Below are 144,179 nucleotides of genomic sequence, written 5' to 3' on the forward strand. Positions count from 1 at the left end.
ATGTGCAGGGAAGATTGCATTTGCTCAGTGCCTGGACATCTCTGATAAGGCCATTATTTGCTTCTTTTCCAGAGACAATCTGTCAGTCATTGGATGCAAACCCTGCTCAGGCCTGTCTCTTACCACCCATGGAGAATACACAGAGTTACTAGGTAAATGTTCAATCCTTTAGTGCTTTCAATCCTTTAGTGCTCTTCTTCTTCAGGGAGCTCTACCCTTCAGCTGTATGTATCTCACAGTGTTTGGCAAACCTGTACAGTGCATCCTGTGACACTGGGGGTGAGTCACCTTAAATAAACATTTACTCTGGTTGAACCCCAACCTCCACCCCACCCTAAATTGCTCTGATTTACAGCAGAGTCTCCTTTTCTCCAAGGCATTTCTTTCTTTTTTCCTTGTGGCCAGATGAAAGGAAGTTAATTTTCACTTGAATGATTTTAGGATCAGACTGATGGAGCATGTAGCAGCAGCATCTCTGGCTCTCCAGTCATCAGTTATCTTGTCAGGCTGCCTTCAGTCATTCCGGATGCTACTAGACATTTAGGAACGGCTGGTGCTGGTCCCATTTTATTGCAGTCCAGATGGAGGTTTAATGCTAATAGGAGAGAAGATTTGAATGAGAACCAAGACCATTCATGACCCAGCCTGCCCCTTCATGTGGACTCCTATGGATTCCTGCCATGTGAACCAGACTTCTTGCCCATTCATCTTTGTCTTCCTTTTTATCCTTTTCATAGAACAGTGGCTCAAATTACTTTACACAGATGTGAGCTTACAAAGCAGGGGAGAAACCCCTTTGTGCCTCGTCACATTTGGGCATATAACTTAAAGACTGCAGCTTCATGGAATTGAATTTTTTAACAGGTGTCCAGTTGGATAAAAAGGGACACAGAAGAAATAAATGACACATGGTATAATCAGCACCATTCTGTTTTGCTGTTTATGTTGACATAAATGTTTTATTTCCAACATTTTAAATGTTCATCATATTGAAAAGAAAATGGTGTGTGTGTGAGCAGCATAGCAAAACATCCAAGCCATGAATATTAAGCACTGGCAATATTTCATCGATTTGGTGAACACCTACTAAATTTAGTTAAGCAGCAAAATTAAATTAGCCACAATAAAGATGAGTCTCTATTGTGCAGAAACCTCAGCAGGACTGATTTATACTTAATGCAGAATTATTTGCTGCACCTTGAATGCTGGTGTTTGCCAAAGTCAACATGATAAGAATCAGCTAGAGGGATATTGATGCAGATCTTTGGACACATACTCCAGAGACGTGACCACTGGCTGCCACTTGGTGTGTTTTTAGTGAAGGTCCCCCAGAAATAAATATAACAGAAATATAGTGAAGGTCCCACATGCTTACAAGAAGACATCTTCCCTTCACATTCTCACATTTTATTGTCATGGATCATCGAGGAACTGAGAAATCTGTAGTTCTACATGGGGCTAGTGTTCAAAGACAAGTTTGAGCCTAGAGCAGGGACTAGCCAGAAGGAGTGGGAAGGGAAGAACAGCACAATTATGCTGGTGTAGTCACAGCTGTACTGATTACAGATTCTTTGGTTCTTGGCACAGTTTGAGTGGGGAACCATGGGTACTGCTGGCAGTCTGGCTCATGAATTCTCTCCCCCTCCATCTTTTTGAAATTATTGTTGAAAGAGAATCTGTTTTAATTCAAGAAGCCACGGAGGCTGCTCTTTCTCAACTGGCTCTTGGGGGCATGGCCAACAAGCCAGCCTTATAGACAGCTGCCATGCGTACCACCTCCAGAGACTCTTAAAAGAGGAGTTCCCTTTTGCAGTCATTTAGGAAGCCTGCAGTACATTCCTCAGCGATGTGTCCCAATATCCATCAGACAGAATTTCATGCTGGGGAAAATGCTTCCTCAGCTAGCAGCTACCCAATGTACATGGCAATGGCCATGTCAGAATTAGAAGAAGAAGAGTTGGATCTATATGCCCCCTTTCTCTCCTATAGGAGACTCAAAGGGGCTGACAAACTCCCTTCCCTTCCCCCCTCACAACAAATACCCTGTGAAGTAGGTGGGGTTGAGAGAGCTCAGAAGAACGGTGACTAGCCCAAGGTCACCCAGCCGGTGTGTGTTGGAGTGTACAGGCTAATCTGAATTCCCCAAATAATCCTCCACAGCTCAGGTGGCAGAGCAGGGAATCAAGCCCGGTTCCTCCAGATCAGGGGTAGGGAACCTGCGGCTCTCCAGATGTTCAGGAACTACAATTCCCAGCAGCCCCTGCCAGCATGGCCAATTGGCCATGCTGACGGGCTGATGGGAATTGTAGTTCCTGAACATCTGGAGAGCCGCAGGTTCCCTACCCCTGCTCCAGATTAAAGTACCCTTGCTCTTAACCACTATGCCACTGCTATTCTTCTAATTAGAATTAGAAGATCTAATTAGAATATCTAATACCTGGAGGGTGGGTTTGCTTGTGGAGGTCACATAATGCCTGGTCCACCTCCAGTCATTTTTCTTTCAATGATTTGTGTGGACCAAAGAGAAGTTTTCTCTCTGGTCTGCCCAGCTGGTCACAGCTCCAGCCATACAGCTGGCCAAAGGAAGTTAGGCTATGGGTAGTGGAGGTGAATTTGTGACTACAGTTTGCAGTGTGCTTTCTAATGCCATAAATATTTTCTTGATTTCCATAGTCATGAGCCAACCACAAAGCTTTTGTGAGGATAAAATGAAGGAGTTGAGAACAAGGGGTATAGTACCTTGATGTACTTTGAGGAAGGATGTGTTTAAAATGTGCAGAGCTGCCCTCTGAGAGCTAGTGGGGTGTAGTGGTTAGGACTCTAATCTGGTGAACTAGGTTTGTTTCCCCACTCCTGCAAATTAAGCCTGTGGGTGATCTTGGCCTAGTCACAGTTCTCTCAAGATGCCTGTTGTGGAGAGAGGAAGGAAAGGAGTTTGTAAGCTGCTTTTGAGACTCCTTATGGTTGAGAAAAGCAGAGTATAAATCCAAACTCTTCTCTGCCTGCTGGGGATTGTTCTTTTACCTACATGTGCAACCAGCTAGACTTCTGTCCTGATTCTTCTTCTTAATCATTGCCTTGGGCCAGCTTCACACACAACCTTCCTCTAGATTTCTCTCTATAGCTTTAATTTGCCCCTTCTTGTTGTATTTTCATCTGAATATCTTCTTGCAAAATCTCTTTGCCAAACCTGCCAACTTCCCTTTCTGAACAGGGTTCAGTCTAGACCCCATGGATCATGTCTGGCAATTCTATTAACAGGACACTCATAACCTTGCAAGTTGTTAGGCTGTCAGCTGTACATTTTGGAGCATGCACTGAAATGTTGGTATTGAGAGAGAAAATGGGTTGCTCTCTTCTTCCCCATAGGGTAGAGTTTATAAAAATCTACAGCATACTGGCCTGATAGTTACCCAATAGTGCTGCATCTTTTGTAATATAATAATTTCCCTCAGAATATTATGAAGTCACTTCTTGCACGACCCTGGTTTCTCTTCTCTTTTCCTGATATAGTTTCCTTCCATTACTTGTCCACAAAAGTGCTTTTTATGTTGCATTATTAACAGCTGATGTTACCATTCATGTAACCTTTTCCCTGCTTTCTGTCTTGTTAGTCAGCCATAATTTTGACCTCCTGCCCTGACTTTTCCAGGAGGGAAATGTCAGTGGACAAACTTATAACCTGTTTTGGTGACCCTTAAAAATGCTGTTGATCCCTCCTCCCCCCCGGATAATTTACAGCTACTGTCATTCTGCAGAAGCGCAGGGAACACGTAAGGTGAGTATAATTATGGCTGGAGGCAGATCCTTGAGATGCTGAACAGGGTCATAGTTCTGACTTAAACTGGAATTTCAAATGAGGAGAATTAAGTATTAGAAGGGGCAAAGCAGCAGTAAGAGGAAAGCAACGATGGGAAGGGGTGGAGAGCTCATGACTAAAAATCCAGAACCAATTCACTGTTTCTCCAGACAGCTGTGGAGACACTATTAGTGGCTTCTGATATCTGGGAAGCTTCATGGAATATTTAAATTTATCCTTTTCTAATAGAATTTTAGAGGTATTGCCTGCTATTTACCAATGTTCATCTTAAGGCTGCCGCTTGTTCACTTGGAATCAAGATTAGAATAGTAATTTGTGGATTCTGGTAGCTTTGCTTTCTCTAAGGCCGTTTCTGCACGGCCCCCCTGGGACCGGTCGCACGAACGGTCCCGGAAACTACCGGGAAGACGGCGCCGCGCTGCGCTGTTGCCCGATCGACTTACCTTCCCTGCAACCATCCAGCGTGTGGTCAAGGCCAGGGGACACGCCCCCCTGCCCTGCGCGACCGCTCCAGAGTTGCAGGGCAGGGGGGCGTGTCCCCAGGCCTTGGCGACGCGCCGGACGGTCGCAGGGAAGGTAAGTTGATTGGGAAAAGGGGGAGGGATGGCGCCTTCCACGACAGCGGTTGGAAGCCGCTGTTTCCCAAAAACCTCACTCGGGGAGTGAGGTTGGGAAACAGCGGCTTCACGCTGCTGGGGAGGAGTGAGGACGGCGCGGCTGCAAAGCAGCTGCGCCCCCCATGCAAACAGCTCCCTGGGGACGGCATTTTTGCCATCCCGAAGGCGCTGTATTTGGCCCGTGCGGAAAGGGCCTAATTCTCCTTTAAGTCTGCTTCAAAAGACCATTCATGAGTTTTTCTTAGATGGAAAATTTGAAGCAGATACTCTTATGACATTACCATTTATACATCTCCATACGTTTTTTGCATGATTGTATCTTATCTCCAAGAAACTGTACATTTCCCATGAAGGTTGGAAATGATGCCATTTTATAGCTGTAAAATATGCACAAAGGAACCAATATGTGAAATTTAGTCTGCCCTCATCCTATTTTTGGCTCTCATGTCCTCTACAGGGCATCATGGGACAATAACCAAAGATGCAACATCCAGGCTCATGACTTTCCCCTCTACCTGCTCATTTTTCCTCAGTAATGTACACTGTGTATGAATTGCAGAGAGTTCTAGGCCTTGTCTTACCTCTTGTGATTGGCCCGACTGGGTGCTGGGTATGATTGGCCCAACTGGGTGCTAGGAAGTTTCAGGGTCAAAATCTCCTGATTGAAACTCCCCCCCAGGGATGTAGGTATAGATTTTTTATGGGGGGGGGTTGGGGGTGGGGCCACACCCCCACCCGCCCCTAGGGCATGGCCATGCCTCCCCAAGCCCCGCCCCCAGCCTAGCGTTTATAAAAGCAGCTCTCCAAGGCTGGGGACAGCAGACTCCCCTGCCCTGCCCTGCCCTGCCCTGCCCTGCCCTGCCCTGCCCTGCCCTGCCCTGCCCTGCCCTGCCCCGCACCAGCTGGACTCCCAGCCGGCAGCTGGCAGTTCCTTCTGCCCTCCACTCTGGGCAGAGGCATAGCGGGAAAATGGAGCCTGGTGCAAAATCTGAGTTTTGCACCGCTCCCCCTGGGCAGCCACTGTGATGCTGGAATCCACCCCCAAACAGCATCACTTTCAATGGTGTTTAAACTAGAGAGCCCAAATTCTCCTTTTAAATCCACCTTAAAGGGAGAATCTGGGGTCCCCAGTTAAACAACATTGAAAGTGATGCTGTTTGGGGGTGGATTATCCCCCACCCTGAAACAGCATCACTTTCAATGTGGCGTAGTGGTTAAGAGCAGGTGCATTCTAATCTGAAGGAACCGGGTTTGATTCCCTGCTCTGCCACTTGAGCTGTGGAGGCTTATCTGGGGAATTCAGATTAGCCTGTGCACTCCCACACAGGCCAGCTGAGTGACCTTGAGCTAGTCACAGCTTTTGAGCTCTCTCAGTCCCACCCACCTCACATGGTGTTTGTTGTGAGGGGGGAAGGTCAAGGAGATTGTAAGCTCCTTTGAGTCTCCTACAGGAGAGAAAGGGAGGATATAAATCCAAACTCTTCTTCTTCTTCTTCTAAACTGAGGACCTCAGATTCTCCCTTGAAAACCATGCCGAAGGGGGTGGATTTAAAAGGACAATCTGGGGAAATTTGGGGGGGTGCCTGCTGTCAGGGGTTCAATTGTTAAGCTAGCAGCACCAAACTTTTAGGGTATCTTTAGGAGACTCTCCTGATGATACCACACAGGTTGGTGAAGTTTGGTTCAGGGGGTCCAAAGTTATGGACCCTCAAAGGTGTAGCCCCCATCTTCTATTAGCTCCCATTGGAAACAATGGAGGATGGGGTCACCCCCTTTGGGAGTCCATAACTTTGGACCCCCTGAACCAAACCTCACCAAACCTGGGTAATATCATCAGAAGATTCCCGCAAACAGTCCCTGAAAGTTTGGTGTTGCTAGCCTAAACAATGCACCCCCTGCAGGCCAAAAACCAAAAATACACTAAACATGTTTTAAAAACCCACAAACAGGTGGGTGGAGCTTCGGACATGAATAGGGGTTTTTTGAACCCGAGAACCCCCCCCTTACCTATGTCCTTGCCCCCCACCCCACCCAAGGCCACCTGCCTGGATACTGCCATTATGTATTTCTGTGGTGATGTGCTTCAAGTGCTGCATTGATTTGTTGACTCTATTCAGATCACTCCAGGTAGGATCTTCCTTTGGGCCACTGCCTGCTGTGCTCCCCGTGTTGTAAACCTCCCCTAGGCTGGACTGGGGATCAGACTCCTCAGATGAAAACCAGGAGAAACCAGAGACCATTCTGAAGGAAAGCCAAGACTCCCTCTGGACCCCTCATTTTGTAGGCCCAGACTTCCCGTATTCTGAGACCTCAGTTGAAGGAGCTGCCCCTGAAGGCTTATGTCCAGGCAATGCTTTCAACATGCCAGAATCTAGGATAGACAGTCCACAGCCAGCTAGGTTCATCAGTCACACAAGTTCCTCCCCACCACTTGGTGTGAGCAACAGAAACAGTGGGCCTGTGAAGAGAAAATTTCAAAATAGCAGAAGCAGCGGCTGTTGCTTAAAAACTAGTGTTCTTTCAGTCGCTTTTGTGGGGGTTGCTAGGCAACTGCAATATTGCCAGCCTTTAAGTTTTGGTTTATGTTAATAAAAGGCAGGAGGAGGGCACAGGGCCTTTTTACAAGGCTGTTTTGGCCTTTGAGGGATGACTCATCAAAAACCACTGGGTCTGCATATTTTCATGGACTGGCTGTTTGCTACTGTTCAACAGCAACCTCAGAAGGGTACAGTACTTAGAATTTCAGACTAGTGATTGTTGGTGATGGGTGGGAAATAAGTATGCAGATAAATAAATAAAATAGTATCTGACAGACCCAGTTTTGAATCCCCATTCTGCCATAGAAACTCACTGGCGACTAGGGTTGCCAACCCTGCATTGGGAGATACCTGACTATTTTGGGGATGGAGCCTGGGAGAAAGGAATTTGGGAAGGGATAGAAACTCCATGGGGTACAATGCCACCCTCCCAAGCATTTTCAGGGGAACTGTTGTCTGGAGATGAGTTCTAATTATGGGAGATTTTCAGGCCCCACTTAGAGGTTGGCAACCCTACCGGTGACCTTGAGCCAGTTACATTATTTAACGTATCTCAATGAGTTCTTGTGAAGATAAAATGGAAGGGAAGAGAGTGACATAGGCAGCGTTGGGTCTCTGTCATGCAGAAATATGAGGTATAAATGAAGTAAATAAATACTACTTATAGCTGAAGATGGGAGTCAGATAAAAGATCTGTTTGTTGTGGGTGGGAAGGAGAGAAGAGAGCAGAAAAAGTAAGGATATAGGGGTTGCTTGGAGGATGTAAAGAGGAAATAATGGGGGGAAAGTGAGGCACTTCCCACAAGACCTTGAGGGTTACTCACTAGGCTACCAAGTTCAGCAGCTGGCCCTGTGTTGCTGGGCCATAATTTTCTCAGCTAAAGGCTGCCAGGGGTAGGGAAAGAGAAAAATGGAAGGGTGGGGGATAGATAATGATAGGATGGGTGGGGTGAGAAAGAAGCAGGAAAATGGGTGATATGGAGACTTTTAGGGAAGGGAAAGAGGAAAGAAAAATGAGATGGCCCTTGCAAATCTTTGTGGGTCCTCTGTTTATAATGATCTATTGCCATGATCTACTAATTCCTCTGAATTCACAGCTTTCAGTAAAAAAGTCTAGCCATTTTTGTTGTGGAGATTGTTATAACTGTATAATACTATCATGAAATAGAAAATATCAATTTAAAAAGTTTTTTAAAGTCTTTGATGATAAGGAAGAGGGGAGTTGCAGCAGTGTGGGGAGGTCCTAGGGTGATAGGAAACTACTAGAAAAATTGCTGTGTAGGTGCTGTGTTGCTCCTGTGAATGTCTCTGTACTTACAGCTTATGCAGATAATTGTTGCCATGTTGAATCACCATTAATTCTCTTAATTTTGGTGCAGTTCAGTTGAATTAGAAGATCTTGGTACACTTTCTAGTCTGAAGATTCCTAAGTCCTTTTCTGATTGTTATGTATATAACATTATAAATATGATTCATAAACGTGATACATATGATGATATAAATGTGATTCCCCTTCCCCCCCAGTATGAAGGAACTTTTTCTCTCATAAAGTATCTAGATTATTCCATTTTTTCTCAGTTCCATGTCTTTGTGACCTTTTTTCTCCAGCCCCATTCTTCACTTGTATCTGGGCTTCCCAGCCTCTGGAGTACTTGTGTCCTGGGACTTTTCCCCAGTCCTTGGCATGCCCTTGTGCTGCAATAAACCCATTACTATTTCCCCCTGTGCTCCTATGCAGCCTTTGCTAGATTTATGAATGCAGAGAATTCAAATGTGGAATTGCAATCTGCCATATTCAGTGGTGCAGTCCAGAATAGGATTTGCATTACATAGAATTTCTGCATGGTAGAAATTGCCCTGTACTGTTAAGGTGAGCTTTATGTATTTTAGATCAATTAAAAACAAACAACAAAACAGCTCAAATATGCCAGGCATATGTTCTATTGATGGGAAAAAAATAAATTTAGCAGTAATCTAGTAAATATTTAAGAGTGGGTTCTGCAATGTTTTATGAAGAGCATAAGATCAATATCAATAACTTTTTATAGGTATTTAAACTTGTGGTTTTTATGTCTGCAATAAACCCTGCTGCCTTTAGAGGCATGTCAGCAGACAAATGGACCAAGAACTCTCCAAGACTGAGGCTCATTCCGCACACGCAAAATAATGCACTTTCAAGCTGCTTTCACAACTGTTTTTGCCATTCCGCACAGCTTCAAAGAGCCCTGAAAGCAGCTTGAAAGTGCATTATTCTGCGTGTGCGGAATGAGCCTGAGTCAAAAGACCAGGGGGTGAGACAACCTCTTCACAGACTATATTTTCAAAATAAGGTGGCTAAAGTTGTGCTTATGCTGAATTTAAACAGGCAAAGACAATACTACTTTGCCTTGGAGATTCTGTTATCTCTCTAAAAAATGACAACATCCCTGCCTTCAATTATTTTGGTCCTGCCTTGGAACAATGATACTGTTGCTTTCTACAAATTGACAGGTGCTTCAGTATTTTTAAAATGTCCTGGGATTTCAGTTCTGTAGCCAATAAAGCAGAACTATCAAGACACATTAATCTGTAAAAGGACTGTACCCTGATTGGCTGTACTTGAACTGTGCAGAGTGAACCAACAGTGAAAGAAGATGATGGTTAGAATCTAAAGAATCATGTGCTGTAGAGCTAAATGATGCAACAGGATTCTCGGAAACTCATGATGGAAATGTTCTAATTACCTGTAGTTCAGCACTGAGTTTTGGCAAGAAGTTTTAAATATGTAGCTGAGGTGTATAAGAAGATGGTGCTGTTTGTCTCAGCAGGTTACTTTATAGACCAGACAAGAAACATCTTTGACTGGATTAGATCTATTCTTATTCCAGACCTTTTTGCAAAGCATGCTCAGGGCATTGGAACCTCCACATGCAGAGATAATAAACTTCTGCATGGCAGAAGTGACTGGTTGGCCATTGCGTGCAATATTATGCTTCACTAGATGGAGCACTCATCTGACCCAGCAGGCTGTTTTCTAAATTCTTGATGCTATGATTTCTTCCATGCACCATTGCTGCTGCCCTACAATTATGATACCTGTTTTTGCTGTTAGAATACTGATTCTGTTGCTGAACATACATCTGTTCCTTTCAAGTTGTCATCATTTTTGCGCTTATATATATGAAATAAAAATGGTGACCACATGCAGACAAATATTGCCTTATGGTGCCTTCCCAATATTTTATAACATGCAGGTTCAAATATTAGTAAGGTGAAATATAGAACAACCAAGAATATCCCTCTTCTTCACAGTATTTACTTCTAAAATGTATAGAACATTTATAGAACTTTATAAACATTTATCATAAAAAAAATTCATAAGAAACATGATAATTGAAAGTCTAAAAAACGAATCCATCCATATCCTACTATGACGTTTATCTAATCAACAGGATGATTTTTGAACTTTTGGGGAAAAAACACTCTCAGCATATGTCTTCATTATGTGCTGAACTTGAAGCAACTGTGCATGGGATTTTTATTTGTAAGGAAAGATGGTGAATATATATATGCAGTGTAGAACTTAGTCTCAATGACAAAAATATAATTATTCCATCCATAAAAGTTGAATTTAAAAAAAAATCTTGTTGCCATGTGATTGGTATCTTTTATAGTTCCATACTCATGCATTCTCAAGATGATTACATTTGGTTTTTTAACTCAGCTGGCAAGAATTCAGCTTGAGAACTGCATGTCACAACCTTTTAGACTGGAGGCAAGTTTTTGAACATGACATTACAAGCTACATTTAATACAGGAATCATGCTTCTGAAAATGGTACAATTCGCTGAGCTCTTCCAATCTCTGACATACCACATTGGGATGCTTACCTGTGTCATGATTATCATCCTTTTGTGTGCACGTTATATGGCACATATGAAGTGAGAGTATAAAACAAGATGACATACTGAGACAGCCATGCATTCCTTATATTATTGGTCAAGAAGGTAAAATAGGAAACAGTGCCTTTGTCATCTAAGGATGAAGGTGGACTTTCTCCTTATTCGTCTTTTGAATTGTTCCACAATAGCATTCTTCTTGCATTTCCCATTGCTGCCAGTAGAGTTTACACTGGGGAGGTTTCTAGTTGATTATGTTCTAAAATCTTTATTTTCTGTTATGTTTTTCAATGGGCTGCGGCCCTATTTCAGTCCATGCCATGTCTGTTATTTGAGTAGCCTCTGCACATCTGGCCGCGAATGCTGCAGTGCTGATATTCATCTCCTGTTAAACCTCTGGATGGAATGTCTTTGAATTCCTGTTCATATTCTAATGCATAAGTACAAAGCAGACATAACAGGCTGTTAAAGTTTAGGGTGATATAGAAAAAATTAAAAATAACCATCCACCATTACTTCTTCTAGATATTCAATATGACTTTTCCAATTTTTGACTTTTCACTTGGTTTTTCCCCTATTTCATTGATGAATAGCTATTGTAAGACTACCATTCCCCTCTATGGGGTTCCCTCCAGTGATTTTTTTTAAAAAGAAAAACAGAACCCACAATGGGATGTCATCACTGTATGCATCACCCTGCCCATTCCTTACATTATTGGCTGTCATTGGTGCCAATAGTGATAATAGCAATGCCCACTGTCATGAGCTGCATGTCCTTAGATTCAGCAAGGTTCTCAGACCATCTGTCCTCTTTACCAGAAAAAGATGTGTTAAAGGGGTTGTGTATTTCCTGCCATCATCACTGTTGGATTGTCATCTCTTCCTCCTTCCACAGGGCAAATTTTATGCTGATTAATTTCCTTAATAACATTTTCCTTCAAAAAACATCAGTACATTCAATTTTCATCTATCTATCCATCCATCATGTTACACTTATCATAATGTAACATTATGGCAAAATGAATTGTATTAAAATAGAATGTTTTTGATTTTTGATATTGTTTTCTGCAAATCACAATCTTTTTTGTAAGTTACTGTAAATAGAAGAAAACTGTCATAATTTTATAAGTTAATGAAATGGTAGGGAATTTTACAAATACATCTGGTTGTTGCTGTCATCAGGCATTAAGATGCAAGATACTAACCTGTTTAATGAATACTTTTTTGTTAATGGGAATTCAGCAGCTCCTTGGGATGCAGAACCCAGAATTATCCAATAATGGTAGCGATCAATCTAACCCTTTGTCCTTACTGGAAGTTGAATAATGGTAAGGCACATCCTCATGCTCTGGAAACATCAAGATTAGACTACTGAAATGCTCTGAGAATGGGACTGCCCTTGAAGGCTGTCAGAAAGCTACAGTTGGTACAGAATGCTGCAGCCAGAGTGTTGACTGGCTTGGGTTGTAGGGACCATCTCACTCCAGTTCTACACTGACTTCTAATCTGCGTCTGGGCTCAATTTGAGGTGTTTATATTGCCCTTTAAAGCTCTGGGTTCTACATACCTTAAGAAATGCTTTCTCCCATATGAAAATGCCTCCCCATATGAAATGCCTTCTCCCATATGCCTTCTACTCACTCACTCTGGTCATCCCGAAAGAATCCTCATCCTTCAATCTGAGGCTAGACAGTTGGCAACTCAAGAAAGGATCTTATCTTTCATGGCACCAAAACTTTGGAACTCCCAGAGTGTGTTTTGCTAGCAGATGAAGTCTTTTTTTGTTTTGCCTTATATAGCCCACTAATAGTTGTTTACCCTTGTTGTAATGCTGTGTGTTTATGTGTTTTAAATTGATTTAAATATTTTAATGTATTGTGTTCACCACCTTGTGGACCCCTATTGGGTCAAAAGGCAGCATAAAATGTTTTAAAACAAACATATAATAAAACATATAATAAAAGCATATAAAATAAAATAAAACTTTTGGAAACTATGGCCCCTTCTGCACACGCAAAATAATGCATTTTCAAACCACTTTCACAAGTGGATTTTGTTTACAAGTGGATTTTGCTATTCCGCACAGCTTCAAAGAGCACTGAAAGCAGTTTGAAAGTGCATTATTCTGCATGTGCGGAATGAGCCTTAGATTCAGAATAAAAAGGGAAATTACATTGCATCTACAGAAAATAGTCTTGGTACAATTATTTCATGGCTAGTTGGTGGCACTAAATAAAACATCAGGTAAAGGTAACTATAGTTCCCTATGCCAGCACTACTGACTCAGGGGGTAACATTACGCCATGACATTTACTAGGCGAACTATCAGTGCAATCCACAGGGGAGGGGAAGAGTTGTAGAAGTGGCCTGAGGGTGTGCCAGTGTGAGTACCCTGTACATTGGCACAATATGTCATTGGTAGGGGCACTAACATTAGTGGCAGGGTGTTGCACAATTCCATGACACCAAAATACAGAAGCTGCCATGCTGACACTGGTGGGGGTTTTCGAGGGGTGTTTCTGTTCTGCAGCAGTGCTGTTCTTAGCTGCCACAAGACTGCCCCATATGAATTGCACTGCCTGTTTATGGGGCAGTTTGTCATTTCCTTCCCCAGTCATCTATATTTTATGCCCAGCAAGGTGGGTACTCACAAAGATGGAAGGCTGAGTCAATCTTGAGCTGGCTACCTGAAATTAATTTCAGTTGGTCATCAGCAAAGCTTTGACTGCAGTACTGCAGCTTACCAGTCTGCTCCACAGGTCTCTCTAAAGTGGAACACTTTATGCTTTACAAACTAAATAAAAGCCTTCCTGCCCGTTTCTTTTTGTTCTTCTAATTGTCTTTTTGGTGTTCTGTTCTTGGAAGAAAAGGTAAAAATGTGCAGCTTTTGGTTTTTCCCCCCTTTCTGGTTATAAGCTTGCCAAGAAGAGTGAATGTTGAAACATACAAAAGTGATCGCCATGCTTCTAGCCATACTTAAGGAAACCTGTGAAGTAGGTCAATAAAGCATGTTGGGACAATGCTATCGTAATCCAAATGCTGTAAATTCCTGGAAGCAAAGGACTGACAGACATTTACAACACTTTTATTTTCTTTTATGGATTGCTGACAGTCTATAGCTGGAAGCTTTCTCCCCACTTCCCAGTTCTCCAGGACTATAATTTCTTTTTTTTTAAGTAGTAAGCTAGGATGACAACTGTCCAACATTTTTGACTTGCCTTAAATTAAATGTGTACATTAAAATGGCAACAATTTAATATTCCTTGTTCTTTTATTTAGGATTTTAGACAATTTGTTACCAAATGTGGTAAGAAATCCACCAAATGTGTCTCCAGACATTACAATTGCTTCTTCCTTCGTTTAGTACTTGTATATGTTGCAGTACTTGTAAACACGTTTCATTATTTTCATTATTTCTCTGAGAAGCTATGAATACACATAAAATTGTCACATTAATTAGCCCCACCCATGATCCTTAGAAATTCCAGAGTTTAAGGAAAACTTGTCACCTTTATCAGCCAAATAATTTTCACTGGTGACCCAAGGAATGGAATATATAAATAAATCTTAGAAATCTACTTTGCAATATAAAGGGTAGGCTTTGCATTTCTTGATTAGAAATTATAGATTGGAGATGGCTAATATTCACAATGACCACAAATGTTTCAGTTGTAAAAGTCAGATAGGTAATATATATTAAATGAAAAAAATGGAAGAAGAAACAAGATAAAACAATAATGTGAGAGGGCACGTGTGGAGTGCATATGCTTATATGAATAGAGTATACATGGAACAATGAATGTTATATTTCTTATCTAGTATTAGAACTGTTGGTCTGCTATGAAGTTATCAAAAGTTATTTTCTACAGATGTTATTTGGTACAGCCCTCCACTACCAGAGTAATAATAGCCAAAATATTAACAAAATGGGGTTAACAAAATGTTGACTGGAGGTAAACAACTCTACTGCAGTTGATGCTAAGGAAATCAATCCTTATGATTACTGCCAAAGATTAAAACTGGATAGCAAGTAAATACATTGGTTAACTAAGGGCCCCTCCGCACTGTAGGATTCGACCTTAGTTCGATGTTGGTCTGACCCACGCACTCCGCACAGTCGTAGCGTTCGACTCGTGTCTGTCTCTGCTCCCCCACTCACCGTCAAATTTTCGAGCTCGACTGGGAGGTGCAACTTCCTGGCGAACTCGGGTTGCACTCAAGCTGAAGCCAGTGGAGTACGGAATCTCCCTCGCCTTGACTCTGCCAGCCAGCCAGCCAATCACAGTGCAGTATTTCGCCCATGCACAGAACAGGAGACTTGTGGCGGCAGCGAGAAGCGTGCCTTTTAAAAAATCCTCCTACGTAGCTCCTACGTCAGTAAACGAAAAAAGGGACGCACACTCACATTTCCCACCATAGAATGACAGCCAATCGGGAATGAGGAGTGGAAGATGCGAGGAGGTAATCCCGCCCTCTGAACTCGGCTCCGGAGACACGAGCCAGCTGCTGTGCAAAGTAACAAAGGAGTCAAGCTCAGGTAACGATTTCTGAAGACAGGAGTCGAACCCTAGTTGCATCTGCTGTGCGGAGGGGCCCTAAGGAGCCGTATGAGATGGGGATTTATTTACTACATTTTCATTCTTCCCTCCTTCCAAAATCCCAGCCTCCCTTCTTTCATTTTACCCAAGGTCATCCAGCAGGCTTCATGGCAGAGCAGAGATCTGAATTTCACTGACATCCTAGTCCAGCATTTTAACCACTGCATGAAGCTGAGCCGGGCGCATGGTCTGCAGCCGGCTCCCCAGTGCCTAGGAACTGGCTGCAGACCATGGTGCCCGGCGCCCTGCTCAGCTCCTTGCCTCCAGCCGAAGGTGCAAAACTGAACCAGCTGCCAGAGCTCCCAGTCCTGCCTTCCTCGACTGCTGAGGGAAAGACTGGGAGCCCCCGCAGCTCCAGAGGCTGGCTCAGTTTGTTGCTTCCAGCTGGAGGTGAAAAGCTGAGTTGGCTGCCAGGACTCCCAGTCCTGTCTTTCCTGGCTGGGGAAGGCAGAACTGGGAGCACCTGCCTCCCTGAAAGGTGTGCTGGCGGGAGAGAGGCCTCACGCTGCAGGAGGCCTTTCTCACACTGGCATGCCTGGAGGTCAGGGGGCCCCTGACAGGTGGAGGTGGAAGGAGTATTGCCTTCCCAGTCCTGCCTTCCCTGGCTGGGGAGGGAAGGACTGGGAGCTCCTGCATCCACAGCAGCTGGCTCAACTTCTTTCCTCCAGCCAGAGGTGAGAAGCTGAGCTGACCACTGGGGAGCCCAGTCCTGTCTTCCCCAACTGGAAACGGAAGGACTGGGAGCCCCTACAACCCTGGTGACTGGCTCAGCTTTTCGCCTCCTGCTGGTGGTGAGAAGCTGAGTCAACCACTAGGGCTCCCAGTCCTGCCATCCCCAGCAGTTAGGCGGGGGGACACAGAGGTGGTGGGAGGGCACCCGACGCAAGTGTTGTCTCCGGGTGCCATTTTCCCCAGTACACCTCTGACTTCAAGCATTTCTGGTAAATCAGGCAGGAGTTTGGCTACATGTCATATGATGGTGTTGGAGCAAACTGGAACTGGTGTCTGATATCAGAAACGGTCTTCTCTGCTAGAAACATTATAATAGTTTGAACGTGGAATGTATGAACCCTATACCAAAGTGGATGACTTTCCCAACTCCTACAGGTATTTGAGGACTATTGTCTGGACATTCTAGGTGTCAGTGAGGTCAGGTGGACAACAAACAGCCAAATCAATAGTAGTGGTAAGACCATCTTGTATGTGGTTCTTGAAGGTCAGCATGAACGTGGGATCAGCCTTATCCTGAGCAAATAAGCTGAAAAAAAAACCTCATCGATTGGCAAACCATCAATGACCAGATCATCAGAGCCTGTTTTGCTTGTGGATATGCCAAAGCAACTGTTGTACAGGCCTGTGCACCAACGGACAGCACAGAAGATGCAATAAAGAATGAATTTTATGAACAGCTCCAAGATGTCTTTGCTAACATCCCAAATCACCACCTAAAGCTCCTGACTGGTGATTTCAGTGACCTATTGGTGATTTCCATGACCTATTCAGTGACCTATTAGGTGACAGCTGACAAGGATTCGAGAATGTGCTTGGAGCCCACACAGCCTCTGCTCAGCTCAGTGACAGTGGCGAGTGATTGCTGTCTTTCTGTGAACACTGCTGCTGCTGCTCCTGCTGCTTCAGTTCTATAGCTTGTTCCATCAATCAGCTTCCATATTCAGTCTTGAAACCACTGTTCCTTCCATTGCCCTTGGTGACTCTCAATAGTGTTTTGGGCACATTCTGTGATGGTGCCTCTAAGGCTACTCCATAAGTCTTCTATGTCTGTCATTTCCCTGAGAAGGTTGAAGCGATTATGCAGTTCCAAGGAGAAGATGGTGGCAGTGGCAAGGTCCTTGAGTTTCTCTATTGAAAATGGTTTCTTTAGTACTTAATAATGTTAATTGAGACTTTGTTTTAAGTTATTTAGATCATCTAATGTTTGGGGGCATTTTGTTGCATGTTTAACGACCCAATATGGGGGGAGGGAATTGCCTGTGGAAGCAATGAGAGCCCACAATGGCAGAATTGCCTTACCCAAGGCACTTACCCTGATGGAGGGGCAAACATAGTGGTGGGATTCAGCAGATTTGCACCACTTTGGCAGAAATGGTTGTTAAAATGGTGCTTGTAAACAACCGGTTGTTAAATTATTTGAATCCCACCACTGGGCAAACACACTGATGGGCAGATCCTGTGACTTTTGGGGGTGTTTGGATGAGGTGCTGAGAGCTGCATCAGCATTTCTGTGCTGCCACTGGCCCTGTCAGCACAGCAGGGGGGTGCTGGAAGCATTCCTGGGGGTGGATGTGACATGAGTTTGCTTCTATCCTGGCCCTGAGGACATTTATGCCGCAGCCCAGGGCTTGGACTTAACGCCACCCTTTCAAATGGAGTAAGTCTATTCTGGTGGCAGAGTGGTTTTTTGTTTGTTTCTTTACCTCTCCCTGCTGCCAGAAACCATTCTGGAGGTAGTGGTGTGGCAGCAGTACCATCCCTGGCTACCTGAGGCTCTGGATTGGGCTGCCCCTGTATTGTATGCCTCGGTATCATAAAATATTCTTCATCGTTTTGCATTTCATTCAATATAGTGGCCAAAAAAATTATGCATTATGCCAGCTGATTCTAATGGGCTTAGAACCATGTCAAACTTTCTGTTGAAATGTGATCTTTTTCTCTCAGAATCTGTATGAAGAATTAGTTCATGGTTTGTGTGAACCAGGCAATGAATCTTGAAGACTTGGCATAATTATTTACCTTTGATGTGATTGCTGCTGGCATCAGCTGTCTACATTGCATCTTCATTCCATATGAGAACACAATAGTATTTCCTAAGGCTAGGAAAACTACTGCCAAGGTGACGTGAGGTTATACAGAACTGAAAAAAATGGATACCTAAAGAAATTTGCTAACAACTTTTCCTTTGAAAGTGTGGAATACCAATGTTCATATTACTTTGCTTCTGGAGAAATATACAGCTCCTAATATTGCTTCAATTTCACTACATTTTGTGAACTATGGCTGCATGGTCAAGAATCACGCACTAGATCCAATCTCCTCTATAACAGTAACAGAGAATTGATTTAGGATTTTTTTTAAATTAAAGAACTAAGGACATATTCTGTGGAAGTGAGAGTGACTCAGCATGTCTGGAGGGGGGAGGGGAGCTATATCTCTATGTTATCTCTTGGTGGGCTGTTCCTCAGTTTGTTTGTACATGGCAGCTGCCCTCTGACCTGTCCTTCTCTCTCAGTAGAAGAAGAAGAAGAAGGGTTTGGATTTATATCCCCCCTTTCTCTCCTGCAGGAGACTCAAAGGGGCTTACAATCTCCCTGCCCTTCCCCCCTGTGAGGTAGGTGGGGCTGAGAGAGCTCCGAGAAGCTGTGACTAGCCCAAGGTCACCCAGCTGGCGTGTGTGGGAGTGTACAGGCTAATCTGAATTCCCCAGATAAGCCTCCACAGCTCAGGCGGCAGAGCGGGGAATCAAACCCGGTTCCTCCAGATTAGATACACGAGCTCTTAACCTCCTACGCCACTGCTGCTCTCCAATAGCCATTGTTCTTTGTCTCACTTTCCACATGGACACTTCTACAGTCAGACACTTCTACAGGTCTCTCCTGTAGAAGCAAATATCCCATACCCGCATTCAGCACTCACATGATGCCAGAAATAGCTGGCCACTTGTATAAGGAAGTACATTTTTTAGATTAGGATTTCTTTCTTTCAACTGCAACAAGAGTGTGAACAGAGGTCGTTTCCGCACTGCAAAATTATACCTGTGTAACCACCGTTGTAGGTGACGCGAAACACATGGATAGGTTTTTAAGATATCATGTCTTGTCCTTGTCACCTTATGGAACACAATCTTTTTGATAGACTGTCTCTCCAAGTATGAGCCCTTGCAGCTACTTTGGCACAGCAACACCTTTTGGTTTGTCCTACTCACTCCAAGATATGGTCAGCTGCAGCTTGTCTCACCTCCCCTTGCCTGGCAGGCTCAATCCCTGGCATCTCTAGCCAACATAACTGGGAAGTAACTGATATGAAAGACATCTATCTGAAACTGGAGAGTGGCTGTCATTTATGAAAAATGAAAATGACACTTCAGTATAATCTTTCGTGAAAAAAAATCTTAGGAAGTTGTAATGTAAGTTATAGTAGAAGTATAGCTATTATTGCTACATTGTTGTTACATAATATAATATGTATAACATGGTTTTGTCTCTGTTTTAGAACAAACTGTCAAAAAACTGTAACAAGGATTTGATTTTGGTTTCTTTTTTCCATTTTGTTAATATCTATAAAATAAAAAGTGTACAAATGACAGTATCTGTCAGTCTGAATGGTCAATACAGTCAGTGATGGACTGATAGTCTGATTCAGGATAAGGCAGCTTCATAGGTGACACTTTTTCAACCTTTCTTGGTGGCTACTTGGTGTTTTATGGGAAAATCTCCCTAAGGAGCTGAGAAAGGCTCCACACCTTCATGGTATTGCAAAGGGGCTGTAAAACTCAAGCTTCCAAGAAGGCTTCTGAGGCCTTTTAATTTGTTTCAGTTAACATTGTACGTTTTTAACTTTGTTGCTTTCCTAAGAGAAAAAATGGGTTTATAAATATTTTACATAAGTACACACACATTCTGGAACCAGCATTTCTGAAACCAGAAATGGTCTGCGCTGCAGGCAATGAGGGTTAGGATAATTCCTACGGCAATTAAATTCAAGCAACACAATTTATTGCAAACGTTTTGCTCTCTTATCCTTACAATTTGTAGTACACACAGAGAAAGAGTAAAATCAACTTGCAGTAGTTTATAACATGGTCTATTTTGTCTGAGTTTTGCTTATATAGACTTTTCCTGGCAGTGTTTTTCAACCTCTTTTCTGTACATTCATAGGTCCATGGGGACATACTTATAAACCTCACTAGTTTTTGGTAATAAGCAAATTGTGCTAGTTGCATTTGAATATGGACATCCTTTTCTCAAGTCATTAATAAAGCGTGAGCAACACTCCCTGTATTATATTTCCCTTGGGCACATCACAGCTTAGCACTGTCTTTGCTTAAAATTGGCCTAGTCAGTTTTTAAATCTATGATAGGACTTCATTGCTCTCCTTTTGATTCTCAAGGCTCCTTAACTGGCTGATGTGAGATGGTTTATAGAAAGGTTTGAAAATTTAAATTCACTTTATGCACCAGTGCTTTTTCCCTTTGAGACTTTCTAATTTAAGACGTGAGACCGTGAGATGAGTAGTGCTGTTGCATTTTATGGGTGAATCATTTTCCAATATTTAGGACTTAATGGAAGTACTCTCAAGATCACACACTTTTTAATTCTAAATTAGTTAGATGGAGAAAGTTCTGAAAATCTGCCTGTCATTTTTCAAGTTGCCTTTCTAAGGCTAAGTGTGGGCTGCAAAGTTTACAGGAGAATAGAGTTGTCCTTGTCTCCTCTGTGTGGCCTCATAAACTTTCCTCCTTTTGGAAAATTCCTTATAGGAGAGGGCAGCAGCAACTTGTGTGATCTTTCAGTATAAATCCTGTTGAGGATAAAAAATGATTTTCTGTGGCTGGTTGCTTGTATATTTGTATTTGTCTACTCAGCTGGGCCAAGTCTTTTCAAATTACTTCAGATCCTTGAGAAAAGCAAAACTGTAGTCATTGCAGGTAGGTTTGATATTAAAATTCACCCCTTCCCTCCTTTCACAGTGGAGAGCACACAAATGACATATGGGTGCCTTGGGTGTAAATAAAAATGTGGCTATTCTGGATCTTGTTTGCTCAAAGACTCAGAGCCCCCTTCAGGTGAAAAAAGGAGCAGGAGCATCTAACCTCAGCCTGTGCAGTTGGCAGGCAGTATGACGTTTCTGGAGATCTGATAAATACCAGAACCTGACTTGCTGCTGCTTCTGGATAAACAGAACCCAACCTTGTATTGTCGAAGGCTTGATGCAGGCGAAAAGTTAGGAACAAGATCTACCAGACCATGGCCACACAGCCCAGAAAACCCACCACAACCGGAACACAACCTTCTTCTTTCAACCCTCCAACACAAACTACTAACTTCAGTTGCAATATTTCACAAATATTGTAATATGTGCTATCTGTATTACTATGTGTAGAACATTGAATTGTAGTAGTGTTTCAGAGAGAGGATCTAGGCACCTTAGACTCCCTTAAACATCTGTGATACTCATAGTAGCCTACCTATAAGATTTCTGTTGCCCAGCACCTTGCTGAGTGCTTCTTTGGTCTTACTCTTGATTTATGATACTTAGTTGAAGTTCACTAATATCTATTTCTTCCTACACAAATTAAATGTTATTGTTCATGGAATTTGTTATCACCCATCACTTATTAGTTTGTTTTGAAAATGTATATGCTCCTTCCCCAGGACATCTGCTCAAGATGGCTCCCAACTAAAACAATGAAACAAATCAATTAAAACAAGTCAAAGTGCTAAAAGAGCATAAAATAGCACAAAGCAAACATTGTTCAGGCTAAAATGATATACATAAAACAGTTTTGAGGCTAGAAGCATATCATAAAGTACATAAAGCATATCATAAACAAAAAGTTGGATCCCTTCAGTTAAAAACCTAGGTAAAAAGAAAAAAGAGAAAAAACCTAGGTAAAAAGAAAAAATCTCTAATTGCCATTGGTGGGGAAAATTCTATGTGGGGGTGCATGTTCATAGTTTAAGAGTGTACTAGTTCTGGCCTATTGTTGGAAGTTCAGGTCTTGTCAATTGCAGAGAGTGCCTTTTCTCATCACTGGTTTATTTGCCAGCTGCAGCTGTTCCTCAAAGAGCTTAATCCTGCCACTGTGTCTTTAGTGTTAGTCTCACACAAATGGATAGCTTCATTAGTCACCAGGTCACCCATCATTTTAGTATTATAGCTTCAATGGCTGCAATGGTTTCATTTATCCCATTACTAAATATAAAGGAACCTTTCCCATCATTGGTGGATTCCACACAGCGTAAAGATAATGTCTTTAGGAGGAACTTTGCACAGCTCTCTTCCCCAAAACAACCTCAGCTATTATAGTCCTCTCAATCCAGGGTTTTCAAAAAATCACTAAATTAGCGATCTTTTCCCCACAACGTGGGTTGAAGATGTTTCCTGCCTGCTGAACAAACACAAGCAGGAAATGCTTTATTTTGCCTCCCCAAATCTCTTAATTTTTGTTTCTCCCACTTGTGTCCACTATTTTATGTGCTGCAGCAGATTCTTCATGAAGTTTCCCCACAGAAGTTTCCTCTGCTTGCAGCTCATCCATGCACGATTTCCATGTAAAGAGAAGATGAATAAAATTATGTTGCCTAGTGATCCCATGCACATGTCAGTTTTCCTTTTTTTGTTTTGAGGGGTACATGTGTGAAGCTACGGTGACACTATTACAGAGGCTACACTATGCACATGTTTGTGTCGTCATAGTTTCACAGACTGGAAATCTGCCTGTGTGATAATTCCTGTTCTAACTGGTTTAGGAATTCTTTTTCACCCTGAAAATATATTCCCTATCCTTTTATTTATGGCCACCTGTGGAAAGTCTCACTATTTTTTCCACCTTTAGTCTTGACCACTAAATAAAACTTCCTCTTCTCCTGTCTGTGTATTGTCTGCTCTAAACTTACACTGATAGTATAGTTTATGCCAGATCCACTCCCTGATTAAAATTCCCTCAGAGTAAATATTTAACACATGCATTTAAGGAACTCACATGAATCCAAATCCAAAAGCTCCAAAACTTTCTCTCCGACAGATACCTCCTCCTTCTCTGAGTCAACTGGTGGTTCCACCAATCAGAGCACAGGATCCAATCAAGGTGCTTTCTTGTTCCTAGGATGTTTTTTCTCCCACTCTGTTGTGATAGCACCTTGTTCCACTTACTGATTTGCACTTTTAAAGATCTATTTAACTGTACAGTCTGTCACACTGTCATTCTGCTTATGTCTCATTTTCAGAATGGCAGTGGGGGAGTAGGCATTACATTAGTCGAATTGCTGCCTAGGCAGTTTCTTTTCATTGGAATATGCTACAGGAAGTAAAGGCCTGAGTTTAGATAGAACCATTTTTGACTGACTTTGCTGTCTGAACGTACAAGTGGGAACCCTCAAGGACTTGTCAGAATCATCTTATCTCCCCTTCCTACACTATTTCATCTTTTCCTCTCCTGCTAGCCTAAGCATCCCCCTTCTATTTAATATGCTATGGATTCACTGATGCTAGGCCTGTCATAGCTCCTGATATCTGCCAATGCATCCAGGTCCAGAGCAGCTCCCAGTGTTTGCCTCAGCTGCAGCCAGGCCCAGAGTGGTTTCCTGAGTCTGCTGCCACTGTTGCCAGGCACACTGGGAGCTCCCAGGTTCCCAATCTATGCTGTGAGCAGGTTCCCAGGATCTATTGTCACCAGCAGGTTCTGCTGCCCGAGTCTTCTCAAGCTTTCCAATAAGGGAATTTAACCTGCCCCTCATTGCCATGATTTTTTAAAAACAGATTTTTCTGCAAACCTAGGGAGTTCTTCATGTTTGCAGAAAAATCTGTTTTGGGTGGGTGTGGCCCCGATCTGCTGATTTAGATGTGCACAGATGTGGGTCACATGTGAGAAACAGCTCTGTAGATGATGATGATTATAATGGACAATTCATTTACTCTCATAGGTTCCATTTAAACATTATATCTTGAACATTCACATTGACCCACATTTAACTAACACGCTACTTACATGTTAAAATTCAGTTTGTCAGTCTGTAGTAGAATGTTTACCAATGCGATTAAAATAATCAAACAGAAACTTGATGTCTTACTGGTTTAAATGACCTACTTGAATACATAAGAGAAGTAATGTTGTGTTCATAATTAGTTGCTCTCCTGTTTCTACATAGTTCTAATTCTGCATTAGTATCTAGCACACTGCTGGCACGAGGACAGGTTAAACAGCAATAGTACACAATAATTTGTTTAATTAGATTGCTGGGTGGATGTTGACCTAAGGCATTCTCTTTGATCCACATTGAAAGAATGTGGCAACATGTGCACAGCAGAAGAAATTAATAACTAACTTACAGATTTAAGGTGTTGCAATCTTTTTAAGAGAATGTCTTTCCTGTAGAGTACATCTTTTGAAACTTTGTGCAGTCCTATTATCTTAAAACATTACTCATACTGAAAGGAAATTATCTGGAAGCAAATAAGGCCAAGACACAGGCAGGAAGAGGAAGAAAAACCTTTGGCTTTTACTATACCCTTTTCAACAAAAATAACTAAGTAGAACTGCCACAGGCTGGACCATCTTTGTTTCAGAATGCTCCACTTGGGTTCTAGTGCTTACTTTACAGAGCTAGGTAGGCACTAGGACCCCAGTCGAACATTCTAAGATGATCCAGCCGGTGGCAGATCAAGTTACAATTCTACTTTGTTGAAAAAGGTATAGCAGGTTGTGCCTATTAAGTCTCCTTATAATCACAGGGACACAGTGCCTTGAAAACCTGTTAAAATGAGTCTCCACCCCCTTTTAAGAACTGTTTAAAGCACTCCTTAATATTTCTATAGTTTGCCTTCTGAATTATTCTACTCTGTCCAGGGATCTCACAATTAAAATATTTAAGTTGTGGTTTTATGTGGAATTATTTAATGTCTTATTCATAAGAGAGGTCATTAGAAAGCACTATTGGAAACTGACATAAGCATAATTATTTTTCCTGAAATTAACATCTGGAGGGACTGAAATAATAATAATAATCTGATAGTTTTTTCTAAGAGCTGAGCAACATTTACAGTGCAGTCCTAAGCAGAGTTACACCTTTCTCAGCCATTGGCATCAGCTGGATTGTAAAGGTATAACTATGTTTAGGACTGTGGTTTCATAAGTTTGAGTTTATTAAAAAGTCTCATATATTGTTGATCATAAGGTGCTTTTGGCATAGTCATCCTAAAAGCTTGTTTATTATTCTCTATCTTTGAGGGTTTCAGTTGAGTGGAAACTATATAATTTTTCTTTTGCTGTCTTGGTGAACAAGATGTGTTTCCGCGCTCCTACATTCCTGCTGGATGGCCTTGGGCTAGTCATTAGTTCTTTGGAACATTCTCAGCTCCACTTACCTCACAACATATCTGTTGTGTGGAGAGGAAGGGAAAGGAGCTTGTAAACCACCTTGAGTCTCCTTATAGGAGAAAAAGATTGGATATACATCATTGTCGCGGTTGTCACATGCGTCACGTTAAATTAAATGCATCGTCAAAGCTGTCAAAGCACAGCCAAAGCCGTAAATTACGTCGTCGTCGCCGCATGCCCTCCTCCTCCCTCCTCCCTCCTCCTCCTCCTCCTCCTCCTCCTCCTCCTTCAAATTGCAGCTGACTTTTGGTGACCCCATTGAGTTTTCAAGGCAAAAGATGTTCAGAGTTTGCCATTGCTTGCATTTGTATCCCAATCCTCAACTTCCACGGTGATCGCCTCTCAAACCCCCTCTCAGCTTCCATGGTGATCTCCTAAGCAGGTTGACCCTGCTTAGCTTCCAAGATCTGATGAAATCTGGCTATCCTGGTTAGCTATCCTGGTCAGGGCAAATGATTTAAATAAATATAAACAAATGAGTACCTTAGCTGCAATTTCATGTCTCTGGAAACAAGGAAAGCAAGCCTAAGTAAATCCACTCAGAACTAAATCACATTTTATTCAATAGGGCTTATTCCAAGAAAGTGTTCCTGGAATTGCACCATGGGAATTCCACGCAAGCAGAGCTTTCTGTTCTCTTCCAAGGATGTGGAAATGCTTTTAGCTTTTTTTTTAAAGTGTGTGTACACCCATGTTAGGCACTTTCCTCATAGAAGGAAATGAAGTGACTCTGGATCAGACATATCAGATAGAAGTCAGCCTCATGGGAAAAACAAGGCTACTTTTCACATTATGTGTTTCTTATTCTTTTCCTTTACAGGTATAGGACTGCTTTCTTGCCTCCCTTTCCTCTGACTTTTCTATTCTAATATGAAATGACGGAAGAATTGGAATTTCTGTTCTATAGTCAGTAGCAGAGATATAGAGACAATTCCATATTTGTTTTTAAGGGTTCTCCCCTTTTCACATGTTTTTGACTGATCTCTTAAATAAATCATGAGACAAATATTGATTCTGTGAGTAGAATCCTGTGAAAGTAATTGTGATACCTGATGTGCTGGCCACATGAGACTGTGTCATGGTGATAGCAGGTCTTGAAATGTTGCTTCCATTACAAGCAACTCATAAGGAAGGTCTCGTAAAGGCAAGCCAACTAGCCTGAAAAGTGAATTTTGCTGTTATTTCTCTACAGAGTTCATTGCTTTATGCTGTATTGGAGGCCAGTAACTGAAGGAAAAGATAGGCAGCTCTGTGATTAGTTTGAAATACAGGTTTTTTTTCTACAGTTGTAATATGCCAGGCACCTTGTCCCAAAATGCTTTACTTGTTTACTTAGAGGCTGGTTTTCTGCAACAAATAAAAAGAATTTTTAAAGAATCAGTTTTGAACAATTGAAATAAACGGGTATTGTCAAAGGCCTTCACAGCCAGAATCAATTGGCTGTTGGGGGTTTTCTGGGGTGTGTGAAAGTGATCTGGTAGTTTTTGCTCCTAACATTCCACCTGCATCTCTGGCTGGCATCTTCAGAGGTATATCCCGGTGAGATATCCCGGTGTCTCTCACTGGGACACAGAAAAACACAACTTGCTGTGACATATATCTGAGAATGCCTGTCATAGGTCCATTCTGCATGGGCCTCCGCAGTGGCTGCACACCAGCATATATGATGCCGTTGTGGCCCTGGGACCATTCGCACACTGAGGTGTGAGCAGCCCCATCGATTTCAGGGGGAAAGTGTGGTGCAGAAGTGGCAGCTGTGCGAACAGCACCTCTGGAACTACGTTTTTACCATTCCAGGGCTGCTGTTTTTGGACCATGTGGAGTGAACTGTAGATGTAGGTGAAACGTTAGGCATAAAAACAACCGGATCATGGTCTCACAGCTCGAAACCCGCAAACAGCCAGTTGAAATAAAATAGTTTTAAAAATACAAAATGTGAACTAAACAAAAAACAACAACCCTGACTTGAATCCAGTCTTGCGTTTCCATGGATGCAAGTTATCTGCATACAGACTGTGATTTTCTTGCCTCCCCTCTCCTACAATAGTCCAACCCCCTTAAATTCCTTGGGGCATATTCAGCTGCCACGGATGGGGAGAGGTCAGAAAGTTATACTTCACAGGTGAAAATCTGTGCACCTATGGAAATGTTAGTCTGGATCCAAACCTCAATTATGTATCAGTGCTGAAAATCTTTACAGATCTTCCAGTCCCACTACCTTAGAACTGAGATATTTTGGAACTCTGGAAACTTTGAAACTAAGCATTCCATCCCTTGAATTGTCATTTTTGCTTTGCAGATTTGAGGAATTTTTCTGCACAGTTTAATTTGAACATGAAATAAAGCCTACAGAGAAATGAAGGTGGATATATGGAAGCCAGGTTTGCAATATCAGGAAAAGAACTTTAGAAAAAAGATTAAAAGAAGAAAGTTAGAAATATATTCTACTGCCATGCATCAAATCCAAAGAGAGCAAGAACACAGCCTTTTATATGGTAAATGTTCTGTGATTTTATGATCAGCCTTTCCTTCTCTAAACCCCAACACTAAAATAGAGTAATGGATTTGGGATCTGGCCCTCTTTTTTACTTCTATAATGTCAGGATTATTGCATGTCATTCCTGAAATGGTACTTATGTTTTTAGTAGTTATATGCTGTCTTTCACCTGTGCTGCTGGAGACTGTACATGTTAGTAAAATGCTGACTACCAATCAACTCTTCATAGCTGTTTTCAAAATTGCTGCTGTAATGTCGTAGTGGCGTAGTGGCTAAGTGGCTAAGAGCGTAGTGGCGTAGTGGCTAAGAGCAGGTGCACTCTGATCTGGAGGAACCGGGTTTGATTCCCAGCTCTGCCACTTGAGTTGTGGAGGCTTATCTGGGAAATTCAGATTAGCCTGTGCACTCCCACACACGCCAGCTGGGTGACCTTGGGCGAGTCACAGCTTTTTGGAGCTCTCTCAGCCCCACCCACCTCACAGGGTGTTTGTTGTGAGGGGGGAAGGGCAAGGAGATTGTAAGCCCCTTTCAGTCTCCTATAGGAGAGAAAGGGGGGATATAAATCCAACTCTTCTTCTTCTTCTACATTCTGTTTCTTCCACATACATTGCTTGCTTCACATGCAATATCGAGCCAATTTCAACTTCCATTCTCTCCGTTTAAGGGCTTTGTAGAATTAATAATTGAGCTATAGACCTATTATAGTTCACAGTGTAAAGAGATGCTTCAAGAAGTTGATCTCCCTTATTCCAAAGTTAATCTGAAGTGGGTGAGGAGTCATCTTCTTCAAAAAGTGAGCAGTAGACTCCTCTGTGATCATGTAATGGTTTCCCTAGCAATCCTGCGTGAAAATCAGCTGGGAGGGGGCAATATTGCTAAGCAGTCTAATGAGGAAAATGTTCACAGTGATTGTATGTACAATCTGATTGCAGTGTACCCTTGATTTTCCTTTGTATGTATGCTAAGTAATGTTCATATTATATTCGATGCATGCACAAATCAACATGTGATTTAAACCCTGAATTCTTCCAGGTACTATTATGATTTCAGAAATTAAACAATTGCTCATTGGCTTTTTCTTAGAAACTGGTATATGCCAGTACACGCAGGGTGTTTACATGTGAACAGGACTGTTATCATCTAGTGTTTGGGAACTCACCAAGTTTTAATCCTCTTGAGAATGATTTAAGAGCTTTCTATCTAAGACTTGAAGCAGCCTGATTTGAACTGCACAGTCTCCTATGCCCCCAGCGTGATCAGCCTAGGGAGAAAAGGAAAGGTTGACATATATGTGCTGTCAGGTGGTAGGCCATGCAGTGAGAAAGAGTCCAAGTAAGGCTAAAGACAGGGTAGGCAGAAGAAAAGAAATAGGCAACCAGACCAGTGGTGGGATTCAATTAATTTAGTGACCAGTTTGCCCCCCCACCGCCGCTGCCATCCACTTACCTGGAGGAACGTGGCTGGCCCAGATGGAGCCTTTTCCTCTGCCTCAGGCCGTGCTGGCGAGATGCCCAGCGAGGAAGAGGGGCCTTACTGGCTGTGCAGCTGGGAGACCTCTCCCTCACTGGGGATCTCGCCAGGCAGGGGAGGGGGACAGAGGCCCAGCTGGATGGCTGGGACCAAGTTGAACTGTGCAGAGGGAGACCTCTCCCCACTGAGGATCGTCCTGGCGTTGTGAGTGCTGGTGCAATCCCCTGGCGGGGAAGGGGGACAGAGGCCAGGTAAGTGGGCAATGGCGGGGAGATGCAGTGGAGGGGAGTGCACGCTGCAGGGGCCCCTTGCTCCCCCTCCCCTGGCGTGGCAGGATTCAGCTGGTTCAACGAACTCTACCAAACCTCAACTACTAGTTCTCCTGAACCGGTGCGAACCAGCTGAATCCCGCCTCTGAACCAGACCACAGGACATGGCCAAACATGTCCAAAGTCAGTTCATCAACAAGGCAGTCCAGAGAACTGGAAAATTATGATGTTAATCAGCCTGGAGGCAGGACTCAGCCTGGAGGCAGGACTCAGCCTGGAGGCAGGAGTTTTATTTTTCTAATCCAGCCCTTCAATCTGATGCAACCTTATTGGATCCCTCCAGGCAGAATATGCTTCTTTGGATGACCACCTTGTGGAAGTTACTGAAGATATGGGGAGATTGGTCAGAAGTTCTGAAAGCAGGCAACTCTGGTGGTACGTACATGACTCTAGGCTACCTGACAGATGCTTGGTTGGGAAAAAAAACAAGACCACAACTTTATTAATAATTGATTAATTACACTGTTTTCTTTTTTTTGTCTTGGTATCATTTATTTGTTTGATTTATAGCCACCCTTTTTCATAAATGGGCTCAGTGTGGCTTACAACAATATATTTAAAATTAGAAAAAAACAATTGCAATTACCATGGCTTCTCAATAACTAATAACTAGCTAAGGGAAATGAATTGAAGGGGGAAAGGAGGGGGAAAAGAAGGGGAAAGGGAGGGCAGCTGGGTTGGATACTGTTGTTGTCCTCAACCATAGGCTTGGTATACATCTAACTTATGGACCAACTAGTAAGAGTAAATAACCCAGCCTCCCTGCTGGGGGAGATACCAAGGTAGGAAAGTTATGTCAAGGATGGCTGGGGGGCAGGATCTATTGCTTAGACATACTACCATCAACCTCAGGATGCTGTTATCATATCAGTCCATGACATAGGCTGTCTCATGGGCCTTATTCCCCAAGGTTCCTATAATATCACCCCTGCTTATTGATTGACTGTGTCCCTAGTCCTGTGATCAAATACCAAAGGTACTGTCTGAAAAATACAGGTTAACAAAAACAAAACATTCTTTGTGAACAGCCCTGAAGTGCCTGATAAATTCCCATCAACCGGTGCCCCTGCTTCAAACCATGGAGCAGTATTCGTACTAGGTTAGGCAGAATAGCAGTTTGAATTGTGTTGGAAGGTCACTAAATATCTGGTACAAGGTTTAGGCCCACATTTGATTGCCTGAATGAAGCAGGAAGAAATCCACCTAATCAGTCTGGCCCTCCAAGACTGGTGTCTTTTGACTGACTGCCAAGTAGAGAGAAAATGTGAGAACAGTTGGAAAGATCTCAGATTTCAGGCTGTGTTGCCATCTTTATTATTCTGCTTCATGCACTATGCTAAGCGCAAAAGATGTCCCTGCTTATTCTGGAAAACCTATCTTTCTGAGGCTTTGGGAATCTGGCTATACAGACTTGAAATCTGGGTCTAAATTCTAGCATGGGCATGCCATTTTTTTATGAGCATTTGAAATACTCTATCTGTCCAGCTAATCTGGTTGTGTCTATTTAGTTAAATCCTCATTATAGCTTATCAACCTAGATGCTTGCAAATTATTATTTGCATATTTTATGGGTTCCTAAATAGAAGCAGAGTGTCTTGTGATAGATTTTTTTTGAAGAGTGACACCCTAAATGATGGGAATGTAACTTTCCCCCAGATGTGTTAATACTGGATGGTAGGCTATTATCTGCTCTCATGCATCACATTGGTTACTGCAGCTATTTCAAAATATAGATATGATTCAGTGGCAGTGTGGTGAATTAATTTTTTAAATAATTTCTGTACTTCCTCTTATAAAGTTGCTTCAACTGGTCTGTTCATGGAACTGACAACATTTTATATTAGCTGTCTGTAGGTGCCGCCGACTTTCCCTAAATAGAAAGGGCTTATGTTGTATGTAATTCCCTTCAGTGTTCATTCTATAAAAGTTAATATCACACTAAATAAGAGGCAAATGTGCACACCTAAAACAATTGGTTAATTGGTTAACAAACATAATCCCATAATATTTTTAAAAAAATATCTTGTCACGAAAATTAATCTTACTAGTTGCGGGATGTTGAGGTGGATTTGGAAGTATTCTTGAATATGTTTGGGAATACTTTGGGGTAGGGTTGGTTTCTTCTCTTCCTATAGTAGCATGATACTAGCTTAACTTCTAAGAATTGCATCATGCCTGACACCCCAACATAAAGACCCATTTCACAGTAAATTTTCTAGTTAGATAATGAATGAATAAAGCTGTTTGTTGAGAACATTCCTCCTACTTCTTCCCACACACATTTGTGAAATAAGAGAGAAAAACATGTGTCACAATATTCATTCATTTCTTTCCTCAAAACCTATTCCTTGGTAAACATTTTTTTCGAATCATTCCTTTCATACACTCATTGGTTAACATAAGACCACATGATACATTTTCTATACGAAGTCTTCTAATTTGTGTTTTCTAAAATGAGAGACTGGCAAGGTCAGAACATTCAAACAGTTATACTGAATCAATACAATTACACTAATGCAAACGATCCATATACTCTAGCATCATGTTTCCCTAGGAAGACACAAAAGCAAAAGCTTCACCCTGTTTTGATTCCAGCAGTAGGACTCAGAGGGTCAATTATTTGAATATGAATCTTCCATTTAATCATATTGGCTAATAGCTGCCAATGGATCTGAATTTGTATAATTACATTTGAAAATTACTTAAACCTATCTAGTGGCCATGATTACATCCTGTAGCAGTGAATTCCATAAATTAATTATTAACTGAATACAGAAATGCTTCTTTTTTCTACCTCAAATCTACTAGCTATCAACTCTATTGGGTGTTCCCAAATTATGAGTGAAGTAGATAAACTTTCTGAAGACTTTGCAGAGGAAGGCAATGGCAAACCTCCTCTGCTTAATCACTTGCCTAGAAAACTCCATCAGGGTCGTTGTAAGTCAGTTGTGACTCGATGGCACTTTACACACACTCAGCTAAAGTTTCTACTATCTCCATCCAAGGCACATTTTTAAAACCACCCTACCCATCTTTTGTCCAAACTAAAAAAAAGTCCCAACCTACTCATCCTTTTTACACAGGAAAAACACCTGAACCCAGTAAGTTTAAATTATAAACAGACAAACAAACAATAAATGCATAATAAATAAATAATCATTTTGGTTGCCCCTTTCTGTACTTTTTCCAGGTCTATAAAATACTTTTAAAAATGCAGACACCAAAATTGCACAAAATTCTAAATGTCCTTCTTCTCCGGCCTGCTCCTTTCCTAAAAGTAAGTGGGGTGGGGTGTGGGGGGCCGTGGGGTGCCATGGGGGGGATGAACAAGCCAGAGTGTGCACCGGGCGCACTCTGGTCTAGCTATGCCTCTGCAGGGACAGAGTGAGGGAGAACTGTGCCCAGGACGTGCACGCGCCCTGCGGCCCTGCCACTGTCAACTTGACCCTATTTGTTAAGTCTTTTGCAGGCAACTGAGCAGCCCATCTATGGGTTGGCTCTGTATTAACATCTAGCTTTCAAGCAGCCTCGTTTTTGCACCAGAGTCAGGATGCAGTTTCACTGTACTTCAAGGCTTTTGTTCCTGCTTACCGGTATATCACTGCAGAAGGATGATTACTGAACAGAGCAGCCTCCTCTTCCAACAACAGTGTAAGAGTCTGGCCAACGTGTAAATAGTGGGGAAAAATCAATGGGAAGAGAGGGGCTGTGACTCAGTAATGTAGCATTTGCTTTACGTACAGAAAGCCCCAAGTTCAGTTCCTGGCATCTCCAATTAAAAGGTCAGGTAAAGAACTCTGAGACCCTGGGCAGCTGATGCCAATCTCCTGTAGGCAGTCTATTCTGTACCAAAATAAGATGTCCTGGGGACATCTTAAAAAAATGTTCTGTCTCCTTCATACATTTATTTTATTTTATTTATTTATTTCTTAAATTTATATACCGCCCGATCCCCGAAGGGCTCTGGGTGGTGAACAACAGTATTTGAACATCAACAGGAGCGGTCATACAAATATAAATACATAAGCTCCATCCCATAAAATAGCTTAAAACTCATAAAAACAGCGAATAACCATAATACATAATAACAACAAAAGGCGTCCAACCCCAATTTAAAACCTTCCCCCATGAGGGGGGGCGGTGGGACCCCTCAATATGAGGGGACCTTGATGTAACTGTTCCAGGCACAGAGCAGTGAGGGGGCACCGTTTCTTGGTGGTCCTGTAAAAAAATTAAGAAATATTGGAAAACCATACACAAACATACACAAAAAATCTTGGGAATAAATTTCAAAATGGTTAAAGAAATCTATCTATTAAGCCCGGTAATAGCTGAAATGCAACTGCCAAAATATAATCTATACCTTTTTCTTTATTTATCCTCAATTGCAAGATTATTGATAGCCACTTTTTGGAAATCACCAACTGTACCTTCAACAGAAGAATGGATCCACAAAGTACAAGAATACCATATCGTAGATAGTTTATCACAGCAGATCACTATGCCATCAAGAAACATAAACGCATCGAAAGACAACAAGTCAAAATGGGACCAATGGAAACTGTTCATTAAACAAAGATACAATCTGTAGAAAGAACAATAAGTTGTATATAAATACCAACCAGTAGTCACTATAGTAGTCACTACAGTGAAAGTTAAGGTTAAAATTAAGGAAAGATATATTGTATTGTAAACTAAATGATCAGTAGAATATAAGTATTTTACAAAACAGAAAAACCTGCAAGATGGCAAAGATTAGTATAAGGAAATATTTGTAATAGTTCAGGATAAGTAATATATACTACATACTTGATATATAAGCAGTAATTGTTAAAATCGCAAGCTAAGCGATAAATTTTGTTCAAGGAGAAGTCCACCCACTAGAGGTGATGGGGACAGGGTTCTTTCCTTATTTTTAATTTTTAATTTAAGTTTGTAGTTCTTCTTTTCTCTCTTTTCTTTATAGATTAGATAATAGCAAATATGGCAGTAAATGGAAACAAATATAGTTACATGAATGTAACGTAAAACGTACAATTTATTACTGCTATTTGAAATAATCTTAAATCAGAATGTTAAGTTTTTTCCCTTCTTTCCTCTTTTTCTTACGTACAATATTCTTGTTTATACCTGTAATCTATGTTGAATTATGTTGAAACTTAAATAAAGTATATTAAAGAAGGGGAAAAAAATGTTCTGTCTCATTTTTTGTCTAGACTGGAAATAGAGCGTCCGAGGAGAGAACTGTTTTTTTCTGCTGCCCAATCTGCAAGCTTTTAGTTTCGCTTTCTCCCACCAATCATTTTCAAAGGCTTAAATTGTCCATGCTGCCTGCCATTTGTTGAAGTTGCTCTGGGGCGTTTGTTCTGCAGGCATTACAGCTGGGTTTCTTTTCAGAGAATTAAGTACATGGATTGACTCGGTGTTTCCTGATGATTCCCACAATATATAGTTTTCCTGTTTTCTTAAAAAATGTTGAGGTGTCTTCGAAGCCATGAATACACAATATGAGAATCACAGTGTTTGTGACTTCGAAGAAACTTCCTTGAATTATTTAAAAAACTATGTACTGTTAAAATTTCCTGCAGAGAAAATGTCCTAGAGCAACTTCAGCAAACTGTGGGCTGCACTGATGATTGAAACAGCAGAAAATGGCCAGCAGGAGAAAGTGAAACTAAGAACTTGCAGATCGGGTGGGAAAAATAAGTTTTTTTTCTGAGCTCTGCACAGCAAACAGGGGATGATTTTAAGCTGACTTGGGAAAAAAAGATTGATAGTTTAGCATTTAAAAAAAACCTGGTTTGAGCTGAAATAAAATATCCTGAGGATGTTTTGGGGGGAAAGCTGTGTGGAGTTTCCCCCCAAATGCTTTAAAAAATTGTTCAGATGTTTTATTTGCGTTGTGCAGAAAGGACCAGTATGTATATAATTATGCATTTTGTACTCCCTCCCATCCCCCGCCCCCAAATGAAGATAGGCCATGGTTCAAAATTGTGCTCTTCATAGTGTTGGCTGTTTTCAAGCCTTTTACAAATAATCCTCAGCACAGAATATGCTTTTTTAATTTCTTCTTTAAACTGATATTTTGATTGAACTATCCACCATGAAATTAACATCTCTTTCTTGCTCTGTTATCACTAGTTCACACTCCATTAGTGTATATGTAAAGTTAAAATTTAATGTAATCTGGCATGTTCTCTGATTGGAAGAAAATGAGAAAGGAGTTTTAGGAATCAAATCTGGTTCTCAGAAGTCTTCCTACCTGGCCATTGCTATATCCTCTGATCTCATTTATCCACACATCCTTCCCCCCCCCTAAACTGAGACAGAAACAAGTAGCTTTGTAAACTTCTGTCAAAAATGTGAACAGAAAATAGAGGGCCTGTGAGTGTTAAAATTGGGGTTAGCTGTGAAAAGGCTTTCTTTAATAAATTTAAATGTACAAAGTTATAGGAAAATTTAAACAAATATTTTCCCTGGATTCTGGAGCATTTGTTTCTGTATAGTTGGGGCATGAATAAGTAATAAATCACTTGCTATGCTGGCTTCAAACATAGGATTTTACAGTTGAAAGGTGGCCTGAAACCCTGGAAAATCACTTCATATAGGAATAGATAGCACTGGACTTGTTGGACAAAAGGTATAATGCAGTGTAAAGCAACTTCATGTGTATGCATGCTTCCATTCTATCAGGTTTCCAAGCCATTTTCTATTTCTTATCCTCTGAAAAATAAGAAAGGATGAGAAGGCCCCGGCTGGGAGGTCCATTTTGCTAATGCTCCCTGATGTTCCTTTATTTTTGTACAGAAGTGAGGAACGATTGTACTCCTGCTCTTTGATCATTCCAGTTCACTCACAATTTTTCAGTGGAAGAAGTTCTTAGGAAAAGTAATAATAATAGAATGACTGGAGGCCTCGGGAATCATGAAAGCCTCTTAGGGCCTGACTGAAAGCTATATGAAATGCAAATGCCTGTACATTAAAGCTCTTAAAATGGGAGCTGAGCTCAAGTATAGATAGACTTGATTTTCTACTCAAATTTATGGTAATGTCAAAGAAGAAAACTGTTAAAGTACCAAGCTGAGTTATTGAACTTTTGGCTATTATCTGGATCCCTTTCTGACATATTTCTGCAATACAGGGGTTGGTAGCATGTGTGTGTCTATGATGGAAAAAAAATGGCAATCTGATCCTGGATATAACTACTTGGTTCTTACAATGTCAGTCATCTATTCTGATTTTTAAAAAGTCCTTTTAAATAACTTCAGAAATGTACCCCCCCGTTTACAAATGAACATCAGTCATGAAAGAGTTAATGCCTTAGAATGTGGCAGTTTTGAATTGGGACCCAACTGTTGAAACACTTTACAAACTGGCACATTGCATGCATGGCTGGTGGTCTGTCCCCCAAAGATTGCTGTGATCAGTGAATAAAAATCTACTGGTGATCTTTGGCTTAAAAGTTGTCCGGCTTGCCTTAACCAGGGCCAGGGCTTTTTCAGCTTGTGGGGCTGTTCCACTTGACTTACAGTTGAGGCAGCTGAAGTTTTTACTATCTTGGTCTATCTCTTTTCCATCGTATTCCATTTTTTTGTCTCATTTTTCTATCCTGGCTTTTTAGGGAAATTGAATTGCTGTCTGGTTCTAGAAAGGGTGATGTTGGATAAGAATTCTGTTTTTAAATCGATATTGTATTTTAGGTAAATATATGAAGCCACCCTGAGCATGCACGGGGAAGGGTGGAATACAAAAATGAACAAACAAATGGAAAGTAGTTAAACTAGGTAATTGTAATCAACTAATTATGTAGCCAACTATCTCTGAAGCAGCTAAAGACTGTTCACTGTACTTTTTGGAAGAGTGGTGACTAGTTCTGGTGACACCTAATTCAGAGGCAACCTACACATTAACCTCATAAAGTGTGCAGTTGCTGGACATATCCCTGTTGCCCCTTGGAATGGCATTCTACACATGATCCAGGTAGCCATTTCTCACATAGCAATAGATTTTACAACCCTGGTATGAAACAGTTATCAATGTGGTGAGTATAACATGGAGAGCCAGCATGGTGTAGTGGATGTGGATACATGTACAAATCCCACCTTCAGTCACTGAAACTTTGTGGCTGTTGTCTAGTTCCTTATTGTGTTGTCAAAATTGCAGGGATCCCCAACATTTTTGAGCCTGGGTGGGTACAACATAAATGTGGACTGGTAGTAACAAAAGGTTGGGAACCGCTGCAATAGCTAAGTGTGTTTCTGTATTTGGATGCTTATGTCTGTGGACTGGGGTCACACAGAAAACTAATGGAAAACTTTAAAACAACACTTTTTTTTAGCATAAAGCAACATTTTTTTAACATAAGCAACACAATGCAGCCATGGTGGCACTGTGAGCTGGAAAGCTGGCAGGAGCACAGTGGAAAGGAGCAGCTGCTGCAGAAACTGAGTTGACTCAGCCATAGGATTTATTCTCACCTCCTTCTGATCCCTCTGGGAAGCACCAAAGTGATGATGGGGCAGAGGGTGTGTGTGTGTGGGGGGGGGATGAATGCAGGCAAGTACCACATTGATAGTGAGAAGGAGAGGTGAAGCTGCTGGCTGGGTGGCTGGAGGAATGTTTGCTGATACCCAGAACCACATTTGCTTTGTCTCCAGCTGCATCAGAGGTGTTCCTCCCATTGGGCAAAGTGGGCAGTTGCCCTGGGCGCAGCCCTGTGTGGGGCTCAGGTTTGTTTGTGGGATTTTTTGTATTTTCAGTGTTTTTCCATTTTTTGCCTGCAGAGGGCGCAGTTTTTAGGCTAGCAGCACCAAAATTTCAGGGATGTTCTGGGAGACTCTCCTGATGCTATCACCCAGGTTTGGTGAGGTTTGGTTCAGGGAGTCCAAAGTTATGGACTCCCAAAGGGGGTACCCCATCAAGAGAATCTTTTACTGATACCACCCAGGTTTTGTGAAGTTTGGTCCAGGGGGTCCAAAGCTATGGACTCCCAAAGGGGGTGCCCCATCATCCATTGTTTCCAATGGGAGCTAACAGAAGATGGGGGCTTCACCTTTGAGGATCCATAACTTTGGACCCCCTGAACCAAACTTCACCAAACCTGGGTGGTTTCATTAGGGGAGTCTCCTAAAAATACCCTGAAAGTTTGGTGCTGCTAGCTTAACAATTGCACCCCTGCCAGCAGGCACCTCCCAAATTTCCCCTGATTTTCCTTTTAAATTCCCCCGCCTTTGACATGGATTTAAAGGGAGAATCTGAGGTCCCCAGTTTAAACATTGCAAGTGATGCTGTTTCAGGGTGGGGGAGAATCAACCCCAAAATAGCATCACTTCCAATGTTGTTTAAACTAGGAACCCCAGATTCTCCCTTTAAGGTGAATTTAAAAGGAGAATCTGGGCTTCCTAGTTTAAACACCATTGAAAATGATGCTGTTTGGGGGTGGATTCCAGCATCACTTGTTTAAACTAGGGAGCCCAGATTCTCCTTTGAAACATTGAAAGTGATGCTGTTTCCCCCAATTGGGGGTACTGGATACAACACCATAAAATGTTTTCATAGCAGTAATAAAACATTTTGAAAGCATTTTGAAAATGTTTTAAAAAAATTATTTCTGCTGTGTGGCATGGCTTATTGCTGTGCTCAGATTTGTGAGTTGGGGCATGTTCTATAATGTGATGGTGACTTTGAAACAACCTGGTGTAAAAAATCATTGCTTGGTCACAGTGGGGGAGGGTGGTTGCCCATGGGGGTCGCAAACTCCAGTTTGCCTAGATATGCCACTGGGCATAGCTACAAGGGGGTGCGCGCGTTGCATTGGGCACGCGCCTGGGGGCCCCCATCAAACTCAGGTTTTGCCCCGGGCTCCAGTTTGCCTAGTTATGCCACTGAGCTGCAGTATGTCGAATAGAGGTGGAGAGGAGGAGCTATTGCAATCACCAACAAGCAAGGGTTTGTGTGTGAGAGAATGAAAGAATGATGGAAGGGAGTATGGTAAAAGAGACATAAAGTGGATGTATGAAAGGAAGTGTTGTAGTAAGAAGAAGAAGAAGAAGAAGAAGAAGAAGAAGAAGAAGAAGAAGAAGAAGAAGAAGAAGAGTTGGATTTATATCCCCCCTTTCTCTCCTATAGGAGACTCAAAGGCAGTGGTGGGATTCAAATAATTTAACAACCGGTTCTGGTGGTGAGATTCAAATAATTTAACAACTGGTTGCTTACAAGCACCATTTTAACAACTGGTTCTGCCAAAGTGGTGCGAACCTGCTGAATCCCGCCACTGCACAAAGGGACTTACAAACTCCTTTCCCTTGCCCCCTCACAACAAACACCCTGTGAAGTAGGTGGGGCTGAGAGCGCTCAGAAGAACTGTGACTAGCCCAAGGTCACCCAGCTGGCATGTCCTGGAGTGTCAAGGCTAATCTGAATTCCCCAGACAAGCTCTTAACCACTACGCCACTGCTGTTCCACAGTTGTGGAAAGAGAAAAAGAACAAAACTGAGAGGATCAGTGACAGCAATTGTTGGGGGAGGGGAAGAATAAGAAAAATACTGAGAGGTACTGGGGGAGAAAGAAAAAGAGGAAGAGGGACACTGCTGTTATGAGAAGTATGCTGGTCCAAGAGACGTTTCTCTTTGCTTTCATTCTGAGTTAAGTGTCAACAGACTCCACACAGTCTTTAAATGCCAAGTTTATTGACCAGTAGAGTTATAAGTTCATGCATAAACGTTCACGACTTACATTTTCTCTAAGCACTTTCTGAGCTTTGTAGTCTGCAGAGTTGAACCTGGTTAAGCTGCTATTACTTTTTATGAATTACCTTACCTTTGCTAAAGAGAGGATGCTTCGGCATGTCTGTAAGCTATTAAACTAACAAAGGTGGATTCCACACAGCATATTTATAACAAGTTGCAGTCATCATAAATGAACTTCTTTTCCTTCTTTTCTATTTGCATATGAGCCATTTATGTGATCAGGAAGTAATATGAGCCCATGGAAACAATTTGGGTTGTTTTCACTCCTTCGCATGGAAACACTTCTCTTTTTTTCTGTGCATGCTTATCTGTGAAGACATACTGTAATGTACCCTCGCAGCCATGCTGATTTTCCCACATTTTGATTGGCTGCACCTGTGTAGCTTCCCATGTTCAACACACAAAATAAAAAAAGAGAAAAAGGGACTGTTACTGTAGATCTATGAGTGCAATAATGGTCATGCTTGCTGCCTTGGGGAGAAAACTTGCTTGGGAGACTTGAACAATGGTGGGCAGGCAGAATCTTACCAACATGGTGAATGGTGACGGATACAAAAGTACAAGGGTTGAAAGGTGGAAGGGGGGAGGAGTCAGATGACAGATAGGGAGAATGAAGTGTCTCCTGCCTGTTGTGTTCATGCAGGAGCGCCTGTAACCTGGGATTTTGTAAAAAGTTCACTAGTTCAGTAATTTTTGAAAAACGCAAGTTGAGACAATATGATGGGCTTATTTTGGGGAAGAGACCTGTGTGTTCTTCCCAAAAACACCATTTATAATGTCCTGAAGACGTAATATTTTTGCGGAATCCAGCATTGAGTAATGAAAATTTACGTGGGCTTACACGTAACAAATCTAACACAGCTAAATGCTATACCGGTGACTATCAATATAGCTAAGACTATATTTCCCATAATACCATATCTTAAAGGGACAGCTCACCTTACTTATGCTAATACATATGTACTGGTTTCACTGAAATAACTGAACCCTTCTTGGGGCAGCACAAGGAGGGAGAACAGGAGTAATAGTTAGCTTTAATCTATATATATGTAAGTGAATTCCACTCACTGACTTACTTGCCAACGGAACTCAAAAACCGCTGAACCTACGTACTTGAAATTTGGCATGCCTGCTCCTCATGTGCCCGAGGTGCTCAATAAGAAAGGATTTCCAAAAATATTGAATTCAACTCAAGATATTAGTTATTTTCTGTTTTTCCTATTCATCTCTGCCTATCTACCTGAACATTCCGTGGATGACAGTTGAGCACCAAGGCACTTCAGCTGGCTTCCCAGTTCCTCTGATGAGTCACTCACTCTAACAGTGATTGGTACTCCGCATTTACATCTACAGCTTCCTGTCACAGGACTTTTCAGTGACGGCCACATTGCTGCTCTAACTCCACTATCCCCATCGACCAGCTGTGGTACTGCCCACCAAACAACAGGCACGCTTGATCCACTGGTGCGATGCCTTAAATACACACAGCAACTTACACATTGCATTACACACAGACAGCGCCAGAAAGCTGCTGCAAAATATGCAAAACCCACCCTTCCACTCCACAGGCACACTGTGAGAAAACAAGCTACATGTCACCCCTCAGTTCACAAACACTGTACAGAACTATGCTGACTATCACCCTGAAATTCACAGAGACACCGCTCTCACCAACACGTAGTGAACCACGGGTGCCCTGCTATCCAACAGCAACCTGTTCCTTCTGCTGCAACTGCTACAGGGGGACTCAACAGATTCATGCAGATGCTGTGATCACCAACACGTAGCAATTCACAGGGGCCCATCTAACACTGTGCTCCTCAGCACGTAGGAACCTGTCCTTCTGCTGAAACCGCTAAAGGGAGAACATGTTCCACTGCTGCGCCATTTGCCTTCTAACACAGCACTCCTCAACACATAGGCTGTGCTGAAGCATGCACACTGTCACCCTGAAATTCACAGCCTGTGCGGGAGCATGCTGAATGTCACCCTCAGGACAACAGACAAGTGAAAGAGAGCAATTTCATGCCAACATTCAAAGTGCACGGACTGGTCTACCACAGGACAGGAAGCCTCAAACTGGGACTCCAGCACCATGACGGCAATTCATAGGCTCATATGGTAGTCGTAGCCAGTATCGAGGCCCTAAGTAGGCATCGCCTTCCAAGATATTACTATTTGGCCACAACCATCTCTTATTGAGGCCCCTAAGTGGGGCGACGCCTCCAAGATATTATTGGGCCACAGCACTGGTCTTAACAGGTGGGAGTTCTTTGCATTTCTTATGGGTGGAGTATTTGCATTTCTGCGTTCCGCTTTTCTCAATTCCCCGTAGTGAAACATGGGCACCCTACTAGTAGTTTAATACAGCCAAAGGCCAGTGAAAATAAAACAACAACAACAACAACAACACACATCCATAACAGAAAATTACAACAATTATTAAACAACACACTAGTTGAATAAATATTTGACTTTCAGCTCATTCCCTGGCTGAATAGGACCTTGCTTTTTTTATAAGCTAAAACACAAAACTTTGCTACCTGCTGAGAAACAGTTACATCCTTGTCTTCTAACAACATTTTCCTAATCTCTTGATCAGAATCCTTTGCAATTATCAAGCTGTGCTGAACAAGGAGAGGTAAAATGAAGAGCTCTCTTTCTGCCTTATACAGCATGCAGCGTAGCAAAATATGTGTCATAAAATCCATATCCCCAGAGTTACAAACACATTTCCTCAAATGCCATGGGGTTTACAGGAGTATTAGGGATGGTGTGGGGGGCAGAGAGACAGAAAGTGAGCGACAGTCTGAGAGAGTGAGTGAGGGAGAGAAGGGTAGGGTAAGGGGACAGGGATGGAAAAGTGGGGGTAATGGGATAGCAGCTCCCCCAAGTTTCCTGCAGTTCCCCACCTGTCTAAAAGTAACTCCTCAACATTTCAGGAAGAGGTGCTGTTTAACAGGAAGCCTTTTAATCTTTGTAGTCAATAAGAAGCCCTGCCTAGCCTCACCGACCTGGTAAAAACCATTGGCGGACACCAGGAAAAGCATTGGTGAGCATCATGGCATCCACAGGTACCCCTGCCTTTTTGCAATGGCCACTTTTTCATTTCACTTGAAACTGACTCGCTTTGTTGAAGCAGCGTCAATAAGGGTCTATGAACCTATCAATTAATATGTTTAAGAACAAACTAGGTCTGAAATCCCACCTTTCTTCATTCAGTGACACTATCCCTTGATCCTTCTCCAAAGGGAGTACAAGGTAAAGTGATTTGGTTATGACTGAAAGGGCATTTTCATTAGTGAGGGATCCATTAAAAAAACATGCAAGCACAAAAATATATATGAGAATTTCCAAATTATAGGAGCAACACAGGCTCCATTTGACTGAGTTGGCTGTGTTGCTAGGCAACACGGGGTAGCAAAGAGGTTGGCATGCACTTGCTTATGTAAATGTATGTGATCTTTGTATAAAAGCCTGAGTTAGATCGAGCAAAAATGACTGCCTGTCACTTACATTAGCCTTTAACATTTGGAAAGGCACCAGAAAATGAAATGTTCTCCTTGTTTTGTTCCCAAAATAAGCTATGCAGTACTGTGTTTGGAAAACAGATATTTGTTTCTCACCAGGAGTCAGCAAATATTTGGGGGTGTGCCAATAGTAACTTGTGAACTAAGGCTTGATGACGATTCCCTTTGTTCTTTTTAAGGAACTCAGGTTAGTTGCACAACATCCTGTTACAGAGAACAGAACAAGTGCTGAGTAATGCTACAGCCCTTTTTCTATGGCTGATGCAAACCTGAAGAATTTGCATCATCATTCAGCAAGAGTAACGTGGTATGACAGGAGCTTATATACAAGTCCATACAGAAGCTGAGCTGGCTTCCAATGACAGAAGGACACCAAGGTAGCTGTGTGAAACAGCTGTGTAAAACAGCAGGTGTTCCTGAGAAACACTGAGGTAGCAGCCAAAAAAGTCCAGGACACCTGAATAGTTTTCTACCTGTTGGCACAAGTGGGTTAAAAGGCTAGAGGCAGTGAGTTTGTGTGCGTGTGTGTAAAGACAATTAGCTACGCACAGGGAGAGAGAGGAACGGAATACCTGAAGTGCCTATTGGGGAGTTTTAAAAATTCTTTTGTCTTGAATGAGTTGGCTGTGCTGAAGCATGTTTAGGAAAACGACTCTGCCGACAGTCTCTAATGGCAGCTACCTGGAAGAGCAATCAAATGACAGGGTGGTCTCTGCACGCAACACCAAGGCAGTGCAGGAAGACAAAGTGGTCCTGAAGAAGAAAGTCACTTTTCTGAGAGGGGTATCAATTATCATTGGCACCATCATTGGAGCAGGAATATTCATCTCTCCCAAAGGAATACTTGAAAACACAGGCAATGTGGGTATGTCCTTGACTGTGTGGATCATCTGCGGCATCCTTTCACTCTTTGGTAAGTTTGTGAAAGTTTATAATTGATCCTTAGAGACAGCTGGTGGATTTTTAAGAATGTTTGATACCGAGTGTCCAAAGCCTGGTTGCAGACACTGGACTTCAACTGCTACAGTATTTGTGGGGAGGGGGCTGCTTTGCTGCTTGTTGGGTGCTATAAACTGTGCAAATTGTCACACAAAACTCTGCTGAACAGTGCTTAAGACCAAATGGGATTGCTTATGTCCCCCGAAGTAGCTAGAGAGAGGAGTTTCCTTTATCACCTCGTAAAGCTTGCCATTTGTGCTGGCTGCCTGCTTAAGCTCTACAAACAAGTTACAGCATGCTCACAGAGTATTGGCAGCTGGGGAGAGGAACCACTCAGTCTGAACACCTGTGAAATGTGTACCTAGATTGACCTGGTTGCCCACTGAATAAATCAAATGGAGTAAAACTTCTACTGAACTATTTGCTGGCAACAAGGCAGGAGTGGAGTGAGAAGATTAACATTGTCAAAAAGGCCATTGAAAAGGTTCTGGTCTGCCTGGAACTTGTGCATGTTGACTTCTAAAGTCCTCTTAAAGTTTGCTCTGGTCCATGCAAGTTTATGACACAATAAATCTGTTAGTGTTTAAGATGCTGTCAAGCCCCTGGTTGTATTTTCTGTAACAGATTAATGCCTAGAGTTGTTGCCTTAATATATAGGTTTCCCATTGATGAAAATGGAAAACTCTGTGTATGCACAGAAATGCTGTTACATTGGTAGCTCCATCACTGAGTTCTGATGTGCGTAGGAGGATGTAAAGCACAGTTCCCAGATTAGGCCTTAAGAACCGGTATTATTAGTTGGCCTGGCTGTTATTAAAGTTGATAAAATTTTCTTCTTTAAAGAAAAAAAGGTTTCCCCATATATTTATCAAAGAATACAAAGAATTGCATTCAGATTGGTCATATCAAACAATGGGTCCCTTGACTGCTTTAATAAGTTAATCTGAAGAAAGTTGATGACCCACGTGACTACTGGCATCATGATTGGTTCAGACTACTTATTTTCTGGTATTAGGAACTATGGGCAACAAGATATCCACTTCAGAAAGATGGAACATGTGAATGTCTGCTTGTGTAAACTTGTGCACTTTGAACTTCATAGACAAAGCTTCATTCACCCTTGCTAAACATACAGCTGAACCAAGTCAAAAGAGATTTTGCTCAGAAGCTGGACATATTGTTATTGCTCCAGCAATAATCTAGAGGGACATTTTAGGGATTAGTCTCAAAATCAATAAAATTTTTATAAGCAGAAGACAGAATTTGTTTCTATCTATGCTGCATTTTAATTGACTGAAGAAACAGTAAAAATACACTCTTGGAATATGCAACATTTACAGCTTGAAGAATTTGTAACATTTATAGCTTGTTCTAAATCCTATTAAAATATTTGTCAAATAAAGGCTTTCTTAATGGTTTCTGAATATATGTGGTGGATTCTGCACAGGGTAAATATGACAGGTGTACAGTCAACATAAATCTTTTTTGGGAGAGGACTTCACACAGGTTCCATCCCCAAAATGAGTTTGCCCTGTTTTATTTCCCTCAACACAGGATTTTTGAAAATTGTTAAACCAGGTATTCTTTTGCAGTATCCTGGGCTGGAGCCAATGTGGGAATGGCCAGGCAGGAGGCACTTCCCCTCCCCTTCACCACGCTGTCCAAAGTCAGGAAGAATCGGCCTGAAAACAGCAATATGTTCATTATTGCCCTGCTGTTGCAGGGAGGTCCCTTTTTCTTTTCTTTTGCATGTTAAGAACATAAGAAAGAGCCTGCTGGATCAGAGCAGAGTCCATCTAGTCCAGCACTCTACTACTTGCAGTGGCCCACGAGATACCTTTGGGAGCTCACATGCAGGAGGTGAAAGCAATGGCCTTCTGCTCCTTCTGCTCCCGAGCACCTGGTCTGCTAAGGCATTTGCAGTCTCAGATCAAGGAGGATCAAGATTGGTAGCCATAGATAAACTTCTCCTCCATAAATCTGTCCAAGCCCCTGAGTGCTGGCTCATGCGCAGCTACGCAGGTGCAGCCAATTGTATTGTGGGATGATAGGCATGGCTATGGGTGTTCAATTCTGCATCTCTGCGAAGCTACACATGTGTTGCAGGAAATAAAAGAAAAAGAGAAGCATCTTCATGTGAAGGAATGAAAACTACCTGGATTGTTTCCATGGGCTCCAATCACTGCCTGCACAGCATGCATGTGAACAGGGAAAAGGAAAATTATACATTATACATTTGCTGCATGGAATCCACCTTTGACTGCAATAGAATTGCTACTACCATTAACATTTCCACCTTTCATTTCTCTCTCCTCCACCCACCATGGACTTTGGAGAGAGAGTTCCAGTAATAGAATTTAAAAGACAAACAAATAGCTGTGTAACTCTTAAATTCTTCAACACATGCCTTATACAAGTACAGACCACTAGTCCTTCAAGGTCAGTACTATTTACTTTGACTGGCAGCAGGTCCCCAGGGCTTCAGGGTAGAGTCATATCACCTGCCATTCGATTTATTTTAACTGTAGATGCAAGAGATTCAACCAGAGACCTTCTACATTCCAAGTACATAATTCTGCCAGTGTGCCAAGGCCCCTGAAACCCACTGGCATGGAAAAGCCCCATGGGGCAGAGAGGACATATGCTAACAAAACAGCTGCATATGTCTGAGGGCTGGTGCACCATGCAATTAGCCCTCAACCCTGGGAGGGAACTGACTAATGTTGGCGTCACCCCTGAAAATGCCCCAGCCTGACCTTTCATGCTGGCTTCCGAGCAGGACACCAGCATAGCCCCACTTTGGCCCAGGGTTCTGAGTTTTGTGGCAGCAGGGCTGCAGGATGCTGGAGGAGTGCCAGGGGGAGGGCAAGTATGCCAGAGTGGCTGTGTGCCGTTTCCATGGGGTCTTTCAGCCCCCCTCCCTTTGGATGGGGCTGCTTGTCTCACATTGTTTCAGAACTATTCATGGGATGAAAATATTTGCATATTTTATAGACAGCAATAAGAAACCAACTTTTTAACCATTCGTTATAGAGGTTTTTGATCAATGTAGAGGTTTTTTGACTGATTTGCTTTTCCAAACGACTTTTAATATAAAAATATGTTTTCAAAGGTGCTCTCTGTTATGCTGAACTGGGAACAAGTATTAAGAAATCTGGAGGGCACTATACATACATCCTGGAAGCCTTTGGTCCATTGCCTGCATTTGTAAGAGTCTGGGTGGAACTCCTCATCATACGGTAAGTAAACTGTTTACATTTTTTAGGAAGATGCTATTCCTTGATCTCTGAACCAACAGGTTGATGTGGGTAGGCATGGCCCTTCAGATACATTCAATCTAAGCCATTTAGGGCTTTAAATGTCAACATCAGCACTTTGACCCAGAAACAAATTAGTAATTCTGTAACAACTGAAGTTTCAAAGGCAGCACCATGTCATCAGGTTACAGCAATCTCATCCAGATGTTATTAAAGCATGTGTGATTGAGACTAGGCCTATTTTCCCTAGGAACAGGCATGATGCTATGTTAGCTTGTGCATAGAATCATGAACCATGGAAAATATCTGTAGGACTAATATGCATCTATAGCCCTTGTGACATATCCAGAATGTGTGTAGGGTGAATTTGTGATGGGTAGTGAGATCACACTGATAACCCCATGCTCAATCTTAATGCACTCGGCTCTAGTGAAACTTCTTTATACACATTGGTTCTGTATGTATGAAGGGAACTCGGAGAGATAAGGGGCCTTTCCCCACTGCAGCTTCACATCCCCTATGTCGCATGCAGCTGCTCCTCAGCTGCTTGGCATCCCAGGCAGCCAGCGCCAGAAGCGTCCCCCATGACCCTTCTGCGCTTCTGTGCGGAGTGCGTCACAAAGCGCATGCCTGTTCAGAAGAGCTGATCTGGGATGTCCTGCGCCTTCGAGGGTATGCGCTGACAGCAGCAGCTTCTTGACTGGGCGCTGTCGCCGCCCCTCTCAGTGGGGAGCACCGAGGGACCCCGCGCTACTCTCCTTGAGTAGCGCGGGGCTTAAGGGAAGTGGGGAAAGGGCCGAGGGTTACCTACAGATACAGGCTGTGTACATAACTTCTTCTGTGTGAAAATTTAGAACAAGGACAGTAGGAAAAATCCTACTTCCCCTTATTCATTCTGACTGTGTATGTTGTGTTTTATATTGTATTTCTACCTAGATAATAACATGTTGGTGATTAGTAAAATTTCAAATTTCAAAATTGATTTATCTTTCAACTCAGAGGGTTGAGTACAATAAACCTGTATAGGCAGAGTACTGGGACAGTAACCTAAAAGGAGTTAAAGAAGGTGACTGACAGATGCCCCTGAGCAGAGTCTCTTCATTCGAAATCCTTGAACAATAGCAAAACTTCATTTGTATGTGTCTTTCAGTATAATGTGGAAATCTGTATTATATTCACTTGAAATTATGTTTGGTCATTTTTAGCAATTGGAAGATATTATGCTTCCTTTACCATTTTATCCTCTGTGTGGGAAAAAAGTAACTGTGGCTAAACTGGTTCAGCAGTATTTTTTTTCCTTCTGAAATACAACATTTTTAGATGGAGTCTTAGCTGACCAGGCACAATCTTGTCCCACACAATTTACACTGCTAATCTCCTGCAGTGAACAATCACACAATGTCCAGTTGAGTGAATTACTTCATGCATTTATGTGCTAGGTAAACAAATGTCGCCTAAGTGGCCAGCTAGCTAATCAAATTATCTGTCCAGGATTTAGCCTCTTGATCTGTTTATTCTGTTTCTGTGTCTGATTGTCTCCAGTTATTGTACACAAGACGCCCAAGAGAAACAAGCTTGCCGTCTCATTTTCTCTCCGCCCCTCTCCAGTCCTGACAGCTCCTATTGGGTAATCTCATTGCTTCATGCATAGCCGTAACAGGACATAGGTCTGAGTGATTTGGTTAACGAAACAAAGCAATAGTGCTAAGTCACAATGAAACTGGCGTTTCTTTTAAATAACTCTCTCTCCCAGCAATATTGTAAAAATACTAAATTAATTATCAAATGTTAACATGAGTTGCCCAGAACATGCAAATGATGCATAAGAAGGAAGGCAAGACCATTTTCTAATCATAGAAATTGCCATGTGACTTTGGAGGTATACTGTAGCTGTCTAACAGTGTCATCCTAAGAACATTTACTTAGGAGTAAGCTCATAGACTTGAGTAGGATTCTTATTAAATGTGTTTAGGATTTTCAGAGAAAATTTCTCTCTTCTCTAGTAACTATGCATAGATTTTTATTTCCATTATCAATTACAACAAAACTTTGCCCCTTCTTGTACTTCTGTATTTATATAAACTGGGAGGTAGGTGAGTGCTGCAGACCTTGGTGGTGTGACCTGGAAGAGAGGCTGCTGTTCTGAGCTGTGCTGGTGCCCAGGAGGATGCCGACATGTCTTGGGTACTTGGGGGGTGTTCCACCTGGGCTTTGCTGCCAGGAACAGTGCCCAGGACCTTGGAGGTAAACTACCTGAAAGGGTGGCATGACTCCATTTAGCCTTATAGAAGTCTTTCTGGTGGAGGGTTTTTCCCCCATTTTCCTTGCCTTCCCATGCCACTAGAAAGCCCTCTGGAGGCAACGAGGTGGTGTGGCAGCAATGCCATCCCTGGCTGCCTCAGACTTTGGATTGGACTGTTAGTTTCTTAAATGTTATATTTCTTATGAAGGTGCAGTTTTGTCTTGAGTTACTCTTAGATATTATTGACTTATGGATTCAGAAAGACTCTGGGTTCTGACACGCTGGTATTTTTTCTCTCAGTACACACAGTTTCTTCACTGTTAGACACTCATGCTACAGAAATCTTCCTCGTGAATTAACTTAAGCAGATCACTAATACACAAGACAAGGGATCTTCATTTGAGTATAATTCCCTTCCTAACTGGTTTAGGAATTCTTCTTCTATCGCCCAGGTCATATATTCCCCTCACCCTTTATTTATGGTCACTGTGGAAAGTCTGTCAACTATTCTACCTCTACCTTAACCAATAATAACCTTCCAGTTCTTTTGTCCGTGTATTTCTGCTCTCAGCATACACTGCCACACACAATATTTCAGATCAGATTCCATCTCTGATTGAAATCCTCTCAGGGTAGATTTTCACACCCAGCTAAAAGATTTGATGTTAACCAAGGACGTAGGTAAGGGGGGGTTCTCGGGTTCAAACCCCCACATTCATGTCCGAAGCTCCGCCCACCCATTTGTGGGTTTTTAAAACATTTTAGTGTTTTTTGGCTTTTGGCCTGCAGGGGGCGCATTGTTTAGGCTAGCAGCACCAAACTTTCAGAGATTGTTTTGGGGACTCTTCTGATGGTAATACCCAGGTTTGGTGAAGTTTGGTCCAGGGGGTCCAAAGCTATGGACTCCCAAAGGGGGTGCCTCCTTCCTCCATTGTTTCCAATGGGAGCTAATTGGAGATGGGGGCTACACTTTTGAGGGTCCATAACTTTTGACACCCTGAACCAAACTTCACCAAACCTGGGAGGTATAATCAGGAGAGTCTCTTACTGATACCACCCAGGTTTTGTGAAGTTTGGTCCAGGGGTCCAAAGCTATGGACTCCCAAAGGGGGTGCCTCCTTCCTCCATTGTTTCCAAAGGGAGCTAATAGGAGATGGGGGCTACACCTTTGAGGTTCCATAACTTTGGACCACCTGAACCAAACTTCACCAAACCTGGGAGGTATCATCAGGAGAATCTCTTACTGATAACACCCAGGTTTTGTGAAGTTTGGTCCAGGGGGTCCAAAGCTATGGGCTCCCAAAAGGGGAGCCCCCATCCCCCATTGTTTACAATGGGAGCTACTAGGAGATGGGGGCTACACCTTTGAGGTTCCATAACTTTGGACCACCTGAACCAAACTTCACCAAATCTGTGTGGTATCATAAGGAGAGTCTCCTAAAGATACTCTGAGAGTTTGGTGCTTCTAGCTTAACAATTGCACCCTGACAGCAGGCACCCCCCAAATTTCCCCAGAGTCTCCTTTTAAATCCACCCCCTTCGGCATGGATTTTATTTATTATTTATTTTATTTATTTATTCCACTTTTATACCGCCCTCCCCCAAAGGGCTCAGGGAGAATCTGAGGTCCTCAGTTTAGGAGAAGAAGAGTTTGGATTTATATCCCCCCTTTCTCTCCTGTAGGAGACTCAAAGGAGTTTACAATCTCCTTGCCCTTCCTCCCTCACAACAAACACCCTGTGAGGTGGGTGGGGCTGAGAGAGCTCCAAAAAGTTGTGACTAGCCCAAGGTGTGTGTTGGAGCGCACAGGCTTATCTGAAATCCCCAGATAAGCCTCCCCAGCTCAAGCGGCAGAGCAGGGAATCAAACCTGGTTCCTCCAGATTAGAATGCACCTGCTCTTAACCACTACGCCACATTGAAAGTGGGGGATAATCCACCCCAAAACAGCATCACTTTCAATGTAGTTTAACTGGGGACCCCAGATTCTCCCTTTAAGTTGGATTTAAAAGGAGAATTTGGGCTCTGTAGTTTAAACACCATTGAAAGTGATGCTGTTTGGGGGTGAATTCCAGCATCACAGTGGCTACCCGGGAGGGGGGGCAACACTCAGATTTTGCACCGGGCTCCATTTTCCCTCTATGCCTCTGTCCAGAGGAGAGGGCAGAAGGAACTGCCGGCTGCTGGCTGGGAGCCCAGCTGGTTGGGGGCAGGGGAGGGCAGGGCAGGGGAGTCTGCTGTCCCCGGCCTCAGAGAGCTGCTTTTATAAGTGCTAGGCTGGGGGCGGGGCTTGGGGAGGCGTGGCCACGCCCTAGGGGTGGGTGGGGTATGGCCCCGCCCCCGAACTCCCCCCATAAAAAATCTATACCTACGTCTCTGATGTTAACACACAGGAATCCAAATGTGTTCAATTTTTCCCCTCCCTCAGTCAGCTGGTTGTTCCACCAATCAGAGCACAGATCAGCTTACTCAATTGGAGTGCTGTCCAGTTCCTAGAAAGTCCCCTCCCCACGCATTCTGTTTGTGACTGCACTTTGTTTTTGGCTATACTTCCAAACCTTATTCATCTGGACAGTTCATCCCAAGGGGTTACTTAACCATTTACTTAGGGTTACACTCTAAATCGGAACCCTAGGTGCTTTCCCTTCCCTAGGTCCAAAATACATGGGAGATGGAACCTCCACAATTGCCTCACAGCTGAGCAGGTCGTGATCAGCCATGAACTGAAACCACTGGAAGCTGGCTCCCCCAACATCCATCTTGGCTTGTCAGTCCAGAAGGATCAGAAGTCCTGCATAATCCAAGAAAGCTTGCATACTTATGCACTTGAGTATCTCATCCATCTGAAGGAATATTTGCTACCGGATTTTAATAATTTAAAGACAATGGATGATTTCTCCAGAAAGGTTTCACAGCCACCTCCTACAAGATGGTTGACATTAGCCCCCCTTCTGTCAGGTTTTTAGTACTGCTGAGCTCATCTGCATTGGCAAGATGTAACTTTATGGTTTGACAGCCCAGGAATTGTCTTAAATCTTCTTCAAACCATGGCTCCTGATACTGATTTGCTGCTGATCCCTAAACTACTGTTGTTAATACTGAATCTGTGGTATTTAGCAGAATTGAGAACAAAACATGCAGCTTGTACAGGAGTGTAAACAAGCTAGAATAATTCTAGACCTAGTGTTTACCATATTCCTACTGATTAGTATATGGTACTGCTCATTTTTCCACATCCTATATTTGTTTTATTGTTTTCTTTACCCTGTTGCTGTGTTGCTGAGACTGACTAGTAATAGACAGGAGGTGAAGGAAGATCAGATAGTAGCAGCAATGTGGCAAGAGCTGAAAGGAATGTGGCTGAATGAGGAAACAAACCTAAAGGGAAGAGTAGTTTCAATCTTGAATTGTAAGTCTTCAAGGTGGAGTTACTTTCTGGTTCTGTACTGTGCTTTCCCCCTGTAATCTGTTTTCTCTTTCTATGGTTAGTACTTGCACAATTGGTTTTCTCTAAAAATGATAGGCCTTTTCCCCAGTTCAAGGCTTGTTGACTTTATCTATACAAGAAATATAAGTGAGGCTTACGAAAGGCTCAAGATTATGAATGGAACTAAAAAAAACCACACACACACCCAGTGACTCAGAAGCATTGGGACTGCATCGGATCTGCCATTATTCTGCTTTCCAATGAAGAAACAGGGAAGAAAAATGGACAAAATTCTCAAGTTACTAAATTGTTAGTCTGGCTGGACATTTTTTTATTTTTATATATTTTGTAGTTATTTCCCAGTTGTTATGATTTCTGCATTGTGTTAAGTTATCACACTATTTGAGAAAGTCTATTTTGTATATTAAGGCCACAAGGTAATTTGTTGCATGCAATATATTTGATATAGCCTGCACTTATATAGGCATGTATAACATATCATCCCTATTCATTAGTAAAATGACCATTTCTTTTTTTCTCTCTGTTAGCCCAGCTGCAACCTCAGTGATATCTCTGGCATTTGGACGCTACATTCTGGAACCATTTTTCATGCAGTGTGAAATCCCTGACCTTGCTGTTAAACTTATTACAGCTGTGGCCATCAGTAAGTGCCAGAGTTTAGAGAAAACAGGTTGAGGCAAATGATGCAGCATAATAAATGTTAATTCTGCATCCAATACGTTGACAAGATTCATATTATTTGAGATACTCTTCTTGGTACCCAATTTAACACAAATTAAACTGCAACCTTGTAATTTTTCTAATTGAATTGTTTCTGTTACCTTGAAACAACGAACTTTTGTACATTCCTTGCCATGGCCCTACTGCACTTCTAAAATTATAGGATATGTAAGTGACCTTTATGTGTAGAACTGGGAAGGGTGAGGAAGATATGAGCCTTTTAGCAGTGTAAAACAAAATTTATCACTTCCTTTTCCTGGTCATGAGCACACTAGTGGAAGTGGCTGCTACGATGAGTTTCCAGCTGCTGAATCAGGTACAGCAGAATCTCAGTACAGATGAAAATAAGACAACCAGGTTAGGCAAGGTGAGGTGCAAGTGCCAATGCAATAAAATTTAATGGTTCAATTGCTGTAGGGAACAACAGTAGGCCAATCCCTTCTACTAGTCAAACAGAGAGCTCCAAACATAAAATATGTACCCTACAGGGCAGCTACATAAGTTAAGCCATGTCAGGTAAATGGTATTGTTAGCCTGCCTGAAAATTCCAAGGTGAGAGCTATCATTTGGCAGTTTAAGCTCCATGTTACAGATGGGGGCAAAGATGCTAGCAGTGCTGTCTGGAGTGGGGGTGGAGTAACCCTCCCCCAGGAGGCAGCCTGACACCTGTGCTAGTGTAAATGCCACTTGTGCTGGCAGTATAGAGTATAGAGGCACTTGCCTTGGTCCTAGGCAGCTGTGTGGCAGTGTGATGCTCAGACACCATTGTCACTATAGTGTCAGTGTCCCTCAAGTGCAGGAGTTCATACCACACCAAAGAGGAAATTCCAAAGGCGTGTGACTTTAGCTTCCTGAAACCTTTCAGCATGAGAATGCCCCCATTTGCCAGTGTAGGCTTATACTGGCAAAAAGATAGGTGCAGCCCAGGGAGCTGCATAGAACATGGGTGCTTGGGGAAGCATCCCTGTTGACCAGCAAGTCTCTTTGTAGGCAGCATGACTGTGGTGTCCCCAGCTGTGGTGCTACTACCTCCCTTTAGGATTGTACTGAAAATGTGGCTTGCCTAGTGTGGCTGATAAGGGCTGCCAGCTCTGGGTTGGGAAATTCCTGGAGATTTGGCGGGAGCGGGGAGGGGAGAGTGATCCACAAGGACAGGATACCATAGAATGTGCTATCCAAAGCTGCTATTTTCTCTCAGGGAATCTGTTTTCTGTAGTCTGGAGATCAATTGTAATGCTTAGAGAAATACACGCCTTCCCTGGGGGCCAGCAATACTATGGCTATAATTTTTAAAAGATTGAAAATTTTGAATCTTTCATCATCCCCCCCACCCCCCGCCGCATTCTAAGGATTTGTGTAGCTGATCATCTGTTGTTGGCTGGTCAAGTGTGGCAACTGATGGGGTGTCTCTTAGTTTCCATAAATGTCACGCTCTCTGTTACTGTACAATTGAATGTCATGCTCCTGTCTCAGTGTAGTTATGCAAAGATCTGATGTAGTTGAGGAACTGGATATAAAAAGCTGAGTGTAACTAATTCAGCCAACCGTAAATGTTAATGTTTGAAGGGAGAATCAGGGCTTACAGAGCTAGTTTACTGTTTTTCTTTGAAATAAATATTCAAAAACATTTAACCTACTGATGCTTAAATCAATGTAATTTTATTGGTATCTGTTTTTATTTTTGAAATTTACCAGTAGCTGCTGCATTTCCCACACTCGACTTATACTCGAGTCCATAAGTTTTCCCATTTTTTGTGTGGTAAAATTAGGTGCCTCGACTTATATGCGGGTTGACTTATACACGAGTATTTACGGTACCCATAAATCTAAATTATGGCAATGAAATTCTTACTACAAAAAACTTGGATTTCAGTCTCCTTGGGAATTGCAAAGTGGTTGGATGATCAGCAATATCTTAATAGCTCAATTCAAAGCTCCAGGTGGCCAGGTGCCACCTTCAAATGGTGTTCAGGGAAGGCAGGGAAAAGAGGAAAAACCTGGAGAATCCTTCATAGAATTAAATGGACTTACGCCACCCCAAAGACAGTGGTGAATCTGGGTTGGAAGGCTGGTGGAAGCTGACTAAGATTGGCTCCATACCCAAGAATACCCCTGGAATGCCCCGCAGCCATGCTGGAATATCATCCTGCACCAGTGTATAATTGAACAATGTTTAACTCTTTCTCCCTGAAGCATTTTGCCAGTATAAATCCCTGCTCCAAGTTGTTCTTAATATTTGCTTGTATTTCCTCATCTCCACTGTGGAGCTAACTGCAGCTTTATAGGGACAATTTCAAGACCAAGTAGGTTTAATTCTAAGTAAGTTTGCACAGATTCTTCCCAAGAAAATGCATGATTGCTCTATTAGCTTAGAAAATAAGAAAGAAAATGGTTACACACTCTATCCTGCCCCTGTTAGTTACACACCTCAGCTGCATTTGAATAAACAAAACATTGTTGGGAGACATAATCTGGATTTCCCTGATCACCTCTATTTTGGCCGGCTCTTATAGAACTAAGCTACAAAATCTAAACAAGGGTTCCTTACAGTTCAGCTCCTTTGCAAGCTGGTTAACTGAACCTTTGCAAAGATTCAGTGCTGAAATTGGAATATACAAAACCTTAATGCGAAGTATTACAAGATATTTTTAGACCATTTTATTTACATTGAAATTAATCTCCGTGCCTGAGAAAATGGATTTAAGGAGAAAAAAATGACCAACCCCCTCCCCCGCAAACAACCCTAAAAGAAAAATTCAGGGTTGTGTGAGATTGGACAAAGAATCCCACCAGTCAAGTCTTTGTCATGTTATATATCTATGAAGTGTTTCTCATGATCCAGATATCTTATTTATGATTCCTGCCTTTCCAAGTATGATGCTACCCACCTCTGCCTTTGCTCTTTAATTGGAAAGCTATCATTAAAGTTCGGAGGTGTGCAGCTGGCTGAGCAGACAGATGTGGTTACAAAAGTTAAGCCTATATGTTGTAACACTAATTATACCTTTACTCTCTTCGTATTAAACTGCAAAGCTGCAATAGAATAGCCACAAAAACAGGCTGGCAGTTTCATGACCAGTCTGAACATGGTAGATCTTATAATAAAATCAAGCTATAAATATAGATAACCATTCTCATATGGATGCTGAATTTTTCCTTGAAAATAATTGTGATTCATTTAGGAAGCCTGATTTAGGATCCCTTTGCTTGACTGTTCAGATAGAAAACCATAGGATATTCAGCTCAGGTCTTCAGTAGCTATTATCTACTGGTACTGAGTTCAAAATATTCTTTGATGTTAGTTTTCACAAAAAAACAAAGATGCTTCATGTTGCCCATTCATATTTGAGCTGTACAACAGAGTAGTTGAACACATCACAATTAAGTGTTTACATAACTAGCTGGTGTTTACATCTTTGCAAACAGCTCATTATGTCTTCTGGTCAATCTCCCTTGCAAGCAACTTTACTAACAGAGATGCTGTCCTTCTTCATAATGGATCACACCCAGTCCACTGAATCCCTGTTTCTTCCTTTCACTTCTGTCCTTTTATCATATGTTTGTCTGATACTGATACTGGCATTTTGCCTCAGGTGCCATTCCCCCTCACTACTCCACTGGCCAAGTGGCACCACTATGATGCTAATTGTGAGGGCAGTACTTCCTGCTTTTACTCTGGCATCATTTGACTAAAAACTGGGCAAAATATAAAAAATGCTTAGTAGTAGCAGAGAGTACAGTTGTCAGAGAGTTAGGAAATCCTGGAGATGGCTGTGGAGCCTGGGGAGGGTGCTGTTTGGGCAGGGGAAGGACCAAATCAAGTTATAATGAGAGGCCACCCTCCATAGCATCTATTTCCTCCAGGGGAACGTATTGCTTGTGAGGAGATCAGTTCCCAGAACTCTCCAGGCCCAACTGGCAGCTGGCAAGTTTAGCAGAGAATGCAACTGTTGCTACCAGTTAAGATCAATGAACTCTTTGCCCCTTTTTAGCAGCTCCTTTCCAGATTGCCAAATGAACAAACTGCGGGCTGTAAATGAGATATAAAATTGAGGAGGTGATGTCAGTTCTGTCTTCTATTTTGCAACTGCTGACCTGCTTGTGGGACTTCTGTAGTTCAGAACAGGGTTGAACCTTGTAAGAAAGCTGTAAGATACCCACCTCTGCTAGTGTTCATTCTATATGTAAGAGCTCTTTCTACAGAAAACCATGAGGAGAGGAGCAAGCAAGAGAGAATTAATGTGAGCATTAAACTTAAGGACAATGTTTTGCAGAGCCATAATTGAGAGGACTTGAATGATTATTTTATTCAGTCTTTAATTTTTCAAATGACGTGGAAACCTACAGCTAAATCAAACAAAGATTACAACTGAAAAGGGATGTGAAATTAATTTTCGGTTCAAAGGCAGAGTTATACCAGTCCATCAATTATCCACACTGAGCAGTTCTGCCAGTGAGGGGGGGGGGGTCGCTTTAATATCTTCCCTTGAAAGCCTGCAAAAAGATTTATGACTGGGACAATGGAAGACAGAGAGAAAGAGAGTTTTCACAAAGGCATGTTAAAGGAGAGTGGGTGGGGAGAAAAGATGGAAAAAAATGAATTGCAAGAAGACTGGTGAAGGAAACACTGTGAAGGGCAACTTGCAGTCTTTTTTGAATGCCCAGAACTATGCTGGGGGAAGTTCTTTGTGGACAGTGTTTATTGTGCTTTTGGAAAGATGCAAACTTTCCTTTATCCATTTTCTCTCTTTCCTCCCCTTCCAGCGTTGGTAATGCTTCTGAATAGCATGAGTGTCAGCTGGAGTGCCCGCATCCAGATTTTCCTCACCTTTTGCAAGCTCGTAGCAATTTTGATAATTATAGTCCCTGGAGTGATGCAGCTAATTAAAGGTATGAACTGAAAAGTAAATGCTATTTTAAGTGCTTTTATCTCCCCCCTTCCTGCCTCTGCCCTTACCAAATAATGCTTATACCAGCAAAATCGCTTAATTAGCTTCTGCTTGTTTAACTTAGGCTGCATACTGTCAGGTAAGTGACTGGAAGTGGAACTATTCTGAGAATAACTTGTATTTACCACAGCTGATGAGATGATTTAGGGGCTGAACCCATATGCTTTAAACTAAGGACAAGAAAATTGGGCTTCTCAGCATAAATTGCATTGTAAGAATAATTTGTTTTAAAGGAACAAAGCCCCTTTACTATAATAGATCAACCAGATTTCTGTTTCTGTAGTGAATCTATTATCCGTACGGCCCTGAAGCAGAGATAAGTCCATTGAAGTAAACGACTTGAATTTTATAGTTCTGCTTAGGATGACACTGTTAGTATGTTGCTGTGATAATGAGGATTTAGTTCCTTGGAATATGTTTTGTGGTGACATGAAAATATGGCACCTTCCACAGAGAAATATGCTGTTCACTGTAAATCAAGCATAAGGAAAGATGAAACTTGGTCCAAGAGTATACAGCACATTAATTCATCTCAAGAGTGAGTTTCTGGAACAGAGCTGGCTTATGACTGAAATACTTCTGGAGCAGTTGAAGTCTTTTTAACAGCCTTTTTCCCTTCCCTGACTGATCCACTTCAATGCTCCCTGACTGATTCACTAGTCAAACTTTTGATCTGAAGTTCTCCATCTTCCTCTCACAAGCTGACACTCCTCTTGATTGGATTTTACTCTTTGCCTCAAAGCTTCTTTCAGTGTTTTATGTTCCGCTGGTAGATACTTGACTTGTTCACTTTGGGCTGCTTGTGGACACTGCATCCAAGGGACCAGGAGGATAGCAAGGCAATCCACCATTAGGCACATGGCATACTACTTGGATGAAAATGGCCTCAACTTTATTGGTTACAGCTGACAGAGCCTTGGAGGCAACGGAACTGGGCATTGGATGGCATGTCTGCTGGATAATCTCCAGACCACCTACTCCAGGCCACCTGCTGGGGGAAACACCATGGGATGGCAGGGTATGGGATTTCATGTGGGAATCAGCCACTACATGGTTCACCCTGCCACTTGGAGTAAGGGTGTCTTGATAGTCCGTGAACTGGGCGTATACTCACCTCCAAATACCTTAAAGGTTTCCTCAAGATGGGGGAAAAATGGACATGCAGTCATAATTTTCTCTCTTAAATGGAACTGCTCCCATGCTGAAACTGCTACAAGGAACAGGGACCTCAGAGATCCCTCCTGGCTCCTGATAAAGCTCCCACAGCTGCAGCTAAATCCACAAACCATGCTGAATCCCATGTCATGACCTTACTTTGAGAAGTGAATACTATTTGACCAGAATAACACCTCCTGACAGAAGGAAATGTCTGGGTGGCAACCCAGGTGACTCCCATTCACAAGATGACTACAACCTTGCTCAGAGTGTTAGTAACTTCCTCCTGGCCATATCCATCTTGCCTGAGCAAACAGTCCCATGCCAGGACCACCTTTTCTACAGGTAAGACCAGAAAAGTCTTGTACCTGACAGCTTAGAGGGAAGACACTGCAAATCCATTGCTACTGGTTGAGCAAAGTCCTTATGGGTGCACAGGTTACCCAGCTGCACAGCCATGGCATTAGGGGGGCCATTCTGGTGGATGAGGAACCCTGGACAGGAGTGAGTCCTAATTCTTCCCTCTCATGACTTAAATCCTGTAAGCCAGGTTGAGAATATCTGGGTAAAAATTAAGGGGGAGAGAAACAACAGCAATCTCATTGTGTGGAGGGTCTATTACAGACTCCTAAGCCAGACTGAAGAGTTGGATGATGCCTTACTGGAACAGATGAACAAACTTTCAGAAAGGAGAGAAGTAGTGGAAATGGGAGAGTTCAATGATCTGAAATACTTTGCCAAGTGTATAAGATCCAACAAATTCTTCACTTTGCCTTGCAGTCAATTTTATGGTCCACAAGGTGGAGGAGACAATAAGGAGATCAACTATTTTAGATCAGCTCCTAACCAACAATGGTGTGGAGGTGGTAGGATTCCTAGATAGGAATGACCATGTTTTCCTGGAGATTTTTATACAGTGGAAAAAGAATGCTGAAGGACTTCCGTTGCTACGCTACTCAGGGCAACAGCTCAATTCTCGAGCTCTGTGCAGGTCTACCTCTCTATTTGCTTGCATCAAGGGTCTGAAAGCTTATTCAGACTCCATCCCCACATATGAACAAGGAAAGAAGCCTACTTACAATAACTGGAATGCTATAGCCGAAATTGACACTGGTGTGGGGAGAAACGGCAGTAGCATCCATGCAGCAATAGAGAAGGGGGTTAGCGCCATCTTTGTGCACCCACCAGGCCAGCATTTTGAAAGTAAGCAAGGATAGAAAATATCCAAGGGCTCTCCTTTGGAAGAGAACCTACATGAGAACTAACTCTAAGTGCTAATACTATCAGCACATGAAGAGGACCAACCAATAATAAAGACAAAAACAACTGTTACTGAATATTGGAAAAGGAAAGCAACAGTGACGACGGTGGAGAGGAAACTGGAAAAGAACTCTGAGAAGTACACAGAAAGCAGTGAGTACAAAGCCAGTGAACTGTCTCTAGAGAGCTTGATGCAACTACTGGCTTATTGGATTAAAATATATATATTGACTGCAGAAAAATAGAAATAGAAGACCCCTTATCCTTAAAAAGACCTTTACCTTTAAGGAGCAGTCTGTGGCAAAGTAAACAGACATCCCAGAAAACAGCTTGCCTATCCCGGGCTTGTGTAGAATAAAGGGGGAAACACAAGAGCTGCGAAGGAAAGTGAAACGGAGTTACCATATTTCTCCTAATAAAGAAGGCTGCACAAAATGTGGAAATTAAAAGATTGGGTTTTGGAAAAAGAAACTTCGGTGGGAAAGATTAGGGAAGAACAATTGGAATTTTTCAGATTTAATCTCAATTCTGTTAATGATATAAATACAATTTGGGACACCAGTAAAGTCTTCATAAGAGGTTTACTTAAACAAAAAAAAAGGTCTTTGAAAAAAAGTCAGAAGTTGGAGAATGAAAACCTAACTAAAGAACTAAAATTGCTGGAAATTGAACCAAAAGAAAAAGGAACTTCAAAATGGCCAATGGAAAAAAATTGCAACTAATTTAAAATTTGTAAAACAAAAAAAATTTATACATGCGAATTAACCTGGAAAATGGCTGGTTACACAGATCAAAAAGGAAAAAGAGACTTGACAGATTAATAACCTAAAATTAAAGGATGACATTATAATGGATCCAGAAAAAAATACAAAAAGAACTGAGGGACTACTTTGCTAAGCTATATGAACAGGAAACTATTACAATAGAAAAGGTTATGTCCTACATAAATAATGAAAAAATAGAAAGCTTCACTGATAAACAGAATGCTTAAATAATATCATATCTGCACAGGAAATTTGCACAGCAATACAGGGGGCTAAAAAAGGCACATCTCCTGGCCCAGACGGCCTATCTATACTGTATTACAAAACATTTGCTGATATATTGGCGCCCCAGCTAGAAATTTTTTTAATAACATCCTAAGGGCAGGGAAAATTCCACATTCATGGGAGGAAACTCACATCACATTGATCCTAAAGAATTCTTCACAAACTCCACAGGCTAGTGACTGTCATCCCATTGCCTTGTTGAACAACGATTATAAAATCCTAATGGCAATCCTGGCAAAAAGACTCCAGAATATATTAAAGGATTACATTAACCTTGACCAGTCTGGATTTATTCCGGGAAGGAACAGCCACAAGAATGTTAGGACAGTGATAAATATTATTGAAAAAATGGGAAAAACCCCAGGAGAGGCATTTGCCATGATTTTTATCGATGCAGAGAAGGCTTTCGACAAAGTGAACTGGGATTTTATGAAATCCTTACGATAAAAATGCAAGTAGGAGACCAGTTCTTAAATGTGATAGGCAATATATATAACTTCCAACATGCCAATTTAAAAATTAATGGGAAACTATCAGATAAATTCTATATTTCCAAAGGCACAAGACAAGGCTGCCTGATATCGCCACTTCTATTTAATATCGTTCTGGAAGTATTATTGAATAAAATAAAAAATGACCCCTCATTGCATGGTCTTAAAATTAAAAAGCATGAATTTAAAATCAAGGCTTTTGCTGACGGCGTAGTGATTATTCTAAACAACCCAAGAATCAGTTAAATCCCCTCCTAGAAACAATAGCCGCTTTTGGCCAGCTTGCGGGCTTTAAACTTAATAAAAACAAGACAAAAATATTTCTCTGGAACTTATCGAAAGACAAAACACACCAATTGACTCAGCAGTCTGAAATACAAACTGCTAACAAGATTAAATATCTTGGGATCATTTTAGAAAAATCAAATAGGAATTTGTTTTCCAACAACTATGACAAAGTGTGGAATGAAATTAAACTAGATCCGAAAAAAGGGGATAACTTAATGGTTTCCTTAATGGGCAGAATAGCACTAATTAAGATGATGGTTCTCCCAAAAATGCTATATCTTTTCCAAAATATCCCCATCATTGTCTCAATAAAAATCTTCCAAAAGTGGAAAAAAGAGATAACTCAATTCATTTAGAAAAAGAAAAAAGCTAGGATAAAATACTCCTCTCTGATAGACAGTAAAAAAGAGGGGGACTCCTGGACCTAAAATTATATTATGACTCATGCTCTTTGATGTGGATTAGAGAATGGGTATATCTAGAAAATGACTATTATGTTTGAAAGCTTCAACAATGTATGGAAGGCTTCGACAATGTATGGGGCTGGCACGATTATCTGTGGCCGAATTTAAAAAAAAAGATAAATAATTTTAAAAATGATAAATATTTTGATAAGAAAATCTCTGTTAAACACTTGGAATAAATACTGTCTGAGATTGTATCCAAAAATCCCTTTGTGGATTTCAAGACAGGAAGCCTTGCAAAACAAACAAGGTCTAGTAGGTAAAAACTGGCTAAGATACTCAGACATTCTCACATGGGAAGATAACCAACCAACTCTTAAGCCAAGAGACCAAATTAAAACTGGTTTGGTAGACTGTCAATGGTTTTTCTATTTCCAAATCAGATAAGAATTTGAGAGAGACAAGCAAATTGGAGGAATAGAGAAAGTCCAGAACAGTTTTGACAAAGTAATATGGCACCCAAATAAAAAAATGATCAGCAGGATTTATAAGTATAAGTACTCCAACTTGAATTAGAACAAGAGCTGATCAAGAATGTGATGATAAAATGGGTGCAGGACTTAGGCAAAAATATAAACTATGAAAAGTGGGAAGAAAAATGGAGATGGCATGGCAAGTTCACCTTATGTATGAGTCTAAAAGAGAATTACTACAAGGTATTCCACAGGTGGTATATAACACCTAAGAAACTAGCCCAAATAGATAAAATATTTAGAATATCTTTCATATAACAGAACAACAACAATAGCATCATTAGACGCTGAGAATCATCAAAATATCACTTAGAGTAGATCTATTTTGTTATAACAAACTAGACAGAAATATTATACCTTTAATTTGTTTTATGTTATAAAATAGATAAGCTACATGTTGTAATGTATTTCTCGTGAAGACTAGGAAGTCGAGTTATAATACAAAAATGTATTATAAAGAATAGTACAAGATGCACGAAAAATTCCTTTTTAAATATATAATTCTGTTTTTAAGTATTCATAATTTTTGTTGTACACATTTCTTGCTTTTTACGCACCTTCCGTCCCCGTTATTCTTTATTTCTTAACCGTTTGTGGTTTAATGGCTTTTGTTGTGTTGTCATTCATTCCTTCTTTTTAATAAAATATTTTTAAAAGATAAAAAAAGAAAGAGAATGCCAAGCATATTCAGACATTCATTTTAGACTGTAAGAACACTGATTTCTGAAGAACGCTGAAGTAAACTAAGGAAACTATTGGGTGTGATCCCATGGTTAAGAATACTAAAAGAGAAGGGAATGAAAGTGAAATATTGAAGGAACAATTATAAACATTTCCAGTGAGGAGGAAAAAATGGGAAGTGTCTAAGGAAACTAGGATAGATGTTTAAGGAACTTATAACTGAGTTAAAGGAACATGTACAAGAAATGCAAAAAAGGAGTTTAAAACAAATTAAAAAGGATTTTTTGGTTGTGTCTATAGCAAAAGGAAGAAAAAGGATATGGTATGGTCACTGCGTGCAGTAGATGACAAAATGCTAACAGGATATGGAGAAAAGGCAGAACTACTTAACACCTTCTTTGCCTCAGTCTTTTTCCAAAATGAAAACAGTGCTCAACCAGGAGGAAATGGAACAAAAGATACAGTAAGGGAAATTCAGCACAGAATAAATAAAGAGGTAGCACAGGAATACCTGGATACTTCAAATGAATTCAAATCCCCAGGGCCTGATGAACTACATCCCAGAGTATTAAAAGAACTGGCAGAAGTGATCTCAGAACCACATGCTATAATCTCCAAGAACTCCTGGAGAACAGAAGTCCCAGCAGACTGTAGTAAGGATAATGTTGTCTCCATCTTCAAAAAGGGAAAAAAGAGGACCCAAACAATTACGGCCCAGTCAGTCTGACATCAATACATGCCAGATTAATTTTATCTCTTTTTTGATAAAGTGATAAGCTTGGTACACAAAGGGAATGCTATGGACGGAGCATACCTTGATTTTAGTAATGCCTTTGACAAGGTTGGCTGGCCAGAAGGCCGTAGTAATAAATATCTATCTATCTTTGACAAGGTGCCCCAAGATATTCTTGCAAGCAAGCAAGTAAAATGTGGTCTAGACAGTGCTACTGTTAGATGGATTTATAATTGGGTTTCTGATTAAACCCAAAGAGATCGCACCAATGACTCATTTTCATCCTGGAGAGAAATGACTAGTTGGATGCCACAGGGTTCTGTTCTGGACCCCGTGCTAGACAATATTATTATCGATGACTTGGATGATGGAATAAAGGGCATCCTAATCAAATTTTCAGATGACACCAAATGAGGAGCTAATAGCCTAGAGGACAGGGTCAGAATTTTAAAAGACCTGGAAAGATTAGAGAGCTGGGCCAAAACTAACAAAATGGATTGCAACAGAGATTAATGTAAGATACTACACTTAGAAAAAATGAAATGCACAGTATCTTACATAGGAGTGACACCTGGCTTGACAACAGTACATGGGAAAGGGATCTGGAAGTCTAAGTAGACTACAAACTGAACATGAGTCAGCAATGTGATGCGGCAGTCAAGAAAGTCAATGCAATTTTGGGCTGCATCAATAGGAATATAGTTTCTAGATCAAGGAAAGTACTAGTTCCACTCTTTTCTGCATTGGTCAGACCTCACCTGGAATATCATGTCCAGTTCTGATCACCACAATTCTAGAATGATATTGACAAGCTGGAATGGGTCCAGAGGAGGGCAACCAAAATAGTAAAAGATCTGAAATCTATGTCATACAAGGAGAGACTTAGAGAGCTGAGTATGTTTAGTCTGGAGTACAGAAGGTTAAGGGGTGACATGATAACCATATTTAAATATTTGAAGGAATGTCATGTTGAACATGGAGCAAGCTTATTTTCTGGTGCTCCAGCAATTAGGACAAGAAGTAATGGGTACAGAAAAAGAGATTCCACCTAAACCTTAGGAAGAGCTTCCTGACAGTAAGGGCTGTTCAACAATACCTCAGTGCCTCGGTGGGTGGGGAGGTGGGGATGGAGTCTCCTTCTTTGAAGGTTTTTAAACAGAGGCTGAATGGCCATCTGTCAAGGATACTTTGATTGTCTATTTCTGCATGGTAGAGTGTTGGACTTAGTGATCCTTATGGTCTCTTCCAACTCTATGGCCGTTTCTGCACGGCCACGGTAGGGGTCGGGTCGGCGTACATGACGCTGACCTGACTCCTCTGGGACCGTTCGCATGAACGGTCCCAAGAGGCCCTTTCCGGGACGACAGCATGGCAGGCTGTAGCCGTCAGTCAGGAAAGCTGGGATCTATCTCGCCCTGTGGCCCTCTCCTTAGCATGTCTCGAGGAGGCCAGGGGACACGCCTCCCTGCCCCCTGCTGCCACTGCTCCCGAAGGTCACAGGGCAGAGGGGCGCAAGGTCCCCAGGCTCCTTCAAGGATAATGCGCCGCAGGGCACGCAGAGGGCAGGTGGTGGCTCTCCAGCCGAAATAAGGGGAGGGAAGATGCCTTGGAGCTGCTGCCGTTCGCACGGCAGCGACCCCAAGCCGCCGTTTTTCATAAACCTCGCTTCCGAAGCAGCTGCGCCCCCTGTGCGAACGGCTCCCTGGGGACAGCGTTTTTGCCGTCCCCAGGGCGCCGTATACAGCCCGTGCGGAAAGGGGCCATGATTCTATGAAAACTGTTTTCACAGGAAATTTGTATTGATGGCAAACGGGCTCATAGTCCATTATTCTGTCTGTGTAGTCATCTCTTTATCACCCTTTCCAATATATTTTTCCTTAGGTGTTTATTTTGAAGTTGTAAATGCTTTTTGTAATATAATATGGCTCCTGACCCTGTATATTATGTAATCTTAATTAATTGATTAATCAATCAGTTAATTATTTAATTAATTAATCAATCAGTTAGTTAATTATTTGTTTTTCCCAAATTGGGACCCATAGTTCTTTATAAAATTCTGAGGTGTTATAATTAAAAGTAAATAAATAGGAGTCAAGGAGACATCTGAATAGTTACTCCTCACCTTTGTTTGTTGAATTTTTTTTGCCATGAGAAACAGCTGACTTATAGAGACCTTGTAGAATTTTCAAGGCAAGGGACATTCAGAGTATTCTGGCATTACTTGCCTCTGCGTCTTGCCTCTGATATTCCTTGGAAGCCTCCCTTTCAAATATGAGCCAGGATCAGGGCTGAGAGTGTGACTGGCTCAGTGTTTCCTGAAATGGTGGGAGTTTCTCCTTTTATAAAGGGGACATTAGTAAGAGCAATCTCTTGACTTAGCAAAAGGGTGGGCAAGCTCAAGAGCTTGGTTGCCTATGTTTACGTAAATCAGGTTTTGCAAGAAATTGAGTAGGACAGTGAATAAAGCACACAGTGTTCAAAACAGTAGAACACACACACAGAGTCCAAGGATAAAAGAAGTGTTGAGATAATAGGTCTGGAATAGATAAGAGAATTGGGGAGTAAGGTTTATAGTCAGTTGATCTTGAAGTAGAATGGTCCAATGGACAGAGCTGAAATGCCTGCACTTAGCACTAGCAGAAGAACAATACATTGTGGAATAGTATCACAAACAGAGATATTGAAAACTGGCTATTGGGAAAGAGGGCTTGTTATAGGGAAAAAGGTATGCTCAGGGTTATGCAGAGTGGCTATTAATCTCCCAGGACAAAGAAGAGTCCTGCCTTTCCAGGGAAAGACAAGAGACAGACATCAACCTTAACAGTTGGGTCATTAATCTAATGGGTTGACGCATTAGCTTGATGATCCAACCTCGGGGGAGCCTGAAAGGGGGAAAGGTAGCTGATGGAATTGTGGTTATAGAACAATAACAATGCAAATGATGCTGTCCTTAGAGATATTAAACAAAGGATGAAGCATTGGGTTAGTACAACACTGGGCAGGAAAACTTGGGGCAAACACATTAACAAGTCCTTTGTCTCTGCAGGGGTGTATGGTCCAGGGATGGGTATGGGAATGCTCTCCATGGTAGGGTCATTGTGCTCTCCTACTCCCTTCAGGAAGGGTGTGAGATAGGTGTTTTGTATGGCAGATGTGGACAAGGGCAAGTCCAGACAAGTTTTTACTTACTGTGTGTCCTTGGGAGTATGTGGAGTCAATTCAGAGAATGGGCTCCCCATTTTGGCACTGCACTGCTAGGCACCCCAAGGGTTGGCAGAACTGCCTTCAAACAGATCTCCCCCAAGGATCAGTCTGGGAACACCCTAATCACCCTGCAAGCTTTCTTCATGTAATTGGGGATTTTGCATGGTTTCCCAGGTCCTAGTCAGACACCTTAACCACTAGACCACACTGGCTTTCAGTTTCTTGAATATTCAATATTCAGTACTTTTTAATTATTGTGATGAGATATGATATCCAACACGGTACATTTATTACGAATCTGTCATAGATCCATTCATATCAAAGGAAAGAAGAAAAGTAAAAAGCACAGGAAAGAGGGGAAAACATCTATATACAAATCAAGTACTCTTATATATTTATTCACCTGTTTCAGATGATTTATGAAACTGAAGAATGGGAGGTTGAGTAATTGAATTAGTGCATGTTTTGGGTAAAGTGGTATCCTTTACTGGGAAGCTCCAATCTTAACATGTCATAATATATTTTTTTAAAAATCTGTTTTTCAGGTGAAACTCATCACTTTAAAGATGCATTTGTAGGAAATGCAGCCATTGTCAAAGGATTGCCTCTTGCTTTTTATTCGGGAATGTATGCCTACTCAGGCTGGTAAGTTGTGTGGATTACTGTTATGTTGAAGGGTTGTTTGGTTATGAAATTCATTCAATATACAAATTCATTTGTATACAAATTTATGGCCATGTTTCAATTGCACCATTCTCCCCGTATAATGTACAATTTTTTCAATGTTATTTGTATCAATCAACAAATATATGCATAAATATCACAGAAATTATGTTAGTATTCAATAGGTGGCTGTGCTATAGAAATCAAATATTATCTACTTTATATTTAGGCTGACTTCAAAATTTTCATCCCTGCTATTTTAACCAGAACATCTATTTTTTTAAATGTTCGTGCTATCTTGTTTCATTGCACTACTCCCCCATATAACATATTTTTTCAGTGTTATTTGTATTAATTAATATATGCATAAATATCATACAAATTGTGCATTAAATTTGTACATGTACAAATAAATCTACAAAGCCAATGACAGAGATTTGAAACTGCTGGTGAAACCATTTCCTATAAAAAGAAACAAATCAGGTAACATTTCCTCATTTCTAATTAAACATCACCTTTCTTATGATTAGTCTTCTATATTTGTTTCTGGCTGTTGCTAATGGGGTGTAATCTCTGCTCTAACTATTTTTCAGCACATTATTATTGAACATTATTATTGAAGAACTGATCAGCTTATTGGATGCCAAGAAACACCACGTAAATTATTATTAACATTAACATTGTTTGAAATTTGATTCTGTAGGTTTTACCTCAATTTTGTTACTGAAGAGGTAGAGAACCCTGAAAGGTATGTATTATCCTCCTTCCTCTTATCTCAAAATTATATTCGATTTTCCACTGCTCAAAAAAAAGTATATGCAAATATCTGGCAAACCAAACAAGTTGCTTTTTCTCAGCAGAAGTATGTGCTTGAGGGAGCTGTTGCTTGTGAATTTGCTGTTTTTCAGTTGGCTTGACCTGAAAAGGTATATAGCCTTATTACTCATTAAAAACAGCAAAGAAACAAGTTCTCCAGTCTCCCATTCCCTCCTTCAGCATATGTGTAGTTCTCAGTGGAATCATTCCGTGGAAATGACTAACATATCCCTGAGGTAAGACCAGGCTCTGAATGCAGCATTTCATAACAAAGTTTTGACTGTTCAAAGATTCAGACTGCTAATTATATTACATGATTAGGTCAGCACAATCAAAATGTGATTGTTGACCACTTTATGGTCTGATTTTAATGTGGTAAAGCCACAAGGGAATGCACTGAGGTAAGGGTTTCTGTAACTGCTGCCTCATTAAAAAAGCACTTTGTGTATGCCTGCAGGCCATTCACATGCAATGTTAGCAAGTCAACCCTCTGTGTGGCCTGGAAAAATCTGGTGCTGGCCGCCTAGTTCTGTGCCCGGAAAGGTCCAGCATCCGCAGTGTTTTTTAAAATGAGTTAACAGCATATGGATCAGAAATATGGATTAGAATTTTTCACATAGCTTTTCAGGATTAAACTGAGCCTTAATACAGTCAAATAACATTATACAAATTGATAGAAAAGTGATTTCTATGTCATCTTATCATATTTCAGCTGTGTTTAAGTAATGAATCTAACACTTATCTGATTGTATCAGTCCAGATGAATGAATGAACATGTCTAGAACTGTATGGCTTTTGATAAGTTATTTTGGCGAAAATTTAAATAATTGTGTTTTTATAACTTTCATACATCTTTGCTACTGTATATATTAGCTTTATAGAATGAAAGTATATGATTAGGAATCTGAAAACTTTCAAGTACCTATAACTCTTCCTTAGGCAGAATGAAAATGTACCATGTATCAGTTGACCCGAGTATAAGTCGAGGCACCTAGTTTTACCACAAAAAACTGGGAAAACTTTTTGACTCGTGTATAAGTCGAGGTTGGGAAATGCAGCAGCCAGCACCACAGAGCAGGGCGCCACCACCACTCCCCCTCCGCCCCAGGGATAAGGCTGCCTTCTCCCTGGGGCAGAGGGGGTTTCCTGCACAGAGCAGGGTGCTGCCACCATTCCCCCTCTGCCCCAGGGATAAGGCAGCCGCCTTTTCTCTGGGGCAGAGGGGGTTCCCTGCTCGGCGCCCCTGTCCCCCCTGCGATGCCCCCCCCACTTACTTTAACAAACACAGCAGGCCTGAGAAGAGGCCTTGCCTGTGTTCCCTTCCAGGAAGTCGTTTGGACTTGGTGGGAACTACATTTCCCAGGGTCTCCTGGGAAATTTAGTTCCCAGCAGGCTGTTTCAGCCTGGAAGGGAACACAGGCAAGGCCTCTTCTCAGGCCTGCTGCATTTGTTAAAGTAAGTGTGTGGGGGGCATCGTGGGGGGGGAATCACTGACTCACATATAAGTCGAGGGCGGAATTTTTCAGCCTTAAAAAAGGGCTCAAAAACTCAACTTATCTGCGAGTATATACGGTAACTAATTCTTCACTAGATGGGAATTATATACAATTGTATGACTATATTTTCTCTAGTCACTGTGGATAGAGTGCTTTTATCAAATCTCCAAGTGAGACTATGCATGCAAATAATTTTTCAGTTAAGCTCAGTACCTTTTTCATTTCTGAGTGAGATAATCTTTGAATGTGCCACTTCATGATCTTTTGGTTCTTTTATGAAGAGCTATCTGGGACAACACTTTTGAAACACTTATTGAATACAAACTACCATGGGATATGCATCTTCCTTTTCATTTGTAATTGTGTTAATTAGAAATTTTCTTTGCTTGGTCCTCATTAGGAACTGTTTTCCAAAGAGAAAACAATATTATTTTGTTGCTCTTCCTATTGTTAGAAGAACGTTCTTCACTTAATGGAAAGGAATCCATGGATCCTACTCTGACTCTGTCTCGTGTATTATCCAGACCCAATGGCTCATTCCACCCAGCATAAAAAAGACATCTGTTGTACATCTTAAAAAGAGGCTACTGCCTCTTTTCACTCTGCACACCCAAAACAAGACATCCAGGGGATACCTTTAAAAGAGGTAGCTTCTGATGTGCTTTCCAGGCAGAAAAAATGTCAGAGAAAAAAAGAGGCTTTCCCCCGCCCAACTGTTTTGCTATCTGGTCAATTTCACTCTCACCTTGCCCGGACGTTTTGTGTGCCACGGAAAGGATTCTCCCTACTGCCATTTGCTGAAGTTGCCCCAGGATGTTTATTGTGCAGGCTCTGATCTGGGCACCTTTTAAGCCCAAAAAGTACTTCATTGAACTCAGGTGGTCCTGCCAGTTCCATCAATATATAGCTTTCTTATTTTTTTTAAAAAAAGGTGAGCTATCTTCATCGCTATGCAGATCCAAATATGAGAAACTTAGCCACCTGGAAGACTCATCTACCTCCCACTGAGAAACATTGGGTTGACTAGCCTTCTACAAACCAACTTAGTTTTTGTGAGGGCAGGTCTATCCAAAGCTTCTCAATGGGAGGTAGACAAATCTGCTGAACGGCTAAGATTCTTGTATTGTGTCTGCGTAGCTATGGAGATAGCTGATAGGGAAAAATAAGATGACTCCTAAGCTCTGCATTCCACACAGCCAGGCAGGAGACATCTTGCAGGCGGCTTAGCAGAAAAAGGTGCATTTTCAAGCATTCTCCAAACAATCCGCCTTGACCTAAAATAAGGCATGTTGGGAAGAAAGCTGTGCAAAGTGCCTTCCCAGGACACCTTTTTAGTGCCCCCAGTGATGTCCTACTTAGGTTGTGCAGAATGGACCATGGTTCTTCACTGTGCCCACGATCTAGATTAGAGCTAGCTCTCAATCACTGTATTCCTTTGTTATTTTACCCTCCTATTTTTTTACTGCCAAATAACTGCATGTAACTTATTTAGTCTTGACTCACTTGCCATGAAAAGGAGCTGCAGCTGTGGAAACTGCTGCTCAACATTGGACTGATTTGTGGTGGCTTCATGCGAGCAGTAGAATGGCCAGCCAACCCATTTGCACTAACAGGAAATTATCCCAGACAAAGAACAAAAGAGGGTTGTCACACATATTGTCCTTCAGTCCTTTTCAGATTTTGTTTCTTGAACCAGATTTTGAATTTTTACTTTTTTGTGTAATCTGAACATCTCTGAACTGGTACAATCACTAGTCTGATGGCTGACCGTCATAAATGTGCTCATGCAAGGGGCATGATTATGGGAATAGTATAATTCTCAAAATGGGAAACTAATGTTTACTTTTATGAGAGCCACATGAGAAAGTCCAGTTTTTCCAATCAAAGGAACAGCTGCGATCTTTCATGAGTCCCCACTTCAGTGGTACAGAAAGGGATTTTAAAAAAATGTAATATTTTTCCTATTCAGAATGCTAATTGAAAATGAAACAAAAGGCAATATTGTTGATTTGATTTGTTGATTTGCTGTTTGTTGGAACAGCCATGTTGTGAGCCGCCTCGAGCCCTTCGGGGATAAGGCGGCCTATAAGTTTAATTAATTAATAATAAATAAATAAATAAATAAATAATATGTGGAATTCTGTATTAGAGGGTGCAATTTACATATTAAGTTAGACACCCATAAGGAAAATTCCTCAAGATTATTTAATAGCTATCAGAATATAGTTAGACTGCATTACTACTTGCTATTCAAACAAAAACCTCTGTGCTGACAGTAAATCAGAAAGTTTTGCCTCCTTCCATCAGTGAGAGATGGGCCTAAAATAGACCTAATTGAATCAAACAGTGGTATTCAGTTTTTACATCCACTAACGGTGAGATAGAGTCTAAAGAATTCTAGTGGCATGTTGATATTCAACCAGTCTGATATTTTTCTAGTGATGGAAGCACTTGCCTGATCCATGGCATTAGTATACCCCCCTCATCTATTGAAATCAGAGTATTTTAATGGATGTCATTCTTTGTTGTCTGAGGTCTCCAATGAAAAGTTGGAAATATAAAGCTCTGAACAGGCAGAGTTTAATACTTTTAGACATAGGCATTAAAACCACAGAGCTGGAAGGAACCCGAAAGGTCACCTAGTCCAACCCCTGCACAATGCAGGAAATTCACAGATTACCCCCTCCCCCCCACACACCTTCAGTGACCCCTTTTCTATACCAGAAAAATACAAAAAACCTCCAGGATCCTTGGGCCAATCCTTCCTGACCCCAAAGTGGCAACCAGCATTACTCTGGACATATAAAAGGCTACAAGAGCCAGGCACTGGCTGATCCCTTCCTGCCCTCCCTTTCGCAATCTGTCTAAAATCATAGAGCCATATAATGAACACTGCTGTCAGATGGCCACCTATCCGCTGCTCAAAAACCTTCAAAGAAGAACAAACCACCTCTTGCAGAAGCCTGTTGCACTGAGTGCTGTGTGACAAAGTTCTTCCTAATCCTTAGTCAAAAACTCTTTTGATTTAATTCTCAATGGTTCTGGCTCAACCTTCTGGGGCAAAAAAGAATAACTCCACTCAAATACTTGATGATGGCTACCATATCACCTCTGAATCATCTCCTCTTCATGCTTAACATACTCCTTCAGCCTTTTCTCATAGGACTTGGTCTTCAAACCACTACGATTAGTAGGTATATTGTTGGGTATCATTGGTTTGCTGCGAGAGTACTTTGTTAAATTTTCTGTAAAGGTTTTCATTGTACATGTCTGCTTCAGAAGGTCTTCTTATGGTTGAATTTAAATGGAGAATGATTGCTATTGTTACTATTGCTATAAATAGGGTCAAGTTTTTAAGTCTTCCAGATGCATAATTTGTAATATTTTGTGAAGAGCTGTAGAGGCAAATTACTGCTTGGAACAAGAAAATGTGTAATGATTCCTTCTGTCTTGTGATTTGCCCAAGTAAATATTTGCTTCAGAATCAGTCACAGTTGTGTGTTTCCAGGTGCACTTCACCACATAGAATAACTGGCAGCTGGTATTTCTATAATCAAATCATGCTTGAACTGTGATAATTAACCTTCTGCAATATGTGGAATGAAAGTGTGCCTGAAAAGAAGTATGGGGTAAACATGGATATCTCTACCTAGATATAATAAATCTAGGTATATGCTATAGGGATATGTAAATACACTTTTCAGCTGTTTTATGTACTCTGTAGCCACTGTATTTCTTTCTTTCTCATGTGATTTAGACCAAACCTATGAGAAAAAGAATGAAGTTGACAGATTTGGTTTCAAAAGGCCTGTTACAACTGTTACAAAGCATAATTTAATGCAGGCCTTCCAGGTCCTCATCCAAGACAATATGCTGCCATTTGCTATTTGGCAGGGAGACTTGGTATGTCCCCTCACTGTGCTTATACTTTAATTATGAGTTGTGAAGTGAGTAACACTATGGGAAGCATGGAAGGAACTGAAGTCCAAAGTACAATGTATAGCTGTTATTTGATATAAAACATTTTGCTGTAATGGAATGGAAAATACTGACCAGTGTGCATTCCCAAATCAAGCAAGGCAGCTTTAGATTTAAATCTTTGCCAGATCTGCCACTTTGGTAAACTACATTGGGGTTTCTTAATTCTTGTTTTCTCATGTGACATAGTTAATTAGACTATCAAAATAAATATGATAGTAGCGAGTATAACAGTGATAATATAAGGGCATGAAAAAGGCACAATTCATAAATTATCCAACAATTATAAAGTACTTGACATTTAAATGTATACACCTTAATTTTTTCATATTTCTAAAACCATTTTTGTTCAAGTAGGGAACTTTGAAGTTATGTTTTCCAAATATATAGTGTACTAAGGGAGGAAGTGTAAATAAATACATGATAAGACTCAAAGGCAAATAATCTTTGAGGCCTAGAGTAGCTGACACTTCTTGACATATATTTGTGGAAATGCTTCTGATGTTGGAAAGACTAGTTATCATTTGCTTTAAATGAATACATAGTAATTCTTTGTTTAGCTATAATACAGGTCTTGTTTCAAGTCTGCAAATGTTCTGTTTCTGTTTGCTAAATAAGTTAGAGCCCATACAAGCAATCTATCTTTGTTTCAAAAGTTACACAGTGCAAAGACTGTATTATTGAGATGTATAGTGTTTGTAAGCCCACTCTCCGATTGATAAATCATGTCTAGCACCTGTTGAAATACAGAGAATGAATTGCTTTGCTATGACCTTGGGGTCTAAGATTAGTCAGTTTGTCTATTAGACTTTTCCAGCTTTCTTCTCACTTCATTTATTTCTTCTGTTCTGCTGAGCCAAGATGCAACAGACTTAGAGCAAGTTGCCAGGTCTTGATATCATTTGTCATGTTGGAAAAGCAAAAGATCAGAATCGCTTAAATAATTGTTGTGTTTTTTTTTAAAAATCAGGTTTAAATAATCTGAGCGTCATATAAAATTAATACACTGTCTGCTCCTAGTTTATATTAATTAATGGCTGAGAGTCACAATATCTTGAGTCAATGAGAAAAGAATAGATGAAGAGTACTGCCACCTTTTTTTCAGACACAGATAAATGAGAGTCAAGCAGCTTCTAAAATGCCAGAGTTCTGATAACACATTTGTGGATTCCAGCCCTTTAAGTTGGGGCATACTTCATTTTGATACAGTAGCACAACTATTTCAATCAATAACTCATATGATGTTTTAAATATCAATTCTGATGGTTTAGTTTTTCAAAGACACTTTGTTCAGCTGTACTGATTTCCCTTGAAAACAGGGGAGAGACAGAATGGGAGGTCTTGGATGTTCAACATTTTTAGTAATGACATTTACTGTAGGATCTGAAAATTAACAGATCTCCTTTAGAAGTCCACTTATGGTGACCCTATGAATTAATGACTTTCAAAACATCCTATCGTTATCAGCTGGGCAGCCCAATCTGGGGGGTGGGGGCAGAATGGCCACATATAGTGGTGTGGGAGGGCAAATAGGGCAGTGGGTGGGTGCTGTGGAACTCTGTGGTGCCTGATGTGCTTGCAGCTGCTGCTTCCAAAGCTGTCATGGGCTCAGAGTCAGCCAGCCAGGTGTCCTCTGATGAGGAGCACTGGCAGAATGACTCCACTGTGCCAGAGCCCTAGTCAACTGGGCCTCAAGCACAGCCAGAAGCCTCACTGGATGCAGACCAAGTGTTTGCAGAAGCACCTCCAGCCACTGAAGGCCAACCTAGCAGTCCACCCAGCTCACCTGAGTCTGTAAAGCAGCTGAAATTCGTACCTAGCAGGAATTGCTCTCTAAAAGACACTGTGTGTACTTGGAAGTCCTATGCATCACAGAGAATGCTGTGAGTCAGCTCAGGATCAAGACTGAGCCACAGAACAGACATATAAGAGATTGTGCTAGGTAGTAGAAGTTTCAGGAACAATGTTGTTGAAAGCCTAACAGCTTTCTGCTGCACCAGCTTGCAGACAGCCCAAGACAACAGCTCTGTCATTCTAATGTGGAAGCTGACACAGCTGGGGATGTTTTTGGGTCATTCCTGGTGATGAAGCTAATACCAGTTGGATTCAACAGGGCTTTGGCCCTGGGAATGCTAGCAGAGTGGCTGACAGATTTACACCACCCTTTTGGTTGCATAACTTTGTTGTGCCCTATGCAGGGGTTTCGGGCAACTGGGTTTTTTCAGGTTTTTGCTACCTTCCAGCCTGAAAGCCCTCTATAGGTGGTGCAGCAGCAGCAGCTCAGTCCTGGCCACCCCACTGTCTGGATTGGGTTGTTACTCAAATCTTGCACACTGAGGACCATGGCTATATGTTCTGCACATGGATTTAAAAGATAGGGAGATAAAATACATCCTTTTCTAACACCTTTGCCAAAAGGAAACCAATCTGTTTCTCTATATTCTATTGTAACAACAGCATCTTGACTAGAGTACAGGTTGCACAACAAAATAAGATGCTGTGGCACATCCATTTTTTGTACAACTAACCATAACTTTTCATGATCCATAGAGTCAAAATCTTGTATGCTCCAGAAACCACTTTAAATGTCTAATAAAATCTCTAGTTCCTCTTCTTCTTAATCTGTCATTTCTCATTCCATATAAGCTAAGGCTCATTCCGCACATGCAGGATAATGCACTTTCAAACTGCTTTCGGTGCTCTTTGAAGCTGTGCAGAATGGCAAAATCCACTTGCAAACAGTTGTGAAAGTGGTTTGAAAACGCATTATTTTGCGTGTGCGGAAGGGGCCCAACAGTCTTTGTTGTAAGATTTTGAGCATTACTTTATGCATGTGAGAAATTAATGTGATAGTCTGATATTTGCTGCAGTGTTGCATCATTACAGGGGGTGATTTGGCAATCCCACAACAAAATCACACAATTTGTTATCTGAAACAGTTTTTTATACTATCATACATATTGAGTAGTCACAATTCAAGAGCTAGTGATCTTATCATAGAAGGTGCAGTGAGGTATACTTTTTATCAATTAAGAATGTGCTTATTATTATTGATTTATTCTATGGGAGTCATAGAAAAATCAGACTTAGGCTGTGTCCATAAGGTAACCTGTTACTAGTTCAGATACATATCTCATTTTACTCTGATTTTTACAGTTAAGATGCATGGAAACTTTACTTCTCTAGTTCCACTCCATCCATATGACAGATATAGCTCATTGCAGGTAAGCACTACAGGTGTACTAAGAATCAGAGTAAGTTGGATAAACTAATTCTCTCACTATACTAGGAATTAATTTAAACTTGAGATTTAGTCTATAGAAAGGTTCATACAATTCTGTGAAAATGAAATATATGAAGTGTTAACTTGCATAAGCTAAAGGGATGGTCCGTTTTATTGGAGACTTCAATGGCTGGTTAAGCCATAAACAAGGTGTTTCCTCACTATAGTTTCACAATCAAGTCTTCATGTACCTGTAATACATTAACCAAAAAGGGAATCCATGCAATATAATATACAAAGCAGATAAAGTGGAGAAATGCAGTTCTTTCCAAATAGCATATTTTCTATTAACTGTTGAACACTCACATCCTTTTTAGTTCTCCATGTAGAAAGTGAGTGAACATGTTTTTTATGGAACTTACTTTCTTAGATTATTCTTTTTAAAGAAAGGCGTACTCATGAATGTTTTTTGCCCAGAAAACTGACTGACAGCCCAAGACTAGCAAAATTAATTATTTGCTTGCATTTCCCTTTTAGCCACCTAGGTTTAGTACTTTCGAAACTGTCAATAAATTTGTTCTTTGAGTTGGTTTCTGAGCTCTAACTGGCTTTTGAAAAGCAAAGGGGAAAGTTAATCCATTTGAAAACTGAAACAAAATGTTAATTTCATTTCCTCCCACAATTTTGTCAAATTTGGCATATAGACCTGTTTTAGGTGAAATACACCACAAACTTTTTTAGATGACTGAAGAAAATCACCATGGCTTTTCAGCTAGTCATCTGCACCTAATATACCATATAATATTCCTGCATTGTATTCATAATGTTAAGATCAGATCTCCACAGTTATTCAGCATAAGCAGCATGGAAAGAGGAGATGAATTAGACAGGCTAACTTTCTGTGGTGCAATTTCTACCTGCTTAAGAAAAAGCCATGAGATGTGTCTCAGCCATGTTGTTCCATTATTCATGTCATGTGGGCTTTACATTTCTGTGGCTTCCTGTGAGCGACACTATAGAAAGGTCTCACACACAGTTTATGACCCTTATGAACACAGTTCATTCAACATGCATGGAGACCAAAGGTTTGATAGATTTTCTGCTTTTGTTGCTTCCTTAGAACTGCATAAATAGTACATGCACTCTACTGCCAATACAAGGCAAAATGCCTGTGAGCTAGATTTGACTTTATAGGTTAAAGTTCTAAAGCCCTGCAGTATATTGGTTCCTGTTAGCAGAAACTGTACTGTTACGACAATAATTGGACTTTCCCTATTCTGCATGTTTCTTTGCCTTTCCTCCTTTTATGTCTCTTTTTCTAGGCTTGTTGGGAAATAAGTCTGTGCAAAGAGTCATTTGCTGTAATGTCACACCATGTGAAATGGAAATTATCTCCAGTTGCAGCTTTGAGGCATTAGTAATCTCAGCCACTGGAGGGTACTTTCTGAAATTTTTTTTTGAGAAAAGAGCCAAAAGCACTTTAAAATCAGATGACTTTCTAAACTTATATCTCCTGCTTCAACAACAGTTTCTGTTTTTTAATGTAAAAATTACAGTTATTCATGATAAAGACTAAGTTGCTTTTCCTAGCAAGGTTGATATGTCACAGTGTCAATCTTCAGTCCATGCTCAGTTTGAACTGGAGGTTAAATGAATATTAAGATCAGTCCAAATTTATTTGTATCAGCCACAACCAATTCATAGGAAGACTGAACCTTTTTGGACACAAAAGGGTGGATCCCATGCAAAACTTCCACAGATGGAAAATATATTTTGGTGCGAGGGTTAATTTGGAGATTTTATTATTTTCATAGATATAGATAGAAAATAAAGAGAAAATTTTTAAATGAATCAAAGCAACAATTACAATTATATAAAAAGACAAAGAAAAAAGAATATACATATAACATAATAGTTACTAACATTAAATAGTAGTATAATGATGAGCATTAAGTAGTGATATAAATCATAAGATACCAGTTGAACATTTGATAAACAATATTGCGCCCAGATGTGCAGAGGTTCCTTCTGGTGAAATAACCACAGGACACGTCTTGGAATTAAATTTGAATTCCTTGTTCATTCCTATTCCTTATGTTTCTCTCTCTCCTGCTCCTCTTTCCCCATGTTTTTCTTTTTTTATATTAAATAACCCTTTACTATGCAACAAGAATAAAGAGAAAATAAGTGTGATGCCAGTATAGTCACTTTTGATTGGGCTGTGACCTACAATCACCAGCTTTATTTTGCAATTGACTAATTACTTACCTGTGATCTGAAGAAATGACATTATCATCCTAAATAAAACAGCTATATAGTTTATCATATTTTGAGAGCAAATAAAGGAATGTGTTTTATTAGTTATGGACTAGACAATGTGGAAATCTCAGAACAATTTCTGTGGGCCCATCATTGCTGTTTTGAAATTAGAGCCAGTTTGCCCTTCACATAGTCCCAGAAGGATCAGTTAGCCTTGAATTTTTTTGTCTTAAAGGCCAATTCCCCATGGTCAATTAATTGCATGATACTCACACAAAATATCAAGGATTCAGGAAGAACTCCCCACTGCCTGATTGACGAACAAGGATTCATCCCTGTTCCGGTGCTCATTTTCCCTCTTATCCCGCGTCTTTGCCGAACCTGCTTGAAAGTACTACTTTTTCAAAAAACACGTCTTCGATCCAGTTTGAAAAATACTTTAAATGTCTCATTCTTCAGTATCAGGGTGAAACATCTGTATTCTAGAGTGCCTCTTCACTGCATCAGTATTTCGTCAAAATACTTTTGGCAGTACTAACACACTCTTGGGAATGATTCCACACCCTTTTGCAAGACGTGCAAAAACTGGAGAAAAGCATGGATAGACTTAATGTGGATAAGGAAAAAGTATAAAATTTGCCCAGGGAAGTTTGTCCATTAAGGCCACAGGGGAAAATCTGAGTGAGCTAGTTGTTGAGGAGCCACCACCCAGGGCCACCCTTGCCCCAAGTGAAGGGTGGCCCTCAGTGGTGGGATTCAAATAATTTAACGAGCGATTGTTTACAAGCACCATTTTAACAACTGATTCTGCCGAAGTGGTGCGAACCTGCTGAATTCCACAACTGGTGGCCCTTTCTCCTTTCACAGTGGGTCTTATAGCCACCACTCTGGCAATCCAGCCTTTCTGGGCAGCCATCCATGTTATAGGCCATCACTACATCAATCAGCAGTACCATTAACTGCTCTTTTTTTCCTTGAATGGCACAACTTTAATTCATGACAAAGTATCAATGGCAACATGTTGTAGCAGACAACCTCTTTATGATCCTTGCTTTTAAAGAATATTGCTTTAACAGCCCAATCCATACTGCCTCCAACAAGCTTCCCTGGCAGCACAAAGAGGGGAGAAACTCAAAAATCCTCCCCACCACCGGAACTTCCCTAGTGGAACCCTATGCACTTAAGTCATCCCAATAGGTGGTGTAAGTGCAGGGTCAGTGCTGCGGCAAAACCTTGGGTGGAAGCTGACCAACATCAGCTCCACCCTTGGGGAATGCCCATGCAACACCTCCACCATGCCGATGTGTCTGGGGCAGTGCTGGAGCACCAATGCAAAGCTGAGTGCCATAGCTGTACATCACAGGGTGCCACAGTGGCTGGGTGCCAGCAGATTTGCCACTCCACGGGGAAGTGCCCTGGGGAGGGCATTTCTGCATGCATAGGCCTGCACTGCCTCCAGGGGGGGGGATTCACACCTCCTTTGGATTGGGCTGTAAGTGTCTGATAATATTATAACTGGGAAAAAATGTTTTGACACCATCATATACGTACAGAAATATTACTTTAAAAAGAACTCTCCCACTTTTGGAACTTCCACCTCTAGAAAATTCTTTGTATACAGATTACTCTTCACAAAGCTCTGTCTGAAACTGAGTAGTTCATTTTCAGAACACAGAAGACTCTCCATTTCTTTTTCAGTCACAGTACTCAGGTTTAGGGGTTTGCTGTCTACACACATTTGAAGCAGATGCATTCAGAAACCCAAACCTCAGCCACAGACAGGTCTACACCAAGAAGCTCATTTGTAGTCAAAGGACTGCAGTAATTACAGTTGCAAGGAATTGAAATCTGACAGGCTAGTTTATTTCTAAACGAGATCATCTTCTGTGTGATGTGTTCTCATATCTCTTTCCCCTGGCTATTATGTTATTGATATGTGGCATTTGGTCACTTTTGGCTCAGTTTTCTAGTGCTGTGAGACTCAATCTGTTCTTTCCCTAGCTCAAATGCCCTTATTTCTACCTCTAAGGTCCACATGAGTGAATGCCAGTTCATTGCCTAGTGCTGTTCATGTGGGGCTTCTGGTAGGCTTGATATTAAACTTCAGCAAACCACTATTTTTCCTTCTTCCTGCTAAAATGATTTTGGCTGGGGGCTCTGTAATTCTTGCTCATAAATCAGGTGCTCAGAGATTTAATCATTCCAAATTCACATGAGAATGTAGTGCAATAAAATATTTCTCCTTCTGTTCATTCTTTCATTCTTTTTGTAATTGTGCCACCTAACTTATATTTGTTTTTAAAACGTGGAGAGCATGTGCTTGAAGATATATCTTGTGACTATTAGCCCAAGTGTGGAAAAACATTCACTAATTATTCCAGTTTGCATTGTCTGAATGTTATGGGTTTTAAAATACTTCTTTAAAAAATAATTTGGAAGCTTACAGACTTCTCCCTTTCGTATGCACATTTATTCTGGCTTTCATCATGAAGTATTCCATACACAGTTGACACCAATTTGTTGATTCTATCCTCCTTCAATTCTGCGATTGTGAAGGGCAGAGAATTTGATGCTGGTTCTTAATTGTGCTCCAGACTGAAAAATCTCTGTTCTATTGGAAAAACAAAAGTTCACATTTACAATTTCATATTCACCTCTGTCCTCCAGTTGTTGTATTTTAACATTACCAGTCACAGCTATCTTTTGCTCCATCTGCTCTTTTTCTTGAGCCAAACCTGAGCTGTCACAGCTCTCCTTGAGGAAGAACTCTTCTTCGCTTGTGTTCCCTCCAAAATCTCATTCCCCTTCTTAAAGAAGATTGGATGCTTGAACAGCACTACTATGGGTTTAACTGAGTGGCTGATTTCCCCTTCGAGGACAGGACAGTCTCCTGTCCATCACACTCCTCGATTTCCATGTAAGTGGCATATCATTTGTATCAGCACATTAGCCTTCCCCCTCCATTTTCATGATCTGAAACAGACCCAGGAGTCTTGGTGGTATTCGTTCAGCTGGAGAAACTTACATTGAAACCTTTGCTGAAAATATGTTATGTTGAACCCTTTGTTGAAAGGATATTATGAAAGGATATTATGTCTTTTTAAAAGCATTCAAAATGATGCAAAGCCAACATATGAAAGAGGGCCGTTTCTACCTGTACTTTCCCCATATTGATTGGAAGGCCTGAAAGGACCAGTATGGTCCACTTACATACTTAAGTAGCCTGAAAAATGATCAGTTTGCAACTCTGAAAAGAGCCATTGTTCACCCTACCTCCAACTAACAACATTCCCAAAGGCATGAACTAAATGGTTAAATGTTCTCATTCAGTTCAAGGTTGCGCTGGCTGCTACAAGGCCACAAACATCCATAGCAGTTCAGAACTCATTGATGCTGGGAATGAAGTGTATGAAGAGAAAGTGAAGTGTTTTTCTTTTTACACACTTATACAAATCAACATAACAAACAGTTATTGCCTAAAGTCACCAGACAGAAAATTACTACAAATGTATATATTAGCATTTCAAAATATACACAAAAAGTTTCAGCAATACCGTAAAGGAAGTTTTTTAAAAGATGTATTTGCAACTAGTTTATTTATGATACATCATGGATGGTGGGGAAGGAACCTTGTCCACCCATGTTCATATTTCATGTGATTTCCTTTTAGAAAATGCAAGTACAATGCTGCTTATGGCTGAAGTAAAGTATATGGGAAACAAAATACCGAATGTCATACTTTTTAATAGAATAATAAATACTTAAAAAGAAAAAAAACATAATACGGGAAAAGTTTAGTCTAGAAGGCAGACATAATAATCTGTTCCTAACATCAGCCATGTTCTGTGTACAGATTTAAAGTATCATGCATTTATACCCAGTTCTTGTTTTAAATTTTTACCAGCATTTTTAGACTGAAACTTCTGCCTTGAATTCATTCCTATTTTTAACAAATCACATAAAAACCCAATTTTATTGATTTCCAATAGAATATTTTTCTATGTAACAAGCTTTGTGTTTATAGTCCTACCATGCCGGTTCAGCTGAAACATCAAATGAAACCATGCTTTATTTCGAAACTTCGATTAGTTTGTGGAAAAGGATTCAGCTCGTAGATAATCAGTCTGCTCCTGAGTTGCTTTGACAAATGCTGGTTTCAGATCCTTTTCTCTGTAGCCTGGGAAGGTATCCGTGGGTCACGAAACAGGATTAAACCACAATCTCCATGCTCCATGTTCTATGTGAAGGCATAGTTAACACTTACTGTGCTTAATTAATCAAGTTCAGATTCTGGCTTCTTGGTTTGACGTCATACAAGTCATACTTAGTGGGATGGCTTACATGCAGTTGATCCAAATAATACTTGGTTTAATTAAACTATAGTTTCATGGCTGAACTGAGTCCCAATCTTATGCCAGAGCCCAAAAGGTCATAATGTTCTCATCATCCTGATATAATTTCATTTACTTGGGGTTTCAGCTGTGTCCTTTTTGCGCACAGATTGGTTCTGATCTGGGGCTGCTATATATACTGTTGTGCTTCAGCTTCTGACCTAATTCTTGGTATGATTTAAAATAATCCTACCCAAATTTCTGTATGGTATTGGTGAAAATGGAAAAAAAATGTTTGTGCTTGTCCAGTAATAGTACATAGGACAGGGAAAAAAAACTATTTCAATATGATCCTAGAGGGAAAGTGGGTATAATTTGCATACACTTGTCAGTTTCCCATTGTTTGTTGCTTTTCTGAAGCAGGAAGAAGGAAATGCAGATTTTAAAAATTGCTGTTGATGGTAAGACATCACTTCTGGGGGAAAAACCTGAAGTGATGCTAGTCCTCTCTAGGAATCATGATAAATTCTATAGTTTTCCCAGAGAGTTACGTCATGCCATTGCCGATGGTACCCCAACCTCCATCTTTGTTTCACACCCATGTGTGCTCTATCAGACTCACAACAGTTTGGGAAACAGGCAGACTTAATGAAGGTATACCTATGTGAAAAAGACTGCTTTGAAATTCATGCAGGGGATCTAAAAGATGTAAGAGTGACTCAAAAATCCTCCTGCCATGCTTCTGGTAATTGCCAAATTAGAGACTCGTGTATCTCTCTGTGAGAAGATGCTTATAAGTTCTGAAGCTCATTTATCTCTTATATGCCCCATCAGGTTTTACATGTAACACTACTATCATTATTACCCAGAGTATACAGTAGGACTCATCAAAATATATCCATTAATCAACATTCATCTGTTGATTTATCAAGAGATAAATCAACAACAATTTAACAGTACACTTTTAAAAATGTAAAATTAATATAGAAATTGAAATTCATAGCATTATTATGCTATCATTAATTATACATAAATGTTATTTAAAAGATTAGAATATCTGCTTTCTTATGGATTAAGGCTCATCACAGAATTTAGCCTTCAAAGGAGGAGATATGTGTAGATCTTCCTTGGAACTTAGGATAAAGTAGGGCTGAGGTATGTGGAATGGGTGACCTTATAAAATGGACTATAAAACAACATAGGTTCCACAGTTTCAACTGTGTTCAATTGTCAAGGACACAGATGTGGAGAGGTGGGGATATGCAAGTATCTCCCTTCCAGTAGAGCAGGACATTAAAATGGATTAGGGTGGAAACTCTGTGATATTCAGGGAATTCTAAGGCATAAAAATATTTCTCCACCACAACAGTTTGGCTAAATCTAAGAAGAAATACAACCCCCCCACCCCCAGCAACCCTGGAATGACTACAAATTGACAGACAGGAAGTGTTTTTCAGGGGATGAGTGCGAACAAACAGTGTTTTTTGGAAAATATTTTGAAAATGTTTGCACAATGTTTTCAGGGACTTGTGTAGAATGATTGTCATCAGCATATTGCCAGTCGTCAACTAGTGTCTTAGGAATGTGATATGTGATTTCTAATGGTAAATGTGAAAAATAAAGGCGATTATATTGCATTTGATAGAGTTGGTACTAGGTCATGAGATTGCTGTTGGTATTAGGTCATGAGATTGCTGTTCATCATTGCTTGATGAAGGCCTTTCACTCTGGTCACAACCTCCCTTCCTTAATGCTGCTACAAAATCCATCTAGAATAGCACTTCTAAGGATAAGAGAATGAAGCTGGAGAATTCTGACTGCCCCTGTCGTTTTTTTGTGACTAGGGCGATAGATTGTAGGGTAAAGAGTTGGGTGGACGAAGGAATTTACTTTTTAAAATGTAACTTCAGGTATTTTTTTGCTTTACACTGAAAAAGAGACATGTACTTCATGCAACTACTTATAAGAAAATATTAGTTTCTCAATGAAATTCATAGAAACTGCTTGAAATGCCTCCAAAAGTAACATTTTATAACTCTAAAGTTGTAAATGGTTTGGAAATACAGAATAATGGAAATTTACTTCATTTACTGTCATTGTAGTTATGTGAAAGAGCTTAAGACACTTGCTGATTAAGGTTTACTCAGCTGTGACATTAACTTCTGGCCATTACTGTACAGCTCATACGATACTGGCCTAATTTATTTTGGGTTTGTTTTATTTTGACATGCTAGATTGGTTCAATAATTCTTTGGTGGCTAATCAACCTAAACCTGCTTAATTTAAAAACAGCAACTAAAATCCCAGCGCTAATGGATATGGGCCCAAATTTGCTTTATGTCAGGACAGAAAAACCACAATGTTTCTGGACTAAATACTGTTGCTAGTGGTGACTGTTCTCTTTACTGTTTGTGAACTTGAGATGAACTCCAAAATATATTCGGCTTGTGTCTTTAAGAATGACATGCACCCACTTAAGTTATTGCTTTTTGACACAAAATACTGAGAACTGACAAACAGGAAATGAATGGAGTGTGCCATCTTTGTGCCAGTGTGTGATGCAGTAATTCAAGTCAATCAGGTTATAAATGAACATATTGTGCATTTGATATAAAATTGTTCCCATAAGAAAGCTCCCAGTACTCATGGGATAATTGCTGTTTGTTGTGCAGTCTGAAAATGTACCATGTTACCATCTGTGGCCATAGTTCCTGCCATTTTCTTTTACAACTGCTTAGGCTTCTTTAAACTGTTTCTCATATTCAAATATGTTAGTAGTGCTCAGAGCATATTTACATAAAAATGCTTCATAAATCGAAATCGTTCTTTAAATATTTTCTATTTCTACTTGGTGTTTTGTAGTTTTTAATCTTGGCTCCAGAAAATGGTGTACTATTTAACTTTGAATGTTTATCTTCATGAGGATAACCTACTTATTTCATTTTTTAAAAACTGAATGCTTATATTGAAGAACTGAATTATTAAATCAGTAGCTGATTCCTATGACTAGTTTGGAATGTGGGCTGATATATCCAGAATGCGAAATACACATGTGATTTTTCATTGTGTGATACTTCAGCACATGCCAAACTTTGCTTCAACTATGTCCCAACTCAATCCATTTTGGGCACTTTTGCAGTGGTGTGGTTGTTGCTGAATATTCATGTCACCACTGTCAGAGAGTGATGGCGTGGAAAGGAGGAAATGGGTTAGATCCAGTAGTAATTTCCACTGACAGATTTCTGTTAGTGAAATGGAACTTTATTATTTCTTTCTTCCCAGTAGAGTCTGAAATACTTTTCAAAATGCTATTCCCAGGGGACAGGTGACCCCAAAGAACAGCATAATTGGCAAATTTTGAATCTGCTCTGGGAGGAGCAAATTAGAAAAAAATCATCTCCTCCATACAATTTAATTGTTCACTGATAACTGTTTTAGCAGCCGGTTGTAACCAGGTAATGCCTGAAAAACTATTGAACTATATAAAGGAGATCAGAAGTTTGAGAAATATAAAAACAAAGGTCATTTTTGCATACAGTGTTTATCTGGCAGTTGTGTGCTTTGCAGTGGGTTTTCTCTATGGTTTTCTGTTTCAGTGGGTTTCTCCCACTGCAAAGTGAACACAGCTGATTCGATCCACCCTTTTGCTTGCACTCCACTTCCTTGTTTTATCCATTCAGGGAGGAACTGCTGTTGTGTGGGCAGGGAAAGCTGGGAGGAGCAAGGAAATCCAGAGAAAGCAAAACACATGCTAAATCCGTTTGCTTTCCCTGGAGTGGGAGGGGTGGTTGCATTTTGACAGTTTTCAAAAACCATAGGGCTTTCCAGGCAAAGGAACAACACTACTCCTCATCAGTTCCCCTCACCTGGATTGCACTACATTTGATTCACATTGATATTAGTGAGACTGTTCATACTAATTTTTTTCTGGATTATTTTCTTTTTGTGTGAATCTGGATGTTTGTCAGTGTTTCTCTGAAGTAACTCACCTGTGAAATGAGAATAAGAAGTCTGATCTGACTCCATTTTGACTTTCTTGTCCCCCTTGCTTCTTAGTGGCTTTTCAAAACACGTATGTGACTTTTTAAGTTAGTAAATTCAGACTTCCACGGATGTGGGAGATTCATTCTCAAACATGCTACTCCTTTCCCATTCCAAGAAGGATATACAATAATTAGTTAAATTGTTTTATTACTAACATCCAAACAATGTTTTTTTTTTCAAATTCTATGGCACTGAATTCTATGACTTGTGTGGCACCAAAAACCGATGTATAAAATATATATGTGCCAATACATTTTAATTCAGAATGCTTGATTTACAGCCTCAGAGGCAGATGAGGCATCTTTTAAAGGTGCTAGACTGCATTTTAACACAAGAGCTGAAATGTGGGCTAATGCACTACATGGTGAATGAAAGGACAGTATAACTCTTTAGCTGAAAATGGATCTAGGTTGTATGGCTTATCCCTTAAATCATGAAACCAGATCTTTTTTCTTTTACTTTTTTTTTGTCCAAGTTTGTCACTGCGAGCCACCAACTAAAAAGTCACACTTGCTGGTGTTACATGCTAATGGATTGCAGCCCCCTAAAGACCTGATAGTGTTGTGGGGGGAGGGGGAGAGCAGATGAAGCACACTTCTGCATTAAAGAACTCAGACTTCAGAGGTCACAAAACCTCTTATTCTGCTCAATGCTTCTGGGAACATGGAGTGTCCCAGTCTTTCAGCAGGGTAATGAATGGCACTTGCTGACTAGCTTTTTTTTTTTTTGGTCGGTAGGTATTATGATTCTCAGCATAATGAGACAGAAGTCAGCAGGCCAAATAACACAGGTCTGATTGTACTTTTTCTCTTGTTAGTTATGAACTTCACTTTTATTTTTAGAGAGAATCATAATAAGGCATCTACTAGAGGTGCCCCGTGGTGATTTTCCCTAAAGATTGATAAGTGTTGTAAATGCATAGCAAGGAGTCTGAGATCAAGGAATGAAAGTGTGCCTTGTTTGAACTCCAGAGAGCCAAAACAGGTGGGTAAGAGTTATTATGTGAAAGAGACACTAGGAAAGTGTTTCTAGGGTCACTTATCTCAGGGCTTTTTCTTTTCAGTAATTCAAAGCACGGTATTTGCCTTGAGCATGGTGCAAGATTACTTTCTTGTCCTTTGGACTGGGCAGCTGGTGTGTGCTGTAGAATATAGTTGTTCAGTTGGATAAAATAGTTCCTCTCAGAAATTATAAAAAGTGGATCCCATAATTTTCATCTAAAGTAGATGGAATCTAAAGTCTTCATCTTAAATAGTCTTGAGAGGCAGCATGATGTAGCCGATTCTGATCTGAAGAACCAGATGTGATTTGCCACTCCTCCACATGAAGCATGCTGGGTGACCTTATGCCAGTCACATTTCTCTCAGAACTCTCTCAGCCCACACAGAGGCAGGCAATGACAGATTACCTCTGAACATCTCTTGCCTTTACGTCCCAATGGGGTTTCCATAAGTTAGCTGTAACTTGACAGCACTTTCTACCACCAAAGTACTCTTGGTAACTCTCTTGAGATTCTCAGGTCCTAATTCAGTGACAGCACTCTTTCCTTTCAAAATTCCAAGGAAGCAGAAGAGGTCGCAGCTGCTACACATCATTCGCTGTTTCTCACTAGTCCATTTGCCCTGCTTGCTTCAGTGAATGGTGGAAAAGAGTGTGCAGAGGTGCTGATGGAGGAATTGAATAGAAGGCACAGCTTGAGCAACCTGTACTGCTGCCTGAGGATTTCTAATGGGAGTGTCTTGTAATTGGGCAATCCCACTAGTGCTGATCATCTCTGAACAACTCTTGCATATTTTCCAGGATTGGATGCTCAGAGCACAAAGCGTGAAAATAAGGATGCTACTGTGGGAATAATACAATACTTTGGGGTATTACATTAATCCTTATAGCCAGTCCAGAACATCTGTTATGACTTTCCAGAAGTCATTGATATTGGGCCTTGTTATATACTGGAATTTTATAATTATTCCAGTGACATTTTGGGCTTCGTGTTTGGACTTCACATCGTGTTTATTCAATTGCTGTGCATGGTATTCCACATAGGTTCAGTTTTATTTATCAATATGGTATCTAGTGAAGTTTACCTGTGAAACAAAGAGTATGCCAAGTTTGGGATTGTTGAACTGACTTCCGCCCACACTTCAGCTTGATTCTGTGGTAGTCTATTGCCAACTATGGTGACAATCGTTTTGAGAATTTCTAGACTATTAATTCTACAATTTCAAGTAAACTTCTAATCAACTTCTGCAACAATTCTTTGACAAAGATAAATATTAACACTTTAAAGAACTGCCACGGTTGGTGATCTGACTGAGAACAGTCACTGACTTATGGATGAACAAGGATTTGTATTCAGAATTCTCAGATCCAAACTCTTTGCTGTCATAAATAAATGTGGAGCTACAACTGAGGATCATTCTCAGAGTGGTAACAAATATATCACTCTGAACTGATTTGTAAACTGATCTTATAGTCCCTGCAGATGTTTTTTAGGATAAATCAGTCTTCAACATGCTCTCTAACATATGAACGGCAAAGTTAATAATCAGCTCAAATATCCTTTTATGAGGTCACTGTCAATTCACAGTGCATCCAGAACAGCAGTACTCTGCAAAGCCCTTGAAATGAATGGTCCTAGCCTGTCCATTGGCTAACTGTCCATAGGATTCTAATGATAGTCTTTTTGAGCATAGCTGAATAACTTGTCTTCTATTGTAACGTACACAGATAAAGGTACTTATAACAGATAATTAGAAATAAGCTCTTTTGACCTATGATTGATATTTATGTACAATCAGGTACTGTAGCAAGACTAATCTGCAAAAAATACCAGTAATGATAACTGCCCAAACTATCTTTCTTAACCAAATGACTTTAGTTCAGATGGATAGTAGTAAATTTATTTTTGCCTTTCAGAAATATACCGCTTGCCATTTGCACTTCAATGGTTATTGTCACAGTTGGCTATGTGTTAACAAATGTGGCCTATTTTACAACCATCAGCCCTGAAGATCTGCTGACGTCCAAGGCAGTTGCAGTGGTAAGTCATGGTGGAATATATGTGAGTGAAGTTTTTAGACACCTTTTACAATTCTGAACAGACTTGTCTGGTCTAACTGTCTGATTTCATGTGCCAGATTGGTGTAACTCTGTTTAGGATTACAATGTAAGTCTCTAATTGTCTGCAAACACAGAATTTATAGGATCCATGTCTTAAAATTGTGAAATTGGGTATGAACAGTTGTGGGATTCAGCACGTTTGCACAATTTCGGCAGAATCGGTTGTTAAAATGGTGCTTATAAACAACCAGTTGTTAAATTATTTGAATCCCACCACTAGAACAGGTTGTTAAATTTATTTGAATTCCAGCACTGGGTATGAGTTCTTTATAATGAAAGACATTAAGCCTTTGTAGTAGCTTCCAATTTGATAGAAGTATCAAGAGATGTTAACTGATTTTTTGCTTTGTGTGATACAAGTAGAAGACAAATATGGTCCCTTTCATCCAGTGGTTACTAAAAGTGAAGATTTATGTTTCTCTTTCTTTTTTCAGACTTTTTCTGAACGTTTACTGGGGAGTTTTTCTTTAGCTGTTCCCATCTTTGTTGCACTCTCTTGCTTTGGGTCAATGAATGGTGGTATTTTTGCTGTCTCCAGGTGAGTCAATAACATCATCTTCTCACTGGACACAGTGTATAACAAACTTCTCTCTGTGATACACCTCTGAAGATGCCAGCCACAGATGCAGGCGAAACATTAGGAACAAGATCTACCAGACCTCGGCCACACTGCCTGGAAAACCCACAACAACCATATCTTATGCAATTTATATAATTTAAGCCATTGGTCAGTACAGCTTAGTTTTGTACATTCTAACTGACATTGTCTCTCCAGGATTTCAGACAGAGGTAAATTTTTCCCAACACCTTTTCTTAGGGAGGTTTATGTGTAAAACATGCTTTACCACAGATCCAAACCCCCTCCTCTGCTAACTTCTTCAAAGGAAGTAAATCAGTGGAGACCTAATACTGGCACAATTGTGCAAGGAATTGAGTACTTATCACATATTAACATTGAATGTAACTATGGAAAATTGAATGGAAGCTGCCAAAAAAATTCATTATATTTTTTGCACAGTTTCCATTTATTTCTGGTGGATTTTTGCTACAGCATTGAAGTAACGATTGCTTTGCTTAGATGAGAGGAGAAAAAATAGAAGCAGTACTTTACAATGTATGTTTCTAAAGTCTATCAAATAAGGGCTAGGGATGCTATTTCCATGGTTTTAGTATTTGTTTTCTTATATTCTTTTCAGTTGGAACTTCTGATGCATGTGTTAAATAGGAACAAATAGTACTACTGAGTATAATTTTAATATGTTTTACATCTTTGGTGAGTTACTTCCATTCATCTTGGTAATGAGCATCTTTAAACACTGTCCAAATTTATTTTCCCACCAGAATGTTCTACGTTGCATCCCGTGAGGGTCACCTTCCAGAAATTCTCTCCATGATTCATGTTCGCAAGCACACTCCTCTGCCAGCTGTCATTGTTTTGGTAAATCATAAAAACAAATGTCCCTTTAGAAGGCTGTGCAATATCAGCCTCCTCTGCAGGATTTCAATATAACTTAAATACTTCTTGAATCACTGTTATTTATTTACATGTCATTGGAAGCTATGTATAGAGAGAGTTGGGGAACAATTACAGAAGTGATCTATTTCGACGACTTCTCCTCTGACTCTGCGTTAGTCACATTTAGCTCTTTTTGGCTGGCACCTAAATCACACCTCATTACATTTTATTTGAAAGTTTGAAGGAGAATGATTAGTTCAGCCCTTCTCAATGGAATGAATTTTTCTGACGAGGAAGGAAGACTGATAAAAGTGTACACAAAATTCTATTTATGGTAGATTTCTTCTTCTTCTTCTTCTTCTTCTTCTTCTTCTTCTTCTTCTTCTTCTTCTTCTTCTTCTTCTTCTTCTTCTTCTTATTATTATTATTATTATTATTAGCAGCAGCAGCAGCAGCAGCAGCAGCAGCAGCGGCGGCGGCGATAGAGCAACAACAATAATCATTGTTGTATTCTGAATTCTCAGAGTTTTTCTCCCCCACCCCAAATTCAATATTTCACATGGAAGTCAGAACCATACTATACATTTATGTTTTTATTGAGTTGGGTTTGGCTTCCTTGGACCCAACTTGTCCAAAAGCAGCTCTGGATAATGGCTTTAAAAAAAAACAAAAGACAGCCCGAATCTATCCCCACTGCTTTCTAGGTGGAGCAACAGAAGTAAAGGAATCACTCCCCTTCCCCCCTGCTCAGTTCCCTTTCTGTGTTGGTATACTTTGGTGGGAGGGAAGATAGGATACTTTTCTCCCCCCACAACAGTGTTCTGAGCCAGTCCTTTAGTTTGGGCTATTCTTTTTTTGTTTTCAAGCCTACTTTTAAAACTACCACTACAGGTCAAGGAAGGCCTCCTATCTCCACTATTTTCTGTGTGAAGCAACAGAAACAAAGAAATCACACACTCCCCCCAGTTCAGTGCTCTTTTCCATGCTGAAAAACTTTGCGGGGAAAGAAGGTAGTTTGGGCTATTCAGTTTTGTAAAAAAGAAATTCTCCACAGCTGCTAATCATATAAGTTTACTGATCTTTCTTTTTTAGTGATTTTTTATATTTTTCATATAAGCTTTTTAAAAAAGTGATCTTTCTGTTTAAAGAAAATCTGTTTCAAAAGCTCCTTGTTTGTTTGGACCATTCAGTGTGGCAATAATTACTCATCTGATGTATATGACCACAGTGTTATCATATGCCATTTTATTAGCAGTCTTTGTTACATTGGAGTTCTTATTTTGTCTGTTTTAAATTGTTAGCCACCTTGTAAAGGCAGAAAGGAAGCATACATATTTTGTGAATAATAGTAATGCAAATGATACAAATAATGCAAATGTTGTGAATATTGTCGAAGGCTTTCATGGCCAAATTCAACTGGTTCTAGTGGGTTTTCTGGGCTGTGGGGCTGTGGTCTGGTGGATCTTGTTCCTAAAGTTTCACCTGCATCTGTGGCTGGCATCTTCAGAGGTGTATCACAGAGGGAAGTCTGTTATACACTGGGTCCTATGGTGGACACAGTGTGTAACAGACTTCCCTCTGTGATACACCTCTGAAGATGCCAGTCACAGATGCAGGTGAAACGTTAGGAACAAGATCCACCAGACCATGGCCACATAGCCCGGAAAACCCACCAGAACTAGTTGTGGATATTGCTTATTTTTTTACACGCATCATTCCTAGAACTAATGATCACATAAAATATGTGGTACTTATACGGTACATATAGCTACTTAAAAAGTTTAGCACATAAGTATATTCAATACCATTTGGAACAATAAGACCCACTCATGGTTTGTTTTATTATTTGTTTTGGCAGCACCCTCTGACTATGATAATGCTCTTCACAAGTGATATCTACAGTCTCTTGAATTTTCTCAGCTTTGCCAGGTGGCTTTTTATAGGATTGGCAGTTGCTGGGATGATTTACCTCCGATATAAACGTCCTAATATGCCTCGTCCCTTCAAGGTAACTTCAATAATATGATTGGTTTGCATAAAGATATTCTCCATACCACTTACTCTTTAATGAGAAAAGGACCACTTTCTGGGTTACCATTTTTAATAGCAGCATAGTTTTAAAATATTAATATTATAATAAAATATATTGTTAAAATATTACAGTAAATGGGAAACAAATAAGCAGAACGAAGTTATACCCCTGACAATACTTTATCATTAGGACTGATCAAATTCCAGTATACTCTTAAAGGTTGCTATTGGTCAAACAACACAGCATTTGTTGGGTCTATTCCTTTGCATGAAGGCTTATATAATTTTTTTCTATGGCACAGCATGCATGCAGCTATTTTTCTACAGGAGACAACAGGTTCTTTCCCAACACAATGTCAAAAGGTTACAAGGTGTTCGCAACTAATTGTCCCTGGTTACATTATTTTGTTTTTGTTTCAAAAATACCACTTCTAAACACTTACCAATAAATTAATGTCACAGAAATGAATACAGAAATCTCAAACTCGTGCAAAACAAATGGAGTATTTCATCTAGGTCTCAACTCGGCTGCTCCACAGCAGTGGCGGCAGTGTACAGGGAGAAAATGAGATGCAAATATCCCAGTATGCATGATCCTGGTTTTCCCCCTGGATATTATGTCTGTCTTGAAAACGCTACTGTATCATCTAAAGGGGTGTTCGTGTGAATTCACTTGTGGAAGCAGCATGCAGCTGTACCAGCAGATTTGCCCTACCTTGTGTGACTGCTGTGACTCTCTCCAGAACTTAGACATAGTGCTGGATGCTGTGCCAGTGTTCCAGGGCCCCTGCCACTGCAGTGGCATAATGGAGATGGGCCAGGGAAGGAACCCATGCTAGTCAGCTCCCTCCTGGCCTTTGCCAGTTTTACGCCAGTGACCTAGGCTTAGGACTTATGTCACCAAAAAGGTGGCATAAGTCTATTGAGGCCCATAGGAACTTCTAGTACTCTGGAGAAACATTTCTGAAACTGGCCTTGCTAAACTATGGTGGGCATACATAAGCAGTCTGTTTCTATACGCACTGACCGCAGTTCCAGTCCGCCATCACAAAATCGATCTTTCTGGATTGAGCTCACCCCTGTATGAGTGACATTTTAAAACTTGGAGCATTGTTTAAATTATTTAATATACAACAATATCTTTTCTGGATACAGTATGTAGGGTTGGATTCAAAGAATTAATCTATTTTACTATGGGAATCTGTCAGATGAAGAGTTGCACTTACAAAAAAATGTCTTTGGAGCTAACTCAGTATCTAGCAGAAAATGCCCAGATTATATACCTTCTCTGTGTTGAGAGTTTTTTAAAAAATAACTTCAAGAACAAGAATGTATGTTCATTAATCAATAATTCCCATTGACTTTAATGTAACTTGCCTGACGGTAAGGGTGTACTTTGGTTTGCAGCTGTGAGCAAGGACGCCGAGTAGAACACAGCTAAACATAAGATTTCAAGTGCTCAAGGCATTAAAGCAACTGAATAATGCCTAGAGACTCCTAGAGCTAGTTGGCCAAATCAAAAGATTTTTCCTTAACTGGGAGTCATAAAGAATGCATTAACTTTCAATCTCAAATTGCTGCTCCTCACTCCATTTTAAAAATTGCTTAGATAAATATTAGCAGTTGGCTTGACAGACACATAAAATTTTCTTTTTCGTTTTTAATCTACTATAAACATAAACAGAAGAAAGAAAAAATAATCAGTTTTAACGATTACATCAAAGACAAAGAAAAAACAAAATTGCTCATATGATATAATACACAATAATCTAATAAACCATAGACAATATATATAGCTGTTATTGATAATAGAGACTGACATAATCATGGACATGAAAAATTCTTACCTTAATAATCTTACAAAAATAATAAAATATCAGTGGTGGGATCCAAACATTTTAGTAACAGGTTCCCATGGTGGTGGGATTCAAACTGTGGTGTAGTGCCAATGGGGCTGGGCTGGGCATGACGGGGGCATGGTTGAGCATTCCGGGGGCGGGGCATTCCTGGGCGGGGCTGTGGCAAGGATGCAGCCACTGCACTGGTCCTTGGGCGGGAAACGAATGCACGCAGGCGCAGGCTGCCACGCACGCCGGTGCACCTCCTGCTAGACTGCTTCAAGTTCTGCGCGCTACTGCTGAGAGGAGGGGCGTAACTAAGGCAAAAATCACATGGCAAAATCACCAATTAGTAACCCCCTCTCGGCATACACAAATAATTAGTAACCTACTTTCGGGAAACTGTGAGAACCTGCTGAATCCCACCTCTGTAAAATATGTTATGCTATGTCTGATGAACCTAATAATCATATTAGGCAATGCTATAATAAACATTCTAATAAACCAAAATAGATAAGAAAAATTGATATGTAATTATGATTGTAAAATTCTTAGAATGTTCCTTACATATTCAACCTTAAGTTCATATATTTATCATCTATTCATACAATTACCGTATATACTCATGTATAAGTCGACCCACATATAAGTCGAGGCACCTAATTTTACCACAAAAAGCTGGGAAAACTTATTGACTTGCGTATAAGTCGAGGGTGGGAAATGCAGCAGCTACTGGTAAATTTCAAAAATAAAAATAGATACCAATAAAATTACATTAATTGAGGTATCAGTAGGTTAAATGTTTCTGAATATTTATTTCAAAGAAAAACAGTAAACTAGCTCTGTAAGTGGATAAGAGGGTCAACAAAAACAATATGGTCTCAACAATAACTTTAAAAGTACAAAACCCTTAGCTCCGTGGTGGCGAACCTTTGGCACTCCAGATGTTATGGACTACAATTCCCATCAGCCCCTGCTGATCCTTCAAAACTGGATTTTTGGTCAGGGGAGGAATGTTTATGTTAGCAGTACCAACATTTCGGAGTATTTTTGGGAGACCCTCCTGATGATACCACCCAGGTTTGGTGAAGTTTGGTTCAGGGGGTCCAAAGTTATGGACCTTCAAAATGTAGCCCCATCTACTATTAGCTTCCATTGGAAACAATAGGGGGATGGGGCATCCCCTTTGGGGGTCCATAACTTTGGACCCCTTGAACCAAACTTTACTAAACTTGGGTGGTATCATCAGGAAAGTCTCCTGAAACATCCCCGAAATTTTGGTGCCACTAGCCTAAAAACTGCATCCCCTGGCAGCCAACAAAATAAAAACCCTGAAATACTTTTTAAAATACACCTGACTCGCGTATAAGTCGAGGAGGGCTTTTTCAGCACAAAAAAATGTGCTGAAAAATTTGACTTATATGCGAGTATATACGGTATATATGTTGTATATGTCTTCTTACCTTTAAACCCCTTTTCAATATAGTATTTCATGAGGACTATTAATAGTTTATCACTTCAACAACCTCCTTCTCAACTCGCAATTTTAAAGAATAATATAAATACTACGTTTTCCATTTACCTTGAAATTCTTTGAAGATATATGCAATTTCCAAAGAACATGAAGACTGCATAATGCTATTTCCCCTTCTTATGCATGATTTTAAATTGAATTTCAACTACCAAATTTTGATCCCACTCCCCCAAAACGTCCTGGCTTTTATAGGTTTATAATGTAGCGAGCAACTTGGGCATCTTGCTCCATTACCCAAGTGATTTCATAGGGCAATGATGATCCATGGTAGATTCCGCATAGCAAATGTGTAGCAGATTGCAGTCATTATAAGAGAACCTGTTTTTCTTTTTCCATTCACATTCATGCCGGGCAGGCACCAATTAGAGCCCATGGAAACAATCTGGGTTGCTTTTGTGGCTTTGCATGTAGATGCTCCTCTCTTTTCTTTTTTATTTACTGCAACACATGTGTAACTCCACAGGCATACAGAAATGAACCCCCCAGCCATGCCAATTGTCCCACAATATAATTGGCTGCACCTGTGTACTTGCACATGTGCAACACGCAAAATAGAAAAAGAAAAAGGAACCTTCCTGCAATGGCAGGTCAACAATGAATATATTTCTGTGGCAGGTGGATTCTCCATGACTGTGGATGGTATGGTGGAAAGGAAGGAAATAAAGCACCTCCTGCCTGGCTGTTTGCATGGGAGTGGCTCCAACCATGTATTTTGCAAAAAATCACTAGTTTAGCCATTTTTGAAAATCCTGGGTTGAGGGAAATAAAATGGGGCAAACTCTTTTTAGGCATGGAACCTGTGTGAAGTCCCCGTTCCCCAAACAGTTTGTATTGTGCTCTATACCCGTTACATTTGCCCTATGTAGAAGCCACCCAAGTCATCACCTTTCTTATCTCCTATCTTCAAATTCAGCAGAGGACTAGGAAAGGGAGTTAGAAAATTCATTTACAGCTTTCACACTTTAAAGGTTCTGTCATAGGCAGAGGCGGAGTGAGGGGAAACTGTGCCTGGGGCGCATGCGTGCCCTGTGCTGCTGCCGCACAGCCGCCTGCCCCGCCCTGGAACGCCTTTGGAATGCCCTCTCCACGGCCTGGCAATGCCTCTGCCGCAGCTCTGCCTGGGGGATTGTGCCCCTGCTCTGTTGGCGCTACACTGCTAGTAGTAGGATAATGTTTGTATGAGTGATTAATTAGGCAGCTTCTGGAATGGTTACAGCAGAAAATTCCTTTTAAATTTCCTTTATTTAGCTTCTTGCATTTGGAATGGCTTTCCTAAATACCTACATGTTCCACAGGACTATAGTGGACTGCTTTGTTTTCTTCTATTTGCATATCATGGAACATGAAATACTGGTATTATTCAATAGCCAAGCTTAGTCCTATTACAGTAATATTATTTTTATGTGTTCCAGGTTCCACTCTTTATTCCTGCTCTGTTTTCCTTCACCTGCTTCTTCATGGTTGCACTGTCACTTTATGCTGACCCTGTCAATACTGGCATTGGCTTTGCAATAACACTGACTGGTGTCCCTGCTTACTACCTCTTCATCATATGGGACAAGAAGCCAAGGTGGTTTAGGCAACTCTTGGGTAAGTGAATGTAGATAGAAGATCATTGTCTGTTTTGTTTCTTTCCTGGAGCATGGAAGCCAGTCTCAAAAGCATTGTGTTGATTTTAATTTTTTTCAGCTCTTTATGACTGCTGCTGCAAAGCTTATCCCTTCTATTTTTGTGCATTAGATGTTTGGTATGTTTTAAAAAATCCAAGCTGAACAGGACCTCTAAGGATGATCTTAGGTACTTTCCACACATACAGAATAATGCACTTTCAATCCACTTTCACAATTGTTTTCAAGTGGATTTTGCTATTCCGCACAGTTGCAAAAGTACATTGAAAGTGAATTAAAAGTGCATGTGCGAATGGGGCCTTAGTAAACTGTTACTGGCCTAACAGGGGTAAGGGTTTTTTTTTTTGAAGGGAATCTCCACCAGCTGCTAAAAGTGTAACAGCACACATATGGTTTTAAAAGTAGCAAAGGGGAATGAACTCACATTGGCAGCAAGAGTGGCCAAGAGGAGATCTTTTAGACTGTATAATACGGGGAAGGAATTCTGCCAATGAATATTCCACAGAGTAATGCAAGAGTCCAAATTGAGTTTAAACGTTTTATATAAATTTGGTTCAGAAATGCATACACACAGTAAGACATAAGGGCACATACATTCAAGTTTCCTAGGATATAAGCAGGTTTGAAAGATAGATTGGATGATAGAGAAGGGAATGGGGGTTGTTGCGGGGTAATATGTTACTTAACGATTCTTAGAAGAGTAGGAGTAGAAGGCAGGGATTCCATGCCAGCACAGAAACCCAATGAAGGATGACTGTTACTGGCCTAACAGGGGTAAGGGTTTTATTAAAGGGATTCTCCACCAGCTGCTAAAAGTGTAACAGCACACATAGGGTTTTAAAAGTAGCAAAGGGGAATGAGCTCTCACGTTGGCAGCAAGAGGGGCCAAGAGGAGATCTTTTAGACTGTATAATATGGGGAAGGAATTATGGCAAAGAATATTCCACAGAGAAGCAAGAGTCCAAATTGAGTTTAAATGTTTTATATAAATTTGTTCAAAAATACACACACACAGTAAGACATAAGGGCACATACATTCAAGTTTCCTAGGATATAAGCAGGTTTGAAAGATAGATTGGATGATAGAGAAGGGAATGGGGGTTGTTGTGGGGTAATACGTTACCTAACGATTCTTAGAAGAGTAGAAGTAGAAGGCAGGGATTCCATGCCAGCACAGAAACCCAATGAAGGATGAATTCATGTCTCAACACCAACAAGAACATGTGGCAATGAGCAAACTGTTGCAGGTGAACTAAACTTTTATAAGGTGGGTCGTTCCTTGGTGGGAAAGGAACCAATCACACTAAGTTTCACATCTGTGCTGGGTTTGGGGGTGCTGAGGTAATTAGTCAGCTCATCTACTGCTAAACCTGGGACAATGGGGCCAAAATTGCTTTGTTAAGCTAAACGAGGAAACGCTGAAAGGCTTCCATGCAGACTCTTGAGAGTCACTGCCCAGGATATTCAGATTTAGCTGAGACATTTAGATCAGGATAAGGTGAGTGGTTTAGGAGAGTCATAACAAAGGGAAGGAAATGCAAAGGAACAACTATTTGTTGCTGACCTGGGTTCCCAGAAGAGATAGGGAAATGACAGTATCTGATACTGAGTTGGCTTTCCATATTCTTTGTCTTTAACAGTTTCTATAGCAAGGTGTGGTAATCAAGCATTCTCGTGACTCAAATGAGACCTCCAGGTTATGCTGGAGTAACTCATTATATTAGCTTTTGTTAAAGTAGTTTTGACCTTTTGGCTGTGGTCAGGTGATCATGCGGCTACCTACACCCATAGAAGTGCTTTTGGCAACTGGCTTTTGCCGATGTGATTTTTAAAGGAAAATATACTGCTATGAGAAATATATATATATTATAGGATTGGTCAGATGGCCAACTGTGACAGCCAGTTGTCCTTGAAGGACTCTGTACCCAGGCTGAGAAAAGCTTTTAATGCCTACAGTACAGGGAGGAAGAACTGGTTAGTAGGAACTAAATGGTAGGAATCACAATGGAATGTGCTAATGTAAACGCAACCTTAAAAGTATGTAATTGCCACTTGTAATCACTTTGAATTAGAGAATAATTTACTGGGCAACAAATATTTCTGATTAGCAGTTTGTTTTCCAAATTCATAGTATTGAAAAGCAAAAGTGAAGCTTTCTTCGCTTGAAAGAAAATGAGGGGCAGAGGTACACATTTCATGCAACTGCATGTATCAAACTGTAGAGGCTGTCACTCATAGAAAGCTCCGGAGCAAAAAACTGGCGGAAAGTGTGCCTCTTGTCCGTTGCTTCTCTTCTCTAAAACATGCTCTACCTGCCCTCATGGGGATTAAGATATTAGTTTATTAGTTAAGATGGTAAAAGCAATGGGCAAATTAAATATTAGACGATCCTGGGCTTCTCTGCTTTAAACTGGTTTTTCTTGAAGTTGATTAGCCTTGCATGAGGCAGTTTTGTTGCATGTATTCCAAGGCAGTTAGGTACTGATTTTTATATACCACTTTTTTTTTGCTTAGTGCTAATTGTAGAGCCATGTTCTGGCTATAAATACATGCAACAGGAAAAAAACCTCCACATACTAAGCCTAAGTATTTAAAGCAGGCAGCCATCTTCCCTTAATTCACGCAGTCTTGCCTATGATATGACTTCAGGGTCTGTATCATTGTTCAACTAGTGATATAAAATCAGTTGCAAAGTTTGGTGCTCAGAAGACATAAAATTTCAGTAAACAACAGGATAGATGCTAAAGTCAGCTTCACATTGGTGGACTAATTTTACATCTTAGTACAAATACAGCTGTTAAAAGTTATTCTAATAGCCATGTCAAAAATAAAAAAGAGTAAATAGATAAAATGCTATCTTGCCTCTGTTCTTTTGTCAGATGTAGAGAAGCAAAATTTTCCTACAGGCACTAGTATAAATAAAAAGAAGTTACAGTGAAAATGTATGACGCATTCTGTAAAAATCACTAGTGCCAATGAAACTGATGTCTATAGAAATTCATTTCTCTCCATTTAGGAAAAAGACGACAGAGGAGATCTCATCTTTTATTTGATTTCCTGGATTTCTCAAGGATTTAGATCATAGTTTCATGAGTCTGTGTGGCCACAGGATGCCAGTATTGAACCATTTTATTGAAGCAAAACAGAAAATGCTTCCTTCAGCATAGTTTTTGGGCAGACCTGTTTTCTGTTGGCTTGTGACAATGCAGATGATTCTTCTAACCCTGTGGGAAGGGAAAAAAATCACTGATTTCTCAGCCAGGAGAAAAGCCAAATACCAGTAAATAATACCAGCATGTATCAGATGCCGAAATAATATTCACAGACTTTCCTTGGTGGGTTTAACAGCTTGTTCATTTTTCCTTTATGATTCAAGTAGCACAAAAATTATGTCAGTGCACTATAGGAAATGTTATTGACCTTTACATTCCCATTGAAGACCTTTTAAAACATTTGGTACATTGGACTCCCTGCAGTTTGTTGACTTCTGTTGGCAATATTTGGACTAGATTAATTAATCTTGCTGCTGTTCTCTGTTTTGTTGTTTTATTATTATTGTTTATTTTGAATTTGACTGTGAACTGCCTTGGGGAATGAACTGGCAGAGAGCTGGGATGGAAATGTTTTAAATACATAAAATGAAAATGAAGACGTAGAATAGATTTTTATACCCCATTTTTCTCTATGTTATGGAGTCTCAAAGCAGCTTACAATCACAATACCTTCTCTCCCCACAACAGGCATCTTGTAAGGTTGGTGGGGCTTTCAGAGTTCTGAAAGAACTATGACTAGCCCAAGGTCACCCAGAAGGCTTCATGTGGAAGAGTGAGGAATCAAACCTGATTCTCCAGATTAAAGTCTGCCTCTCAATCACTACACCACTCTGGCAGGGAGTTGATTGTAGGGCAGGCAATTCAGGATGCTCATAAAACCCTTTAGTTATCCTTAGTGATGCTAATGACTAATTGGTTTGAATCAGTGGGATCCTTGTGCAGGCACAGTTTTGCAAAAACTGGTAGCAAACTGGTTCAGCAGTTTTTCACAGCTGTTTAGCGTGAACCAGATAGGCTAGATTAATGGCTCATGTCTGATTGAAATCTTCAAACATAGTATGTTTAACTGTCCGATGCAGAATAGAGTGGTGCTATTACATCCCTTGATCTAGACACTAGATACCTATTGATACAGTCCAGATATGCATTGGTTTTCTTAGCTGCCCCATCACACTGTTGTCTCATGTTCAGTTTGTGGTCTACTAAGATTCCCAGATCCCTTTCACCTGTAGTGTTGTGCATTTCATTTTTTCCTGCCTAAGTGTAGTATTTTATGTTTATCTCTGTTGAAATTCATTTTGTTAGATTTGGGCCACCTTTCTAATCTATCCAGGGCCCTTTCCGCACAGGCCTCCGAGCGCCCTCACACTGGCAAGAATTCTGCCGGCGTGGGAGTGGAGGCCGTTCGCACGCAAGCTTGCGAGCGGCCCCAGCAGAGGCCGGCGCAGGAGAGGCGGCTCTGCATGGAGCCGCCTCTTCCCCGTCCCTCTCTTACTTACCTCGCCATTGTCGTCACCCTGCTGTCCTCCTAAGTCCCGCCCACGCTGCCCTCCGACCTCCAGGGGCTTAGGAAGACAGCAGAGCGACAACGGCGACGAGGTAAGTAAGAGAGGGACGGGGGAAACAGCGTGTTCCCGGCAGTGCTGTTCGCACCGCGCTGCCGGGAACACGCTGCTTTCTCAAAAACAACCCTTTAAACGGGTGTTTTTGAGGACAGCTTGATACCGCCCTGAGGGAGGGGAAGGGGAGCCAGGTTGGCGCTGCTGCGTTTCAGCAGTGCCGCCTGTGCGAACGGCGGCCTGGGGGCGGCGTTTTTGCCATCCCCAGGCCGCCGTTTTTGGCCGTGCGGAAAGGGCCCAGGTCATTTTGAATTCTGACCCTGTCCTCTGGGCTATTAGCTTCCCCTCCTAATTTGGTGTCATCTGCAAATTTGATTAGCATGTCCTCTATTTGATCATCCAGGACAGAACCCTGTGACATCCCACTAATCACTTCTTTCCAGATGAAGATGAGTGATTGGTGAGCACACTCTGGGTTTGGTCCATCAACCAAGTACAAATACCATTTAACAGTAGCATTGTCTAGCCTACACTTGATTGCTTGCAAAAATATCACCTTGTCAAAGGCCTTACTGAAATAAAGGTATGTAACATCCACAGCATTCCCTTCATCTACTGAGTTTATTTATTTATTTATTTATTTATTTATTTTTTCGATTTATAAACCACCCCATCCCCAAGGTGCACTCTATCAAAAAATAAATAAGATTAATCTGGCATGACTTGTTTTTGAGAAAGCCATATTGATCACAGCATTCCCTTCGAAGAGACTATTTAATGATCTTCTGTAGAATCTTTCCTGTATTGATGTCAGGCTGACTGGGTGGTAATTTTTTGGGTTCTCTTTTTTACCCCTTTTTGAAGACAGGGAAATTAGCCCTCCTCCAGTCTGCTGGGACTTCTCCTGTTGTCCAGGAGAATAATTCTAAAAAGATTACTGCAAGTGGTTTTGAGATTACCTCTGGAGTTCTTTTAATACTCTGGGATTCAATTCATCAGGCCCCGAAGCTTTGAATTCATTTGAAGTTGCCAAATATTCCTATACTACCTCTTTCTCCTGTGCTGAATTTCCGCTACTGCATCTTCTCTTCCATTTCCCCCTGACTGAGCACTGTCTTCCTGTTGGGAGAAGACTAAGGCAAAGAAGGTGTTATGTAGTTCTGCCTGCTCTCCTTCCTGATAGCATTTAGCTCCATCCTTCTCTATCCTTTTTCTTCCTTTTGCTGCAGACATATCAAAAAAAGTTTACATTGTTTTTAACCTCTCTAATAAGCCTGTGCTTGTTCTGCACTTTAGCTTTTCTGACTTTCTCCCTACACATTCTGGTATTTGTTTGAATTTTTCTTTGGTGATGTCTACCTTTTTCAATTTCTTATCCATGACCCTTTTAAATCTTAGCTCAATTGAAAGTTCTTTAGACATCTATCCTGGTTTCCTTAGATACATCCCATTTTCCATCGGAACTGTTTGAAATTGTGCCTTCAAGATCTTTTAAGAAAAATCTATCCATCATTCACTTCCCTATCTTTTAGTATTCTTAACCATGAGATCTCACCCAATTGTTTCCTAAAATTACTGAAATAAGCTTTCTTAAAGTCCAGAATGTGTGTCTGACTATTCTTGACATCCCCTTTCCACCATATAACAAAGTGCACCCCATTAATGATGGGTCATCATCATTGGTTAGGAGCATAGCTAAAATAGCCAGTTCCCTTGTTAGGAGCATAGCTAAAATAGCCAGTTCCATCTGTTGAACCATGAAATTGTCTTCAAGACAAGTGAAGAGTTTGTTGGACCTTATAGTCTCAGCAGAGTTTGACTTGCAACAAATATCAGAATAATTGAAATCTCCCATTATTACTACTTCTCTCCTTTCTGTAAGTTTGATAATCTGTTCCAGGAAGACATCCTCCAACTCTTCAGTCTGGAGATCACTGTTGTTTCTCTCCTCCTTAATTTTTACCCAGATGCTGTCAAACCGGCTTCCAGGATTTAAGTCATGGACTTGCTAACAGGTGCAATCATCCCTGATATATAATTCTACTTCTCCTGCTTTCCTAATTGGTCTATTTCTATGAATTATTACATTCCAATCATGAAATTCATTCTGCCAGGTTTCAGTGATGACTATTATACTGTATTCGCTTTGCTGTGTTAAGAATTCAAATACATCTTGTTATTCCCCATGCTCTGTTTATTAGCATAGAGACATCTAAGACCATGGTTCATTTTGTTGGGTTCTTGAACTCTTTGCTCAGTTTTCTCTATCATAACCTTTGGACTATTATCTCTAACACTTGACACACTCCTGCCTGCTTGAATACCGTCTCCCTCCTGTGAGCCTCCTAGCAAAAATGTTCCTACTGACAGTCATGAGATGTAACCCATTTCTTGCCAGAGGTCCATCTTCATGAAATTGCAGACCATGGTCCAAGAAGCCAAAATGAAGCCTGGCAGTTATTTACCTCCACTATTCTTGACATCCTTGGGCTGTTTTCTTCAACCAGAAGTAGAGATTAAATTATAGCCTGTGCATCCAGATCTTTCAGCTTATTTCCCAGAGCTTCAAAATCGATTGTGATGTCTCAAAAGCCAGGTCTTGCAGTGTCATTTGTTCCCACATAAATCCAAAGAAAAGGAAAAGAGTGAGTGGGCCTCTAAGTGACATCATGGAGACAGTACACCTTCTTAGACATCTTGTCAGGCCTGTAAACAATTGCTTCTGTTCCCCTCAGCAGGGAGTTGCCTACCACCACCACATCTTTGCTCTGGGGTTTGGCAGGGGCACTCCATGGGCTGAACCTTCTGTCAGTTGCACATTCTCCATGGACTGACTCTGTTCCTATGTGCCTGTTCTTTATCTTCACTGACAAGAGAGAGAACTTCAAATTGCTTCTGTTGCTTTAAACTCACAGGATGCTCCCTTGTCCCTCTACTTCTATGTGTCATATTCTTCCAAATGCCCACCTCCTGTGCTTGAGAACTACGCTTCTCCTCAGAGTGATCCCCAGAGTGTTCCTCACCCAGTGCTATCTTCTCTGCTCTGTCCAGAAAATCCTCATTCTTGTTAATGTGTTTAAGAGTAGATACTTGCACCTCAAGCTGCTGGACCTTCTCTTCGAAGAGAGCAATCAACTTGCACTTGCTGCAGGTATAGCTGCCCATATACTCCAGCAAAAAACAAATATATAACAGCTGTTGCGGATGATGCAGTTTTACTTTCAAGATCTAAAGTGGGCCTTCTCCGTTTGATTAGGCGATGCATCCAGTATTGTAAAACTAATAAACTGGAGATTAATTATAACAAATCCAAAATTTTAGTTTTTTCATGACGGTTGAAGATGCACAAGTGGGAAGTCAATAATATTACTCTGGAGCAGGTCAAACAATTTAAATACCTAGGAATCACCTTCTCTTATAATCTGTCTTGGCGCCCGCATCGCAATCTTTCCTCAACCATGGCCTCCAATAGCGTTAGAGCAGTCTCCCGTTTCTTTTACAACACTGGTAATAGATATATACCTGCAGCAGTTAAGGTATTTAATGCCAAAGTCGGAGCACAGATATTATACGGGTCCCCAATTTGGATCTCTGCAGTTAATAAAACCATTAACACTCTACAATCCAAATTTCTACACAAAATAATGGGTCTACCTAACTGTGTTCCCTTTGCTGCTATTTGCCTGGAAACGGGACAGATCACTTTTGAGACCTTGGCTTGGTTAAGAGCATTCTAATATTGGCTCAAAATACATTATCAACAGGACTCTTCCAGTTTCATTCACTTGTTTCTACAAGATAGCAAATCAATGTTATGGTCAAATATTATCAAAAACAAAATTGAAACCATTGGTCTATCCTTGGAATCGCTCAGTATGCTTACCCTTACTGAGGCTTATAACACCCTGAAAGTGAAACTGCTTGATGTGGAATTCCAAACACTGACCAAGGCAGCAAAAAGGACATGCTCGCCACTTAATCTAGCAATACCCCCGATCCAAGGCCAAATGGCTAACTATTTAATTACTCTGGTTAACCCAACACAACGGCGAGCCTTGACGCTTGCCAGATTTAATGTTATGCCCTCCGCTTTTTTGCGTGTCAGGTTCAATAATCTTGTTAAAACTCAAAGATTATGTTCCTGCAACCAAACGCAGATTGAAACCATAGCCCATTCTCTGTTTCACTGCTCGAGAACCAAGGGAGTCAGAGATCGATATGTAAATTCCATACCACTACTCACCATGGCCCCTGCTGACTTGGTTGCAATTCCAATTCTTCTGAATAATACCAACCCTGAGATTGTGGCAAACTTTCTCCTTGAAATAATTGAATGCAAATAATCCAGCAATGGGCCTAAGTATGTTTAGAGCATAAGTAATTAACTTCTCCCTTCCTTATCACGCCACCTTACTTTAATATTTTATTGCTATACTACAACATATTAACCTGGGAATTTAGCATGTCTCTGTAGCAGCTCTGAAATGTTTATCTGTGGTATTAATTTTAGATTTAATATGTGTCTTAATTTCTGTCTCTTGCTAATAGTAATCATAACAAACATGGCCAGTATGATGCAGACAGAATTTGCTTGTTGTTGGGTGGTTCGGGCCCAGTGGAATGAGAACTGGGGGCCTTCTTTTTGTTGAAGACGTGAACATGGATCGATGTGTCATGCGGGTTTGCATTGGATGTGTTTTGCTGTATTGGTTTGTTTTGTAGCTATTGTGGTTTTTTTTTTTTAATATGCCAATAAAGGCTTTCTGTTCTGTTCTATAACAGCTGATACAGGTGACTGCATCAATTCCCTGACCATCCATGTATAGTAGTCTTAAATAGTACAGAAACAGACCTCTGGGCCTCCCTTTCGAAAAGTCTCCCACTAAAGACCTCCACCAAATTAGAGTTAGTGTTAGCTATGCCTGTTGTAATGGTGAAACTGTTCAGAGGAAAGGCCTAACAGTTCCATCCAAAGGGGGAAAGGTGAATCTGCTGGTGGGAGTGATGTGTGGCTTGCCCCAGTAGAAAGGTAACTCCCTCCCTGTCATTAGAACATGGTACTAGGTGTGGTGCCAGGGTCCCTGTGCTCCCACAGCTGCCACTAGCGTAGCAGGGGCAGTCTAGGGCATGGGTAGAGGAGGAAACAGTGCTGCTCTACTCCCTTCCAGCCATTGCTGCCATTGCGCTGATGGCCTAGGTTTAGAATTTACACCACCAGAAGGTGGCATCAATCCATTAAGGTCAATGGGGATTTCCCAACAGTGAGGAGGTTCCTCTGCCACTCTCACCTATCCCAATTAGAACAAACTTTTCATTTTTTGCGTCATCTCCCAACTCCCGTGCTGTAAATATACATAAGATATATAGTTTGGATTAGGGCCTGAATGACATGCTTTGGTATGTTTAGCATTTGCGTCTTTGAAATTCCAAGTTATTCTGTTTAATTATTTGCCATTATATTTCTTGTTGATCTAAGATGATAGCATTACTATATTTGCAGCTGACAAACCAATGTAATTTCTGAAAATATAATTGGCATGTTTCTGTTAAAAACTTTCTTAAAAGATTTCTGTATCTTCTGTTTAACAGACTGGACAACTTTATCACTACAAATAATCTTGGAAGTTGTTCCTGAAGAGGAGAGGCAGATATCCTGATCTTCAAAGCCGTTGGAAAAACAAGATTTGATCAAGCATCTAAAACTAGAAAACGTAGGAAAAGCACACCAGTTTTAGATTGATTTCTGATAAGAAACTACAAATGGAACTGTTTGATGGTGTCAAACATTTTAAAGTGTGGTTAGCTGCTATTATAGACATGTTAACAACAGTCTTGAAAGAAGATACTATGAAAACTTTGTGAAACAAATTGCATTTTCTCTAGTTTACGAGAATTTAGTCAATGTGACATGACATCCTCTTGATGATATTGTATCATATGAGGGATGCTGTTTTTCATATTGATAGTTTTTATTGTAGTGCAAATGAACATTTGTTTTAAAAATGTTCAAAAATAGCTAAAAATGATAGAAATGATGGTATTTATTGGGCCTGAAGAAATACAGACGTATATAAAGAACTGCTAAAACCATTATTCTCACTTCATAGTTTTAATATCAACCTTCTCATTTAGCTGAGAACAACTAACACATATACCATTATCTTTCTCATTTGTTGATGGTATGAATAATCACCCAGATGCCTTATACTGATGTAGCTACAGCAGCATCCTGTGCTTGAGGTGATTGCGGCAGGTCAGTCCTTCTGAATGGTGCCAGCTGAAAATTAATGTTGTGACTATATTACACATTATGGGTGGATTTTGTGCAGCATTAATTAAGAAACTGGTGAGAGTGGACTTCTCACATTTCTCTTTCCAGGAGCTGTCTACTAGCCTCAAAAGAAGTGATCTCAAAAGTGGAGGCACCTATCTGGACAAAGACAGCCAACTACACTAAGAAGGGCAAAGTGAGGAACACTGTTCCTCTTGGCCTTTTCTATTGGTAAAACTTACTACTAGAATAGGTTGGAGGCATCATTTGCCACCTTCCTTTTCTAAGTGCAGCTGTTTGAGTTGCATGGGTTTTCATGGCATCATCTTTTTGAAGTTCACTGATGGCTATTGGGGCAAGGGAGAAGCACAAAATATCCTCTTCCACCTTTGTCTGACTGTGGTGCTCCATAGAATCTAACCTGTATTACATATTCTGGGTGGTAGCACCTTATAGCACTTTGATGACTGAAAAATCTCTGGAGTGTCAGAGATTATTATATCCAACCCAAGACCTTGCCCTAATATCACTTGTCATTTCAGTGTTTCAGACATGAGCATTGTGCCAAATCTGGTTGTAATGACTGTTGCTTTTGACTCATTTTTCTACACCAGCAATTCTGTGATGGTCCCATGAGAACAAAATCTAATTATGTGTTGCCCAAAGCAACAGTATTTCAGCCTGATACTACAAATATATTGGAATAAATACAGCTCATAGAATTGGGCCAGAATAGGAATAGATTTCCTGTATCTGCTAAAAGTATGGTAATACAGCTGTAACTGGACTATTACTATCTTCCTTACAAAAAGTGAGGTATCTTAGAATTTATTTTCGTAATGACTCTGTAAATGTAGAGTTTTGCATTTGATTGAAATACTTATCTCAGTCTGAAGACAAATAATTATTGAGTCTGATTTCATCATATACTTTCAGTTCTCTCCACTTTAATTATAGCAGTTACCAATGCATTGGTGGTTTGCACACTGGGGATCTTTGGGATTATTGCCAGAATCCAAGAAACCATGCAAATGGTTCATGTGTAACCTCAGCTTGTGGGTTCTGTGGGGCAGTACTTGGAAGGAGTTGCAAAGAACCAAATTTAAACAAAACAGTTTACTTTACTTAACAAATAACACTTTTAAAACATTTAACATTTACACTTTGCAGTCCTGTTAAGTTTGCATTTTCAAGTCCTTATTTACAGTCTACTGATATTGCCAAGTCCAATTCTTCTTTGCTGGTGGTTGGTTTTGAAGACTTCTGAGGCTTGGTGAATGGGCTTCAAGATGATGAAGGTTCCCAGAAAACTCTCACCATTTACATACACAAAAACCCTGAAACAATAAATTCTAACATTTACAATATAGCAAAAAAAATAAACTCCCTTCCCACTAGTTCCCCACAACATTGCAGTTACCTTAAACAAGGTGTTAAGGGCTTAATAAAATCAATCAAGGTCCCAGCCTGGTAGTCTCGCTTCCTCCAACCTCATGAGTTCTGCAGCATTCTACTTCATTTCAGACTCCACCCCTTTCTGGGTCATCCCATTCTGACACAGGGGTTACACATGCACTGAAGAAGTTGGTCTAGGGTTGTTTCTATGGTAGCTGGTCACAATTTTTAAAGTGAAGAGAGCCTTAGAAAGTAATTTGTGGTTTGATATCTGTGCATACAAAGGAGGAAAAAAATTACCAACTTTTGTGTTTACCGAAGAAGCATTTTGGACAGGTATATTCAAGTTTAATAGTGCCTTTGATAGTGATAAAAATGTTCATAGTAGGAGTTTTTGAGAGTCTCTTTATTAGATACCAGATAAGAGCATTTTGAATCCCAGCCATATATTATAAGCAATTTTTTTTGTTCCAGGTAGTGTGGCATAGTGACTAGATTGTTTGACTAGGATCTGGGAGAACCTGATTCAAATCCCCATTCTGCCATGGATGCTTGGGCCAATCACCTTCCTCCTTTAGCCTAACCTACCTCACAGGTTTATTGTAGTGAGCATTAAATAGAGAAGGCAAGATGAGTATGATGTGATAAGTCACTCTGAGTCCCCTTTGGATATAAATAAAAGTAAAAGTAAGAAATCTTTTCCTGGAATTGTCATATGTTTCCTATCAGTATTTTTAAAACTTACTGAGATAACTGTTTTAAGTGTCACCAACCACATTTGCATTTTACATGAAGTAGGGGGCTGCTCTAGGTAGTTTTTCATTACATGGTAAAGTATGTGCTCCCACCAGTTACGAAATACAGTGATGTAAGATGTACCATACTGTCCTACTGACAATCTTAGTTTTAACTCTGCTTATGAAATATCGGTAAAAGATATGGAATTAGTCCCATGTGTTAAAAGGTGGCTGTGATAATGTTAGGTTAAATGGACATGTTCATTTTAAAAGAGTTAAAACAATGTGTTTTTTGTAATTGAGCTTTATGCTATGTGTTTATACTTTTTTAAAACTATGAATAAATAATTGGATGTACTATACGGCTGTTTTTCATTCTAAGCCAATTTAGATCTCTAAAGAACTTCAGATTCAGGGTTAAATAGTTGGAGTATATGGATGTCAAAATCTACTCCTCATATTAAGAAATATGACACAAAGTATTGGATTTTTCTTCCAGGCCCTTGCCCTCTTATGGTAATCTGTTCTTTCTGAATATGCTTTCTTTCTTTTACTAGATATTCAGTGGTAACAAAAAAAAATTGTTTTCACATCCAGTAATCTTGTATAACTGATAGTTATACAAGTGATGTTACTTATACTGAGTTCTTCTGGTATTCAAGAATTGTTGGTGTTTTAGAATTGGAAGCATAATATAATATAAAAACTCTTTTAAACCTTTTTTTCTTAGGTTTAAGGACATCTTTTCAGGCTCTGTGATCTTAGAGAAACTGTCTCACTCATTAACTGGATAATAGTATATCTTGTGTATGGTGAAACATTAGTGTGATTTTGAAAAAAAAAGCCCCAGAGAGACTTATTGTTCTATTTAATAGTAATTACATCTGTATTTACAATTGTAATCATACAAAGCTGTTTTAATGGGGTATCCTTCTGAGGAGAACATCTTATGAAGAAAGATAATTGAACAAGAGAAAATAATGTTGTATATATGACAAATCCCTGAATTGGGATATTGATGGACTGAAGATTGGCATTCTAGGGACATGATTCATATTCAGTGCTGGGTCACATAGCTGTAAAGCAAGGGTTGTGAGGAGGACTGGAAAGCAAGATAAGAAAGAATATTTTCCATATCTATCCTCCCTGCCCATGGAAAGTTGCAAACTTTTTTGTGGGGGTGGAGGGAGGAGGTTAGAGAGCAACCGCGGTATAGAATAATGCCATAGCATCTACCTTTCAAAATAACCATTTTCTCCAGAGGAATTTATTTCTGTTGCATGGAAATCAGTTGTAACTCTGGGAGATCTCCAGATCCCCACCTGGAGGTTGGCAACCCTACCATAATCCCTCTCCTACTTCTGTCAGAGCAAGTTTGGAAGATACAAGACTGAGGAAAGGGAAGGATGAGAGGAAAGTGGAAGGGAAAGGGTTAACATCTTCCTCTCCTTTCCACTCCTCCACTTAAATTGCACCCTGATTTAGACGGAACAATAGCCTGCTATTTTGCCACACAGTTAGGGACTAAGTACATTTGCAGACCTGATGGAAAACCGATGTACAGGATTAGAGCTAGAAGTATCTACTGTTGGTACAAACAAGGCCTTGCTTGGAGTTCCATCTGCTAGGAATGCATACTCCATTTACCACCTACTTATTGATTGTATGCTGCCCTGTGTATGCAGGGCTGGTTCTAATCTGCTGCTGCTACTATTCTTGCTGGTTTTGCTGCAATTGCATGTGACATTTATGTAGTACCAACAGTGAGTGGTGGGAAATGCTTGCTTTATATGTTTTTGTCTAGGTGTGGGACATGTAATAGAAGAGAAGCTTTGGCACACTGGGAACTCACATGCAGAAATGCCAGATTCAGTCCCTGGTATATCCAATAGAAGGCTGTCATTTAGAAAATGTTTGGAAAGACCTTTTTCTGTCATACTCTGGAGAGCCACAGTGTGGCAGAATAAACAGTACAGAGGTCAATGGACAAATTATCTGACATGGTCTAATGCAGTGGAACTCGGCTACTAGCATCTGTAAAAACACAAATTCTGCCCTAATTGGGTTCCATATAAAAGCCATACAGACTATTTGTTCGAAAAATAAAAAGAGGAAGCAAAAATAATAGTATATTATAAAAACTGTCCATGAAAATCATGTAATATATGTACATTGTTAATATACTTGAATATAGACAAAATAAGCTGCTGATTAGTTTATGTTTTTATGGTTTTAAAAGTTTTCAATTGTGTTGGAGTGTATAGGTTTAGAGCACATTTATGGAATGAAGGATTTTGTTATATTTAAAAGAGATTTGTTACACACTCTTCAAGGATCCTGAAAGACTCACTGCTATTAATGCTCTAGTACATTTTCAGAATAATTTGCTCTTTGTAAACCTATAAATACATGTAAAATTGTTTCAATAAGTTTGAAATATGCTGTAGTTTTTCAGTAACTGTTGGAGCACTCTTAAGCAGGTCTACTCAGAAATAAGTAATTTTCTTCTCTGGGGCTTAATCCCAGGAAGGGGTGGGTAGGATTGCAACCCAAACCTATTGAATTAAGATCACTGCTGTTTATTTAGAAAGAAAGTTGGGGAAACATAAAAAGTAAGGAGAAGAGAAATTATTGAAAAATGATGAACCTGATGTGTTTTCACACTCCTACATTCCTGCTGGGTGACCTTGAGCTAGTCACAGTTCTTCGGAACTCTCTCAGCTTCCCCTACCTCACAAGGTGTCTGTTGTGGGAAGAGGAAAGGAAAGGAGCTTGTAAACACCTTCAGTTTCCTTACAGGAGAAAAAAGTGGGGTATAAATCTAAACTACTACTACTACTACTACTACTACTACTACTACTACTACTACTACTACTACTGCTGCTGCTGCTGCTGCTGCTGCTGCTGCTACTGCTACTGCTACTGCTACTGCTCTTCCCCATCCTCCATAAGGTTTCTACTAGGATCAAAAGGTGCTGCTGCAAACCAGGGGCACTCCTTCACAGCACATCCAGCTGCAAGGCATGGGATGACCTGTTTTGGACACTTTCCCATCATGCCACATGTCTCAGGATGCTTGCTGATTAAAGCTTCCTATTCTGAGCACACCCCTTCTTTCCAATTAGTTGTGGCCTTTTGGATGCACAACTTAACATGGTGAGGGGGTTTGTGTGTGCGTGTTAATAAGCTGAGAACAAATTCTTAAGGGACCTAGACTCTGTGCAAGAGGCTAAACTAGGCTAAACCATTCAAGGTGGAATAGTCACAGCTGGAACACCAGGCTAAGATGTATCCACCCCCTTCAGCAGAACAGACAGTTCTAATGATGACAGGAGTGGAGGAATCCTTGAAGGATAAACTACTTGGCAGCAGCAGTTATCGGAAGGTGATGCAGGCAGAGAATCTTTCGGAGACAAAAACAATGCCAATTCAGGTTATTTAGTACTGCACAGAAGAAGGCAATGGTAAACCACATCTGATCAACTCTTATCTTGAAAAGCCCATGATGAGACAATCCAAAAAGGACAATAAATGGGAAAATAATTAATGGGCTGCCATAGGTCAGATGGCACTTAACAGTCACACAGTTCATCTTCAGTCTTTTGTGCACTCTCACATTGGGACTGAGAACATGCAAGACAAGCCATGGTGAAGTTCTCAAACTTCAACACTAGAGGGCACTCTAGTGGCTACTCACTGGTTTCATGGATGTACCCTCCTAACAGCACTAGACCAATGTCCTGATACCCTCTCCCTCAGTTCCTTCTTCGCTGCTATGGAGATCCATTATAGCTGAGGCCTATGGAGAGGCAGATTGTCCAAACAGCAGATTAATGCCATTAGGCATTGCATTGACACATCAGGACACACTATGGTGACAGCAATAGTATTGAGGCATCAAATCATGGTTGATATTGACAGTGTTGCCAAATGAGACCAAGCATAGGTCAAGGATTTGCTCTTTGAGGGGAATACACTCTTCTCAAGAAGACTGTTGAAGTGTTAGCAAAGCAAATAGGAAGGCAGCCAAGTCTTCGGGTGTGATTACATTGGCACCTGCACAGTAAAGGAAGAAACTATCATGTCAAAGACAGTGGCACCCATTCCAACAGGAGTTTCGGTCAAGCCAGTATCAGAGGAATCCACATTACAGTGGGGTCAGTACTATGGCAAAAAGAAACAGCTTCTACCTGGACCAAAATCTGGTCAGGAGACAGGAGGAAAGGGTCAGAAGTATGGGAAGACAACATTTTGATTAGAACGAAAGTATGATGACCAGTCTATATTTGAGAGAGAGACTGCATAGTTTTGTGGAGTCATAGTAAAGTATTACTTAGGACTCATGGGTTTTAAAGATTTTAAAATATGGATATATGCTTGAATTTAAATTCCAACCTTAGTTAATGTTAGCTATTATAGCTGCTAATAGACATTTACCTCGGTTGCAAGAGGAAGTGCAAACATTGATATCTAAAGGGGCACTGAAGGAGGTGCATTATCCTAATACAAGCATGGGTTCTACTCTAGATTTTTCTTTGTAGAAAAGAAAGATGGGGGATATTGTCCAATCCTTGATTTGAGAGAGTTAAATAAACATCTGTATATTACAAAGTTTCATATGGTTTCAATGTTATCTGTTATACGTTTATTAAGACGTTTACTGTGGTTTGCTGTGCTTGATATGAAGGACACATATGTTATGCTTCGGTTCATGAAGACCACAGAAAGGGGTTATGTTTCAAGTACAAAGGTTCAGTGTATCAATACACAGTGTTACCCTTTGGTTTGTCAACACCACCAAACTTTTTTCTCAAAGTGTATAGCACCAGTAGTGGCTCCTTTGGGATTACAGGGATGTACAACCTACACATATTTAGATGACTGGTTGATTGTAGCTTCACTAAGGAACAGCTGCAGGTGGATACTGGAAGGGTAGTAAACTTGTGTGATGAATTGGGTCTGTTTATCAGTTGGAAAAAGTCTAAATTAAATCACACACAAAATGTGCAGTTTATAGGGATCTGTTTGAATTCAACATTAGGGAAGGCTTTCCTACCCTGAGAAGGGGGGGGGAGGATAAAGTTAACAGTACATTTGTTTATCAAACAAATAAAAAAACCCATTTGTTTATCCACACCAGGAGGCAAAACATACCCAGAGTCTGTTGGGGTTAATGGCGTTGATCTCAGCAGTGTGTCCATTAGTCAGACTGTTAATGAGGCCACTGCAACTTGTAGGGATTTTTAGTCCTGCTCAGCACTCCAAATATACGATAGAATACCTAGAAACGTATGAAGGTCCTTAATGAGATGGTTGGATCTGGAGGGAGTTTGGCATAAAATTACATGATGTGGTGGTCACATCAGATGAATCCCTTACAGGCTGGAGAACCTGTTGTGTGGGTTAAGCAGTGCAAGGGATTTGATCTAAGGCTGATAAAAGGCATGCATATAAACGTTTTAGAACTGATAGCTGTAAGGGATAGCCTTAACTTGTCCACAGATATCCAGACAGGCAAAGTGGTCCTAGTGCAGACTAACAGTATGACAGCCATTTTCCATCTGAGGAAAAAAGAGGGAACAGGTTCCAGAAGGCTAACATTGGAGACAACAAGGATTTGGGAGTGGGACATCCAATGTAAAGTACAATTGCAGACAATACACATAACAGGAAGGAAATATAATAGAGCAGACAAGCTGAGCAGAGTAATGGGGGAAAACCACAAATGGAAGTTCAAACTGCATTTTGCAGGAGATTTTCCAAGGATGAGGGTACCATAGGTGGACCTGTTTGTGATTGGGCCCAATACAAAGGAACCTCAGTTCTGCTCATTGACAGGATCGAATCCCAAATCATTGGATGACACATTTTCAGATACCATGGAAATATGGTCTTTACTGTACTTTCCCCCATCTTCCACTGGTGGGGAGGGTGTTGGCAAAAGAGAAGAGAGGTGACGCTGAACAGAAATTATAAATTAATCTAAAATACATGTAGTGTAACGAAATACCCACGTGTAGCCTATTTCTGTCTCAAAACAAGACTCAAAGTGGTGAAAAAGTTGGACCCAAGATAGGTGGCTGGTTATTTTCCTTAAGCAGGGCTACTAGCAGTACTGAAGAAGGATCATTTTGATCAGCAAAACTAATGGGTTGGATCCACTTGACTTTCCACTGCTGAAAGGGGAAGAGAAAGTCCCATTTGACAGCAAAGGGGTTATCCTGGGGATTTTAAGAGCTGCTTGGACAAAAGCCATGCATGACAGGTAGTTCTGTCCTGGGCCCAGTGCTGTGCAATATTTTTATCAATGACTTGGATAATGAAATGGAGGGCATGGTAATCAAATTGGCAGATGATACCAAATTAGGAGGGGTAGCTAATACCCTGGAAGACAGGGGCAGGATTAAAAATGATCTGGACAAATTAGAGAGTTGGGCCAAAACTGAAAAAAATGATTTTCAACAGAGATAAATGTAAGATTCTACACTTAGGCAGAAAAAAATGAAATGCATAGATATAGGATGGGTGACACTTTACTTGACAACACTATATGTGAAAGGGATCTGGGAATCCTAGTAGACCACAAACTGAAAATGAGTCAGCAGTGTGATATTTATTTTTTTTATTAGGTTTATAAACTGTCTTCCCCCTAGGGGCTCAGGGCGGTGAACAACAATTTTAAAACATGCTTTAAAACACAGTATAAAATCAGCTCAATATATATTCAATAAAACCAGAACCATATAAATACAGATGGCGTATTTTTCTCCCCTCCCCACCCTGGTGCCCACGGGAGGCCAGATGGTACAGTAGATGGACTTAACCAGGCTGACCAAATGCCTGGTGGAACAGGTCCGTCTTGCAGGCCCTGCGGAAACTCTGCAAGTCCCGCAAGGCCCTGATCATTTTTGGGAGCCTGTTCCACTGAAAAACTGAAAAGCCAATGCAATTCTGGGATGTATCAATAGGAGTATCATTTCTAGATCGAGGGTATGTACTTGTACCACTCTACTCTGCATTGGTCAGACCTCACCTAGAGAACTGTGATCAGTTCTGGGCACTGCAATTTAAGAAGGATATTGACAAGTTGGAATGTGTGCAGATGAGGGCAACCAAACGGTCTGGAATCCATGCCCTATGAAGAGAGACTTAGGGAGCTGGGAAGGAGCTGGGGATGTTTAGTCTGGAGAAGCGAAGGTTAAGGGGAGATAGGATAGCTATGTTTGAATATTTGAAGGGATGTCATGTCGAAGAGGGAGCATGCTTGTTTTCTGCTGCCTCAGAGACTAGGGCTGATTCCGCATGGGCCAAAAAACAGCGGTGTGAAAACAGTCTGAAAACAGTATAAATCCTTTTACATCGTTTTAAACCCTTTTACACCATTTTCACACCATTTTCACACTGCTGTTTTTGGCCCATGCGGAATCAGCCATGGACACGGAGTAATGGAGTCAAGGTGCAGGAAAAGAGATTCTACATAAACATTTAGAAGAGCCTTTTGACTGTAAGGGCTGTTTGACAGTGGAATTCGCTTCCTTGGAGAGTGGTGGAGCCTCCTTCTTTGGAGGTTTTTAAAGAGAGGCTGGATGATCATATGTCAGGAATGCTTTGATTGTGTGTTCCTGCATGGCAGGGGGTTGGACTTGATAGCCCTCGTGGTCTCTTCCAACTTGATTCTATGATTCTTCTCCCAGTTATCTCATCTGCTTGAACCTCAAACCTGAAGGTGTGCATATAATATATCACAAAGGGTCCTTTGTAATTATGAAGGCTTTTTTTTTTAAAAAAAACAAGCCTATGTTGTGCCTTTTTAGAAGGTCTGGGTCTCAAGGCCATTTGGAAGCATATTGATGCTGACCTTTTGGTGATTTTGCACTAAACCTCAGTTGATAAATATCTATACACAAAAGTGCATCTGGGATAGGCAGCACCATCAGAGGCATATTTAGAGCCAGCACTAAATATGTTTTATACCTTAAATTCAGCCCTTTCTTCTCCCACACTAGCAGCTTGATTTTTATGAATACAAAGCTCCCGAAGATTCAGAATCAATAAAACAATTTCTACAGGAAAAGCTGAATGTTATTAGGGAAACTGAAATATGTTTTTTTGTTCTGAAATATCTCTTGTTCCAGATTATATGGATATTTCAGAAGCACAGCTACCAACACTCAGAAATAAAACAAAATCCTCATATGTCTTATAAAACTTCCCTCTTTAGCTGAACAGAAAATGTAGGAGGGAGAAAATGCTTTTTTTGCAGAACAACTAGCACCATTCTGTACACTAATTTTGGCTTGAAGCCTACTCTCTGCAGGAAAGAAGTAATGATACTGCAGCTGCAAACTTTTACCATCTAACATCTAACATTCAATGAATATGCCCCAGGAATCTTCTGTGGATTCTGAGATGCTGCTGATGGAGTCTTAGATGGAGATGCAGTAATAGAAAGAGTCTATCATGCAGCTTTCAAAGTCACAACAATCCCACTGGAATGAGAAGGTTGAAGAGCCCATTCATCTAACTGTCTTCCATAATTCATTCCAGCAGTTACATTATTTCATAAAAGCTTGGATTGTTTCACAACTCATTCTCAATGGGGATTGTTCACCAACCTACTGCTAGTTATTTGTATGTTGGGATGGGACTTCCAATGGGAGAAGGGCGTAGGAGTTCTCCTTCAGGCTTCTGCACTCTGTCCTTTCTGGCTAGTTTTGCTCCATGATCTGATTAGAGGTTTTGGCAGTAGGGTGAGTGTATTTGTCAAAAACTGAACTGAACCTCCCATACCTCATTGGTATTTTTTTTGGGGGGGGGGGTGATTTACCCCCCAAATACAACAATTTAATAGAGGCCAAAAAACGGATCCCTAAACATGGGTTGTTTATTTTTTTTTGCATGATTCAGGCCACTTCAGATTTATCCCCATTTTTTTTAAAAAACAATGAATCCCCTCCCCCTCACTTACCTGCTTGTCAGCTCCACCACCCTGGCCTCCAAATCCTATGTGAAACTCAGAGGCTGGGGCAGAGCTGTGAGCCTGCTTGGTTGAGCCAAGCCAGACTCCCAGCTCTGTGCAGAACTTCATGTCCTAACCTTCCAGTCCACGTGGAACTCAAAAGCCAGGATGGGTGCAGAACTGTGAGCCTGGCTCTGCTGATCTGGGCTTGCAGCTCTGTGCAGAGCTCCACCATCTTGGCCTCCCACATGGAACTCAAGAGTCATGTTCTGTTGAGCTGCTTGCCCTGGTCTCTGAGTTCCAGAAATATTTGGGATTAACCAAATGCAGGCTCTCAGAACTGTTTTTTTCCTCTCTCCCTTGCTTTCCCTTGTTTCTGTGTGTCCTGAGTTTGCTACTATCTTATCAGTCTCTTTTCATCTATTTAAAATCTGCTTGTCATTCAGAATTTTTTTTCTTTGTCAGAATTGCTTGGTTTCCCACTCCCCTCCCCTCCCCCTCCCTTCCCCCATGGATTTGTTCTGTTGTGATTTTCCTCTCAGACATTACTTCTGTTGGGTTTGGGCTGGCTTCTGTTGGGCTTCGGCACATTGCAATTGGTTCTGCTGGACTTGCAAAAGTTCATTTCCCCCCACTTGAGTTTCCACTGCAGAGATTCTCTGATTTGACATTAGTTCTGTTGGGCTTGCACTGCCCACATAGCCATAGGGTCTGCTGAGTTTCTGCACATTGCCATTGGTTCTCTTGGGCTTTCAAAATTGCCCACACATCTGCAGTTGCCACTGCAGTGATTCTCGAGTTTGATTTTAGTTCTGTTTGACTAGGAACACTGTGGTTCCACTGGGATTACTGGGTTCTGCAATAGTTCTGTTGGGATCATTGTGTTGGTTCTTTCATGGGAGACCTTTGACCAGTGACTACTGCTTGCAGGCATGATTTTTGTGGAAGCGGCTTAGAGCTTCCCCTGTCCCATCCATTGAAAATAATGGAGAATGACCAGGGGCACCATGTTCAGGAGGGCATACAATTGGAATCTACTTGAAATGTGGGGATTACTTAAAGGACAGTCAACAGCTGCCCTGCAATTTTGTTGCCTGTACCTTTAAAAAACAACCCACAGTTACCTGGAAAGTTTCCCTACAGGGAATAAAAGACCCAAAAAGTTCAGAAAACTGAAAAAAAATCCAAGTATCAGATTAGCATTAGGTTTTCAAGAATACAAATATTTTTTGAATTCAATATATTGAATCCAAAATGTACCACTTTTTTGCACACACCTAGATAACATCCTCCCTTGAAAATCCTGATTGTTTGAGGCATGTGAGGAATAAAATAAACCAACTCTGCAATTGAAAAAATGCAGGAAGGCATACATGCAGATTAATCATGCCCAAATTGATTCCAGTGTTTGTGTACTGACTCCCAGGAAAATCGAGAGTAAGTTGAATATGTGGAATAGTCCTTATCTATGATTGTTTCTCTCATCACCTGCACAGATACATACGTGAAGCATTTTCCCCACGCAACATGCTTAATTGCTGCATTTTAACTTAAATTATTTACAGTCTATTATGTAACTGTTATTTTATGTTGTTCACCGCCCAGAGCCCTTCGGGGGTTGGGCGGTCTATAAGACTGAGAAATAAATAAATAAATAAAAAACATGCTCCTGTAAACCTCCCACCAATACTCTACACAGAAGTGTACATGTAACCATAACAATCAGGGGAAAAATTCTGACTGTAATCTAATAGAAGTATACATATGAATCTTTCCTAAAATAATTAAAATACAATTAACTCTAAATCTGTCATTTTAAAAAGCTAAAAGGTTTATTGGTCTGTAAAGAAAGTCAGTAACACAAAAGTGAAAAGCACATCATTGTTAAATGTATTGTCGAAGGCTTTCATGGCCGGATTCAACTGGTTGTGGTGGGTTTTCTGGGCTGTATGGCCGTGGTCTGGTAGATCTTGTTCCTAACATATCACCTGCATCTGTGTCTGGCATCTTCAGAGGTGTATCACAGAGAAAAGTCTGTTTCACACTGTGTCTAATGAGAAGGGAAAGTTTAGTGGGGTATATTGTCCATGTCCTAGGGTGGGTAACCAATCAGTAAGGGTTTGGGTGTTAAATCATGAAAGCACCACATGTACTCCTTAACATCATTGTTGAATCTTATAGAAACATCTCATACATCTCTTTAATGAAAAGTTTTGCTAATTTCTGACCTGGGAACAAAACTTTTATAGAGAGTTTTTCAGTTTTATGTGCTATGTTACATTATAAATTATGACTCTACCAAGATTTAATGATAGGTAAATATTGCTTTCTCCAACAAAGGAAGGCATCAGCAATTATGTAACCGAATCTACACAACCAACAATTGCACATTCAGAATGTTTTTTGTTCTACTGATTCCAAATCTGGACAGAACAGTTTGGATCTGGAGATTCCCAAAATGAATTGCAGTAATTAACATAAATGCAACTTTTTTGGCAGTATCAATTGGCTTGACTGCAGAGAGTTCTTAAAATCCTGATGCTTCTTTTTCCAGTTGTTTCTTGTATTTAATCTCACCTTCTCTTTCACTCTTGAATGTCAGGAAGTTTGCCCTAAAGCAAGGCTTCCTGTTTTCCAATTCATGGGTTGTCCCAAAGAGGTGGTTTCAGCCCAGATACAACCTCCCAGCAAGGTAATCAAGGAGGCATGACAAATGTGTTCATTAAAGCAGGAAGAGCATGAGAGGACTTAAGTTCAAAGATTTATTGCAAGCAAGAGCACCCAAAACAAATACTCAACTCATGTAAAATAAAACATGCTGGCCCCATTTTAGAGCACTAATGCACAAACCTTTTCCAGCCCCAAGACAAAAGAACAGGATCTGCTGGTAACTCCATTGGCTACAGCTTTCTAGCCCCAGCATTTGGTTATGTTACAGAGAGTACTCCACCTGCAGCAAATCTACCTATTCCATATCCCACCCTGCAAAACTTCAGCTTTTTATCCAGACTACAGCCAATCCATTCCTAATGCCAGGTGTTTTACTTTGCTAAGCACATTATCTCTGTGCCTAAAGCTAAATTATTTACAGCTGGCACTTTGGCCTTTATTCTACACAGATTTTTTTTTATCAGTTTAAATTTAAACTCCAAGAAGATATTTTCTTCTTGGCATATCCTCTTCCTCTATCTTCTTTACATATTCTGGGTTATGGAAAAGATGGACACTACTGTAGGTTTGGTCATTTTGTATGTTTTTTTTTAAATTAAAAGTTGTCTAAATAGACATGTACTTGCTCTATTGAAATTCTGGTTTTAATTATAAAGCAAAACTAAATACCATTCCGTGAATGCAGCCATGACATGGATTCATTGCATCTTTTTTTACTGACTTGACTGTGTGGTGTGGAGTTCCATTGCCTTTGAGGGACAAGAAATGTGATACTGAAGCAAGAATGGTAATAAACTGAAATTTGTAATGTTTTCAGGGGAAAAAGTTCCAACATAAAGATGGGTTTCATTGCCTTACACCTTTGGCAGCATTCTAAGGAGATCAAGGGATTCCAGTAACTGTGGTCTGTGAGGTACTCAGTTATGGATTTTACATTAACATCCTATTTTGAAGAAACTCCATTTTCTTCATTAACAAAACATAGCCTCGATTTGTATCATGGTACTGCTGCTATTTTGATTTATGAGTCTGTTATTGTAGGAATTGATTACTGCAACTCTGTTTGAGCTGGTTTTGCTATAAATAACTATGTGCCACATTTAATAGGTTTTCCAAACAACAATTCATGTTCACTTGATATGGGTCAGGAAACCTGGTAATATTTCTTAATTTTTTTCTCCTTGGCCTTCAGCATATCAATGTTTACTAGCTGATAATGTTGAAAATCTTGAGTATGGCTTCTGGTTATTTTTGTGTCGGATAACTTCAGTATCATTTTAATTCACTTGCTAAAAAGCTACTTTTCCTGTTACTTGCTGAAGGAAGTGCTTTCTTTGAGGCAGATTTTTAGCTTGCCAAGACAAATTTCTCCTTACAAAACATTGCTCCCCAGGCCCTTCCAAACGATTGACAGATTCAACTTTGTACATATGAAAACATTGTAAAACTGTTCTCAATTTCTACTGTAATGTTAGAATTTAATCATATGAGAGGCACACCAAAATAAAAGAAAATATAATAGTTTATTGCCAGACATAGTATTCTTCCCAGAATGCTCTCTGACTCTTTCTGCCTGAAGCTCCTCCCTCCCAAAGAGTAGAGATCTTCTATAAACACCCAACCTCTAGGTTCCTATAAGGGCGTGTCCACAGTCACTACAACCATCAAAGCCCTTGTTCTGTATACACAGAAGCTTTAACCTGGACCCAAAGCATCATGCGTAGTAATTTGCATATGTAAGGACTTTTAAAAAATATTATTATTTTTTTGCAAAATTTATATCCCATCTGACTGTACTTCTGACTACTCACTAAGATGGCATCCAGTAATTCTCTTCTGCCTTTGCCTCCGTTTTTATGAGGAAGGACTGGGAGTGAGTAATTGAATCCAACTTGACAGAACAAAGTTTAATTAAAGTGTGGTATGTTTTGTGGGAACTTAGTAATAAAGTAGAAGTGCTGTCTTGCCTAATTTTTCCTACAAACACCCTCACAGAGAATAAGTTGGGAGAGCTTAGCCTGCCCATTCAGATTTATCATACCAGTCTCACAGAGATTTTTGGCTTGAACTTTCTTTTATCTGTGACCAGTGTTCATATGAACTGCTGTAACTTTGACCATTGGCAACTTGTCAAATTCAGTGTAGACCCTTTGGAGCCTCAACTTTGTTGCTATTTCTAGTACAGTTGATTCTGCCCATTGATGGGTTAATCAACTGTGCAATACCCATGGCGTTTTCCCTTGAGAATATATTTGAATTAAACAAACAGATTAATGGATGAACTCTGCAGTTGCTTTTTCATTGGGTCTCTGACATACGCTTCTCAGGAAATGGAACACCTTTATAACAGCCTCTTGTGTAGCAATGAGTAGATTTAATGATGAAACACATCTACTAGGATGATGTGTTTTTAAAGTGAATCCATCTTTTCTTGTAGAATTGGCTATAATGAATGGGGCAATTATTCCTGAGCCAATAAGGAATTCAGGAGTGTTTTTGGAAGAAACGATTAATTTTAATCTCCCCCTTTCCCTTTTGTAAAACAAAAAAGCTTCTGGATATTCTCACTAGCAAGGCTTGTTGTGGCTTATCAGCCAAAGTACTGTGCTGCCTAAAGGTGCTACCTGCCTTCAGAAAATGTTTGTTCAAGTTTTATGGCTGCTTTAGTGGCCTAGCAAGTGTGATCTTCAAGAAAGGCTCTCAATCTGACTCTCATTATAGCTTGACTGCAAGAAATTATATGAAGTTCCAAGTTAGATGAATAGGTATCAGATCTGCAAAATGAGCATGATATTGAACTCTGGTTTTCTCAGAGTTACAGCACAACCAAGCTGTAGAGATGACTTACGAGGCAATTCCACTACATTAATATATGTTCTTCCATCTTCCAAGGCACTCTTCTGCCCAGACAGACTGAATCTTGCTGATTCAGCATCAGGACTATTTTTCATTTCATTGTCATAAGTTTAAGCCACAGGTAACTACACACATGGATAGGGTCAAGGTTAATGTTGGCTTTAAAACCGGGAATGGTGTGGTCATATTGTATTTCCCTTTGGATGATTGCTGGGGTTAACAGCCTTAATTGCTCATGTATTTCACTTAAAGATCTCAGTTAAGCAGTAAGTAATTCATATGCTAGGAAACTGATTTCTCAGCATATCAAAAAGTATAGGTAAGGGGCAATCAAACACATTAGTTAGTCACATGTGCAGTTGATGTGGGAGTGGAGCCTGAGGAAAGCAGAATTTATGGAGGAGAGGACTTCAATAGTCTAATACCACCAACTCCATTTCCACACAGACATCACTCAGTTGTCATCCCAGTATATCTCCAGCCACCACCTGGAGGTTGGCAGTCCTAGTATAGTAGTTGTTCATTTGGATAACCAACCTTGCAGATCTGAGGCAGACACTGCAGTCCCAAGAACGCTCTCTTGATCACTGAATGAATGGTATTTGTTCTAAGCAGGATTGCTTCCAAAGACTCTTCAATTATGGTAAACATATGCATGAGTGCAACTAGATTCACCTCTCTTTTGTTGTTAAAAGATTTTGAGCAGTGAACTTAGGGCTACCAAGAGCACTTACACTGGGTGGCGTTTGTGAGGTTGGGTGTAGTGTTTAAAAGTGTTTCACTGTCTTACGTGTATGCAGTATTTGCACAATGCTATTGCTACCATCAGTTTTGCCACTATACCGATAGTCCCAAATAGGCCCATTTCTAAAAAGGATAACAAAGAATAAAGAATGACATGGCATAAGTGGGAAAGTGACTTTTCCAAAACCATCCAATAGTGCTCACACAACCACATTTTATACAGCACTCAAAACTGCAGTAGATATGTCAGTTCAAGAGAAAACATTTCTCCTAGGGCACAAAAATATTGTAGTTTCAATGTTCAGAAATATAATATATCAGCAACAAAAGTGCTTCCTTTGGCAAATTTCCCTATAGTAATTGGTTATAATTGTAGACTGGTTGTGCAAAATGAATTTCCGGTAGATGAAAAGATCTTTATTCTCCCCAAGCCAACTACCATGTACTTACAAGAAACAGTAAAATGTAACACAGCTCTGTAGAGAATCCCTAGTCCAAGAGAATACTCCTTTTAGAGTCAGCAAAACATAAAATTATGAAACTCTGAAGTATGACTCCTGACACCTCAGACTTGGTGGTTGCTCTTTTTCACTACCAAAACAGCCAGATACCCAAAGTACAAACTTCCAATCTCCCTGGATTAAACCAAGAAAGTCACCCCAGCAATGTGAGTTTCACAAAACAATTAACCTTGTAGGTGTAGCCACATGCTCTAAGTACTAGAATAAGACTGAAGCCAGCTGAAGACAAGAAAACCACAAATTAATTAACATTAAAAGGATTTATTAAAATTGGGTAAGAATATTTCAAAAAGAATAATAACAGTGAGGATTTAAAATAATAAAATCAAAAGTTGTAAAGGACTAACCAAATAGTGAATAGCATTGATTCAAAATACAAGATATTCCCCTGCATGCTGAAATCCTCCAGCTTCAAAATGCATTCTTTTCAGAATCATCATCATCATCATCATTTCTAGTATTAACTCATGAGCATGGTAGATATGTATGAAGGAAGATAACTTGCTTGCGGTTAAAAGTATGTTGTTGGGAATTTACGCTCCAAATGAAGATAAAGGAGTATTTATAAGCATTGATAATCTTAAGGAATTTTCCTAAAGAAGTTGGAGCCTGTTAGGGGACTGGAATAGCGTGATGTTGCCACACATGGAAAGATTTTCTGAAAATAATATTAAAAATACATAAGGTAAATTGCTAAAAGCTTTTTTGTTTTGTTTTGGTGGACAATTTGGGTCTGGTTGACATGTGAAAACAAACAAAAAATGGAAATTCAAGAGAATGTACCTCTGAACAGCATGATCCTGACAATGAGCCAGAAAAAGCAAAGGACTTTGGGAGATGTAGTCCAGAGGACACTATGTACAGAGAGACTCACAGGACTACAATTCCTAGACTTTTTCTTACTCAGCCAGTAACACTTCTGAAAGTTCTGGGTTCCTCACAGGGCTGTCCTATTCCTTGCCTGAGCCAACTATCAAGTAAGTCAGCAGTGAATCTGGTGCCAGCAGCCAGGACTGAACAGGTTACCCCACCCCGCCCCTGACTATTGCAGGGAAGGGGAAAGACCTTGCCACACCTGGAACAGCTATGGCTGAGGTGGCAAGAGACGAAGCCTCACCATGCATAATAAAAAAACAAGTCACTTTGATTTTTCTAGAGCAGAAAAAGTGTTTGATCACTTGAACTGGGTTTTTGGGTTAATGTTTTGATAAATATGAATTTTGGAGAGAATTATAAAATGGGTGAAATCAATTTCTACATTGCAAACAGCACAAATAATTGTTAATAGAGATTTAATTAAACCCATTGCTTTCAACCGTGGATAGACCAGTTTTCTGGAGAGCTGGTCTACCTATTGTTAAGAGGAACTGGTAACCAGGCCTTTAGATGCCAGGTCTACCTATTGTTTTGAACCACAGGTAGATCAGCTCTGCAAAGAGTTGGTCTATCCATTATTTTGAACCGTGGGTAGATCTACCTATGGTTGGAAGCAAAGGGTAGACCTGGATGGCAGATGCCAGGTCTTCCAGTTCTTAAGAGTGGGTAGACAGCTCTCCAAGTGGCAGTGTGAGGTGGAGGCTGACTGGGCACAGCCTGCAAGAGGCAAGTGGCACTCAGGGCACACACTTTGGTTTGTCCCTCTCTAAATACACCAGTGCCCACATCCGTCATGTGAGCAGCACACTTGTGTAATGCAAAAAGTTCAGTTTCTTGTTTGAGTCCCTGGGACTTGTACATCTTGGGCTACAGCTGTATTATACCTGTGTGCTATAAAAGCAGAAGTTGTGTGAGGCTATTTTGAAGACTATTACAATACATCATAAACCTGGTTTATAAAAAAGTCAATAGTATGCTGATTTACTTCAGATTCATTGATGATTTACTTCTGATATTTCAGGCAATGAACTAGCAGAACAATTTCATGCATGGATAAAAACAATCACCTGCAGCTTAATTTGTCCATGGTTGAGAAACATACTACATGTCTATAATACAGTCTTCAAGACTGGGTTTATAAACAAGCTTTTCTTATGGAGTTACTTGAGCTCATTTCAACATCTTTATTCTTTGTATTAAATATATCCTTACTCTACTTTTCCCCTGATGTTTGAAGGGCACTAATAAAAGTTCTTCCTCCATTCCAGGCTCTTCATGCCTTTTCCTGTATTTCAACTAAAATGGTAAAGTCATGGCTTAGAAGCATGTTCTCAGATTTTCTGTCATTGATTGTAACATCTTTCATGGGATATTTCGCTTGAGATAAAGGGCTCAGAAGTTATTGCTCATTGGTGACTGGGTTTCACTTTGCTAGAACAGAACCCTCCTTAAGTCATTGTAACAATTTAGAAATCCAACACTGAGAATGTGGTCTTGTCCAAGTATTGATTTTAATTAACTCCTCCCCACAATTACAACATTACTAAGTTTGCATATTTTAATAATCCTCATCCTTCAACAGCATGTTTTAAAAAACATTTTCAAGTGCTTGATATACCTTAACTCAGGTCATTTCAGAGATTATATGTTTTGGTCTGCAGCAGAATGGCTAGGTTTGAGTCCAGTAACACCTCAGAGACCAAAAAGATTGTCAGGATTCAGTGTTTGAGAGTCAAAGCTCTTGAAAGTCAAAGCTCCCTTAGTCAGGTATCTGATGAAAGGAGCTTTGATTCTTGAAACATATAACTCCGAAAGCTTGTTGGTCTCTAAAGTGCTCCTGGACTCAAATCTAGCTATTATTTCAGGTAAGCCAGTATTAATGGGTTTGATCCTACCATCCTGCATACTAATGACAGCACTGTTCTGTGTAGGGAGCCTTCCTGCAGTGGAAGAGGCTTTTCCACTGGAAGAGAAATCTCTTTTGTAGCAGAGGAAGACTCCTTTCAGTGAAGGAATGTGTCATAGTTAGTTGAAGAGAGTGATTGCTGTATGAGTTACCTTAGGGCCAAACTAAATATGGGGTGGAACCTGGGGGAGGCAGAGTTTGGGGAAGGGAGGTACCTCATTAGTATATAATGCCATGGAGTCCAGCCCCCAAAGCAGCATTTTTTCCCAGGGGAACTTATCTCTGTAGTCTGGAGATCAGTTGTGATTTTGGGAGATCTCCAGTCACAGCCTGGAGGCTGGCAAGCCTACATCATATCTGGTTTGACCCTCAATAGGAACACAGCTGGTATGTAGTTTAAACAGAAGTGTTCTGTGCACACACTATAAACCAAGATGCAGCATTTTTAGAAAATTAAACTTAAAAATAGATTAACCATCATCACATTAAATGTGATCTAGAATCCTATCACACTGCAAACAGGTAAAAATAAATGTTAAACAAATGGCTAAAATTAAAATAAGATGGACAAGATACTTACAGACACTCCACAATATTAGAAATAATTCTTTTTAAAAAAATGAACACCATTTTATTTGAAATTTGTTTTGCTCATTTTCTTTGCAATGGTGGCAAATCCTGTAACCTTGGTGGAAATATACGTTTCTTGGTTAGATAGAAAATAATTTTGGTAACTCTCAATTGAAAAAAAAGGAAATTTGGATGAAGTTAAAAACATCAAAACTAAAGTAAGAAGATTTTTTTTACTAATCAGGACACCAAATCAATTTGCTCTTCCTTTATTTTCTCTGTATCTTCTTTTCATCAAAGCTCAATAAGTTTTTGAAAGCTATTGTCATGATTAACATCCTCTGTTTGGCAGAGTATTCTTTGTTTTGTTTTGCTTTGCTCTGGAGATTCCAAATCAAGGTTACTCAATATCTATCTATCTATCTATCTATCTATCTATCTATCTATCTATCTATCTATCTATCTATCTATCTATCTATCTATCTATCTATCTATCTATCTATCTATCTATCTATCTATCTATCTATCTATCTATCTATCTATCTATCTATCTATCTATCTATCTATCTATCTATCTAGCTTTTAGACTGCCCTCCCCCGAAGAGCTCAAGGCGGTGAACAATGGTAATAAAAAAGTAAAATCACAATTAAATATACAGTATAAAAACAGATGTACACAATAAAACAGACTGGCTCAGATGGCGACATTTATTCACCCTCTTACTGCACTCACGGGAGGCCTAGATGTTACAGGGATCTACCAGTCAAATGGCTGCTGAATGCTTGGTGGAGCAGGTCTGTTTTTCAGGTCCTGCGGAAACTTTGTTTCAGGTCCTGGTCTCTTTAGGGAGCCTGTTCCACCATGTAGGGGCCAGGGCCATAAAAGCCTTGGCCATCATAGAGGCCAGCCAGATATCTCTTGGGCCAGAGACCTCCAGTAGGTTCTCCTCCAAGGAGCAGAGGGACCTGATGGGATAGTACGGGGAGATGTGGTCCCTCAGATATGTAGGTGCAAGGCCGCTAATGGCCTTAAAGGTTAGAACTTTGAAAAAGACCTGGAACTCGATGGGCAGCCAGTGAAGTTGGTACAGGACCAGTGTGATTCTGTCCTGACTAGATGCACCTGAAAGGAGCCTGGCTGCTGCATGCTGTACCAGTTTAAGTTTCTGGATCATGGCCAAAGGCAGGCCAGCATAAAGCTTGTTACAATAATCAAGCCTGGAGGTGACCGTCGCATTGATCATCGTGGCCAGGTCAGAGTGGGAGAGATATGGGGCCAGTTGCTGTGCCTGTTACAGATGGTAAAACACTGCCTGAGCCATCTGACTGACCTGGATCTCCAACGATAATGCTGGGTCCAGTGTCACTCCCAGGCTTTGTCAGATGGGGCTAGTTGTAGGGCCTCACTGTCTAGCAAAAGTGGGCAAAAGTCCACCACCCGCTCTCCCTGATCCAGCCACAGGACCTCCATCTTCGTAGGATTTAACTTCAATTGACTCGCTCTCAACCAACCAGCAACAGCCTCCAAGCAACACTGGAGAACTCCAGGAGCCAAAGACAGGCTGCCCTCCATTGTGAACATGAGCTGGCTGTCATCAGCATATTGGTGACAGTACAGTCTAAAATTTCAGACCAAACTTGCCAGGGGGTGCATGTAGATGTTAAAAAGCATCATAGAGGGGATTGCCCCCTGTAGCACCCCACAGTCAATGGGGTAGTGCCTGGAGTTCTCTCCCCCTGATGTCACCTGCAGTTCCAGAGAAACAAGGTCAGCTAATATCTTGAGGGATGATATTAGATCAGTGGTTCTCAACCCCCCCCCCCCAAGTGCCCCTTGGCAATCTAGCTCAAGCGATTGAGAACATTGGGTAAAACAAATACCAGATTCGGCTCGAATCTGGGTGAATTCAGGTATATTCAGGCAAAAATTGGCAAAATATGTCCTGCCTGAATATGAACTAATCCGAATGCAAGGTATTCGGGCTTTTCTTTGTATTTCTTTGTGTTTTTTCACGTTTTGGCCTGCAGGGGGTGCAGAGACGGTTCTTATGATACCACTCAAGTTTGGTTCAGGGGAGCCAAAGTCATGGACCCCCAAAGAGGATGCCCTCATCCCCCATTGTTTCCAATGGGAGCTAACAGGAGATGGGGCTACCCTGTTGAGGGTCCATAACTTTGCCCCCTGAATCAAACTTCACCAAACTTGGGTGGCATCATCAGAAAAGTCTCTGGATGATACCCTGAAATTTTGATGCCACTAGCTTTAAAAATGCACCCCTGACGGGCACCCGAAGAGAGAATCGCTGCAGCACCATAAAATGTTGGCGCAAAAGAGGCAGGGGAAACTGAGCTTTAATGGTCAGGTGGGGAAAATAAGATATCTTCTAAGCTCCTGAGCTGAAATAGGGCATCCTGAGGATGCCTTGGGGAAAAAGGTGTCCAGAGTTCCTCCCCAAGATGCCTTTTTTGGGTCCTCAGGACATCTTATTTGTGCTGTGCTCTATTGAGTGTGTCCTTCAGGTGGTAGTGAAGTGGCTGGAATCAGAATACTAAAAGGTAAAAGCAAAGCAGCACCAACAGCCCAAACAAAATATTCTGAAACTGATATCTGGTTCAAGGCACTCAGTTTTTCAGGAATTAATAGAATTGTTTCTGTCTTGTGAACTATTCAGTGTTGTAGGCTGCTGTATTTCCTTATCTACTGGCAGCTAAATACTAACCCCTAATGTGCAGGCAAAATATATATTCCAACTATTTTAGAATACAAATTATTGTGCTGAAATCTACAACTGCTTTTTATTCAACGCTAGTCTTAAAAGAACTTCACAGGTTCTCCCTTTTTGGATACACTTCAAAGAACTGGTCCTCATCTTTAAAGTTCTAAATGGTGTGAGACAGTCTTCTTACATGAACCTGCACACCATTAAGATTGACACCCGAGCCTCTGATCTATATGTCTCCACTTTCTGAAGCAAAATGCATGATGACCAGTAACTGAACCTTTTCTGTAGTGCCATCTTGATTGTTAATGTCCTCTACACAATAGCTGACAGGTAACTTAAAAAGTTTTGCATTCCATATCAAAATTGTTTCATTCGTCCAGACATTTTGCTAGTATATTTTTATCTGTTGCATTTCTTGTTCACCATTTTACTGCTGCTTAATTGCTGATCTAACCAGCTATTTTAATTGATGTTTAGATTGTTCTATGGTTTGTTTGTTCATTTGCCATCAAGTCACAGCTTACTTATGATCACCTAGTGGATAAAAGCTTTTTAGAGGTGGTTTGACATTGCCTGGTCTTGCACCACAGCCATGATATTCCTTGGAGGTCTCCCATCTGAATACTAGCCAGTCGACCCTGCTTAGCTTCTGAGATCATAGGAGACCAGACTAGCCTGGTTGCTAGTATTTTGTTGGTGGTGTGATTTTTTTAGTCAGGTTGCTTTCAACTATTCTTTCAACTGTTTTTTGTGGTGGCAGGGAGAGGCCACAGCTAAGCATCACATGGTATAAAACAGAAGTCCACTGGCACTTAAAAGACTAACAACATTTATTTCAGTGTGAGCTTTCATGTCACAATCCATTTCTTCAGATGGATATGTGAAAGAAAATGTTAATGGAAGATCTTATGATGTTATTCACACTAAGCCTAGGGTCTACCCCAATGACTTCCCCACAAGATGTCCCGGTATGACTTTAGTATTTCGCTGTGACATGTTAACCCATGTTCCCTTCCATTAAATCAATCCAGCAACTTGTTATTAATACCAGAAGGCCCATGCTTGATCAGTGGGCTGGGGCTCAGTTTTAACAGATCCCAGATAGTTTTGATGCTATCATCACCATGCATTAAAACTAGTGCAGGTCACAGAGAACCCAACTCCTCATTTCATTTTGAGTATGTAAGGAAGAACAGGAGGAGGATCAAGAGAACACATTGGAAAGTTTCTGCTGAATTTATAGCCAGTGATTAGGGCCCCAGGAATTTTATCCCTGTGGTATCACCTTTCAGTAACATTACATTTAGGACTGTTGGGTTTTGTAAATGGAATGTTTTGTAACATGTGCCTAAAAAAACATTGCAATGCCACCAGCATGAAGACCTGTAGGAGACAGGCACAAGCAGCTGTATCTGTGCTGGTTCCCGGTCCCTCGACTTTGGGCGTCCATTATGGCATTATAGATCTTGCACATCTATCACTTTCTGTTATTTTTCTGCTGCCCTTGTTGGTGATAATTTTAGCCTTCAGCATTCCTCATACCCATTTATATGAAAAATATATATCTGAGTAACACAACAAGAAATGTATACACATTTTAAATCCCTGGTTAAAAAAAAAAGGGAATGCAATCATTACAAGTTTAATATATTTCAGGCTTTTAAAAAAAAGGTATGTGGCTAGAAATCTGTCAAAAATTATTGGTCACCAAAAAATGAACTAGTAAAACTAATGCCAGCTTCGTAGAAACTGTCTTGATGTAAGAGATAAATATTATCAGAAGTAATAATTTATTGACTTTAATTGTAGGAAAGAAGATATTTGTTTCACAAAGCTCTTCAACAAGCTGTCCTTCCCATTTTATCAGTAAGTAAAGGAGAGAGCAAATAACAGATGGAACACCCCTTAATGTCAGCCATATATGTGTGTGAAATATAGCCCAATCTCCTTCCTCTGTGTTATGTTTCACACTGCACAAGATCAGAAAAGGGATAGGTATACAAGATGGATGACTGCCTGCAATCAAAGATGCTCAGAGATTGTTGCTATAGTTTTAGAATTGGTAATAACTATGTGCATCTGAAAGCTACCTTCCAAAGACCCAGTGAGGTTTGGATTTATGATGTGCTTGCAGAAGAGCTGTCATGTTGATGGGCAGAAAATATATGGAGAACAAGCAGCTAAATTGCAAGGACGCCAAAGGAGTCCAGTGAATCTGCATACCTGTTATACCCTCCCTAGAGGGATTCTATCTCCTTAGGCACAGCAGTATCCACAAGCACTGCTCTTTATTTTATCTTGCTATAATTAACTAACAACCATTTATTTAAACTAAAAAATCTTTACTAAAGAGGCCCATTTAGGACACCGGTGGCATAGTGGAGAGCCAATATATTCAGCAATATTATGCAGAGATACTCCAGTCAAAGCCCATTGATTTCAGATGGTTTAGAAGTGAGTAACTGCATAGGATTGCACTGTTAGCCACACCTTGTCAACAATAGCACACATCAATTTTCTTCCATATTTTTATTTCTCATATATGTCTCTTGGTTTTTTCCCATGGAGCTCAAGACAATGCCCCTAGAATTCTCTGGTATTTCCATATCTAGGCACTGCCCATGCACCAGCGAGTTCAATATCAGCAAGATACTTTCGGATTAAGCATTAGGGTCACAAATGAGTGCTGGAAACTTGTGTACACAAAATTGTGTGGAAGAACGAATGAACTGGTGAATTAGTATTCCAGAAATTACAATTGTACCTTCAGGCCATGGTGGGGAGCAAGATGAAATCTTCTCATGGTGGGTTCTCATGGTGAAATCATGTCATTTAATATGATGTTTCAGTTGGATCACAGTAATATGAAGAGGGAATCTATAGGAGCCCAGGAGCCCAGGTTTGTGGCAGCTCAATCTACAGCAGGATGAAACCAGAGCATTTCCAAGTAAATTGCATTGAAAAGAAACCTACATTAGATATAGGGCAAATAAAATATTGCTACAGCGGCATGAACCATTATTATGGCACAGCCTATATAAACAGGGAAATGTTTTAATTCACAGCATAAGTCAGTGGACACTCAGACCTTTGCCCTTTCACAGTTTCTCCAGAAGCCACTTTTCCTAGTTATTTTCCTCTCAGCAAGCATTTTCCCATCAGCAAGCATCTCTGTTAATAATGGAGCCCCTCAAAGAGAAACTAGTAGGAATGAAGCAGTATCAATGGGAAATTCACTGTGTCTGAGGGTGATAGTTACTCCCCTGCCCCCGCCACCCTTGTATACTTATTTATCATTTTTAAGCCTGTGTAGCAGCTTAGATTTCCTTCCACTGGGAGGGAGGCAATACCAGGCAAGTGTGTGAAAACACATTAACTTGTAGGATGGGATTAGGTGGAAAGCTCTGTACACTCAGCGCACTGAGTAATACTAAGACTCTCCAAAATTCATCACTTCCAAGAGATGTGCTGAAAATATAATCAGCTCTTGGCTGTTATACAAAACTGAGTGATATTTTAATGCTCAAACATTTGCTTACCATGGGTTTTAAAGTCAATAAATACTCTAAATATCCTCCCTTCAACTTGTTGCCTTGGAAGTGCAGTTAGTACAAGCCTGTTGACATGTTTGCAGTATGAGTGCCTTCTCCCAACCAAGGCCATTGGAACCTGATGGCTTCATACAGGTTCATTTTGCCATACAGAGATAATCTCATAAAATTATTAGGTGTAGATCTTGCAATATTTATTTATATTACTACAAGTGGATATAGAATCACAGAATGGAAAGGGGCCATACAGGCTATCTAGTCTAATCCCCTGCTCAATGCAGAATCGGCCAAAAGCATTCTTGACAAGTATATAGAATTCTAATGTTTAAGTGCCATCAAGCTGCAACTGACTCAAGGTGACCCCCATGGAGTTTTCAAGGCAAAAGATGAACTGAGATGGTTTGCTATTACCTTCCTCTGGGAAATCTTTTCCATTTTTTTATACTTAGGGGCCATTCATCAATGGTGGTTTTCAGAGGTTTGTTTCTGTGGATTTTTTTAACAATTTAGAGGAAATGCCCTAAGGCTGTTTCCACATGGGCCTCTATGCGCCCCCACGCCGGCAAGAATTCTGCCGGCGTGGGGGCGGAGGCCGTTTGCATGCAAGAGTGCGAGTGGCCCCAGCAGAGGCCGCTGCAGGAGAGGCAGCTCCGCACGGAGCCGCCTCTTCCCCCTTCCCTCTCCCCCTTACCTCTCGCTGTCGTCGTCCTGCTGGCCTCCTAAGCCCCGCCCACGCTGCCCTCCGCCCTCCAGGGGTCGGAGGACAGCGAGGGAGGGACTTAGGAGGCCAGCAGGGCGATGACAGCGAGAGGTAAGTGGGAGCGTGTTCCAGCGGTGCTTTCAGTGCGTACCCGGCGCCCCGCCAGAGGCGCTGTTCACAAAACAACCCTTTAGAGGGTTGTTTTAGAGGCGACCTGATGCGCCCTGAGGAGGAAGGGCAGCCAGGTCGGCGGCGCTGCTGCATTTCAGCAGCGCCGCCGCAATGAGAGAACGCGGCCTGAAGCTGGCGTTTTACAGCCCCAGGCGTAGCCCGTTTTTGGCCCATGCGGGGCTTGGCCTATGCTTGCATCAGTCAGAAAAAACCCTTGTATGATGCATGTGCTAGAATATTCTTTTCTGCTTTTCCAGTGTTACCATTTAATAAGTTTGATCCTCATTCTATTGCTTCTAAATTCTTAGACTTGGTTTGAAATTCTTATCCAAGACAGAATTTTGATCTACATTTCCTCTCTTCACGTTCTATTTTTTGTCACTACAGCACCATAAGCCACTCCATTTCAGGAATATATCTGGAACTTGGACGGTCCCTGGTCTGGTCTTGATGGATAAGACTGCCCAATCCAGATCACAGGCCATGAGTCAAGAACCCTTAGGTTGAGCCAAAGAATTTGTGCTCCAACCTTGCCCAAATTTGGGTGCTACCTATGTGCAGAGGGTACTAACTCCAAGGTAGGGCTCAGAATTCTCCCAGAGTTAAAAGTGATCTCCTTACTACAGAGATAAATTCCCCTGAGGAAATGGCTGCTTCAGAGGTAGGGCATTACATGGAGCTCCATCCCCTCCTTAAAGTCTGCTCTTCCCAGGCACCACTACCACATCCCTAAGAATTTTTCAAGCTGGACTTGGTAACTCTACCAGGCTTTTAGTTTTTGCTAGGAAAGGAATACAGATACAGCTAAGTCAGAACTCAGATGCTACCAACTTGCTTTCAGCAAGCCATCAGAATCTTCCTCACCCCTCCCTTGCTATTGCTGACAGCATGTATTATTGAATATTATAATATGCAACATTTTTCCATTGAATTCATTTTTGTGCCAATTCAATGATCCTTCTTAAGGAATGTTTAATATACTAAATTATTACTGTGTCTAGATTCATTATGATAGTACTTCAACATTTTTCATATACTTGTCTTAAATGGTCATCTTAGAATAGCCTCCACAGATGAACACTTCTGGATTGGGGATGAAATCTTCAACATCATATTAAAGTTTATCACTCCTTTCTGTTCTTCAACTTGTTTATTGGTTTATTGGTTTGCATTTTTATAAAACAGTATATTACAACCTTGCTGAAAACTCTGACATGCTCATCAATATCTCTTTATTAAAGACATGGGAGGCTGTGAATTTTTCTACTCTAGTAGCCTGAGCTCACGTTTTACATATTGCTTTTATGAAGCTATTGACCACAAGGTGGCATCATTGGTACAGATGTAACCTTTAAAATTGATGGCATCAGAACTGCAGAGCCCTGTTGTTATTTCTCAAAACAACTTAAACAGTGTGAATCCTCAAAGCCTTTGCAGGCATCTCTCCAAGCTGCTGTGGAAAGCTGCTGTTGAAAATGGTTACTTCATATGGGCTGACCAGTATTTAGTGACAGATTCACTTCAATATCTCGTATCATTGCTCTGGCAATTTTACCTCAGATATTTCGACAGTCCTAAATAAAGATTGTTTGGCCATGACAGGCAAAAATGTCAGAATTTCAAATCTTGATGGACTCAGGAAGAATCAAATATATGTGGACTCAGGGGCTCATTCTGCACATGCAGAATAATGCACTTTCAAACTGCTTTCAGTGCTCTTTGAAGCTGTGCGGAATAGCAAAATCCACTTTCAAACAGTTGTGAAAGTGGTTTGAAAACGCATTATTTTGTGTGTGCGAAAGGGGCCAGAGAGTCAGATAACCCCAACTGAATTTCTGTAATTCTCCTCTCCATTTTATTTATACCTTTTCCCCTCCCTAATGGCAACCCAAAGCAGCTCATAAGATCCTTCCTTCCTCCATTTATTTCTCACAACAATCTTGTGCGATAGGCTAGGATGACACACAGAGAAATACATATGTAACTGTCATGAAGTTGCAACTGACTTATTGACCACTCCAACAGAGGGATTTTCAAGGCAAGTGAGGAGCCAAGGTGGTTTGCCATTGCCTTCCTCTGTAGAGCCTACCTTGGGTTGTCCCATCCAACCTTGCTTAGTTTTTGAGGTCTGACAAGATTGGGCTGTAGTCAGCCACTTTCCCACTTGCAGAGAGATACGGACTGTTTCAAAGTCACCCAAGCAAGGTTCCATGGCAGAGCAGGGTTTTGAACTTGAGTCTCACAGGTCCTAGTCCAGTATTCTAACCACACACTGGGTCTCTGCTGAACTTCCCCAATCCTGTCACGCCAAAACTCTCATATGTCTAATTTTTATGGCCTAGCTTTTCATTGGAAGTGAATTGTGCTTTTAGTCTATTTCAAATACTTTTAATGTGCTGCTATTTAACATTGAAAAAATCCCCCCACACATATTTTTAATGTTTAAAAGGAGGGAACGTCTCTTTTTAAAACAATACCTGTTTATGGAGATTGTTTAACCATGTGCAAAACAGCATATCTGTATTTGACATGTCCCCAGGGCACTTCCCTTTAAGCAGAAGCAAAGAAAACCTTTCAGAGTGAGGTGGCTGTGAATAGAGTATCCATAAAATACAGTATCTAGAATGCCCCCCCCCCCCCGAAATATTAACCAGCTTCCACACAATGTTTTCTATTTGTTAGAGCATCTGGATGAAAATTTAGGAAGTGAAATGGAGACTCTCTGATGATAGATGTGCCTACGTTAAAAACATTCTTAGATTGGTTGTTAAACATATTCAAGACTGCATCCAAATACTTTTTGCTGCAGATGCCTTGGAAATGCTTCAACACCAGGGGGTAGCATAATGCAAAATTCACATTCAGTTCTCTCTTAGTTTGTAAGTGGGGCCATCTGATGCATGAATTGAGCTCGAAGGGACACTTGCCAGTTTCTAAACCTTGTTCCTAGCATGATGTTTTGTTTCTCTCATGCTAGATCAGAACTTTTGTTTCTCAAACTTCCTGCAG

At 40.6% G+C, this 144,179-nt stretch overlaps 1 protein-coding gene across 1 annotated transcript; it reads left to right on the top strand.

Annotated features, from left to right (window-relative positions):
* The first annotated feature begins 44,499 nt into the window (after positions 1-44,499).
* Positions 44,500-113,826, top strand: SLC7A11 (solute carrier family 7 member 11). Its single transcript, XM_048509884.1, has 12 exons — positions 44,500-45,052; positions 48,191-48,317; positions 54,552-54,667; positions 59,509-59,634; positions 70,037-70,136; positions 70,858-70,902; positions 93,218-93,341; positions 93,856-93,959; positions 94,763-94,859; positions 96,736-96,885; positions 101,693-101,870; positions 112,110-113,826. The coding sequence occupies exons 1-12, from the start codon at positions 44,776-44,778 to the stop codon at positions 112,175-112,177; spliced, it is 1,512 nt and encodes a 503-aa protein (XP_048365841.1). The 5' UTR covers positions 44,500-44,775; the 3' UTR covers positions 112,178-113,826.
* Positions 113,827-144,179: the final 30,353 nt, after the last annotated feature.

The sequence above is a fragment of the Sphaerodactylus townsendi genome, linkage group LG10 (genome assembly GCF_021028975.2).
Source record: "Sphaerodactylus townsendi isolate TG3544 linkage group LG10, MPM_Stown_v2.3, whole genome shotgun sequence".
NCBI classification, from domain to species: Eukaryota; Metazoa; Chordata; class Lepidosauria; order Squamata; family Sphaerodactylidae; genus Sphaerodactylus; species Sphaerodactylus townsendi.

Coding starts and splice junctions, on each gene's coding strand:
- SLC7A11 (XM_048509884.1), top strand. CDS start 44,776: ATGTTTAGGAAAACGACTCTGCCGACAGTCTCTAATGGCAGCTACCTG. Junction 93,342..93,855: donor CGTCCAAGGCAGTTGCAGTG/GTAAGTCATGGT, acceptor TTCTTTTTTCAG/ACTTTTTCTGAACGTTTACT. Junction 94,860..96,735: donor TGCCAGCTGTCATTGTTTTG/GTAAATCATAAA, acceptor TTGTTTTGGCAG/CACCCTCTGACTATGATAAT.